Source organism: Mirounga leonina, unplaced genomic scaffold, assembly GCF_011800145.1.
Source record: "Mirounga leonina isolate KUSES-001 unplaced genomic scaffold, KU_Mleo_1.0 Mir_127, whole genome shotgun sequence".
NCBI lineage: Eukaryota > Metazoa > Chordata > Mammalia > Carnivora > Phocidae > Mirounga > Mirounga leonina.
This window is the reverse complement of record NW_023270316.1, coordinates 56,504,725-56,645,111: the sequence shown is the minus strand read 5'-3', so window position 1 is coordinate 56,645,111 and position 140,387 is coordinate 56,504,725. Positions and strand designations below refer to the sequence as shown.

General features: G+C 39.3%; 2 protein-coding genes across 4 annotated transcripts in view; both read left to right on the top strand.

Moving 5' to 3' along the window:
• Positions 1-46,354: 46,354 nt before the first annotated feature.
• HTR2A (5-hydroxytryptamine receptor 2A) lies at positions 46,355-101,859 on the top strand. Of its 2 annotated transcripts, XM_035003383.1 has the most exons (4): positions 46,355-47,207; positions 47,638-48,370; positions 51,122-51,322; positions 100,972-101,859. In XM_035003383.1, the coding sequence occupies exons 2-4, from the start codon at positions 47,959-47,961 to the stop codon at positions 101,769-101,771; spliced, it is 1,413 nt and encodes a 470-aa protein (XP_034859274.1). In that variant the 5' UTR covers positions 46,355-47,207; positions 47,638-47,958; the 3' UTR covers positions 101,772-101,859. The 2 variants fall into 2 exon arrangements, with proteins under 2 accessions (XP_034859274.1, XP_034859273.1); XM_035003382.1 differs by having other exon boundaries at positions 46,355-48,370.
• A 35,122-nt stretch (positions 101,860-136,981) lies between these two features.
• ESD (esterase D) overlaps positions 136,982-140,387 on the top strand; it is a 24,880-nt gene continuing 21,474 nt past the window's right edge. Inside the window, exon 1 of one of the 2 annotated variants that reach the window (XM_035003381.1) lies at positions 136,982-137,078. The gene's annotated coding sequence lies outside the window, so the exon portion shown is untranslated. The remainder of the gene's footprint in view (positions 137,079-140,387) is intronic. The other variant, XM_035003380.1, reaches the window with a different exon arrangement.

The following is a 140,387-nucleotide window of genomic DNA, read 5'->3' as shown; positions in this document are numbered from 1 at the left end:
TTACACAAGATTTTAGTTAAAAATAGGGAATGAAAAAGCACTAAGATTAACTAGACCAGGGCTACACAAAGAGTACCCACTGAACCAGCAGCATCAGAATCACTTGGGAGTCTGCTACAAATACAAATTCATGGGCCCCACCCCAGAATTACTGAGTCAGAGTATCTGGGGATAGACTCTACAAATCCATGCTTTAAAAATCTTTAATTTTTAAGAATCATTGAACTTGATAACCACCAGAGATTATTAAGTTGGTTTATGATAATCATTTTCTCAAACTTGGAGACACATTAGAATCACTTGGGAAGCTTTTAAAAGTCCTAACATCCAGGCCTCACAATAAACCAATTAAATGAAAAACTCTGGGAAGAGATGCCAGGCATCAGTAGCTTTTAAAACTCCCCCAGAGGATTCCAATGTGCAGCCAAACTTGAAAATCACTGGCCTAGGTTATGTCATGACCCAGCCATCACTATTTAGTAATTCCCCAGAGGATACAAAAGTGCAGCCTGAGTTGAGAACCAATGAATGGCTTGCATACAAGATACATTCTATTCATTTTCAATGAAGGGTCTAAGCCATCTCACTGTCTGCTTCCATAGAATATTGATAAGTTTTTCCCCACCCACCAGAAATGCCCACAAGCATGACTCAATGCTGCAAAATCCAGGAGAGCAAGAATGAAGGCCATCATCATTAGGATCTTCACTCCTAACCAGAAGGAGGTGACCTTATCCCAAAGACCTTAGTAACAACCTTATCAGAATCTACTACAACACAGTAACTTTAACATCTGAATATGATATATCAATTTAGAGTATTAGGGAAAACTTGTAATCTGAATTATCAAAATAATTCAAGGAGCTGACTATCCAGCAACAGGGAGGTAATTAAATGTTATGTGTGTACTATACACATGTGTGAACTACTCTGGTTTATAATTTAACTGATTGTAGACCCAATGGTTATTAAAGACTTCGGATATTGATTTCCAAGTTTTCTGAAGGCTGTAGGTTCCAAAAAACAATTCATCTCTTACTGATGCCATCCTGAACTACCAGCAGAAAAATACACCTCATTATGAATTTATGTTCAGGATTTAGACCTACATTTGAACCCAGATCCACCACTTACTATGGGATCTTGAACATTTAATCTACTCTAATCTTTATTTCCTTATCTATAAAGTGGGAATACCACCTGCCCTGAAGGACTTTTGTGATAATGTACAGGACATACTGAAATTGTTCAGCATATATATGGTCAACAATGGGCAGCTATTATTTTCAAAATACCGAGTCACTTTCATGCCTCCATGATTTTGCCCTACCATTCCCTCTGCCTGGAATACCTTTTGGCAACCTGGTTCATTCAATCATTTGGAATTTATTAAATACCTACCATGTGCTGGACCTTTATTATGCACCAAAGATAAAATAACCAAAATCAGATATTCCATTTTTGTTAGGACAACACAAAGTGATAAAAGAAGGAAAAGATAAAAAGAAATTAAAGTATCTAAAAGGGAGCCTGTAGTCTAGGGTGTCAGAGAAGTACAATGTACAGTTTGAAAGCATGAGCTCTGGAATCACTTCCAACACTGCTTAATGTTTGACACTGAGTAAGTTTTTTCAGCCTCTGTGCTTCTGATTCCTTAGTACCTACTACATAGTGTTGCTGGCACAATTAAATACTGTGTAATCAACATAATGCCTGGCATGCAAGTATTTAATAAAGCCTTCATCAAAAACTACTGATGTACTGTATGGTGACTAACATAATAAAATAATAATAAAGCCTTCATCTGGTGAAAGCCATCTTGACTTAAGTGTTGTATTTTCTATGAAATTTTCCTACTATCAGTGTAAGGCACAGAGCAGAAACACAATACTGTTTCTGGTTGAATGGATACAATGCACATGTGCTGCAAGTAAGTCAATGTTTGCATCAAGTTATACTAAATTGTATTTGCAGTTCAGCATGGCAGCATTTTACCATCTAGTTTAAGGTCTTCATTTTAACCTCCGTATAATAGCTGCTGATGTAGTTCATTAGCATCCTCTAACATCTTCAAAGGGAAGCTGTGTTTTAGTACAGAAAATGATTATCTTCAAGTATAGGCTGCGTTTGTCTATCTTGTCAATTAATTTTGCACCTACCCATAATAACTATAAGGTGGCAACTACAATACCCTCCATGCATTAAAAAAAAAAATCAAATTAAGCACTATTAAATACAGTTGTACACATTAAAATACATTATTAGAGGAATAAATCACAGCTTGAAGGCTACTATGTCCATGTTTGTGGCTACTAAAAGAAAGCCACAACTCCCTCAAACACAGGCTTCCAAGCTCCATGATCTTTTACCTTCTTGCAGCTAGAAATCACAAGATCCTTGCCATATTTAAACCCAATTTTTTAGGAAATTATTACCAATATCCCCAATAACTCTAAAGCCAACTGAGTCTGTCTATATGTACAGAAGCAAATGTTTCACTAAAACCAAGCCCCCCATAATTAGAATTCTAAAAGATCAACCCTGATAGCACTAACAATTATAGCAAGAAAATACCTAACATTTGTATTTACCATGTGCCAGGCACCATGCAAAGCACTTCACAGGCATTATCTCATTTAATTCTCTCAGTGTCTGAGATAGCCAGTACCATTACCCTATTTCACAATAAGTAATTTGAAGCTTAGAAAGGTTAATCTAGTCTATTTTCAAAGCTTTCATTTTCCACCATTTTTCCTTGTGGGGTTTTTAGCTTATTTGTGTTCTTGGTTATGGATATAATAGCACCTTAGAGTTTCCCACTCTTGTCTTCTCTGTTGGTATTATAGTTCTCTGCTTCAGGTTATTTTTCCTGCTAGTCATTAAATACCCTGAAGAATTTTTCTTCTGAAAGTGTCCCACACTGGTTCTGAGGATCTATGTTGAATCTATTAGTCCCCATACCTATGGGGGATAATGGGGCAAAAAGGGAACTCCTCTACTGTTGGTTGAAATCTAAATTGGTTCAGTCACTATAGAAAACAATATAGAGTTCCCTTAAAAAATCCTAACTTAAACTACCATAGGATTCAGCAATCCCACTTCCAGATATATATCCAATGGAAATGAAAAAAGGATATTAAAACAGTATCTGCATTTGCATTTATTTTTATTTTTATCTGTAGCAGCATCATTTACAATAGCCAAGATATGGAAACAACTTAAATGTCTATCATATATCTAACGAATGGCTAAAGAAGATGTGGTATATATAAGAAGTATTATTCAGCCATGACCATCCTGCAATTTGAAACGTGAATGAAATTGGAGGGTATTACACCAAGTGAAAAAAGACAAAATACTGCATGATCTCACTTATATGTGGAATCTATAGAGCTTAACTCTTACAAACAGTATAATGGTAGTTTACCAGGGACTGAGGAGTGGGATGATTGAGGAGAGGACTGTTAAAGGGTATAAACTTGCAGTTATAAGTTCTGAAAGTCTAATGCCCAGTATTGTGTTTACTCTCAACATTCTATTATATACATACTTCAGAGTTGGTAGGAGTAGATCTTAACTTTCTCACCAAAAATTAAAATTAGAAAATAACAAAAATAAAAACTGTGACATGATGAACTGTTAGTTAACACTGTAATGGTTATGTTACAATATAAAAATGTATCATAACACACTGTACCCTTTAAATTTACAATGCTGCATGTCAGTTACATCTCAAAATACAAACGAACAAACACCTCTACATATGGGTTCAAAATCCAGAGAATCTGACAGGAGACCACCAGGAAGATATCTTGTAGAAATGGAGTACAGATGAAGCCCTGAGAAGGTGCTATCCTAGGAAGGTTCACATGGAAAAAACTCAGACTTCAGAAATTGAATTTATGTAATCAGTAGAATGTGGGAAGGGGCAGGGGAGAATCAGCTCCCTCAGGAAATAAGGCAAGTAGTGTAAGGACAGCCTTGAAGTAGGGAAGAGAAACGACTTCATTCCTTAAAAGGTCAAATCCTTGGCAAGTTAGGCCCTTGGATCATGCTTTGGGTCAGGCAAGGATTCCAAGCCACCTAGTCTGCCGCCATTGCGGCAAGGATGGTAACAAACAGCAAAGCTATTACCAAGTAGGTAACAACTTCCAGCTCCTTTCAAACACAATTCACGTGGGAAAGGTTCTAGATCAATTCTGGGGCTGTCCAGCACATTGGGAGGTAGCAATGCCCACCAATCAGTTTCAGTTGTGAGGAGAAGGGATACATGCAGACAGACTGCCACCACAAAGAAATATACTTAGTGACTTAGCCATCCGTCTTTCTTCAGGAAATCCTGAAAAGAGATACTGAAGAGAGGTGGGAGGGAACCTACACAAAGTTCCTTTTCCTTTGTAGAGTAGGAGGAGGGTCAGACAACCCAGGTAGGAGGGTTGGACTCCTTTTGAAGAACACACCAAAGACAGCCCAGATGGGGATTCTTCCTAGTCACTGGTGTGACTGAGTTTGACTCACTACTCAAACCCCAGTCTCTCAGGTTCCCTAAAACATTGGCTTAGTTCCTCAGATTAGCCATGCCCAATCCTGAAGGAGTGGGGAGGAGGTGAGTGGGCATAAGAGATGGAGCTCAACTATGACTCTTAGTCAAAAGGGAAATCAAGAAACAGTGATTACTACATAGGCTCCTTATATAAATACATCTGTCATCTTTCTCTTCTGCTGAAAGGGGCTTGTTGAGAAGCCAAGTCGATTGTTTTGGAACTAAGAAGAGTATGCAAACTAATGGGGACAGCTCACTCTTAATATGGGGGATTTTAAACAGATGGAGGGGCACATACATCAGAAAAAAAGGTTTAATGGGGACTTCTTAATTTTTGCCGTATGGTGGGAGGATATAGATCTCTTCTCTAATCTACAAAGTAAAGGTACAAAGAAGACACCTTCAGAAAAACTACCCAAGCATAGAGTACTATAGTTGTTTTGGGGAGAAGAGAGTGGTAGGAGAAAGTGCTAAGTCTCGCTGTAAGGTAGGAAAGCAGTGGAGATGGAATACATGGAGCCAGCTTCACCCAAGCTGTGTGAGGTCCTCCTATGGGTCGATGATCAAATATTGGGCAGGTCAAAGACAGAGGAAGAACTCACATTGCATGCCCCCATAAGATCAGACATGTGCACAGAGCTGGCAGGGGCCACTGGCAGAGGTAGCTACTGAAAATCTGAGACCCTTTGGTTGTCAGTGCAAACAAAGGAATGAACACATCCTGAGGAAAGTCAGAAGCCATTCCAGTTATCTAACGATTGCTGCATAATGAACTATTCCCAAAACTCAGTGGCTTAAAACCACCCTTGTGTTCTCTCTCACAATTTTAGGAGTCAGGAATTTGAACAAGGCATCAGCTGGGCAATTCTATACCATGATAGTATCATCTTGGAGCACTCAGCTGTAATTAGCTGGTAATGGTCTGAATAAAAGGTCCAAAATATCTACACTCATGTGCCTGGGCCCTTCAGATGAAGGTGGCTGGAAGGCTGGGCTTGGCAGGGTCCCTGGACTTCTCCATGTAGTCTCAGAGCTACTCCAGAGTCCCTCCATCATGATAATTTACCATTGGTAAAGCCATGGCAGGCCAGCCCAAATTCAAGGAAAGTAGACCCACCTCCCAAAGAGCTTTTAAATCTGTTAAAGGAGCAAGTTTAGTCTGCAGATAATTGTGTTTTCCAAGAAGTATGACTGAATATATATGACACATGCTACTCAGTCCATACTACCACCTAGCCACATGCACCTGTTTTAATAGAGGGGGGCTGCAGTGAAGACATAAAAGAACTTCATCACAGTGTTGCAGAAAACTGTAGAGACTGATTAACCTGAATTGGGGTAGATTGCCTTGTCAATATCAGATATGGAAGAGGCCAGGAGCCATAAAGGCCCTGAGCCTTCCTTCTGTATCACAGCCTCAGAGCGCTTCCACCACAGCCTGGGGAGAGGGCAAGGGAGGGTCAACTCACATGGCTGCCACATTCCCTCACACAGGTAATGGGCTTGCCAACCCCAGGGTCTCAAAGAGAAGGGGCTAGAGTCCCACAGTTTTGTGGGTGGAAAATGAGATAATACACTTCTATTCCTACTCTTGTGATTCCCCTTTTCCTCCCAGAGAACAGGGTGCCATTGATTCATCCCACTTACTTGTGATCTCTTGCTGAGAAAGCAGAAGGCAGGCTTGCTTTTACAGGGACTTGTACATACTGCATGAACAAGAATAAGCCATTTCTAGTGAATAATGACTTCCATATTTTGTCATTATTGCCAGTCCTTCCATTCAAGCTGCAGTAAAATGTTAGAAATAGAGTTTCTTGTTCCAGATTTTTTTTTATTTTCATGGCAATGTACCACGGTGGGCTCCCAAGAAGAACGTGGGTATACTCACTAAGCAGACATAGCCTGCTTCTCTAATCCCACAGACTCAATTACTTTACGTACAACTCAGCGGCATGACCAAGATTGGGGCACATGCTGGCTACCAGCATGACAACCTAATTTATTCATTAGCAGTGGGTGTAAATAATGATCTGAGGGAAGATGCTCAACAATAAGATGTAGCCAACTTATTTCTCCACTCATTTCCTTAGAATATCCACCCCCATTCCATGCAGCAATGGAAATCCTATGTGACAACCAAAATATTTCTTTGATTAGCATGCTTTTTCAATAACCTCAGTACTTCTTAACATATGTAGTTCTGTTAACTGTGCCATATAGCATTAGGTAGTGTTAGGACTTTTTCAGGTGTAACTTGTAGAAGCTAATCAAACTACCTTAAACAGAACAAGGAAATTGATTCAGGCAACTGGAAATTTCAAGGGAGGATACACTTCAAGCACAGATAGATCTAGAGGCTTGAAAGTTGTCATTCACACTGTCTATCCATCATTTCACAGAACTCTAATTCAGTCCCCTTGGATGCCATGTTCACTCCTAGACATAGCACAGTGATGATGGAAATAGGCTCCCAAATAAGGCTAGTTAAGTCCTGTGCTCACCGTAAAGGTCAGCAGGCCATAAAAATAGGCCTATCAGAACCCCAGGCTTGAGAGAACAGTTGCCTCACTGAAAGAGGGATGCTAGGCAGACGAAAGCAACACATGTCCATCTCACATGATCAATCTTGTGTTTGGTTAAACTTGAAAGAGATTGGGGGGGGACCTTATGAAACTAATGGAACAGTTTAGAATATGAACATTCTATGCTATTCTGATCTACTCTTAGGGTTATGTTTTTATAATATTTTCATTCCCACCTTATTCCACTTTACATTTAATGCGGTCATAGTTCTCTCTTCCCTTAGCATTTCCAGGTCCCTTGCTACAGAATGAAACAGGGCCCCCTTAAGCCCCATATTTTTCTCCAGCTCCCACACTATTTCTCTGCTCCTCTTTATGACAAAACTCAAGACCTATTAACTAGCTCTTTTTACCTCTCATTTTGTTCTCATCTATCTCAGACTTTCATTCCACTCACTTCCTCAAACCTTTAGTCAACAAAGTCATGAAATAGTACCTCTTTAAGTCTTACAACCATTTATCAATCTTCTTTGTTCATTGCTCAACAACATTTGACAGTCTGGTGATCTAGGAAGACTTCCTTCTTAGATTTCATGATATTTCTCTTTCCTTATTGTCCTCTTACTTCAGTGGATGCTCCCTCCTTTTCTTTGCCAGCTATCCCTCTTCTTGACTTCTACACTTTTACCTCACAGTTCAGCCCTTAGTCATCTTTTGTTCATCTCTGTTTACTGTCAGGCAAGGTTTCCAATCCCATAGCTTCAAAGACTATGTAGAAGTTGCAGACATTCAAATTTATATTCCAGTCCTAATCCCAATTCCAGGCTCATATATCCAACTGCTTATTTAGTATTTCAATTTGTGTGCCTAAGGGACACTACAAATTTAACATTTGTTCTCCACCCCAAAATAGGTTTCTCCCATCTTTCACATCTCAGTAAATGGTAACTCCATCGTATTGCTTAGGTCAAAAACTACAGTTGTCCTTGATTCTTTTCTTTCTCTCACACTCCACATTCAATCCATCAGCAAGTTCTGTTGGGTCTACCTTCATAATATATCCCCAACCCAATGGATATCTCATCGCTTTTACCAAAATCAGGTAGTCCAAGCCTAGATTATTTTAACAACCTCCATCTGGACTTCCTTCTACATCTCCTGCCTCCTACAACTGTCTACCCAACTGCAAAACACACTTGAGTTCTAAAGTCTCAAGCTGCTTAACCATGATTTGTGCAGCCCTACATAATCTGAGTTGCCCATTTCTCCAATCTCCTTAACCATCTACCTCTCACTTTCTCCACTGTTAGCTAAACTAGACGTTATGCTGTTCCTCAAATATCCCAAATCCATCTGAAAGGGTCTTCATGTTTACTTTTCCATCTGCCTGGGGAGCCCTTGTACCAATTCTCAGAAATGGATTCCCCCCATTATCCAGATCTTAGCTATAATATAACCTCCTAAGATCTTAACAACCCTATCTAAAGTACTCCCCACCGCACCCCCATATCTTCTTACACTGTGTCATTATCCTTGGCACTCACCATTGCCTGGCCAAATATTATATATTGATTTGTATACAGTGATCTATCTTCCCAAGTAGAATGGAATCTCTGTAAGGGAGAAATTAATTCCACTCTATTCACATCTATATACCCAGCATCTACAGCACTGCCTGGAAAAGTGGTAGGCTCATAATAGTCAATGAGGGAGGCAAATGCCAGAGGCTGTTTGAGAGAAACTGGGGGAAGATGGTAACTGTCAGGGGAACTGGAGCTGGAAAGAGAGTACAGAAAACATCTTTCTCTTCAATTAGAGAGTTTTTATTAGAGACAGAACATCACTAACCCAATTATGTTTGCAGGAATCTAAGTGATTTTTAAATACTGTTAAAAAGGTAACACTAAGAATGTCAAACTTCTGACAGGAAAATGACAGCTGAAATTCGTTAGGAATATGAAATGAACATCTTCTGAGTAGGCTATGATTAATAAATTGCATCTCAGAACTATGTTTAAGTAATGCATATGAAATTTGATGGTTTCCAGTTACCTTTGTAAATTCATGTTGTGCAGTATTTCTTCATTTAATATTAAAGGCTAATATATATGATTTATAATTTAAACTTTGTGTCAATCTAAAATATTCAGTCCATTTTCTTATAACCATTCACATTTAATTTGTTCACCTATACACAGTTTTCAGACTGCTGAAGTGTTGTTAAACTAACTGGTCTCTTTTCTCACAAATGTAACACAATTAAGGAAGAAAGTAATGGTTTCTAAAAATCTTAAGATTCTATACAATAACCATCTCCCAGAACATCAGCCTATTCATATTCCCTTTTCATAGGCTCTGCTTCCATCATCTTGAGTAGGTATTAAGTCCATGGCACTGCTGCTCTCCCCATAGATAAAGAGAGAAGTGGGTAACTGGGCCATTCAGATGGTCTTTAATTCTGAGATGGTCTTCAAAATCCTCCAGCAAAAACTTCTGCTTCCAGGAATAAAGTGGAGACATACTTTTCCCTATTCTTTCCACTGAGTAGAACTAAAAGCCCTAGATGTTTGTATGTAAAATGAACATAAGACAATTCTGAATGGTGGAAAGGAGGCAGACCAGCTAGGGTCATTTGAACCCAAGGAACACCGCAGTGGTGAATTCCTTGGGTTTTCTTTTGGCCTCCTATATTCCAGACTAATTTCTAAAGAGGACGGAAACCTAGAAACACCAATAGAATTAGACAAGAAAAACCTTAAAATCCCCTCTCTATCCAAAGGATCAGGAAAGGGGCAGCCTTGAAAGATCAATTATTTTTTAATAGCCACTCTATTCCAACCAAACATCAAAAAAATTAAACTACAGTCACATCCAGCAAAAGCAGAATGGAAAGCCTAGACTTCCACTCTTGCCAGGCTGTACTGAGGCACCTAAAGGATCTACCCACGCTGTTACTAGTGAAGGCTGAGTAGGTTGCCAAGACACTTATCTGTACTGAATGATAAGCAGCCCTAACTCAATGTGAGTGGCAACTACATGGAAAACCTAGACTTCTAATGCCCACATGGCAGTAACAAAGGCACTCCCCCTCCACCTCCTTATAAAAGCAGGTATCAAAGGAAGTCAACTAAAACAGAAGATATAAATAAGATCCAGAGTCTCTTAATATCCAAAGTCAGATTTCAGTTGAAAAAAAATTATACAAAGCAACAAGATCTAAAATTGAAAATAGATATCAACACCCAGATAATAGGTGTATTAGAGATTTCTGACAATTATTTTCAAGTGACCATCATAAAAATACTCCAAGAAATAAACACAGTTGCAACAAATGAAAAATAGCAAGTGTCAGCAAAGAAGATATAGAGAACCAAATGAAAACATTTTGTAAGTGAAAACTAAAATAAAAATTTTAAACTCTGAATGGGTTCAACAGCAGAGTGGAGAGGATCTGGGGGAAAAACAAACAGAACAGAAATTAGCCAATCTGAACACAGAAATTTGTAACATTAAAGTCACAGGTTGGAAATGAGGAAAAGCCTCAAGTCAATAATCAAAACTCCCACATTAAGGATCCAGAAAAAGAGCAAAAATAAACCACAAGAAAGGAACGAAGTAATAAAATATAGGGCATAATGAAAAAAATTGAACAGAAAAAAGGTAAAATCAATTAAAGAACTAATTCTTTGAAAAAATTTCACAATCCTCCATTGAGATTGAAAAAAGATACAAAATTACCAGTATCAAGAAAAAATCCAGGATATCATTAAAACCTTGCAAACATCAAAACAAATGTTTACTGTGAACAAGTTACACATGTAAATTTGATAATTTAGATGAAATGGACCAGTTAATTGAAAAATATGAACTATCATAACTCACCCAAAACAAAATAGATAATAGGGCTTTAAAAATTAAGTTGGGGTTCCTGGCTCAGCCCATTAAGGGTTAGACTTTTTTTTTATTTAAATTCAATTAACCAACATAGTTACTACATCATTAGTTTCAGATGTTGAGTTCAGTTATTCATCAGTTGCATATAACACCCAGTATTCATATCACATGCTCACCTTAGTACCCATCACCTCCCACCCACTTCCCCTTGAGCAACCCCCAGTTTGTTTCCTATAGTTAAGAGTCTCTCATGGTTTCTCTCCCTGTAAGACAAACTTCCCATTCAGGTTTCCCTCTCTTCCCCTATGATCCTCTGTGCTGTTTCTTATATTCCACATATGAGTGAAACCATATGATAATTCTTTCTCTGACTTATTTCGCTCAGCATAATACCCTCCAGTCACATCCATGTCAATGTAAATGGTAAGAATTCATCCTTTTTGATGGCTAATTTTCCACTGTATATATATACCACATCTTTTTATTTTTTATTAGCATATAATGTATTATAGGTTTCAGGGGTACAGGTCTGTAATTCATCAGTCTTACACAATTCACAGTGCTCACCATAGCACATACCCTCCCCAACGTCCATCACCCAGCCACCCCATCCCTCCCACCCCGCTCCACTCCAGCAACCTTCAGTTAGTTTCCTGAGATTAAGAGTCTCTTATGGTTTGTCACCCTCTCAGGTTTCATCTTGTTTCACTTTTCCTTCCCTTCCCCTATGATCCTCTGTCTTATTTCTCAAATTCCTCATATCAGTGATATCATATGATACTTGTCTTTCTCTGATTCACTTATTTCGCTTAGCATAATACCCTCTAGGGCGCCTGGGTGGCTCAGATGGTTAAGCGTCTGCCTTTGGCTCAGGTCATGATCCCGGAGTCCTGGGATCGAGTCCCGCATCGGGCTCCCCGCTCTACGGGAAGTCTGCTTCTCCCTCTGCCTCTCTCTCTCTCTCTCATGAATAAGTAAATAAAATCTTTAAAAAAAAAATAATACCCTCTAGTTCCATCCATGTCATTGCAAATGGCAAGATTTCATTTTTGATGGCTACATAATATTCCTGCGTGCATGCGCGTGCGCGCGCACACACACACACACACACACACATCTTCTTTATCTAGTCATCTGTCAGTGGACATCTGGGCTCTTTCCATAGTTTGGCTCTTGTGGACATTGCTGCTATAAACTTTGGGGTGCAGGTACCTTTTCGGATCCCTACATTTGTATCTTTGGGGTAAAGACCCAGTAGTGCAATTGCTGGGTCCTAGGGTAGCTCTATTTTTAACTTCTTGAGGAACCTCCATACTGTTTTCCAGAGTGACTGCACCGGCTTCCATTCCCACCAACAGAGAGGTTCCCCTCTTTCTGCATCCTCACAAACATTTTTTTGCTATCTCTTGACTTGTTAATTTTAGTCATCTGACTACTGTGAAGTGGTAGCTCATTGTGGTTTTGATTTGTATTTTCCTGATGCCAAGTGATGTGGAACTTTTTTTCATGTCTGTTGGCCATTTGTAGGTCTTCTTTGGAGAAATGTCTGTTCATGTCTTCTGCCCATTTCTTGACTGCATTATTTGGTTTTTTGGGTGTTGAGTTTGAGAAGTTCTTTATAGATCTTGGATACTAGCCCTTTATCTGCTATGTCATATTTGCTAGTATCTTCTCCCATTCCATAGGTTGCCTTTCGAGTTTTGATGACTGCTTTCTTTGCTGTGCAGCAGCTTTTTATCTTGATGTTCATTTTTGATCTCGTTTCCCTTGCCTGTAGAGATGTGTCTAGCAAGAAGTTGCTGTGGCCGAGATCACAGAGGTTGCTGCCTCTGTTCTCCTCTAGGATTTTGATGGATTCCTGTCTCACATTTAGGTCTTTCATCCATTTTGAGTTTATCTTTGTGTGTGGTGTAAGAAAATGGTCCAGTTTCATTCTTCTGCATGTGGCTGTCCAATTTTCCCAACACCATTTGTTGAAGAGGCTTTTTTCCATTGGATATTCTTTCCTGCTTTGTCAAAGATTAGTTGACCATAGAGTTGAGGGTCCATTTCTGGGTTCTCTATTCTGTTCCACTGACCTATTTTTTTTTTCATGCCAGTACCATACTGTCTTGATCACTACAGTTTTGTTATATAACTTGAAGTCCGGAATTGTGATGCCCCCAGCTTTGGTTTTCTTTTTCAACATTCCTCAGGCTATTCGGGGTCTTTTCTGGTTCCATACAAATTTTAGGATTATTGTTCCAGCTCTGTGAAAAACGTCAATGGTATTTTGATAGGGATTGCATTGAATGTGTAGACTGATCTGGGTAGCATAGACATTTTAACAGTATTTGTTCTTCCAATCCATGAGCATGGAATGTTTTTCCCTTTCTTTTTGTCTTCCTCAATTTCTTTCTTGAGTGTTCTGTAGTTTTTAGAGTACAGATCCTTTATCTCTTTGGTGAGGTTTATTCTTAGGTATCTTATGGTTTGGGTACAATTGTAAATGGGATCAAGTCCTTAATTTCTCTTCTGTCTCAGTGTCAGTATATAGAAATGCAACTGATGCACAATTGCACTACTGGGTATTTACCCCAAAGATACAGATGTAGTGAAAAGGGGCACATAAACCCCAATGTTCATAGCAGCAATGTCCACAATAGCCAAACTGTGGAAGGAACTGAGATGCCCTTAAACAGATGAATGGATAAAGACGTGGTTCATATATACAATGGAATATTACTCAGCCATCAGAAAGGATGAATACCCAACTTTTGCACTGACATGGATGGAACTAGAGGGGATTATGCTAAGTGAAGTAAGTCAGGCAAAGACAGACAATCATCATATGGTTTCACTCTTACGTGGAACATAAGGAATAGCATGGAGGACATTAGGAGAAGGGAAAAACAAAGGAGAGAAAATCAGAGGGGGAGACGAGCCATGAGAGACTATGGATGCTGGGAAACAAACTGAGGGTTTCAGAGGGGAGGGGGGCAGGGATGGATGGGTTAGCCAGGTGATGGGTATTAAGGAGGGCACCTATTGCAATGAGTATTGGGTGTTATACACAAATAATCATGGAACACTACATCAAAAACTAAGTACTAAATGGTGACTAACAAAATAAAAAAAATTAAACAGAATGAAAACAAAAAGAAATGCAACTGATTTCTGTGCATTGATTTTATATACTGCCACATTGCTGAATTCCTGTTCTAGCAATTTTGGGGTGGAGTCCTTTGGGTTTCCACATAAAGTATCATGTCATCTGCAAAGAGTAAGAGTTTGACTTCTTTGCCAATTTGAATGCCATTTCTTTTTGTTGTCTGATTGCTGAGACTAGGACTTCTAGTACTATGTTGAACAATAATGGTGAGAGTGAACATACTAGTCATGACCTTCAGGGAAAAGCTCTTTTTTCCCCACTGAGAATGATGTTCACTGTGGGCTTTTCGTAGATGGCTTTTATGATATTGAGGTATGTTCCCTCTATCCCTACACTGTGAGGAGTTTTAATCAATAAACGATGCTGTATTTTGTCAAATTTTTTTTTAATTTTTTTATGTTAATCCCCATACATTACATCATTAGATTTAGATGTAGTGTTCCATGATTCATTGTTTGTGCATAACACCCAGTGCTCCATGCAGAACGTGCCCTCCTCAATACCCATCACCAGGCTAACCCAACCTCCCACCCCCCTCCCCTCTAGAACCCTCAGTTTGTTTTTCAGAGTCCATCGTCTCTCATGGTTCATCTACCCCTCCGATTTCCCCCCCTTCATTCTTTCCCTCCTGCTACCTTTTTTTTTCTCTTAACATATATTGCATTATTTGTTTCAGAGGTACAGATCTGGGACTCAACAGTCTTGCACAATTCACAGCGCTTACCAGAGCACATACCCTCCCCAGTGTCTATCACCCAGCCACCCCATCCCTCCCACCCCACCCCCCACTCCAGCAACCCTCAGTTTGTTTCCTGCGATTAAGAATTCCTCATATCAGTGAGGTCATATGATACATGTCTTTCTCTGTTTGACTTATTTCACTCAGCATAATACCCTCCAGTTCCATCCACGTTGTTGCAAATGGCAAGATCTCATTCCTTTTGATGGCTGCATAATATTCCATTGTCTATATATACCACATCTTCTTTATCCATTCATCTGTCGATGGACATCTTGGCTCTTTCCACAGTTTGGCTATTGTGGACATTGCTGCTATACACATCGGGGTGCACGTACCCTTTCGGATCCCTACTTTTGTATCTTTGGGGTAAATACCCAGTAGTGCAATTGCTGGATCATATGGTAGCTCTATTTTCAACTTTTTGAGGAACCTCCATACTGTTTTCCAGAGTGGCTGCACCAGCTTGCATTCCCACCAACAGTGCAGGAGGGTTCCCCTTTCTCCGCATCCCCACCAACATCTGTCATTTCCTGACTTGTTAATTTTAGCCATTCTGACTGGTGTGAGGTGGTATCTCATTGAGGTTTTGATTTGGATTTCCCTGATGCCGAGTGATATTGAGCACTTTTTCATGTGTCTGTTGGCCATTTGGATGTCTTCTTTGGAAAAATGTCTGTTCATATCTCCTGCCCATTTCTTGATTGGATTCTTTGTTCTTTGGGTGTTGAGTTTGATGAGTTCTTTATAGATTTTGGATACTAGCCCTTTATCTGATATGTCATTTGCAAATATCTTCTCCCATTCTGTCAGTTGCCTTTTGGTTTTGTTGACTGTTTCCTTTGCTTTGCAAAAGCTTTTTATCTTGATGAAGTCCCAATAGTTCATTTTTGCCTTGTCAAATGCTTTTTATGCATCAATTGAGAGGACCATATAGCTTTTCCTTTTATTAATGATTAATGTGGTGTATCACATTGATTGATTTGTGGATGTTGAACCACCTTTGTAGCCCAGGAATAAATCTCACTTGGTCATGGTGAATAATCCTTTTAATGTACTGTTGCATCCTATTAACTAGTATCTTAGTGAGAATTTTGGCATCCACGTTCATCAGGAATATTGGTGTCATTCTCCTTTTTGGTGGGGTCTTTGTTTGGTGTGAGGATCAAGGTAATGATGGCCTCATAAAAAGTTTGGAAGTTTTCCTTCCATTCCTATTTTTTCAAACAGCTTAAGATTAGGTATTAATTCTTCTTTAAGTGTTTGGTAGAATTCCCCTGAGAAGCCATCTAGCCCTGGGCTCTTGTTTGTTGGGAGATGTTTGATTACTGCTTCAATTTCCTTGCTGGTTATGGGTCTGTTTAGATTTTCCAGTTCGTCCTGTTTCAGTTTTGGTAGTTTATACATCTCTAGGAATGCATCCATTTCTTCCAGATTGCCCAATTTGTTGGCATATAGTTGCTCATAATATGTTCTTATAATTGTATTTCCTTAGCGTTGGTCATGATCTCTCCTTTCCATTCATTATTTTATTTGGGTCCTTTCTCTTTTCTTTTTGATGAGTCTGGCCAGAAGTTTGTCAATCCTATTAATTCTTTCAAAGAACCATCTCCTAGTTTCGCTGTTCTGTTCTACTTTTCATTTGGTTTCTATTTCGTTGATTTCTGCTCTACTGTTTTTTAATTCTCATCTCCTGCTGGGTTTAGGCTTTATTTGCTGTTCCTCCTCTAGCACCTTTAGGTGTAGAGTTAGGTTGTGTAATTGAGACTTTTCCTCTTTCTTGAGAAAGGCTTGTATTGCTATGTACTTCCCTCTTAGGATGGCCTTTTCTGCATCCCAAATGTTTTGAACAGTTGTCTTTTCATTTTCATTTATTTCCATGATTTTTAATTTCTTCTTTTAATTTTAATTTCTTTTAATTTTTCTTCTTTAATTTCCTGGTTGATCTATTCATTCTTTAGTAGGATGTTCTTTAACATCCAAGTATTTGAGTTCCTTCCAAATCTCTTGTGATTGAATTCCAATTTCAAAGCATTGTGGTCTGAAAATATACACGGAATAATCCCAATCTATTGGTATACATTGAGACCTGACTTGTGACCCAGTATGTGATCTATTCTGGTGAATATTCCATGTGCACTGGAGAAGATGGTATATTCTATTGCTTTGGGAAGGAATGCTCTGAATATCCTGTGAAGTCCATCTGGTCCAGTGTGTCATTCAAAGCCCTTGTTTCCCTGTTGATCTTCTGCTTAGATGATCTGTCCATTGCTGTGAATGGGGTGTTAAAGTCCCCTATTATTATGGTATTATCTATGTTTCTTTAATTTTGGTATTAATTGGTTTATATAATTGGCTGCTACCAAGTTAGAATATTTACAGTTGTTGATGTTCTTGTTGGATAGACCCTTTAAGTATGATATAGTGTCCCTCTTCATCTTTTATTACAGTCTTTGGTTTAAAATTTGTCTGATACAAGGATTGCTACCCTGGCTTTCTTTTGATGTCCATTAGCATGATAAATTGCTCTCCACCCCCTCACTTTCAGTCTGCAGGTGTTTTTGGATCTAAAATGAGTCTATTGTAGACAGCATATGGATGGGTCTTGCTTTTTTATTCAATCTGATACCCTGTGTCTTTTGCTTGGAGCATTTAGCCCATTTACATTCAGAGTAACTATTGAAAGATATGAATTTAGTGCCATTGTATTACCTGTAAAGTCACTGTTTCTGTATATTGTCTTTATTCCTTTCAGGTCTATGTTACTTTTGGGCTCTCTCTTTGCTTAAAGGATCCCCTTTAATATTTCTTGCAGGGCTGGTTTAGTATCACAAATTCTATTAGTTTCTGTTTGTCCTGAAAGCTCTTTATAGCTCTCCTTCTATTCTAAAGGACAGCCTTGCTGGGTAAACTATTCTTGGCCACATATTTTTCTCATTTAGCATAAGAGTTTTAGACTCTTGATTTTGGCTGAGGTCATGAATGCAGGGTTGGGGGGACAGAGCTCCACGTTGGGCTCTGCACGCAGTGGGGAGTCTGTTGGAAATTCTCTCTCTCTCTCCCCCTCTGCCCCTCCCCGCTGGTGCACACACGAGCACTCACTCGCTCTCTCTCTCATGCACGCACGCTTGCTCACACTCTAAATCTTGTAAAGAATTAAGTTGAATTCTTAATTCTAAAGCTCCTCAAAAAGAAATCTCTAGCCCCAATTGGTTTCATTATGGAACTCTACCAAACACTTTAAGAATTATTATATAATCTTTCAGACAAAATAGGGAGAAAACACATCCCAATGTGTTTTATGCAACTATTACTCTGATACCAAAACAAAAACAGAAAAAAATGAGAACTACAGACCAATATCCCTCATTTATTGAAAAATTCTTAACAATAAAATATATTTCAGTGGTAAAATAAGCTTATACCATGACCAAGTAGGGTTTATTCCAGGAATGCAAAGCTGGTTTAAAATCTGAAGGAAAAAATCCATTTATTCCACCTTATTATCAGGCTAGAGAAAGAAAATGAGATCATGTCAATTGACACAAAGCCATTTAACAAAACTCAAAAAAAAAAAAAAAAGGAATTGTGTGTGGGTGTGTGTGTTTGTGTGTGGGTGTGTGTTGGGGGGTGGGACTTCAACTTGATAAAGACCATTTATAAAATACCTACTGCTAACATACTCCATGGTAAGAGACAGGAATAAAGCAAAGATGTCAACTTCCATCATACTAAATCAGTGTAGTGCTAGAAGTTCTACCTTGTGCAAAAAATGAAAATAAAAGACCTACAGATTGGGAAGGAAAAACGTTCACCATTTGCAAAACATGATATCTATGCATGAACTCCTAGTATGTCTACAAGAAACATTCCTAGATGTAAGAATCAACTCTAGCAAGGTCAGAAGACAAAGATGTAAAAATGGCTTCTCTATAAACTAGCAATAAAACACCAAAACTTAAAATGTAATGTTTTACAATAACTTTTAAAAACCCAAAATATTTAGTTATGAAAACAAGCACAGGACTTGTATGCTGAAAACTACAAAAATGAAAGATCTAAACTGGAGAGACATACTATGTTCATGGATTGGAAAATTCAACATATTAAAGATGTCAATTCTCTCTGAATTTACAAATTCAATTGTTTAACACAATTCCCATCAATTTCAGTAAGAATTTTAAAAATAAGTTGTTAGAACATTTAAATGGAAAGGCGAAAAATCTAGAAGACTTATAAATTTTTTGAGGAAGAAGGAAGTGGGGAAAAAAATCAGTTTACTCAATTTCAAGAATTATCTATCCACAGTAATTATAACTGTGTGGTATTGGTAGAGAAAGAGGCACATTAATAATAAAGACCTCAGAAGTACTCCCACACAATCAAGCCCAAATTATTTTCAACAAATATACAAATACAATGCAATGGAGAAAAGGCACCCTTTTCAGTAGCACTAGAGCAACTGGTCATCTATAGACAGAAAAATGAATCTCCACTGAAAATCCCATGCCTTATACAAAAATTAAAGGAATCACAAATATGAAACTGTAAAACTTTTAGGAAAAAAAACCCTAGCATCCTCTTTGGGGTCTAAGGCTAGGTAAAGAGTCTTTTAGCTTGACACCAAAATAGCACCCCATGGAAGGAAAACTATATAAAATGGATTTCATCAAAATTAAAAATTTTTTGTTTGTCAAAGATTTAAGAGGATGAAGTAACAGTATATATTTGGAGAAAATGTTTGCAAGCCATGTATGTGGCAAAGGACCAGTTTGTAGAATACATAAAGAATCCTCAGAACTCAACAGTAAAATTAAAAAATTACAATTAAAATTTAAAAGCCCCACACCATTCAACTTGAAATGGGCAAAAGATATCTGCAGTCATTTCACTGAAAAGGATATACAGATGGCAAATAATCACTGGAAAAGATATCCATTATCATGAAAAATTAGGAAGCTAAAAATTAAAAACAATGAGATCACTACACACTTGTCAGAACTAAAAGAGTAGTGATAGCACCAAATGCTGTCAAGGATACTCAGAAACCCAACTACTCACACCTTTCTAGTGTCAATGTGAAATTTTATAGCTACTGTAAACATTAGTTTGGCACTTTAAGAATCTAAACATGCAACCACCTTACAACCCAACAGTAGTGTTACCAGACATTTATCCCTTGGAAAATTATGCTTACCCTAATACTTGTATATCAATGTTTATAACGGATTTGAAATAGAAAAAAGGTGGAAACCAGATGTTCTTAAATAGGTAAATGAATCAACTGTGGTATATCTATACCACAGAACACTATTCCACAAAATGGAACTACCGATATACATAAAATCCTGATATCTACAGAGAATTACCTGAGTTAGAAAAGTCCTTTTCAGTACATTACATTCTGCATGATTTCATTCATACACCATTTTTGAAATAACTAAATTATAATGAGGAACAGATTAATGGTTGTCAGGGGATAAGAAGAGAGTGGAGACAGGAGAAATTGGGTGTAGCTCTAAAAGGGTAACACAAGGGATCCTTATGGTGATGGAAGTGTTCTGTATCTTGACTGTGTCAATGTCAATATCCTGGTAATATTGTACTATTGTCTTGTAAAGCATTACCATTGGGGGAAAATGAGTAAGGTGTATATAGGATCTATTATAACAACCACATGTAAATCTACAATTTTCTCAAAATTGAGAATTAAAAAAAAAAAGCATGTCTATTGGGAGGTTGAGTTGAGAGAGGATTTAAATGGAGGCTGGGAGGCAATGTTGGACCAGGTAAAGTGGGAAAAGAAGTTTACAGTAAGTGATTGGAGAATAAAGCAAACATGGCAGGTAAGAATGAGCAACTAGGAGAAAGGAGCCATCTAAATAGACAGCTGCCTTGATTCCTCCTGACAGTTGAGTTCTTGGTTCCACATTACTGGAAGGCATAGCAACACTTCCCACCTTTGAGATGTGTAAGACAGGTGTCCTTCTGTCTTTCCAGTTAAAGTTCCTTTGGACTTAAGCTAGTGTGGATGGGTTCTATTACTTGCTGCCAAACAATTCCTAACAAGCCCTGTTCAAATTACCTCAACTCTCAAAACAGAAATGTAAAAAATAAATAAATAAAAATAAGGACACATGACAGATTTCCTTTTTGTTTTGGTTGTACCAGGGCACTAAATTTTTAAGGCTAATATAGTGTGAAGTAGTAAGTGCATGGAAATACTGATGTTACAAATATTGATTATAGGGCGCCTGGGTGGCTCAGTTGGTTAAGCGACTGCCTTCGGCTCAGGTCATGATCCTGGAGTCCCGGGATCGAGTCCCACATCGGGCTCCCTGCTCAGCGGGGAGTCTGCTTCTCCCTCTGACCCTCTGACCCTCTTCCCTCTCATGCTCTCTCTCATTCTCTCTCAAATAAATAAAATCTTTAAAAAAAAAAATACTGATTATAATTGTAAACATGCACCTGCCAAGATTAACTTATACTTAACTATACAATGTCCTTTATGTCCCATTTCAGTGAGAAAGTTTCAAACTGTTTTTCCAGTAGTAAAACCAAGCTGTTCTGATCCTACCTCTTTCTCCTTAAATTAGCTCATGTTCAGTAGTTTTTAAAACAAAGGAATGTTTAAGAGAAACAACCGTAGGACATTTTCCAAGCTGGATAGCTTAAGTGGTAATCAATTTATACTCGTGGGTTGTATGCACCATTAGGGAAACATAATTATGCTTAGGTTCATTTTTATGCCTTTAATGCCCCCCCCCCCCACACACACACAATTAAGTACAACAGGTGATTCAGATCCCTTCTTAGAAAGCAGAAGAATGGTTCAATTAAGTAATCCTCTGAGAAGCATTTGTCTCAGATTTCTTTAAAATAGCAATTACCCTTTCATCTCCTAAATTCAGAATTAGGACAGTTAGCTGTAACTGTTTCAGAACACATTTATTATAATGAGGATCACTCACGCAGCCATTTATCTATTTGACACAATTATGGTTCTCAGTATTACACAATGATCTAGATCTACAGAATGAGAAGAGTTCCAAAGACCCTCACAGACCATGGGGAGACGTGTAGTAAATCTGAATGGCAGGACATGTCACCATTTTAAGTAACCATATCCTGGTATGTGCAAAAAAAAAAAAACAGTAATTAGGCCATCCAAAGTAAAACTAGGGAGTTTGTACTTTTGATTTTGTGTTTAAATCTCACCACATTATGAAATTGAACATAGAGCCTTGTTGGGTGGCAACTAAAGGTAAGGGGGAGCCTTTACAAAGTTATCAGAAACTTGTTTCTAAAAAGAATGAAAACCCCAAACCAAAAATCAACATTGTATTTTAGAAATTAGGTACTTTTGACCCTAAAAAACACTTCTGATAGGGACATACGAAGTAAAATGTGTTATGCCCACACAAGCTATGAATGTAAGGATGAAACTTCATTTTATCTCTGAGAGTAAAAGAGGTCTTAGACTCCAGAAAATATACCTTCAGGCAGCTTGGCATATTTTTGACTCAGTAAATTACAAAAACATTATCCTTGTCATTTTCTGTGAATGAGACAAGCTTTTAGCTTGCTTTTTATGTGGAAATAGGATTAAAATAAGGTGAACCATGGTGCCTGATTGTAAAATCTGAAGCACTTTCCTTACTTTAATCCCCTTTCTGAGCAAAGCACTTATTAACAACTATCATAATTATAATCCTAATTATTTATTGAGTGTCTGTTACATGCCAGGTACCATACTTAGTATTCTCCAGATGTTGCATTTAATCCTAACAATCTAAGGCATAACCACCTCATTTTATAGTGGAAGAAATTGAGGCTCATAGTGTTTTGGCCAGCCGAAGGCTACAAACCAGACTACCAAATTGCCAACAAAATCCAACACACTTCACGTTTGCTTAGAAAAATGAAGACGATGGTTGCTTCTGGGATGGTTGATTCTCTGAACCCAAGCACTGGTGGCTGAACAAGAATTTTTATTTTATGTATCTACTGTTTTTAAAAAAAAAAAAAAGAATGGATTACTTCTATAATAAAAGCTATTGAATTCCTTGATCTGAAAACACCTGCTGTATGAAAACTTCAAATCCTTGGAGAGCTGAACACACAGCAGGCACTGAGTAAACACTAGATAGAACTGATGTGGGTTAAATTGATTATTCTTTTAAAAATGAAAGATACACAGAAATTAAAGTATAAATGTATTTCTATCATTAACAAATTATCATTAGACTATATATGAATATACATAAACCCTTATTCTTTAGGTACCTTAACTATATTTTATACATTTAACATTATTCTATTATAAATATGAATGATTCTCAACTGCTACTGCACAAATGTATTTCCATGGCATTTGTTTTAATGAAGAAAATGTGGCTCCACTCCAGAGGACCTGCATCTAAATCTAAGGTAGAATTCAGGCATATGCATTCTGAAAAATCTCTGGATATTTGTTGAATGGACCTATGACTGTGACTCCCTACTAAAATTTTTTTTCAAAACAGTAACTCAGCAATTCCTCCTCCTATGCAATGCCCAACTGAATACTGTCTACCAAAACACATGTAAGTAGATTAATAACAGCACAATTCATAACGGTCCCAAATTAGAAGCTAACCAAAAGCCTAGTGACAATAAAAAAGAGCTGTGGTCTAGTCACACAATAGAATGCTATAAAGTAGTCAATAGCTACATGAAATAAGGATGAATGTCACAAAATGTTGATAATAGCCAAACACAAGAAACTACAGAATGTGTATTCCACCCAATATAAAATGCAAAACCTGATGAAACTCATTTTTGAGAGCAGTTACTTTGCAGGGGGGCGGGAGGCAGGGGAGAGTGACTGAAAGGGTGAATAAGGAGGATTTCTTCTATGCTGCTACTGTTCTGTTTCTCCATCTGGTCATATGGGTACATTCTGTTTAGGAAAATTAATCATTTGGTACACTATATGTGCACTTTGCTATATTATACAGCATTATAATAAATCAAAAATGTCCATAAAATAGCAATTATTTGGTAGTTTGAAATTTAAGAACCAAGATATAATTTAAAATATACAAAGAAAATGTGATGTCAGAGTAAATAATAGATAGGGGTTGAGCTCTCAAAAGGAATGGACCTAGGAGATTTAAATTCAGTCTCATCCCTGAACTTCCCAAGACCATCTGTGTGGCATATTATTTCACCTCTTGGAAAGTTGTTGCCAGGATTACATAACACTAAGTAAAACTTAATAGTTGGCACGGAGTTCACAGTAAGCATTCATTTCTCTCCCTTCTCTGGATTTTAGAACAAAATGTATGTTTCACAACAAAGCAGGGGCACCTGGGTGGCTCAGTCGGGTAAGCGTCTGCCTTAGGCCAGGTCATGATCCCAGAGTCCTGGGATCGAGCCCCACATCGGGCTCCCTACTTGGTGGGGAGTCTGCTTCTCCCTCTGCCTGCCACTCCCCCTGCTTGTGCTTGCTCTCTGTCAAACAAATAAATAAAATCTTTAAAAAACAAACAAATATTATTCTTAAATGTAGTATCAATTCAGGAAAGACTACCAAGAAATGTTTAAACTGTCCAGAAGTAGGTAATTCCAGGGGATTTTTAGATAATTCTAACTTTCCCTGATTGTCTGGGGTGGGAAAGCAAATGGTAGGTGACTAAGCTATCAGACAGACATCTCCAGCAACCATATCCATGCAATGTGTAATGTGGTATCTGAAAACACACTGGCTACAACAGTTTTCAACAACCAGGAGCTGTGATTCTAACTCAGTAGGATATCACTAAAATGTGTCATTGAAGGAAAAAATGATCAAATTCCAGCATCAAATTCAAACTCAGCAGAATAAAAAAAAAAATTGTATCTGGGTATTGAAGGATTTCTAGCTGAATGGCAGTCAGCACTAGCCTGTTTCCATATAAAAGGCAAACCATCAGATGCAGCAAAAAATTGGCTTATGGTTAGTCATAGCACATTGACCAAACATGTGCTGTGTATGGAGCCTCTGGCCTCACCATCCAGTTCTCATCTGGGCTACAGAGGAGTTTTGAAGAGGATTAAGAGGGGCAAAGGTTGATGACTAGGACAAATAAGCACAACTTAAAATTGACCATCAATATTTACACAAAGAAGAGAAAAGCAAGGGGCAACTCAGCAATCTATGTTTGAATCGAAGGATCAAGGATTAAAGAGGAAAATTAGAAGTACATTGTCAACAAAATCAAACCCATTCATCATTTAACATTACTGCATGTTTTTAGCACCTTATTGGTCCCTTTCTGCTTCCCCAGGCAAAAATGATGCCTCCCTCACTGGCTTTGTTTTTAGAGTAGTACAGTCAGGATATCATCACTGCAACTTCTGATTACAGTAATGAAACCATGCCTAGAAATGGAGGAAGTAGAATGGAAGACAAAGGAGTAGCTGGGTGAATAAAGTGGTTTTATATTCCACTATCAGTCTTTCTGTTACTTGGTCACTAGGGTCAATTGCAAATGGCTCTACAAGTCCTGAATCATGACCATCCCCCAAACAGATACTAACAAAATTGAGGGAGTTAGGGCTTGTTATACTACCATGAACTATTGATTTATTATATGACAGATTCCTGAATATCATAAAGGATGACTGAAGACAACCGTAAAATACCGTAACTTTGCTCCTTACATTTAAATCTTTAAAAATCTAATTTTCTGCCCTCTCCCAAAAAGTGAATTGATGGCTCACAAAAGTGGGATCAGTTTTATGGCTAAGAAATCCTCTAAAAGATCTGTTTACATGCCAAACTTTCACATGCTACTTAGATGAAAAATTTAAGTTTGGTTTATTCTTAGAGTGATTGTAATGGAAAAAAAATAGAATTTGATACTTATAAGGTGATAGAGAATTAGTTCTAAAGTAGAGGTCAGCAGTGTTATCTTTCTGTAAAAAGCCAGATAAACACTTTAGAGTATGTAAGCGAAATGGTTTTTCACAACTACTCAACTCTGCATGAAAGAAGTCATAGCCTATGTATAAGAGAATGAGCATGGTCATTTTCTAATAAACCTTGATTAAAACAACAGGCAGGGTGGCGGTATTTAGCCTGAGGGCCACAGTTTGACAACCGCAGCTCTTAAGAATATTAAGATGTGGTTTCCACAGGGGAGGTGGGTAAGCACTAGGTGATGTATGGAAGTGTTGAATCCCTATACTGTACACCTGAAACTAATGTAACACTGCATGTCAACTAATGAGAATTAAAAAAAAAAAAAACTTTAAAAAGATGTGGTAGAATAAGCAAACCACCTTTTACTCAATCTGGCCATGAGTAGATAATATGACTGGCCAAAAGCTTGAGCATGTGTTCTTTGGAAGATATTAAGTTCTTCAAGTCTCCTTACACGGAGAAAAACTAAAAGACCTTCTCGATGTCTAAACACATATTTCATCTGTTTTCATTAGCTTTGGAATTAAAGTATCAAAACAAAATAAATGAAATACAAGGCTTTGACACAATAGAATTGGTATGAAAAGAAAATCTAGTCCGTGGCTGACTCAAACAGAATTCACCTAATGCAACAAAAGGCAATTCTAAAAGATGTACTTAATACAATTTTGCCACTTCGTCTTTTCAATGGCACTATTAAAAACTACAAGAATTATTTTTTTTTTAAAAAAATGGAGGCTCTCTACAGCCTATTGCAACCTTGAACTACTGTATGTGAAAATAGGCTGCCAATTTCAGGAGGAAAGTGGTGTGGGAAACACCAAAAGAGGATGCCTGTGGCTACAGATCTCAAAGCTGGAAGCATCCACGTTCCCAGGAAATAGCCAACTATGACCAACAAGCCCCTTTTTGTAATAAACAGGATAGAATAAGCATGTTGGTAACAGGAGCTTTCCTAAACCCATTTGGGGTAGAGAAGGCAGGGCTGAATAAAAAAATCAGAAAGTAGCAGCCTGTCACTGAGGCATGGTGTCTACCGCAAATATTTATATCACTGTCCTGCAGTATCCATCTTTAATGGCTGGAGAGAAGTAAAGCTGCAAATCTCATGCACAATGTATGATTAGGAACTTGAGTGAACAAGATGTAAATTGCACTAGACCTATGAAGAAATTCCCTAAGAAAAGGGAAAGAATATAACGTGGGCAGGGGTATAGGGGACAACTAGCAGACAAGACCATTTGCTCCTCTCAAAAAATTTCCCTAGAGAAGATTAAAATATTGACTAAACATAGGTCATGGATGTCTAGGTCTTAATAAAGCAAACAGATACATAAACAACAGCTTGAAGTGGTGATTCTGAGATCTTGAGCAATCTCAGGTAAGTTAACAGGGACATCAGGAAGTACAGCAGGAGCTGGCTCAGGGCAACACAAAATACAAAGTAGTCACAGAAACATAGACCATATTGAAAATAGCAAAAGCAGACACTGCTAAAACACCATTAAAAAAGACAGAAGAGGTTAAAGTGAATAAAATGAAATATTTTAACATGTAATTCAAGAAAATTTCAAAGGATTCTTTGCCTCTTTGGTTAGATTTATTCCTAGGTGTCTTATGGTTTTGGGTGCAATTATAAATGGGATCAACTTTCTCTTTCTTTTATCTTGGTGGTGGTGTATAGGAATGCCACTGCTTTCTGTGCTTTGTTATATCCTGATATTTTACAAGTTCTAGCAGTTTTGGGGTGGAGTCTTTTGGGTTTTCCACATAAAGTATCATATCATCTGCAAAGAGTGAGAGTTTGACTTCTTTGCCAATTCCAATGCCTTTTATTTCTTTTTGTTGTCTGATTGCTGTGGCTAGGACTTCTAATACTATGTTGAATAGGAGTGGTGATAGTGGACATCCCTGCCATGTTCCTGGCCTTAGGGGGAAAGCTCTCAGTTTTTCCCCATTGAGAATGATATTTACTGTGGGTTTTTCATAGATGGCTTTTATGATATTGAGGTATGTACCCTCTATCCCTACACTCTGAAGAGTTTTGATCAAGAAAGGATGCTGTACTTTGTCAAATGCTTTTTTTTGCATCTTTTGAGAGGATCATATGGTTGTTTTTTCTTTTATTAATGTATTGTATCACGTTGATTGATCTGCAGATGTTGAGCCAACCTTGCAACCCAGGGATAAATCCCACTTGTGAGGGTTGCTGGAGTAGTAGGGGGTGGGAGGTATGGGGGGGGGGCTAGGTGATAGACATTGGGGAGGGTATGTGCTATGGTGAGCACTGTGAATTGTGAGAGACTATGGAATCGCAGACCTGTACCTCTGAAACAAATAGTACATTATATGTTAAAAAAAAAAAAAAAATAGCAGAAAAGGAAAAAATGAAGGGGGGAGGAATCAGAGGGGGAGATGAACCATGAGAGACTATGGACTCCAAGAAACAAACTGAGGGTTCTAGAGGTGAGGAGGGTGGGGTGATGGGTTAGCCTGGTGATGGGTATTAAATAGGGCACGTACTGCATGGAGCACTGGGTGTTATACGCAAACAATGAATCATGGAACACTACATCAAAAACTAATGATGTAATGTATGGTGATTAATAAAAAAACTAAAAATTTCAAAGGAATTCAAGACGAATTTAATCTACACATTAAAAAGGGACACTATGTTATACTATATGTTGGCTCATTTAAGTTAAAAAAAAATAAGAAAAAGAAAGAGCACACTATGTTACAGGAAAAACTGACAAGAACCATCAACAGCAATACATTTCCAGGTAAGCTTACTGGACATCAAAAGCTTAAAAAAAAAAAAAAAGGCACCTGGGTGGCTCAATTGCTTATGCATCTGCCTTAGGCTCAGATCATGATCCTAGGGTTCTGGGGTCAAGTCCCGCATCAGGCTCTCTGTTCAGCAGGGAGTCTGCTTCTCCCTTTCCCTCTGCCCCTCCCCCCACTCATGCTTGGCACACCTGCACTCCTGCACTCACTCTCATATAAAAATAAATTAAAAAGCTTAAAGAAAGGAATCAGAAGTCCTTTGAGCATTTGAACAGAAGGAATAAGACACATAAAATGGTTAAAAAAAAAAAAAAAGTTCACTGAACTCCTACTTCCACACAGCCATCTTCCACCAAAGATGGTAAGAACATACATGGTGTCCTTTTATTGGCAGTAGCCAAGACATGGAATAACCCAATTGTCCACTGATAGATAAATGGATGAAGAAAATGTGATATACACACAATGGAATACTATTCTGTCTTTAAGGAAATCCTGCCTTTTGGGATAGGTGCACCTGGAGGGCATGGTATTAAATGAAGTCAGTCAGATATAGGACAAATTCTAGATGATATTATTTATGTGAGGAATCTAAAATATTCAAACACAGAAGCAGAAAGAATGATGGATGCCAGGAGCTGGGGGACTGTAGGGGGAGGAAAAAAGGGAGGTGTTAAAGGGTACAAACTTTCAGTTATGTAAAATAAGTCCTAGAGATCCACGATATGGCATAATGTCTATAGTTAATAGTATATTGCATACTTTAACATTTACTGAGAGGGTAGATCTTATGTTAAGCACTCTTATCACAAAAAAAAGAGGGCAGGAGGAAACTTGAATGTAATAGATATGTTTATGACAAATTGTGTTTATAGCTTCATAGATGTGTACTTATCTCCAAAGCCATCAAGTTGTATATAATAAATATGTACACTTTTATATGTCATTCATATCTGAATGAAGTGGTTAAAGAATTTATGTACAATGTTCGAGAAAATGACAAGAATCTTCGATGAAATGTTTAAGTATAAATACAGACATGTTTTTGAACTTTTAACACTCAGGGAATATAATTCCATGAGTCCTTTTTGAAGAAACCCTAGAGAACAATCTTCAATCCACAAAGAGAAAACCATACAACTATGGCAAAATAGATGTTGGTAAGCATTCATCCCAGACAGATGTGGGGATTGTGGTCACAAAATACGATTTAACATTATAAGCCTCAGAAATTCTTAGAAATGATACTAACAAAACCAGAAGGAAAAGCAGAAAAAAAGCAAAAAAAAAAAGTTCAAAGTAATAAAAGCATGCTTATTTTATCTTCCTTTATAGGTTATTATTTAAAGCTCTTTAGTAAAGGTATACACAAATACTTAGAAGTCACAAGAGATGTAAAAAACCTTGATCACAGGCACAGATCTGCACATCCTGGGTGCTAAATTTTCACAATGCATTTAGTAAGTATTTTCTCCTAACAGGCTTTGACTTTTATGGCAAATGATCTAGAGAAAGACATTTGATTTTTGTTGAGAAGTTATCTGGAACCAAATCACTAAAACAGTTAAAATTAACACTGATGGAAATGGTGAAAGCAGAGAAACTCAAACTAAGGAATAAAGATATTCCAAGTGAACACCGGGGTTTTTAGCAGTTACAAAGATTGTGGGTTCCAAAAATTCCTACATTTTTTAAGCCTTGGAAGTTTATATACCTAAATGAAAACAATTTCAAAACTACAATATTTCATATATATTTATAAATTTCACTTAAATTTTTATTTAACAGTGAGGCACAAGTTTAACAACTGGTGGTTCATAAGATGTAAAAATATTAGAGCTAATTTAAAGAACCCTCTGTTTTGTTCAATTTTATCCTACACTTAGAAAGTTAATACCTATTCTCAAACTATTGCAAGAAAAAGGAATGCTTCCAAGTTTATTCTACAGAGCATAACCCTGATACCAAAAACCAAAGACACCATAAAAAAAGAAAATTACAGACCAATAGCTCTGATCAGAGATGCAAAACGCTCATTAAAATATTAGCAAATCAAACTCAATCCATTAAAAAATCATTCAGCACAATCAAGTTGGATTTCCGAAATGCAAGCATAGTTTGATATCCACTAATCAAAAAGATACACATTAACAAAATGTAGGATAAAAATCGTATGATTTCAACAGATGCAGAAAAAGTATTTGACAAAATTCAACATCTGTTCATGAATTAAAGTCTCAAAGTGGTTTTAAAGAGAACCTATCTCAATATAACAAAAGCTATCTATGACAAACAGCCAACATCTTAACAATAGTGAAAAACTGAGATCTTTTCTTGTAAGATTGGCAACAAAACAAGGATGTCCACTCTTACCACTTTTATTTATTACTGGAAGTCCTAACAATAGCAGTCAGATGAGACAAAAGGCATCCAAATTATTAAGTAAAATTGCCCATACTTGCAAATGATATGCTATATATCAAAAACTCTGAAGACTTCAGAGAATTAGAATAAATGCATTCAATAAAGAGGCAGGATACGAAAATCAGTATACAAAAATCTGTTGTATTTCTATACATTAATAAACTGGCAGAGACAGAAATTAACATCCCATTTTTAGTTGCATCAAGAAGAATAAAATACCTAAGAATAAATTTAACCAGTAGGCAAAAGAACTATACTCTGAAAACTAAGACATGGATGCAAGAAATTGAAGATGAACACAACTAAATGGGACTATAGGTCATGCTAATGAATTGGAAGAATGTTAAAATATCCAGTTTAACTACCCAAAACAATCTACAGGTTCAATGTAATCCCTATCAAATGCCAATAGTATTTTTCACAGAACTGGAATAATCCGACAGTTTGTATGGAACCACAAAAGGCCCTGAGTAGCCAAAGCTATCTTGCAAAAAAAAGAACCAAGGTGAAGTTACCACACTCCCAGATTCAAACTATACCACAAAGCAAGAGTAACCAAAACAGTATAGTACTGGCACACACTATGAAATGGACATATTCCTAGAAACCTACAATCCTCCAAAACATAATCAGGAAGAAACAGAAAATCTGAACAGCATAATTACTGGTAACAAAATTAAATCTGTAAATAAAAAACTACTAAAAAATAAATGTCCATGAATTCAAAGGTGATTTCTACAGAAAATTTAAAGAAGAGTTACCTAGGGGCATAGGGGCACCTGGCTGGCTCAGTCAGAAGAGGATATGACTCTTGATCTCAGAGTCAGGAGTTTGAGCCCCATGTTGGGTGTAGAGGTAACTTAAAGAAAACTTAAAAAAAAATAAAGAAGAGTTACCTATTCTCCTCAAACTATTCCAAAGCATATTCCTGATACCAAAACCAGACAAAGACACTACAAAACTACAGGCCAATATGCCTGATAAACATAGATGTAAAAATCCTCAAAATATTAGCAAATCACATTCAACAATATATTAAAGGATCATTCACCATGATCAAGTGGGATTTATTCCATGGATTCAAGGATGATTCAATATTCACAAATCAACATCATATACCACATAAACAAAGGATAAAAATCATGATCATCTCAATAGATGCAGAAAAAGCATTTGATAAAATTCAACATCCATTTTTTTTTAATAAGTTCTCAAGAAAGTGAGTTTGGAGTAAACCTACTTCAACATAATAAAGGTCATGCATGAAAAACTCTCAGCTATCATCCTCCTCAATGGGGAAAAGCATCTTTTCCTCTTAGATCAGGAACAAGACAAGGATGTCCACTCTCAGTACTTTTATTTAAGTTAGTACAGGCGTCCTAGCCACAGCAATCAGACAAGAAAAATAAGAGGCATCCAAACTGGTAAAAAGGAAAACTTTTACTATTTGCAAACAATACTTTGTGTAGAAAATCCCATGGATTCCACCAAAAAACTACTAGAATAAATAAATGCATTAAAGTTGCAGGATACAAATGAATACCCAGAAATTGGTCTCATTTCTTTACGCTAATAACAAAATAGAAAAGTTAAAAGAACTGTGTTTATAACTGCACCAAGAGAATATCTAGGAATAAACTCAACCAGGTGAAAGACCCTTACTATAAAAACCCTGAAACATTAAAAAATTGAGGATTACTCTAATAAAAACATATTCCATATGCATGGATTGGAAGAATGTTGTTACAATGTCCATACTACCCAAAGCAATCTATAGATTCAAAGCAATACCGATCAAAATACCAATACATTTTTTACAAAACTGGGAGAGATTATACTAAAATTTGTATGGAACAAAATAGACTAAACAACAAAAACGATCTTAAGAACAAAGCTAGAGAGGGGGGTGGGAGGATGGGTTAGCCTGATGATGGGTATTAAAGAGGGCACGTTCTGCATGGAGCACTGGGTGTTATGCACAAACAATGAATCATGGAACACTACATCTAAAACTAATGATGTAATGTATAGGGATTAACATAATAAAAAAATTAAAAAAAAAAAAGAACAAAGCTAGAGGTACTACAATCCAAAACAGACAATAGTAATAAAAACAGTATGGTATTGGCACAAAAACAGACATAGATCAGTGATACAGAATAGAGACCCCAGAAATAAACCCACACTTATATTGTCAATTAATCTGTGACAAAGGCAGCATGAATATACATACCATGGGGAACAGAGTCTGTTCAGTAAATGGTGTTCAGAAAACAGGACAGCTACATTTGAAAGAATGAAACTGAAGCACTTTAACACCATAAAAATAAACTCAAAATGGATTAAAGACCTAAACATGACACCTGAAATCATAAAACTTCCAAAAACATAGGTAGTAATTTCTCTGGTGTTGGCCATAGCAACATTTTCCTTAATAGGTCTCCTAAGGCAATAGAAACAAAAGCCAAAATCAACTATTGGGACCACATGAAAATCTAATGCTTTTGCACAGCAAAAGAAACCATCAACAAAAAGGCTACATATTGAATGTGAGATGATATTTGCAAATGATATAACCAATAAGGGACTAATATCCACAATATAAAGAACTTCCATAGTTCAACACCAAAACAAAAATGTGATTAAAAACTGGGCAGAGGACATGAATAGGCATTTTACCAAAGAGGACATACAGATGGCCAACAGATACATGCAAAGCTCAACATTACTCATCATCAGGGAAATGCAAATCATAACCACAATGAGGTATCATCTCACACAAGTCAGAATCGCTAGTATCTAAAAGACTTAGAAATAAATAATGTTGAGGATGTGGAAAAAAAGGAACCCTCATCCACTGCTGGTGGGAATGTGAATTGGTACATCCACTGTAGAAGACAGTATGGAGTTTCCTCAAAAAACTAATAGATGGGCGCCTGGGTGGCTCAGTTGGTTAAGCGACTGCCTTCGGCTCAGGTCATGATCCTGGAGTCCCGGGATCGAGTCCCACATCGGGCTCCCTGCTCGGCAGGGAGTCTGCTTCTCCCTCTGACCTTCCTCCTTCTCATGCTCTCTCTCATTCTCTCTCTCTCAAATAAATAAAATCTTAAAAAAAAAAAAAACTAAAAATAGAAATACCTTATGATCCAATAATTCCACTACTAAGTATCTACCCAATGAAAATTAAAACACTAACTTAAAAATATATAAATCCATGTTTGCTGTAACATTATTTGCAATAACCAAGATGTGAAAGCAACCATAGCATCCTCTGACAAATGTCTAAGGAAGATGTGGTATGTATATACAATGGAATAATATGCTGCCATAAAAAAGGATGAGATTGTTCCATTTTTGACAGTGTGGATGGGCCTACAGAGTATAATGCAAAGTAAAAAGTCAGAGAAAGACATACCATTATTTCACTCATATGTGGAATCTAAAATGATTTTTTTAAAAAAAGGCAGAATCAGACTTATATACACAGAAAACTGATGGGTGCCAGACAGGAGGCGGGTGAGAGATAGACAAAATGGATAAAGGAGTGGGAGATACAGGCTTCCAGTTATGGAATAAGTCATGGAAATAAAAGGCAACATAAAGAATACATTCAATGATACTGTAATAGCATTGTATGGTCACAAATCTTAGCTACACTTGCTAACTCAGTATCATGTATAAACTTGTCAAAACACTATGTTGTACACCTGAAACTAATGTATCATTATAGGTCAACTATGCTTAAAAAAAAAAAGCTTCAAAAGTGAAAAAAGCTATCTCATTCTATGAATGGGTCTTTTCTAAAAATCACTGAAATGCTTAGTAGTACAATTGCTGGGCCCTAGGGTAGCCCTATTTTTTAACTTCTTGAGGAACATCCATACTATTTTCCAGAGTGGCTGCATCAGCTTCCATTCCCACCAACAGCGTAAGAAGCTTTCCCTTTCTCAACATCCTTGCCAACACTTGTTGTGTTTCCTAACTTGTTAATTTTAGCCATTCTGACTACTGTGAGGTGGTATCTCATTGTGGCTTTGATTTGTATTTTCCTGATGCCAAGTGATGTGGAGCATTTTTTCACATGTCTGTTGGCCATTTGTAGGTCTTCTTTGGAGAAATGTCTGTTCATGTCTGCCCATTTCTTGACTGCATTATTTGGTTTTTTGGGAGTTTGAGAAGTTCTTTATAGATCTTGGATACTAGCCCTTTATCTGCTATGTCATATTTGCTAGTATCTTCTCCCATTCCGTAGGTTGCCTTTCAAGTTTTGATGACTGCTTTCTTTGCTGTGCAGCAGCTTTTTATCTTGATGTTCATTTTTGATCTTGTTTCCCTTGCCTGTAGAGATGTATCTAACAAGAAGTTGCTGTGGCCAAGATCACAGAGGTTGCTGCCTCGGTTCTCCTCTAGGATTTTGATGGATTCCTGTCTCACATTTAGGTCTTTCATCCATTTTGAGTTTATCTTTGTGTGTGGTGTAAGAAAATAGTCCAGTTTCATTCTTCTGCATGTGGCTGTCCAATTTTCCCAACACCATTTGTTGAAGAGGCTGTCTTTTTTCCATTGGATATTCTTTCCTGCTTTGTCAAAGATTAGTTGACCATAGAGTTGAGGGTCCATTTCTGGGTTCTCTAATCCGTTCCACTGACCTATTTGTTTTCATGCCAGTACCATACTGTCTTGATCACTACAGTTTTGTTATATAACTTGAAGTCCGAAATTGTGAGGTCCTCAGCTTTGGTTTTCTTTTTCAACATTCCTCAGGCTATTTGGGGTCTTTCCTGGTTCCATGCATAAGGGGTACCTGCACCCAATGTTCATAGCTGCAATGTCCACAATAGCCAAACTGTGGAAAGAGCCCAGATGTCCATTGACAGATCAATGGATAAAGAAGATGTGGTATATATGTACAATGAAATACTACTCAGCCATCAGAAAGGATGAATACTTAACATTTGCATCGATGTGGATGGAACTGGAGGAGATTATGCTGAGTGAAATAAGTCAGAGAAAGACTATTATATGGTTTCATTCATATGTGGAATATAAGAAACAGTGCAGAGTATCATAAGGGAAGAGAGGGAAAACTTCATGGGAAGTCATCAGAGAGAAAGAAAAACCAGGAGAGACTCTAACTATAGGAAACAAACTGAGGGTTGCTGGAGAGGAGATGGGTAGAAGGATGGGGTAATTGGGTGATGGGCATTAAGGAGGGCACATGACAAGATGAGCATTGGGTGTTATACACAACCAATAAATTACTGAATACTACATCTGAAACTAATGATGTACTTATATTGGCTAATTGAATTTAAAGATCCCAAAATAAAAAATAAAAATTACTGAAATGCAGTTATCCAATCTTCACTTTCACCTTTCTATTCTGAGAATTCACCTGTAATCCAGCAAACACACTATTTGGCTAAAGAATACAAAAATACTAATTGAAAGGGATACATGCACCCTAATGTTAATAGCAGCATTGTCTACAATAGCCAGATTATGGAAGTAGCTCAAGTGTCCATGGACTGATGAATGAATGCAATGGAATATTACTCAATAAAGAATAAAATCTTGCCCTCTGCAACAACCTGGCTGGAGCTAAAGTGTGCTATGCCAAGTAAAATTAGTCAGAGAAAGACAAATATCATATGATTTCACTCATATGTGGAATTTAAGCAAAAAAACAAATGAGCAAAGGGGCGGGGGGGGGAGGAAGAATCAAAGCAAGAAACAGTCTCTTAACTATAGAAAACAAACTGATAGTTACAGGGAGATGGGTGGGTGGATGGGTTAAATAGGTGATGGGGATTAAGGAGGGGACTTGTTGCGATGAGCACCAGGTGATGCATGAAAGTGTTGAATCACTATTGTACACCTGAAACTAATACTGCACTGTTGGTTAACTGGAATTTAACTAAAAGCTTAAAAATAAGAACAGTATAAAAAATAAAAGGGACCTCACGAAAGTGAAAATTTGGCTTTTTTGATATACAGTTTTACTCCTGAGGAATCAACACTTCCTATTCACATTGACTAATCTGTGGTTATTGAACGCACTGGGATATAGAAGAAGTATATGGTCTACCCATTTTATTCTTCAAAATTCAGATGGAGAAGAGCTCCAACATGGGTCCAAACCAAGGGCACAATCAGGCCACGGTGCTAAAAGATACAGCCTTCACTGAAAGAAGCAAAGACATTAAAATTTTGTCCTCTGAGCAGTGAGCACTCATTTGCTTTTTTGATGCATTTCCTCTCATAGGCTGTTTTCATAGTGCTTGTTCAGTAAAATTGGCCTGAAGAGTTTTTCTCCCTTGGAAATTACCTCAACTATAAGTCTCCCCATCCCCTACTACTCCCCCCACAAGGGTTAAGTTGGAAATGGAGTGGGCACAGAGGAGAGGTCCAACAGCTGTTAGGCAGGACTCTGATCACACAAATAGAACCCTCACAACCCATTCTGGATCACTACATACCCTAGTTAATTTGCCAGGAATAATCCTCCAACACATATCACAGACAGCTACCAGGGTGGCTGTATCCACAGTTGGTGCCAGAACAAAATTTGGGATCCTGCCTAAGTATCTTTGAGATACTTTTTACCCAATAGGCATCTGCAAAATTTTATAATTCTTTGGGATCAGCAAATATATTTGCCTCAATTAGTTCTGTTTTTCTTAATCTTTTTTATTTTCATTTTTTAAACATTTATCCATTTAGAGAAAGAGAAAGAGCACACACATGAGTGGGGGGGAGAGGCAGGAGGAGGAGGAGAGAAGCAGACTCCCTGCTGAGCAGGAAACCCCACACAGGCCAATCCCACAACCCTGAGATCACAACCTGATCTGAAATCAAGAGTCTGATGCCCAACCAACTGAGCCACCCAAGTACCCTGTGCTTTTCTTCTAAAAGGTTATCCTCTCACCCTATAGTTAGTCTAAATAATGTATTTATTTATCTCAAACCTAGGTCATGTCTGGTAGTAAGTTAGGTATTTCAGGAAATATACCTGGTAAGAATTTATCAAGTGGCCTCCTTGTGACTTGAAACAAAGTCAATGCCCTTTGATGCACCTCAGTATGACTCAGGTACCACAGCCAATCTGACTAAAACACAGCTAGAAATCGGTAAATCGAGTAAGACGTTCCACTAAGAGACTAGATAGTCTGTTTCCTAGTCTGAGCAGAAATCCTTATTTAGAAAGGGGTCCGTTCCAAAGAGTCCGAATGAGGTGGTTAACCACATTGCCCTGATCGCTCTTTCCACAAGGATGGGCAGGTGGCAGGACCCAGACTGACCCAGTTCAAGTACTCCATTCTTCCAGCCACCTCGACTGGTTCAGAGATAGGCATATGAACATCAGGTCCAATCAGGATCTTCGCTGCATGTGATAAAGGGCTATCAGTTAAGTCCTTTTTCACAAGCTTAAATATTGGGAAAAAATGGCACTGTCAACAGCCATCTTTCCCAGCTACTTAAAGGAAGACATCTGCAGTAAAAAGAAAACCAAGTCAGCCCAGAGGAAAGCTAATTCTAGAGACAGAAATACAGTCTGCATCTTTTTAGCCCCTAGATCTTGCCATGTTTGAAGTACCAGTTCTATTCCTGGACTTGTCAGTTACATGCGACTCTCCTTTTGATGCTTCTTTGACTTAGATGTATGCCACTCGCCAATAAGATCTTGAACACTACAACTGCTATGCCTTAAAGGAACAAGCTATTTTTTAAAATCTCACCTTAAAGCCAGTATATCCCAGTCATGGTAAGGATATAAGATCATCCCTGGCTCTCTTCCTATGACCTTTAATCATTAAGTAATAAATAATTACCTTGTCATAAACTTAACATACATAAGGCTCAGAAAACTTATAAAATCCAAAATAAAAAATGACTAGAACTCCTTGGCCCAGATTGTTGTGACCATTTTAATGTGTTTCCTTTCAATTTAAAAAGGACATACAGGTTCCTAAAGGTAAGATAATATTCCAGAGGGGTCTTCCTATCCTACTCTTGTTTAACATTAACATGTGAGTAGTTTCCCACATAATGAAAGACTTTTCAAGTATATGACTCTCAAAAGCTTCTCATTAGTTCATTTGCTCTATTTTAAGAAAACCATGCCATTTACAATTGCACCAAAAAGAGTAATATACCTTAGAATAAGCTTAACCAAAGAGGTGGAAGACCTATACTTTGAAAACTAAAACATTGATAATGAAATTGAAGAGGACACAGATGGAAAGATATTCTATGCAGATGGATTAGAAGAATGTTGTTAAAATGTCCATACTACCCAAAGCAGCATACAGATTCAGTGCAATACCAACAGCTTTTTCACACAACTAGGATGTTAAAATTTGTATGGAATCATAGAAGACCCCAACTAGCCAAGCAATCTTAAGAACAAAGCTGGAAGTATCACAATTCCAGATTTCATGCTATACTACAAAGCTGTAGTAATAAAAACAGTATGGTACTGGCACAAAAAGTAGACATGTGAATCAACAGAACAGAACAGAGAGTCTAGAAATAAACCCATGCTTATGTGGTCAATTAATCTAGGACAAATGAGGAAAATGGGGAAAAGATGGTCTCTTCAATAAATGATACTGGGGAAACTGGACCAGTTTCTTACCCCATACACAAAAATGAACTCAAAATGGATTAAAGACCTGAAACCAAACAACCTGAAAAAAATAGGCAGTAATCTCAGGCATCAACCACAGAAACATTTTTCTAAAGGTCTCCTAAGGCAAGGGAAACAAAAGCAAAAATCAACTATTGGAACTACACCAAAATCAAAAGCTTTTGCACAGTGAAGGAAAGTAACAAAAGAGCAACATAGTGGATGGAATATATTTACAAATGACATATTTGACAAGGGGTTAATATCTAAAATATATCAAGAACTCCTCCAACTCAACACCAAAAAAGACAAATAATCCAATTAAAAGCTGGGCAGAGTACCTGAATAGACGTTTTACCAAAGATGATATACAGATAGCTGACAGACATATGAAAAGATGCTCAATAACAATCATCAGGAAAATGTATATCCAAACCACAATGAGATATCACCTCATACCAGTCAGAATGACTAGTATCCAAAAGACAAGACATAACAAGCGTTGGTGAGGATGTGTAGAAAAAGGAACATTCGTGCACTGTTGTTGGGAATACAAATTGGTACAGCCACTCTGGAAAACAGTATGGAAGTTCAAGAAATTAAAAATAGGAATACTGTATGAGCCAGTACTTCCACTACTGGTTATCTACTCAAAAAATAATGGAAACACTGATTTGAAAAGATCTATACACCCCTCTATTGCAGCATCAACAATAGTCAACAAATGGAAGCAACTCAAGTGTCCATCAATAGATGGATAGTGTTACATATATACAAAGGAATATTACTCAGCCATAAAAAATGAGGTCTTACATTTTCAACATGGGTGGACCTAAAGGTATAATGCTAAATCAAGTCAGAATGAGAAAGACAAATACCATAGGACTTTACTCATATGTGAAATCTCAGAAACAAAAAGTACAAAAAGATCATTAAATACAGAACAAACTGGTGGTTACCAGTGGGAAATGGGTGGGAAGCGGGTTGGGTGAAACAGATAAAGGATATTAAGAGTACACTTATGATGAGCACTGGGTAACATACAGAGTTTTTAAATCCTTCTGTTGTACACTGTATGTCATACTTCATTGTAAATAAATATTTTAAAAATGTTTTATTCTCTTGGCTCCCAGGACAACATATTCTGATTTTTCTCCTTCCTTATCACCCCCACCCCAGTGTCCTTGGCATGTTCTTTCTCATGTCCCTCACCTCTAAATGTTGAGGTATCTCTGGGTTCAGTTCTCAGACTGCTTCTTACTCTCCTTCGATAGGATGACATTTCTTAAATATCTCATGACTTTCAATACCATCTATATACTCACAATATCCTAACTTATATCTGCAGCCTGGACCTCCCATTCTCCTCTGAATCCTTACATTCAACTGTGTTATAAGACAGTTATTTGTTATATCTCCAGTTTAATGCACCCAAAACTGATCTGACATCTATCCAAAACGTGTATGCTAAATCCAATGGACTCATCTATGCTTTCATCTTAATAGACATCTCAATGTAGTAGACCTCAGGCTTTTTCTTGAAATCTTTTTCTTTTGGGTTCTAGGACACCAGACTCTCTTAGTTGCCTTACCATTTCTCAAAGGAATTTTTTTGCTGAATCTTCTACCTCTTTCAAACCTTTAAAATCCATCCCTTCTCTTCAAATCAAGATCATTCCAGCAATTATCTCATGCTTCTATTGCATTGTCCATTTCTCCCTTTCTTCTGGATCATTCCATCATAAAACCATGTTATAATGCATCCTATCTTGAAAAATCCTCTTTGCTTCTTATCCCATCAGTTATAACTCCATTTGTTTTCCAAGAAAAATCCTCAAAGTAATTGTCTACACTTACCACTTCTTCCTATTCCTTTTTCTTTTATCTATGTTGAGCTCTTACTTCAACTGTCTTTTTTTGTTATGTTAATCACCATACATTACATCATTAGTTTTTGATGTAGTGTTCCATGATTCATTGTTTGCATATAACACCCAGTGCTCCATGCAGAACGTGCCTTCTTTAAAACCCGTCACCAGGCTAACCCATCCCCCCACCCCTCTCCCCTCTAGAACCCTCAGTTTGTTTTTCAGAGTCCATAGTCTCCCATGGTTCTCTGCTCCCCCTCCGATTTCCACCCCTTCATTCTAATCAAAGCCAAAAGCTTCCATTTTGACAAACATGATGGTCCTTTCTTATTTCTCACACTCAGCTCATCAGGAGTGTTTGACAGTTGAGTACCTTCCCCCCACTACTGTCTTTCTCTACTGGACTTCTGGGATACAACTCTGTGTCCCTCCTTACTCACTGGCTGCTCCTTCTCCTTCTGCTTGAGTAGTTCCCTCTAGATTTCCCCAACCTCAAAATACTGGAGTACTCCAGGGCCCATTCCTCAAACCTCTTTTCCTTTCTCTATTTCCACTCACTCCCCCTAGATGATCTCACCCAGTTTCACACTTTATATACCACCAACATGCCATTGATCACCAAGTTTATACCTCCTCCCTACACCCCTGTACTCCTACTTGCTACCACCAACTACTTAAGTGAATGAATTAAGGCAAGAGTATAGCACTCAAAGGTTGTCTGTTATTTTTATGAGTATTGTTAAACTGAATACCCCGTGAGAAGATTTAAAAGAGTCAGTAGCTAATTCCAAGTAGTTGCTTCTTTTGACACAAGTCAATGGTGTAAGAGAAGGCAGTTTAAAGCCTTGTTTTCCAGGCATGCAGTGATCAAGCAATCTGGTTTGTTCCAAACCTGAGAACTGGAACATCCAAAGGAAGGAATGGATTATTTATCATTTGGGAAATCTTCTATGAAAATTTGTTCTCATTCTCAGACTATTAAGATTTGGACAGCATAAATCTCAGGGACATATTCTTAAAAAAGAACATGGAGTTTAAGAATTCCATGCAGCCATTTCAAAATAAAATCAGATATAGGCCACTGAGCAGAGGTAAAGGTTGGCATGGTCTTTAAAAGAAACCTAAAAAGAACAGACCAAGGATCTAGTCCATGTTTCTTTGAACAAGAGAAAATAAATTATTTCCCAAATATCCAGGCCACATAACAGTTTTTCAGACTACAATCCATAGAAAGTTTATTCACAGCAACATGGGTAAATCTCACAAACATTATTGAGCAAAAGAAGCCAGAACCAAAATGAGTATATACTACATGCTTCCATTTAAATCAAGGTTAGACGAACATGAGAGAACTTCCACAAGTGTGGGTGGTTATCTTGATTTGGGGGATGGTTATACAGGTGTATAGTTGTCAAAACTTGAACTATATACTTGATATCTTCACACTTTAAGTTGGGTTACGTTTTACATCATTACATTAATAAAAGGGTCCTGAAATCAGTGTTCTAGGGCATAGATGGGGAGTGAGCAAGTTAAGGTCAACAAATTTCTTCACTGCACTCTCTCTCACCACATTTAGTATGTTAATATACACCGTAGATCTCTAAGAGGAGGCTATAGGATGCATTATGTTCCAGGCTTACTCGCTCAAGGAATTTCCTTCACACATATACTAACATCTGTAAGGTGCTAATGTTTCAGAAGCCACTAACTTTTAACTGGAAAAAAAAATTAAGGGCTACAAATATCGCCATAGACATTAAAAAAAAAAAAATCAACACCTGATTTAAGCAATTCTCTTAAACTGTTTGCAAAACATATCCCTAAAGAAAGTCCAATGGGGTACTCAAGAAACTGTGCCACAAATAACTTTCACTTTGGGGTTGTTGCCCTTAAATTCCCTACGGAAGTAGATAGTAAAACCAGTTGTCTTTTGAAGAACTTCTAGTTTCTGAGAAGAATATATTCATCAACATACAATAATTTTGTTTCTATGAGACAATCAACTCATCCAGAGTGGCACTGAAGCGTTAAAACACAGGTTTAAAAATATAGGCCTTAGGTTCCCCAGGAAGCCGACTCTGAGATAGACTTGTGTGTGGGAGATTGATTGCTGAGAACTCCAGACCAATACCTGCAGGGGAGTGAGAAAGGCAGGACTAGGGAGGGGGAGGAGATTAACTGTGATGCAGTCTCAACAAAGGCCTGGACAGATCCCATGGAAACTCTGGTACCAGGAGATCCTTCAGCAGTGTCCAGGCTTGAGGCAAGGAAGCCAGACTTTTGTATCCTCACAACAGACCAGTTCTATTCTGGCTGCTCTAGAGGAGATGCTTGACTATGGGGAAGGTGGCCTCTTCGGCTGAGGGTAATTTTCACAGCGAGAATCGGCTGAGAGCCATCAGTCATCAACACTTCCAGCTGCAGGGAAAATGAGTGTCTGTCCAGAAGGGGGAGCTGAGCTGCACACCAGTGTTCACTACAGCAGGAAATGTACATCCCTTTTCGAAACTCGAGTGTCTGACCTCCAAGAAACCATTCCTACCAAATCTAACTCCCATGCTATTAATAGACAAGCTCCATTTAACTATTAGTAGCCAGAGGTCTGATTTTTTAACATATTCCTTTGTCCTGAACAAGTATTCATAAAACTACAAATAATCTCCAATGGCTACTAACAAAATTATTTCACAATATAAACCATACAGCAAGGAATTCATTGACTAGCTTTGTCATGATTGGAAACCTGGCTGTCCATGAAGACCTCAAGCCTGAGAACATCAGATTTCTCCAAGAAAAACACAGCAAGCCATAAAAATTTATCAAAAAGCCTTAATTTTCTAACAGAATTTTTAACATTTCCCTTTGCCCTCTTTAATAAAATTTGGTATCCCATTGCACAAATAAAGGAAGTAGGGTTGTTTCTCCCTGACTATGCTTTTTAATATAGGCTGTCAACTCATTTATTCTTTCAAAATGCATTTACTGAGAACCTGCCATTAGGAGATACCATGCTTGGTCTTGTAGGTAGAGGACTAAGAAGTCCACCGTCTAATACAGACAGACATGTAAGTTATCAGTCACACATTTCTTTCAACAAACAGAACTAAGCACTATGTGTATTACCATTAACAAGACAAATGTCTTTGCCTACATGCAAGGTGAGACCTGATAGAATAGAAAGGTTCTGAAGGTACCATGGTCTTTGCCTACACTGTGGAAGGAGAGCCATGGAAAGTGGATATCTGTAAACCAAGGATTAGCCTTTACAGAGCACTCACGTTTACACATGCCTGGTACATTTCGACTCTCAATCAATCCTCTCATGTAGGTATTACCTTTATTTACAGATAAGGAAATTAAGGCACAGAGATGAAGCAGTTTAGTCAAGGTCACCCAGGTGGTGAGTGGTGGGAGTGGGATTCAGAGGACTTACCTTTAGAACTGAGCCTTGACAACTGAGTAGAAATTTGCCAGATGGATACTAAGAGGGGGTGGTGAGAGCATTCCAGACAGAGGGAACTACAAGTACAAATGCTTTAAAATTATCAACCTGCAAGTTCGTCTGCATGTAGCCTGCTTATAGAAGAAAACAGGAGTCTAGGCTGGGAAGTGGGAGCAGATAGACAAAGTGAGGGACAAAGATGGGAGTTGTGTCCCATTCAAGGGAGGGGCTAAAGGAATGGAAGCACAAATTGATTACAGTGATGTCAATTTTGTTTTAATAACAGGATTTTTTTTTTAAAGATTTTATTTATTTGACAGAGACAGAGACAGAGAGAGCAGGAACACAAGCAGCGGGAGTGGGAGAGGGAGAGCAGACTTCCCGCCGAGGAGGGAGTCCGATGTGGGACTCGACCCCAGGACCCTGGGATCATGACCTGAGCCGAAGGCAGATGCTTAACGACTGAGCCACCAAGGCGCCCAACATCAAACAGGATTAATAAAAATGGCTAACATAAAGAGCATCCTATAAACATGTGGGTTTAAGTATTTATATGCATGACCCCATTTTAGTTTCACTACCACCTTGAGGGAGGTACTACTATTATTCCACTTACAAGAGAGAATACAGAGTCTTAAGGAAGACAGCTCGATTGTCCAGGGTTCTACTGTTGGACTTAGAGAGCTGGGATTCAAAACTAAGGAGCTGTAATCCAGAGCCTGGGCTTTCAGCTGCCTGCTCAAGATGCACAGCAATCATACTCTCCTCCAAGAGATGGCACAAAGGGCAAATTCCCACAAGGGAGATGCTCTAGCCCAGATGACAGGTAAGATGTGGGCTGGAGGATAGGAAATCTGTGTACACGCAAGTGGCACTGGAGACTAAAATCTGGCAGCAAGAACGAAGGCAGAGTCTTGGCTAACAGCCAGTTGTCTGAAGAGATGCTGATTCCATTGACTGAGAGAATGGGTGGAATAAGCACCAAGAAGCAGGCAGGGGGATGGGAGAAAGATGCAGAGGTCAAGGTCTTCTAGAGCACAGATGAAGGTCTCAGTAGGCAACTGAATTTTTAGGTCAAGAGCTGAGAAAAATCACCTGCTAAGAAGGTACCAATTTGTCCAAAGACATGTTGAAAGCACACAAGTAACAGAACTTGTCTAGGGAGAATGTGAAGATAAAGGAAACCCCCCACTCTTCAGGGAAGAATCCTTTTTTCATCTAAAAATAAGGAGATCTAGTGTGTATACATATATACAACTTACGTATCTGCCACATAGCTGCAGTCTTTAGAAACCTGAGAAGGGTTTTTTTGTTTTGTTTTTTTAAACAAAGAAGGCAGGTGGTCTTTAAAATGCTCTCTGAAAAACTTCTCTTCCACATGTGAGGTTTTGAATTACTTCCAGGTAAGTTTATTTCTGGAGAAAATAAGTTAGTTGAATGGTGCATGCTTTTAATAAGTAAAACTACTACTAATAGCTCGAGTACCACCCAGGAGGTGCTTGGCCACTCTGAGCCCAAGTCGCTGGCGTCGGTAACTGCACTTCAGGCATAAGCACTATGGGCTCTGGGTGGAAGTTCTGCATGCTTCCAGCGCTCCCAGGATATGCCATTTCCTAGCCTTATTTATGTGCTCTCTTCACACTAAGAACCTCACAGCACAGCTTACCTGCCTTAGCCATCTGCATAAAAGGGGATTTCTAACGTAACAAAACTTCCCAATGGTGACGTGTGAGGGGAAAAAAGGAGAGAGAGAGAGAGAAACAAGGGGAAAAAACAATCCAGCGTGTTTGGTCCGCCCTCCCTGGCTGTTACTACCTTGCAGTTTATGACATACAGATAGAGGGAGGTCTGGGGAAGTGAAGGAGGCAGCCCGAGAGCCGGTCCATTCCCGTGGAAACCACGAGTCCTTTAGCACAGGCAGCTAGCTCTCCCTACTTTCCTGAGGGATTTCTTTTGTGTGACTTGGAGAGGGGCTCATGAATGATTTCTGAACGTGTGCCTCGCTCAGGCAAGCCGCACAGGGAGGGAGTAACCCAGCCGAGTGGGGGCAGAGCCAGCAAACACAGACCGCGCAGGGCTGGAAGTGGCTCTACTCTTGCATGCAGTTTTTGAAGTCAGCAAAACAGAAATCAAATTACTCTATTATGCCTGTGGACACTCGAGAAGAAGGGACTCTACCCTGGCTTAATTACCATGGGAGATGCAGCAAGTCACAGAACAGCAAAGTATGTCTCATGTGTGGACCCTGAAGACAAATGTAAGTTCTCACGCTGCTGTATTTTATTTCTGTGTTAATTTTCTTTCTGGCTTGAAATCACGCTTGGCCAAAACGTTATCATTTCAGTGAGAATTTCTAGTGTGGAAAGTTGTTGGCTAATCTTTGCTTAAGACTTTTCTTCTTCTATTAACTAAGCATAATGCAAATGGAAATTCCCGACAGCAACTATGGCAATTCAGCCTAGAGACTGAGAACTCTAACCCCAAGTACATCCAATTACTATGGGATTAACACTGGATGTATTTTTAATTGACTTTCTTCATGTAGAATGCATACCACCCCACTGTTTTTGGATTGCATGCTGCTTTAATACCGCTGTGGCTAAACTACTGTGATCGACATAACCAACAGAATGAGATAGAGCTCAATGAGATTCCTGGTAATTACAAAACTTTTCTTTTCTGGCCAGGATCACATTTTTCCTCCCTGAATGCTCAAAACTCTGCAACTGCTAGGTTAAAAAGTTCATTCTGCTTTTTCTGACCTTGCTTTGAAGAAAAAAGAAAGAAACTAAGCAAGACTCCACTAACACCATGAAGGAAGGAGATACAAAGAGCCACTGCAGTTCAGCTCCCATTGTAATAATGAGAGAAAAAAGGCGACCAAAGGAGCTCAGCATGTATACCGGCTTCAGTGTGACCAAGCGTGGGGACAGAAAGATGGATGGCGAGCTGAGGCTATAACTTGTTAGTTTTTCTTTACTTCATCTGCTACAAATTCCGGCTTAGAAATGGATATTCTTTTTGAGGAAAATGCTTCTTTGAGCTCAACTACAAACTCCTTAATGCAATTAAATGAGGACCCAAGGCTCTACATCAATGACTTTAACTCCGGAGAAGCTAACACTTCAGACGCATTTAACTGGACAGTGGACTCGGAAAATCGAACCAACCTTTCCTGTGAGGGCTGTCTCTCACCATCATGCTTCTCCTTACTTCATCTCCAGGAAAAAAACTGGTCTGCTTTGTTGACAGCTGTAGTGATTATTCTAACCATTGCTGGAAACATACTCGTCATCATGGCAGTGTCCCTAGAGAAAAAGCTGCAGAACGCCACCAACTATTTCCTGATGTCACTTGCCATAGCCGATATGCTGCTGGGTTTCCTTGTCATGCCCGTGTCCATGCTAACCATCCTGTATGGTGAGTGGCATTAGCCTCCCAGCTGCACCCACACGGAATAGACAGCATGTGCATGTTATGAGCAGATGAGCTGGGGCTCAAGGGACAAACTAAACACAAGGGTTTATTTATAGACAAGGGTCTACCATGGTACACTAGTTAAATCTTAAAGTGAGCTTTCACATATTAAGAGATCAGACAACCTATTATCCTTGGAGAGTTTTGTGCTTTGAAACATGTACATTTTATGTAGTCCCTTTAAATGCCCCCCAATACAGTCATAAAGCAGTAATTTAGCTGTCATTCTGAATCCACTTGATTTTCGCTTCTATATATTCCCAAATATTCCAGCCTTCAGGACACAACACAGTTTTATCTTTGTCACACAGTTTTCAGCACCTCTAATGGAGTAGTAAAACCTTCCCAATTACCTTGGAACATGTGCAGGGAGAACATTAGTGGTACAGTGGGTTTAATGTTAAAATATGCAGATTCTGCCTTCAAATAAATGAATTACTGCAGTTTCAATTGTTCCCTACCCCAGAGAAGCTAATTTGGAAGTGTGCCTTTGAATTATACCCTCAACTCTTTAAAAATACATACACATCAACTCCTCCAGTCTTGTTTGGAGAAGGGTAGAAAACAAATGGAAGACATTAATCTCGATTTCTTCAACAGTTTGAGAGAGTCAAACCCCTTAGCAAGTCAGCAAACACTGGGAGGGCTTCGGCAGGAAGCAGAATGTGAGGCTCTTTTCAAATTATGAGTAATACAGCTGGATTTTTTTTTTTTTTAAGAGTATTTAGGCTGCTGACACAGCACATAGCAATCATCCAGAGCTAGAAATACATTATGATCTTTGTAAACGGGGATTTTCTGGCCAAGTCTTAAGGGCTAAAATTATATACATACATATATTACCCCAGCGCTGAGGGGTATGGAGGAGGAAGGAGATGGGCAATGAAGAACAGGTGCTGGTTTGCACGGGGTCGATACTGCTCCTTGCAAGGCCAACCTCCGTTTGACCACTCAAATGTCACACCAAGATGATTTCATCAAATTTGCTCGTCATTTCCCAGACAGGCTGCAGAGGTTCTCGCTTCCTAAGACCCGACCCCCCGCCTCAAAGGCAAACTCCGGGAGTGATGCAGGGCTCCCAGAGGTCCTGACAGGGAACCAAAACCACTGCCAGAGGCGGGGGTGACCCCAGTTGCAGGTGGGGAGCAGGCACCCTTGAGCTGGGTTAAGAAGGTAGGACCTGGCCGCTACCTCCCGCTCGGGGTGCAACGGCGCCCCCTGGCGGCGGCCGCTCCGCACGCAGCCAGTTCCAGCCAGAGTTGCAACTCTCCCTGGACCGGTCCTCTCTCACTCCGCAGAGTAAGGAAATGCCCCCTCCCTATCCCGGCTTCGGAAACCAGACTGTGGCCCGACCTCGGCTGCCTCTTTGCAGAGGAAACTCCAAGGGCCAACATCAGTTTCGACCAGGCAGAGTGTGACTTGAAGTTAGGCTTGTATCCTGCACCCTTTACTTTCCTCATTATAGGTGGTGGCATTTTGGTAGAGTATACTTGCAAATGTGGAACTTGTTCGGCTTTGTCGGTCTGGACTATTGTAAAGAAAAGGAGATCTTTATGATTGCCTTTTCCCTCGTACTCAGATGTAATATCGCTTATACAGTTACCAAAGCTAATTTGGGTTTATATAACCATTTGATCCCTTTTAAAACAAAAGCAGGAACTTAGAATATGCATTAAGGGCCTCCTGCAGTGCTCTTCATTTGGGGATCATCAGGAGAGCTCTGGAACACTTTATTTGGGGCCCACCTCCTCCTACCCTCGCTGAGCACCAAGACCTAGAGAAAAAGCTCTCCGGCTGAGTCTCAAGTGCAGCCAGGGCTGACAACCACTGCTGTAAGCAGCTGTTGCCAAAGTGTTATCCCTGGACCAGCAGCACCACCTGGAAACTTGTTAGAAATGGCAATTCTCCTGCCCTGTTGCAGTCACAAAATCAGCACCTCCAGGTGGGGTCCAGCAGTACCATTTTAAGACCCTACCTCGGAGACTTTGAGGCTCGCTAAAGTTTGAGAACCACTGCCCTGAAACACTCATCAGGACAAGAATGCCATGCTTTTCTGTGTATTTCCCCCCCCAACACACACACACACCCCAAATTTGAGTTGAACCCCTAAAGCAATTATCTTTCATTTTTCCAAAAAATATTCTCCATCTGGACTTGTTAATCATTTATTCATTCACACCAACAGCATTTATTGAGAGACCACTAAATGACATCACTGGGCAAGACTGAGCAGTTATAGTGATTAAGAGGTGGGCTAAACCTCAGGGAACCCAAAGGATGTCAAAGATGTGAACAAGTAAAGGCAGTGTCCTATAAGAGTTGCTTTAATAGAGCAGCTCCAACGACATCGAGGCTTCTAACTCATTAAAAACAAAGAAAAAAGGTAGATGTCGTTAGGGGACACACAGCAAGAGAAACCCTGAAGACAACCCAAGCTTACTACAACACACTGGCATAGGATTCCAACCACAAGAAATTTCTAAACCCTGTGTTCATCAGCTAGTAGGATCTTATCATTGTTCAGTACAGTTGTTCTTAGGCTTTTTAAAATCTTGGAAAATATCTGATGTTGCCCTTTGCAACTTCCCGTACCGCTCCCCCCACCCCCCGAATGGAAACACTTCTGGCAGGGTCAGTTCCACACACCATGGGAGGCCTGATAGCCCTTATTAACTCTAACTTTCTGCATCCCAGGTTACCGGTGGCCTCTGCCTAGCAAGCTCTGTGCGGTCTGGATTTACCTGGACGTGCTCTTCTCCACGGCTTCCATCATGCACCTCTGTGCCATCTCACTAGACCGCTACGTTGCCATCCAGAACCCCATCCATCATAGCCGATTCAACTCCAGAACAAAGGCCTTTCTGAAAATAATTGCTGTTTGGACCATATCAGTGGGTAAGTGGGTATAGGGTTTCAGGGGCTTATTTGAAATAACTGCTGATGACTTCCAAAGAGACTTGTTCTGTTTTGTTGCACGGAAACCTGACACCCTGACTCTATGGGGGTTTTGTTATTGTCCTCTCTAGGTTGTAATGTAGTAATTATCAGATTTGCTTTAGGAAGAAAAAGTATTAATGTCACTGGCTGACAATGTAAGTTTGCACAGTTAAGAACATATGTACCTACAGAGCCAAAATTAGAAATAACTGTGCCATAGCCCCTTCCAAATGCTTTTTCTGCATCTCACACTTTCAAATTCACTACTCTAAATCTTGAGCTTCCCCAGAAACCCTATTTATCATCACTGGACTTGTTGCCAGTTTAAGATGGCAGATCCCCATGCTGGAGAATACACAGCTTCCGGAGGTTGGAGAAAGGTACCAGGTGCTGTAACTCAGAGGCAGAAGGTGAGGACAGAGGAAGGTGGCAGGACTAGCTCAGGGGCAAGGCATTTCCGCCTGCCCAGTGCCTCAGTAACTCCTCTTGTTAGGTCACTGCACACAAGATTTCAACCCACTTCACTTGCTTTGATTACACATTCACCTCTCACCAGTATCCATCTCCTGTCACGCACACTCAACAGGCAGGAAAGCCCAGGTAATGGGAGCCAAAGGGGCAGCTCCCAGGTAGTTAAGTCAATGGCACCTGTCACCTCAGCAGGCTTGGTTTGTAACCAAAAATTCCCTGGGATTTGTTTTAAGGTTACAAAGCTTTTCAGGCAAGAACACTGCACCTGCTTATGGCCACATAGGTTCCAGCATCTGCTAACATGAGAGACACTGTGGGATTTGATGGCAGGCTTGATACCAAAAACTTGAGTCTTTGTAATAAAAATCCAAGTTAGTAGCAAAAGCAATAGGATATTTTGTGTTTTTCAGTTCCTATTCCTTGCCTTGCTGCTAAAGATGTCCTCTGTAGAGTAGGCAACTCCATTTTACAGATGAACAAACGGGGGTTCAAGTGAAATGACCCGAAAAGACCCCACAGCTAGGAAATAGGACAGTGCCAATTTTATGATGGAAATGTTAACAAATTACATTTGCGGGATTTTCAAAGTTTTGAAGGGTCTTACCTGGTTTCCATTTTAAACTTCCTAGTACAGGTTGAGGTGGATAGAAGAGATTATGCTTATTTGATCAGTTAGGGAACCAGAGCATAGAGAGGTTTTGGGGCTTGCTGGATCAACTAGTGACTGGGCTAGGACTCCAAACTTCTGGCACCAAGCCATGCACTTACTGCTGCATGACCACTTTCTTTAGGAAACCATTTTTGCTCCCCCCCCCCCAAAAAAAATGCAGCTTGTGGTTTCTGGGCCCATGTAATCTTAGACTCTTATTAGGAGCAAGAGAATGAAGGACTAGTGGCTCTCCATCCCAGCTGCACCTAAGAACCCCTGTGGAGCATTGTGATTTAATTGGTCCATGGTAGGGTGACTAAGGTGCAACCAGGGTTGAGGACCACTGAAACACATGTGATTAGCAAAGGTGGCCAATAATGCAAACAAAGCAAATCATGCTATAGTCAGGTTTATTCTAGTTTTACCTTTGTACGCGGTCCCATTGGTGAGACAGATGCTGGGAGCATCACCCATCTTTTACCTTCTGCCATACTGACACCCCTTGCCCCATCCTAGTAAAGCTCAATAGCACTAGGCTATTTCAGAGCAAAGACAACCAACCCACAATGTTTAAAGCATCTTACAGAAAATAAACTGTAGATAAGGTGCACAGAATGACATCACTCCATTCAGCTATCAGTCCAGGAGACAGGCAGGATGGAATGGTTGTGGGGGTGCTAGGAAGAGCTATCAATTTGGCCATACTTACAACATAGCTACTATGTGCTTAGTACTAAATATATCTAAGATGAGTAAGATCTGTATCTGGAGGCCTCCAACAATGTGGTGGAGGAAGGCAAATAAGGAAACAAAAGAGCTAAGGTTACATACCTAGGCTCTATACCACAAGTCTGAGATATAAGGCTCAGGAGATGGCAACTGGGAAAGGCTTTAAAAAAAAAAAAAAAGTTCTAACCAAGAGCCTGAAGGTGCTTATCACAAACATTCTGAATTTTCTCCTAGTTTCCACTTCTGTTTTACATTTACTTAGTCCAGATGGAATTTTGCGTATACAATCTAACAGGTTCTTCTATCAATGAATACAGCCTGAAAAGCATCTATTGATATATCAATAAATTAATAAAAAAACTATCAGTTTGTCATCATTTTATTATGTTAATCCCCATACATCATTAGTTTTAGATGTAGTGTTCCATGATTCATTGTTTGTTCATAACACCCAGTGCTCCATGCAGAATGTGCCCTCCTCAATACCCATCACCAGGCTAACCCATCCTCCCACCCCCCTCCCCTCTAGAACCCTCAGACAAATTGATATTGTTTTCTTGATAGATTGAATTTGAACTGCCCTTGCACTCCTGAAATACATTCATAAACGAAATTGGTTTTGGAGGACGTTGTTGGTTTATCATTCTTACAAGGTTTTTTTTTTTCCTTCCTTTTTAGCTATATTAAATAAATTTGGAGCATTACTATTTTTTTCTCTGTGGTCTTCAAATATTTAAATAGGAATGTTCTTAAATAGGAATGTTCTTTAGAGATTATATAGAACTTAGTTCTAAAGTTCTCTCATCCTGGTATCTTTTTAAATGTTCTCTTTAATTACAACTCTAAACTTTTTTCAGTGGTTTCTTACAATTTCTACCTTGTCTTGGGTTATTAGCTACATAGAAAGTTGAAATCATCTTTTATATTGATTCTTCGTTACTAAATGCAATTCTTCTTGCCTTTACATCTACTTCATCTGATATTAGTATAGCTATGCCAGTTCTCTTTTGGTCATTTTCTGAATATTTCTTATTCTGTCTTACTACTGTCACTTCTGATTTAATATTTAAAGTATATTGCTTATAAGCAGCACAAAGTTTTTTTTAATCCAATCTTTTAATTGGAATATTTACTCCATTTATATTTAATGGAGGCCATAGTATTTGGGTTTAAAATTACCCTGTTACTTATTTCTTTTGTCCCATTTGTTCTATATTCTAGTTTCTATCCTTGCCTTATGGCCTGATCAAGAATTCATTGTTCCCCTTTATAAGCTTGTTATCCATGCTCTTAAATCCTTGTGATTTTTTTTTTTAACCTAATACAGTCTAACAAATTTTATCATTTCTTAGATAATGGAAAAACCTTGGAATATTTTAACTCCATTTATCCCTATCTTTCATGTTTTTTCCTATTGTCTAAGTATCCTTTTAAAACCCATAGGACATAAGTGTTCTACTATTTCCCACATATTAATCCTTTCTGTTGCCTTCCATTGCTTTTGTCATTTCCATGATTCATAGTCCTTACTTCTGAATTTTAGAGTAACCATGTCATTTTCTTTCAGCTTGTTCTTCTAACCCTCTTTATTTTGCCTTCATTTTAAGCATATTTTTTTGCTCAATATACAACTCAAGGTTTCAGGTTTTCTGGCCATTTAGAAGAGGCATTCCAAAGTTCTAACTTATAGAATTTTGTTTGATAATGAGAACTCAGCTGTCAGACTTAGCAGTGTCCCTTAGAAACCACCATCTCTTGTCACCCTTTACTGCTTTAGGATTTTTCTTTGTATCTTAGCAATTTTACCATGAATGTGCCTAGATGTCTGTTAGCTTTGGGTTTGTCCTGCATGGTGTTTATATTCATTCTTTCATTTTTTTACTCAATGTCTTTTGTTCATTTAGCAACATTTTTGGCCATTATCTTTTCAAGTGTTGCTCCTGCCACATTCTTTCTCCCCAAAACATTTCTTGGACTCCAGTTTCACAGATGGTAGAAATGTTATCCATGGTTATGACTCAAATAACTTTTCTACATTTTTCACCTTTAAGTCTTTAGTCCAGGTAGTTTTACTCCTTTATCTTCTGGATTATTAATCCTCTCACCAGCTACTTCAAATTTGCTGCTCAACAGATGTGTTGTAGCCTTAATAGGTCACTGTATTTCTAGTTTTAAAATTCCCATTTTATTGTATTTAGTTTTGAAATAATTCTCCATATTTTCATCTGTTTTCTTAAAGGTTAATCACAGATATCTCGACAGCTGATTACCTGAGATATTCTATTTTCTGGGGTCTTTTCCCCTTGGACTGTTAGTACACCTGGTAATTTTTTTTTTTTATTGAATACTAGACACCATAAGAAAAAAGAAACTGTTAATATTCTTGTTCAGAGAGGTGTTCCTTAGCTTTAGCAGCCAAGTGCAATTAAATTCCCTTAATCCAGTCAGGGATTGAGCTTATTTTAGGCTGGCTTTTCATAAGCACTGTTTTTTAGTTTACCCTTACACCTAGGTTTTATTCCTTCATTTTTTCAAATGAAAGCCTGAGGTGTTCTCCATTTTGAAGAACTCCGAACTCCCACCCCCTCAGCACTACAAGACTGCTACTGACTCTTTAGGTACTCAGCCTCTCAGTCTATCCCTCTAACAACCTGGTAAATGACTAAATGGGAGAAGGGGCTCCTACTAATACCTTCCTTCCCTTCACTCCAGAATCTTAATTCCTGAAATCCCGGCTACCTTGGTAGCCCTAACTTCAATTTTTTCTCTAACCCCTGAGACAAGGTTTTGGGCCTTGAGTTCTGCCTTATTTGAAATTAGTATTACCATACCTCTTCTCCTCATTTGAAATTCTCCCTTGCATCTTTTCTCATCTCTTCATTTTTGTCATGTCTTTGTTCCTTTCATGTTTTTTTTAAGATTTTTTTTTTTTATTTGAGAAAGAGCATGAGAGAGAGCACAAGTTGGGTGAGAGAGAGGCAAAGGGAGAAGCAGACTCCCCGCTGAGCGGAGATTCCAATGTGGGGCTCGATCCCAGGACCCTGGGATCATGACCTGAGCCAGAGGTGGACACTTAATAGACAGCCACCCAGGCACCCCATATATTTTCACATTTTTAAAACACAATTTTCCTACCTCTGCCTTTTGATAAATTCATCCTATGCTACTATCACAATTAACAAAAATCAATTTTATTCTTCCCATCTTCTATTTCATATATTTTCTAGTAGTTCATTTACCTTATTTCATGCATTTACTGACTTGTCCAAGGTCATTCTTTCCTTAACCCCATCCCAATCAGTTTGAATTATTTGGCTTTTCCATTCTTTTTATTATTGCAGTCCCATCCCAAACAATTGCGCTGATATTTCTATTAGAAGATCATAAATAATCAACTAGGTTGTATTATTTCCTCATTCACCCTGAGTCCCAATTTAGACTTCTCCATAATTTTAAAATAACTTAATAGTGCAATAGCTTTTTAAGCAAGTCAAAGAAATACACAAACTATAAAGATATAGACATTGCTTACTACATGAGAAAGTTTTATGGCTAAAATCAATATAAGCCAAGTCAAAAGAAGGTTTCAGTGTGTATGAACAGACCAAGGGTTGATGTTCCCAACATACAAGGAGTACCTACATTTCAATAAATAAAAAGACAATTCAAATAAGTGGAAACACCCAGAGTGATGCCCTATGTATGATCTTATTTGTGAATATGATTTGTTCTTGGACAGTGTAGCCAAAGTTGTTAAAATTTGACTTACCAATCCTACCTCAGACTGTCCTACAGAAAAATAAAAGTAGATGTAAGGACATTTAACTCAGAAGTCTTGGAAAATAGCAGAAAAGATTATGGTTCACTGTATTGTTTTTATCCTAATTACAGAACATTTTATAGCTCTTAAGAATATTGAGGTGGGGTTATTGGATACTCAACTGGAAAAATGTCCATGATGTAAATGCAAAAAATCAAGATTTCAGGGTGGTATGGATGGTCTGAGCCCATTCTGGTAAAATAGGAATAATTTATGTAAATCTGTTAGCAGGAAGAATCTGAGGACTTCACATTTGTCAAGAAGGGGAAATTAGAAAAAAACATTATGTTTTCCCCTGTAACCTTCTGTATAGTTTTGTCACAAATATTATAAATGCATCATTTTTGATCATCATAACATCTGTGGTGTGGGAGAGAAGGCTTCATGGAGAAGGTGGATGACCTTCCAAGTCTGCTAGGATCTAACAAATGGCAACCTTGGGAACCACAGCCTAGATGACTCAAGGTTTCCTGCACTTGGTATTTCTGAAATTTGCTGCTGCATCCCCCTGCTTACTGCTACCAGCTTGGTCATTTTACTGTTGCCAAGGCTTTCATCCAATTCTGAGGAAAATGAACATAATCACAAATCAAATGTACTTTCTATTTGTGAGCTCTGAGTAAAGAGCTGATGACAGAAAGACTGACGCATTAGATTAAGAATGAATCTAGGATTTTCTGGATTTCATCATCCTTTCATAAACCCAATTCCCATGATCAGAGGTAACCGTGACTTCACTACAATATAAAAAAATGAGCAAACGCTTTCCTCACAATGATTGCCTTGCTAACATCATGTAAGAAAATACTTTATTCCCTATCTTTAGCAGGTAAAGGTACAGATTAGATAAAGTGAAAAGGACTATTTTTCACATTGTCCTAGGACAGGCAAAGACCCCAATTAAAATTTTTTTCTTCTATTTCAGAAATATATTTGCAGCTCATGGGGTAATTTTTGAAGTATCACAAGTCCAGATAGCCTTGAGCAGGGAGGGAAAAAAATTCTATTCATGACTACTATTCTCTACATTACCACAATACCACTACTTTTGTAACAGGATAAAAACAAGCTGTCACATTTATTCAGAACCTTTGTCTTCACAAACGGACACCTTTGCATAAATCCTCAGTTGAATGCTTAGGTCACCAGGTACAACTCTTGCCTTTAGGCACGTCAGAAATTTACTGTCTTAGTGCAGATTTATAAAGAAACTTTGAAGGACAAAGAAGAAACTTTGAAGGACAAAGAAGAAACTTTGAAGAACAAAGAAGAAACTTTGAAGAACAAAGAAGAAACTTTGAAGATTAGTGAACTATGCTTAATTTTTTTTTAGAGAGGACTTTGAGCATCTTTTTGTCTATCAACAAATTTCCATTTTGTATAGCTGATTGGTCATAAATCTTGGTTATAAGCTAAATGTCTGGAGTCAGATTATCTGGCTCTGTTGCTCCTAAACTGTGGGACATAGGGCAAGTTACTAACCTCTCTACCTTAGGTTCCCAATGAATAAATTTTAGTAACAGTACCTATGCCATGAGGTTTACTGATTGAGTAAATATGGGGTTTGTGTCATAAGCATTACAACATGTAAACTTTTCTGTCAGGTTCTTGGTTTCTTCCTAACAAATTAGCAGGATTAGCTTCTTGTCTGTTTTCACAATTTATCTAGGTATTCCCAGTGTGTTACTAGCCATTTGACATTGGTGGGTTTTTCCACATGAATTTTTGTTTTTATAGGATTTTTTTTTATGTAGGTTCTTTAGGTTTTCTGAATTTTGAATCCTTACTGAGCTTGCCTTTCCCACTAGAAAGTTTAAAAAAATCTTCCATTACTTTTATAGGTTTCATATTATAGTCTTTGAACCACTTAGAATTTAACCTGTGAGCTTATTCTTTCTACACAGCTACTTTTACCATTTCCCCACTGATTTGATATGCCACTTATCATAACCCAAGTTCCCATATATATTTGGGTTTATTTCTGGACTTGTTCTGTTGATCAGTTTACTCGTACCCAGAATATACTTTCAGTTGAGAATATATAATGGCATTTATTACCTTAGATCAACTCTTTCTCAGACTTTTCATGACCATTTTCATGTGCTTTGAGTTTTAGAAATCAGCTTCTATCTAGTTTCTGAAAAATAAAATGGTTTTATTGAAACCCCATGTAGTTTTTATAAGTCAACTTTCTAGACCTTTTGGGTGGCATACCTGTGTACTTTTTTGGTCTTTTCTATTTTTGTGTGTTTGTGAGCACTCATTCTACGTAGAACGAAGTGAATGTACATAAACAAAGATTTTAGCATTTAGAATTTTAAGTCACATGCAATTTAAGCCCAAGAATAGTGAACTATGCTTAATTTTTCTATCATATACTATCTTCTGAAAGAAATACTTGCAAAAATACAAAGTGAATCAGCTGAATAAAATGTGCTTAAATCCAGTGTTCTGTTGGCCTTCATGCCTGAGGAGATTCCCAGCTGAAACAAAGTATATGGAGTCGTCCTAGGATTCTCTCCTCTGGGACCTGTCAGGTTTATGCCCAACTCCCTTATTGCCAGGAGTCAGCCAGCCTAGGAAGTAGAGTCCAGAGATTCATCAAGCAACCAGAACAGGAAACAAATGGGTTACCTCTTTTCCACTGCTGGGAGATCATAATGTAGGCTAGCACCTAGCAGGACACAAAGGCAAACTTGAGGAATTAATCTAACTTTTCTTTTCTCTTGGTTTCTTGACTCATTCTCCCTCCTGGGTGAGGCAAAAATGGTCTTTTTTTCTTTTTGCTTCCACCATATGGCAATGTCCTATCCAGAAGGCTAGGAAGGAGCTCTGGGCACCATCTCAGTCTGCAGGTGAGTGGGCCAGTATCTAGGAGCAGGGATGCTAACAGCCACATGGAGATTGCAGTCCTTCCCAAGAGTATCATGGCACCAGACAGCTGCTAAGTGGCCAGCCATACTGTCACAGCCCTGAAACAAAGGCTCTGCAGAGCCACTACCCACTCAGCCCACTGTCTCTTAGCTCTTGGAGTGCCATGGTCCTTTCCCCTTCTGCCCACAGGTGCAGAATGTAGGGACCTCTCCCCTGCTGACCAGCACTTCATACTTAGAAACATCATAGAAAGGCTATGCTTTTGGAGGACACATCCTTGGTTGTCCTTCAGCATACTTGCCCATGGGTAAGAGGCCCTTTAATGGCCCAAGTAGCTCAAAAGCTGCCAGAATGACAGCTGACTTCTTTCTGCATGGCAGGCTCAGCCATAGCCATGGCACAATATGCTCAATAAAACAGCACTTAGCATAAACTCTCCAGGGCTACTGGAAACTGGTGAGAAAAATTAAGAAGTGATTTGGTGGTAAACAAGTGCTCTGTGCCTTGTCAGTCTGCTACTTTGGCATGCTTCATGGACTTTTTTGCTCTTTTGATCATTCTCTCAAGGAAAATGAGGACGGAAAGGAGGGGCAGGACTGAGAATTTTATTACTTCCGGATATTGAGAGCAGAGGACTAGCATCCATATACTGCCCCTTCCTGCCCACGGGCCGTGCAAGTTATGGAGCCTTCCACTTTCTCCAGATCTAACCATCCTTTCTGGGCTAGAAGGTAGGAACCCTCAAGTCAGGGGCTGTGGCAGATCCTCCGATAGGTTATCACCAGCACCCTTCATATCCTAGTACTTGTTCCTTCATTGGCCTAACAAAACCTCAACCCTGGATCCCTCAGACCACCACCCCTTACGGTTACTGCACCCACATAACCAACAGCTGCTGGAGAAAATCTCCTACTGAATCACATGGTGCCACATATCTGTCTTCCAACTTTGCCTGCCCTTTGTTGTGGTCAGTCCTTTGGTCTGTCCCTAGTGCAACTTTCAAGTTTTTTCCTATTTACTTTTCTCAACCTCAGACCTTCATTCTCCAACCAGAAGGCCTTATCCCATTCTCCTCTATGAAAAGGCCATTAAAGCTACCTTTTCCCTACTTCTACTTTCCAATTCTGCTTTCAATTTCCAGTTTCCAAACAGGCATGCCAGGACCATCCACGTTCTTCTGTACTTTGTCTCTACTTCCTGTGCTTCCCCAAAGTATCTTCAAAATCCTCCCCATCCATCTCTGATTTATGTTAACTCCCCTAATGATTCTACCCTTAGCTTGCTGCATTTTGTCACATTGTTCACACCTCAAAGCACCATCCAGCTTTGGCTGCCCTTTTTACTGTTCAAGGTCACCAAAGCCTTCCTGCTTCCTAGTCATATCTAGGAGACTAATAATGTACTCAAGTAATACAAGAGTACTTTCTCAATGTGAGAATCCAGCAGCTCAGACTACAGAGAATGCAAACTTGCCCTTCATCCCTCCTGCCTTTCCAGACCAGCACCCAATCTGTGCTAACCCGAACTTCACCATTATCATTCAGTGCAGAGTACAAGCAGGAGAGGAGCAAGTGAGTCGTACCAAGCAAAGCTCCCTCAGATTTCAGCCCTTTGAGAATGCCTCAGTCCCCTTTCACTTGGATATCCTTTGACTCAGTTTGCTCTTCAAACTTTTGCTGCAGCTTCTCTTGTTTTAGCCCTTCTCATTTTTTTTAAACTATCTACTGTCCTCCATTTGTGAATTACTAATAAGAGCACATTCTTTTCTTGGGTTGTTCTAGTTGATTGTGACCAATGCATTTTGTTTAATCAGTGAAAGGAATTTCAGGATCGTATACACACGTCTGGACATGGTCCTGATTCAAAAATCTTTCTTTCCTTACTATCCTTTTATGTATTTAATTCTATGGATTAATCGCTTTCAATACTAGCTCTTTTTCTCTGTTCCTTTATTAACTCCCAAATGAACCACTGAAGGTTTATACAAGGAACCATATTTACAGGCTACATTCAAATGGTTAAGATGTGACCAATTCCCACCACATTTAAGGAAACCACCCAGTTTACATGTTTGATATAGGAACTTTGGAAATCATCCAGGATACAGAAACCCACAGTCTGTTTATTCAGGGGTGCTTTTTACTTCTGATACAGCAATTAACCCATCTGTGTTTTTTTAAAGGTTATTAAAATTTCATTTCATCCAATGAAAGATAACTCAAGCCTGTCTGGAAGAAAGTTGATCTTTTTTGTGGTCTTGTTTGGTCCACTGGTTGTGTCTTTGTTTTAGGCACTGGCTACTGAATCCCTGGTAAATGCCCATGATGTACCATAAACCATGTATCTGTGGTTCCTCTAATTCAAGGGAAAGGAGAGATTCCTCTTATATCTCCCAGCACCTTCCTGTACAATTCTGCCAGCATTCTATCATGACTCCAGCCACTCTATTCCAGCATCACCATTCTTAGATGCAAATTGACCAACCATGCCCTATCATTCTGGTTTAACACACATGCTCCCCACATATACTTGAAGGCACTATTTCTTTGGATTTGTCTCCTAAAGCCATTTACCAAGGAATCAGACACCTAGGAGACAAAGTATGAGAGTATTTAGCCATACACAGGCACTCAGTTATGCTGTTTGAATGAATCAAGTACATGAATGAGAAAAGGAGGAAGACGTGGAAGGAAGGGAGAGGGAAATAAAGGGAGGGAGAGAAATAAGGTTTCTTGAGAGGTCCTTGTCACTTTTCCCCTGACAGGTCATCTTTAATAGGTCCACCTATGCCCAGCTGTTTTATGTACAGGACCTCACTTGGCCAAGTACAGCAGATAAAGGTTTGCATACACATCTCTAGAGTAGCTTTTTCAGTATGCAGATTCAATGTCTGTTTCCATAGAAACAGGTTTGGCAAGGCTGGTTCACAGAAGCTAAGAATGAGATACATTCCATGAGAATTTCACTAACTTCAGGCAAAAACTAAAAGTCACACTTTTGTCTTTTCAGTAACTTGGTGCTTTAAACTCAGCAGGAGAGCGCCTTAAGTCAAGCAAGAAATATTTTTCATTAATGAGGTTTCTTTTTTGACTGTACACATTTCTCAAAATTGAAAGCAGTTACAGAAGTGTTAATAGGGAATGTTCCTCAGGGGAATGGAAAACTTTCAGATTCTGGTTAATGGTCTTCAGAACAGCCCCCACCCAGCCCTTTCTTCAGTGAAAGGTCTTAGCCGCCACTTGTTCACCTGCCTATTTTGAGTGAGGTATTTTGTCGTTTAGCCAGACATTAAGAATGTTAAAGAAAACTGAAAAACTCGAACAATAAGACTAAACTGTAAAAGTGAAGTATTTCTCTAAGCATCCCTAAGTAACCATCCTATCAGTTTCTGAAACCATGTGAAACAGACAAAAGTGATAACCCATAACTGAAGACCATTTATTTCACCCTTGGATGAAAACTTCCTTTGGGTCTGTGAAGGACTTTTCTGTAAGGAAACAATGGAAGCACAGTAAAAATTACTGTAAAATGCATATGCTTAGAGCCATTCTCAGATAATCTTGTTCAACAGAAATGGAGAAGCCCAGGAATTAGTATACCTCAAGAAGCACTGCCTGAACTATCAGTTTAGAATTTAAATTTTTTAATGTATATTCTCATGAACTGTATTTCATACTCAAGATTTCAGACTTGTGCATTGCATGTACATGTATTTTTAAGGAACCATGTAAGCATTTCTACTAGAAGTACACAGCTGCTCAACCATGCAGAACATACCAGGCTTTTTTTTTTTTTTTAAGTTTATTCATGAGAGAGAGAGAGAGAGAGAGAGAGAGAGAGAGAGCATGAGCAGGGAGAGAGGCAGAGGGAGAGGGAGAAGCAGGCTCCCCGCCGAGCCAGGAGCCCGATGTGGGGCTCGATCCCAGGACCCCGGGATCATGACCTGAGCCGAAGGCAGACGCTTAACCATCTGAGCCACCCAGGCACCCCACCAGGCTTTTAACTTAAGGGTAGGGAGGAGCCATGTCTTACTTGTCTGTGTTCTTCATCCCTAGTACAGTAGGTGTTCAATACATGTTTGCAAAACTGACCAGTAATCAGCCAATCCTGGTTTCTTCAATTTCCATTTCAAATTGGTCAAGGTAATAAAGTACCTTCTCACATAAAGGAATATCATGTTGTTTGAAAGATATCACTGCCCATCAATAACCCTACCAGAATTAAAGAGGAAAAATACAACGAAGATGACCAACTCGTTTCCCTGGAGCTCTTTTGAAATAGTCTAGAAAGTCTTAAGTCTCACATGAGATTTGTCTAGAATACCTAAAACTGTCAGCAAGCCTCTGAACAAAGATGTTTTCATTCTAGTAGCAAAGAATTCTATTTCTAGGTCTCCAACCTTCAAAATTATACTCAGAACAAGTTGGGTGTCAAAATACGGAGAAAAGCACTGAAACCTCCTACTGGCCTGACCTAAGTAGTGTTATCTGCAACTCCTATCTGTTCACCTACCTGGAAAGTTTACCAACTCTTCATAATTATTTTGAAATAGGGATGGTTCACTGGGTGAATAAACTAATTCCTAGACTCTACGGAAAGAGTAACACTAAATAGCCTATCTTCAGAATGATTTGCTTTTTCTTTTTCCAGAGTGGTTGAAGGCAGAGAAGACAGTTGATTTAGCAACCCAATCAGTGGCTCAGCAGCCTGAAACAGGGTAGAAATAGAAATAGACCAGGTGAGAACCAACGAGTCAAAAGTTTTTATTCTTTTTTAACCCATCCCCAGTTGCAAATAGAATTGAATAGACAACAATCATAAAAGAAGGTAGGGTCTTATGATTGATCTCCCTTTGTTTTTCAGGTCAAAATTGACCTGTTTAGTTTATGGGCTTTTAACAGATTTTTCACAAGGATAAAATAAGAAATCTGAATCAAATTGTTTTCATGGTTCTTTAGAAAGCTTTTTCCACATTAGTACATGTTAGAAGCTGAAAGTCCAATTCCTCAAAGTTGAAATAATTCTCACAATGTAAAAGATCCTAAAAGTTGAAAGGGAGGAGAGAAGGAATGATGGGTTTGGTTAACTTAGTGGCAATAAACTAAACATTTTAAAGTGGTTTTGCAGCACCAAGCTCCTCTGTCCATAATAAATTGCCATTCAGAGTTCAGCACCAGGTAAGAAGCTGCTCCGGCAAGAGGAGCAGCGTACTGAGACCCAGGCAGCCTGGGCCATCGACCAGCTTTTATGGGCACATGGGCTGGGTCCATTTCCTCACTTGTGAAGTGAGAAGTTTGGATTACTGAATTCTTAAACTCATGGTCAACTCTATAGTGCTATAGTCTGTAAACTGAACCCTCAAGTCTTGGTATTGAGAATATTTAGGGAGAGCCCAAGCAAAACTTAATTGGAATTTAACATCTCCAAACTACTACTTAGCTATACTGCATGTTAGACCAACAGATAAAATTCATCAGATTAAAATTGAGTATAATTGATATAGCTCCAAGATATAGCTCAAAACTCCAATTAATAGGTCACTATTAATAGAGACCCAAGGTACTGAGCCCGCCAAGATCTTTCAAGAACAGGAAAAATCATCAGCAATTTTAATCCTAGAACTATTTTCATTTGTCTCCCACATAGAACATATTTTAGCAAATAGCCTACATACGATTCTATATCATACTTTAACTTGTAATGCATTTCTACTATTCCATTACAGGCTCTATTGTTAGGATTTTAATGGCTGCAATTTATTCCCTCATGTTGGTATAGCATAATCTGTTAGCCATTCTCCCAATTCTGTTTCTAGTTTTGACTAGCAATAGTATATTCAAAACACTCACTTGGCATTTAGTAGCATTGGTTTATTCTGTCCTTACAGTCGGTTACATTTTAGTTTAGTCCTTTGTGTTTCACTTGCCTTTAATTTCCTCAGATATATTTACTTCAGTCCAAATGATCCCTTTTCTCCTGTTTAAGGAAGTCTGACCATTTTAGAAGTTGCTTTTCTTTTTAAAAAAAAGTCACAAATGAAGGCAAGTACTTTAAAAAATTGTGGCAAAACAACCAATGTGCCATTTCACTATTAAGTATGTAGTTCAGTGGTACTACATTCAGAATCTTGTACAACCATAACCACTACTCCCAAACTTACCATCCCAAGCAGAAACTGCATTAAGCAATTCTTTTCCATTCCCTCCTACCCCAACCCCTGTAACTGCTAATCTACTTTGCCTCTATAAATTGGTCTTTTACATTTCATAGAGGTGGAATTATATTTGTCCTTTCAGGTCTAGCTTAGGTTTTCAAGGTTTATTGCACTACATATAAAACCACTCCTTCTTATAGTTCAATAGTCCATTGTAAGTACATTTTATTGATTTGTCTGATGGTGGACAAGAGTTATTTCTACCTTCTGGCTATTGTGAATACTGCTGTATTGAACGCTGGCATACAAGGATCTATTGGAGTCCCATTCTCCATTCTTTCATGTATCTATCACAGAGTGGAATTAGGTCATATTCTAGATTTCCCTTTTTGAGTAACTGCTACGTCTTCCACAGTACCTATACCCCTCTACATTTCCATCAGCAATGTAGAAGGGCTCATTTCTCCACATCATCAGCCAAAGTTACCTTGCCTTTTTTACGATTTTTTTTTTTTTTTGAGAGAGAGAGAGACCAAGACAGAGTACAAGCAGGAGGCAGAGGGAGAGGGAGAGGGAGAAGCAGACTCCCCAACTGAGCTGGGAGCCTGATGCGGGACTCGATCCCAGGACCTGAAGATCATGACCTGACCCGAAGGCAGACGCTCAACCATCTGAGCCACCCAGGCACCCCGACCTTGCTTTTTATTGTAGCCATATTAGTAGTGTGAAGTGATATTTCATCGTGGCTTTGATTTGTGTTTTCCTAAGGACTGTTTTTTTGACTTTTGTGTATCTTTGATGAAATTTCTTCAAGTCCTCCATCCACTTTTTAATTGGTATGTTTATCCTTTCATTTAGGAATTCTTTACGTGTTCTGGATATAAGCCTTTCAGAGAACATTTGCGAACATTTTCTCCTCATAGGTTGTCCTTTTCTTGATAATCAAAATTAAACTTGTGCACAGAAGGACATTAAGTCCAATTTACCTTTTTCTTCTGTTGTGTGCACTTTTGGTTCCCTATTTCCAACACTTTTTATTCCTTTAATCTAGCTTTCTTACTCCCTACATCTTCCCTAAGGTTTCTTTATCCTCACAAGTTGTACTATTGCTAGTAATTTTATCAGTTATCAAGGATTAAAAGGATTTGTGAAAAATGGTTTTCCTGTCATTTAAAGTATTGAAATTCTGTGTGGCAATATTAATAGCAGTGAATAACTTCCATTTCTTAGAAATGGCACTATTTCAGTAGCCAGTAAATGTCGATGTAGTTTATAAAGCACTTTTGGATGCTTCAAGGATGAAGAGCCACCCTAGGCTTCTTTGGGTAAGTGCCTGAAGATAATGAAAATGTAGTATAGAGGATAAAATAGGAACACAGTCAAATATGGGGAATTTAAAATATGCTACACCTGTGAGTACTCAAAAGAACTAGGCATGATAATTAAGCATTTGATGGTGCTAATTCCTGCATTTAAAATGTAAAAGAATCCAACAATATTTTAGGCAGGTGTTAGTCTAATTCCTTCAGTTGGAGTCTGTTTTTGGTCATTTGGTGGATTCTTCCCAATACAGGATCTTCTGAATAGTTCTTTGTTCTCGGCCATGCATTCACCCTCAAAGACCTTGTACAAATGTTAAATCTCAATACCAAGTTGTCAGGGCTTTGCCTTCTATTTCATCTATAGATTGCACTTCCAGCCACACAGCAGCCTTCAGTAATTCCATTCAGCTTGACTCTCTGACCCAGCTCTGGCAGTTTTGCACATCCTAGGATATGGAGCTTTCAGATTATGCAAATATTATGTGCTTCCTGAAGTCTGACCTCTCTACGGAGAGGACATCCCCATGGTTTTAGAGAAATGGAAAGAAAAGGTTTGAAAATGGGAACAATTTCCCCTGATCGTCTCTTAAATTCATGATTTGTATTCTCTAGGTTTCCAATTGCCTAAGGAAACCAGCTACTTAAGAACTGACCATCTCTTTGCAGTAGGCGGAGACAATTAATCTAAGGCAAGGAACCTGAGCTTAAACCCAAGTCCTTCATGAGCAGCAAGCAACCAGCCCCTTGTTCCAGATAGAGAGGTTACCGGTCATCCAAGGCTGTTCACTATTCAAACATTCTCAAAAAGATACTCTAGAGGAGCAGCAACTCAGTTCTGTGGAGAATCGTCTCCTCAGTTTTATTATTTTCCCTTTTAAAATTTTAATTCCGGTATAGTTAGCATACAGAATCGTCTCCTCAGTTTTAAGCCATGTTGCACATGCATGTAGCAGGCTGTCACGATGTTGATATAAAATGACAAATGGTAAATGGTAAAACAAGAGATTAAGTGAAAAATGACAAGTTACCAGTCACAGGGAAGGGGACAAGATAATGGGGTTGCCTTTACTTTCTAGGATGAAGGCTAGTTAGTACCAACTTGTAAGGTAAAGTATTTTAGATATAATCTATGCCAGATACTTTGTCCACTCTAGATCTAGCATATAATAAGCATTTTCAGAGTAGCTGTTAATGTTATTAGTTCCAGGCAAGGGTTGTTTAGACTATATATGGAAACTAGTTGGTTAATATATAAAACTATACATAAAATATGTAAGAAACAAAAAACTACTTTTTCTTCTATGTCTAGACTCAAACCTACTTAGAAAGCTTCTCCCCAGACTGGAAGTGAACCAACGGAACATGTACCTTCAAGCCTTTGCTCAAATGTTCATTTCCTGGTGAGGCCTATCTAACTTCTCCCCCAACCCAGAGAAGTTTTCACATTGTCCTGTCTACTTCCCACCCATTCTACCCAGCTTATTACCTTCTATTGTGTATTTTTTTTATCTTCAGCTTATCCCACTGGAATATATGTCCCATGAGAGTAAGGGTATGTAATCTAGTACACATGATGAATCTCCAGCCCCAAACAATGTGTAACCACCCACAGTCAATGCTCAGGAAATTTGCTTATAGGAGAGAACGGAGGCCCAAAGAGATGAAGTATCTCAGCGGGATATCATAAGGTAGGATTGGGACACAGATGCAGGTCTTCTGACTCAGTTACCATTTCCACTGTATGTCACTTACTTTGCTAGCCTCCCCCTGCCCCAGGCCTCTAGGTACATGTATGCAAGCTCTACCCAGGAGCTGAGACCCCCCAGGAAAGGGAGGGGCTGTGAGGGGAGGCAGAGCCTGAAGGATGGGTCAGCTCTCCAAGTAAACAGACCACCTGACCCAACTGTGTGTTTGGGTTAGCCTCCTGGGTTAGTAACAGATGCAGTTCTCTGAACTTTATAAAAGGTAAGCTTTCAGAAGTCTAATCTCTAAGTCAGGACTGCCCATAGGATTTTATATAGAATTTTAATCTACAAAGCGATTTCTAAAACTCTCCCAAGTGAATCCTCTTAGGATTCCCAGGATGTGGGCAAGATAGCAAAAACAGAACTTGAAAATAATGAAGTATGTGAGAACGATAGCAAAAAGGCCTCATGAGATGGCTGGAAAGCCCAGAAAAGCTTACTTGGGTCTGAGCATCCCTACGTTCCCATCACTGCTAACTCTGAGGACTTTCACTCCAGTGTCTACATATCCTGCCATCAGTGTCCTATACATAGGTACTTATTTCCACTCCTAACACAAGTCTGTGTGTATAGATCCACACATACTCTTAAGTGACCCCAAGATTTCCCTTGAATCAAGTAGTTCCATAAAGCTATCCATCAAGTAGCCACCAGAAATGTGTGTTTAAAACTTGAAGCTAAAAAATAAAATGTAATTCCTCACAGTGCTCACATTTTCAATGTTCAGTAGACACAGCGAAGGCGGTGTTGGACAACACAGACCTAGGACATTTCCAATACAAAGTTCTACTGGACAGTGCCCTTCTAGATGTAACCCACGTGATACAGGACCATTTACAGTCTACATCTCAATCTGGTAGAGCTATAATGGTTTCATGTGGCAGTCTGTTGGCAGCCCCGGCGTTAGAATTTGTGCCTAATAGCTCTTTGACACTTGATTTTCATGAACTTTGAGCAATTGTTTTACCTTGTCCTTAGGAGACTAGTTTTCTCTTCCATCAGATCATACGCACTGACCTTCAGTCTTCAACAGCTGAGGCTCTTCCCTCCCCACCTGCAATAGTTTTTGTCAGCTAGCTGACAGTTCCTGGCCATGTGAGGCTTGGGACAACCTACTTTGCTATCCTCTCCTTTGATAGATCATAAAATTCTCAATGTCCAAATTAAAGTTACAGATTAGCTAAAAGGCCAGAAGATGGGGAAGGGTAGCAAAATGTATTCTAAGTAAAAATAGGCCAGATTCAGAAGTAGGATAACTCGGAATTTGGCAGTCATGGTTAACCCACAGACCACTCCCCTAACTTCTCTCAAAGTCTCCTTTGTTATTTGTAGAAGTATTCACATCTGCTGGAGGCCTGAGGGAATATTTTCACAGCATGAAGTAGAACTACATCGATTTTAGATCTGGTTGAGAAATTAAACTCAGATTCTCCCAACCCAGAAAACCTCTCCACGAAAGGTAACCAAGAGTTATTAATGAAGCAGCATTAGTCAGAATGTGTTCTGCATCACAGGCAACCTAGGAGTGCTGAAACCAGGAAATCTCACCCTTTTATATAGCCAGGCAGATGCAGCCTGTTACCTATGTGGTCTCAAGTTCACTAGTCCTCCGGTTTAGAGGACTTACCAGCAACATTTGTCACATCAAGTCCATCCTAGACTTACCTGGTAACTGGTGTGACCATCTGTGTTAGCTAACTAGCTGTATACAAATATAAATTTTTCATCTTTATGACCGAAGGTAGTTTTGCAACTCAGAGGGGGGTTATCAGCCAAAGTCAGGGTCCCACCTTCCCACAGAACTTGGTAGATGTAGTAGCTCTTAATTACATTTCAAAAGGATGGCTCCCTGGTCCTAATTCTAAGCCCTACAATAGACTTGTAAGAGGACTTAAAACTCAAGGCAGAAGAAGAATTACTTTATAAAAGTGAACACCCTAAGAAAAAGGAGAGGGCAGGTCTCTCCCTTTTTCCTTATGACAATTAAGCCTTTTGATTTTCATTTGTATTTGCTCTGCAAATATCCATAAGCAATAGGTTATTTCAAATTTGTATCATCACTTATAATGGAACCTTATCTAATTGTTGGTAAAGTAAATCTGGATTAAACAATCTAAAGTGCATATTAATTTTTTCTCTCATGTGCTCATAGTAAACTAGACCAAAGTAAACTGACCAAGGAGAAAGGTCAGTGAATGCAGGTCCTTGGGATCTTCTTCCATTCATCTGAAGAGCTGTATAATTAGTGATTTACACAGAAAGGACCATGTACCTGAAAGCTGTCTAGACAACTTCAATATTTCTACTAATAGCTTATTTGAAGTTATTTGTAGGAATGTCACTTTGTAGATCAAATATATGAGAAATATTTGTACTATAGTGATATTCAAATGAAGTTTTATTCCATCAACCAAAGAACATTTTTTCTTGGATGGCTTGCATTACAGGCATTACTATAGGTCTTTGCCTCATTCATTGTGATTGAAAAATCTACGTAACAGTAATACTCTCACCAGCTTTGTTGTAGTTTAGGCAAACTAAAACTACACCCTACTGCATAATAGTTGATTCTAGTACTTGATAAAAGTCAGTCGAGAGTCGTAGCATCATTCACCTCAAGAACAGTTGTCTAGGGTCCACATCTAGGTTTCATGCTCATAAGAGGTCTTAATGACCATCAAGTGGTCAGAATAGTACCAAGATTTTTATGTACTCATTAAATATATGTACCTGTTAACCCCGTTAATTTGTAGTTGAACACGGAAATGTTTAAACCAGAGGCTTGATGCATTATTTTAGGTATTCAGAATTCAGAAGTGGGCATTATCTAAGATCTTTTAGTAACTTTTCAATGGCTTTCCATTGTCCTTAGGAGGAGTTTGAAAGGAGTTCATTAGGCTTAGAGGCGAAGTCAGCCCTTCTGCCCCCAGACACCTGCCCATTTCTCCACCCTCTTTATTCCATTTGTTCCTTAACACTCTTCAAGTCTGCCTAGACTTTCCCCACTTACCAGGCTTCAGAGCTGAAGTATTTCCTACCCCACCCACCATTCACTTCACTTTCCACTCTTCCTTTCGGTCTTGACGGACTGGTTTTACAACTAGAGCCATTACCAGTTAGAGGACACAGAGTTAGCGGACCCAACAGAAGTTATCTTAGAAGTTTAATAGAAGCCACTAACAACTTTACTTCCTATCCATGGTCAGCCAAATTCTTTTTTCTTCCTATTTATGGGGTTGCTCATTAGGGGGCCTCTAGGTCACTGAAAGCCACCTTTGATCTATCCCAAAGTGAATTCTACAATATTTTCCAGCTAATTTTCCGTACTTTATATTTAATTAGACTTGATAGTAAAATATAGTTTATCTTCCCCAATACATTTGGGTAGAACCAATCTTTTAGTGTTTACCTCTATACTGATTAGTACTTACCAGAGTAGGCCCTTAATGATTTAATACACAAAATCCCTATCCCCCCACCCCTCCCCCAGAGAGGTGCTTGCTGGGAGTCCATTTCTTCCAATGGAGCTGTTTAAACTGCTTGGTTCAAAACTATAGATGTATTGCCTATAGGCCACGTAGTACTTTCAAAAGATACAGTAATTTCTTTCATTGTAATAGTCAAATCTGACAAGCAACTTACTTGTCCTCCTCTGGTTCTCTGTTGCATGCTTGGATAGAGGTCATTTAAGTCCACAGCTAATTTCTTATGTAAGAAACTAGGATCCCAGACCACTGACCCAGAAACTATAGGACAGACAATAGCAAGACAATTTTTGTCACAAAGAGGTTGTCCCAATGTATATCCAGTATTTATTATCTTGGGCACTTTGGCAATATGTAAAAGGCATAAAGACTGAAATTGATTTTAGTTGGGGGAATTAGTGATCAGGGAAGTGGCAATAGCAATTAAACCAGAGAAGGAGCCTCTTCAGAGGAGCACAACAGGCAAAAAAAAACACAAAAACAAAAACACAGCTCTTCTACCTCTTACAAGTGTTATTCACCCCCCCTCCCTGCTTTCAAATGCTAATATCCAGATAATCCTTTCTACCTGCTTCAATCCCCCCCCCACCCCGCCCCTGGATTTCTCTTTGGGTTAAGATTTTAATAAGCGCTAATGGGTTTGAAGTTACTACCCCTTCCAGAAATGTGTGCTTTTTAGGCAGAGTGCTAGAAGAAAAAAGAAAAAGATGCTTGATAGATACAACGAATGAATCAGATGGAAAAATTTTAGGATGGTAGGAGAGCTAATTAGAGAACAGGACTTTCCAATGTCTCCCAAACTGTATTCTAGAAGCAGGTTCATTTCTCTACCCCCAGCTGAGGGGGGGGGGGGGGGGGGGGGGGAGGGGGGGGGCGAACCGTGTCACTAGTTCTTGTTTCTGGGGCCTGGGGTTGGAGGTAATAGAAAAATTAATAATGGTCTGGGAGATGAGGGAAGGAAAATTTTTACAATCTCAAAGTACGTCAGTGAGAAGGAAGCTGCTTAGGAGAAAAATAAAATCTCATCCTTTTGTACATCAGCCCAAGCTTCCAAGTTTCAGAAATACTAACACTCAATAGGATTTGATCTTATTTATTCTCCTTTTCACTTCTAAGCTTTTCTCCATTTCCCTCTGAACCTGGTTGCTTTTTCATTCTTTCAGTTCAGTTTCCTATAAGCTGTTAGGAAATAATTAGGACCTTTTAAAAGGATAAATTCGTGTATTTCCCCCCACTCAGTCAGCTTCCCATTCCTGCTTGGAACAAAAACATCTGGCAAGTCTAATTTTATATAATCAACTTTTCTGATACAGTAATTAAAAGATATGGATCTGCATTTGCATTTATTTGTAGAAATTCTTCCTGCAAGCCATTCGTTTTTCATCAAGCTCCCTGTGCTTTTCATTACTTCCTTCCTCCCTGTGGTCAACCTACCTGACTAAGCAGCCCTATTTCACTCCAGGCTCACGCTCTGCAAATGTAAAACTATTAGCAAATGTTAATAGTAACCCATCAGACTTCATTATTTCAGTAATGGAATCTGTCAATCAGCCACGGATGGCTGTTAATGACCACTTTGTTGATAAATAGGGGGTAACTTCAATATTCATTTTAAACAAATAAAATCTGTTCTGATTAAGAACTCATTCTGCCCAGTGGGAATCCAATTAAGCCAGCTTCTGGAGGAAGGTTCATTCAGGATCTCTCCACTTAGTCATAGAAACTTAGTTTGATTTCAATAAAGCTCTCCTCTTTGGAAGCAAAGAAGTTTTGTCCTCCCTCCAAAAGATAGAGTGACTGCTCTGCAATCCTTGCTTGCCACAAACTTCCCCATCTCAGACCCTAACAGGAACCCCTAGAACACAGACGCACCCACTTCCCAGTAGTATCTGACACTGTTTTTTCTTGAGTTTGTTCATGTTACCATTGGGGATCTCAAATTACGGAGGTTTCCATGTATCATATAGCCACATAAAGCAGATTCTGGCTTCAAATCAGAAGTGTAGCCAGGGGTGACAGTCAAAATATTTCACCAGCCCATATAACACAGACACCAAGACCTCATAGTGAGAACAACAAATATGTAAACAAAAAACATGATTTGAAGCTGCTGGAAGTGCTCTGAATGCACAGTACATAGTTCCCGTTATTAGGATACTATTTAGAGAAGGTATTCAAGGAAGGCTTTTCAGAACATTTCAGCTGAAACTTTAAAAATAGATCAGCTGTATAACATCTTGAGGCATTGGACAAATTATTGAAAAGCTTTTGTTGCAGATACTTGGTTTGGGAAAGAAATAGACGCTACCAATTCTAAGTCCCAGTATTCCGCCCCCCCGCCCCCAAGTGTTGAATACTGAAGTCTCTTTAGAAAACAAAGTAATTTTACAGAGTGAATTCCTGTCCCTTAATACTGATAGAAAAAGGTCAAGTGACATTGCTACAATTCTTCACTACGGACAGAAGTTAAAATTGCTGTTTCTTATAGTGAACACAACTTCTAATCCTTTAGTAACTCATGACTTTAGTAAGATGAAAAACTAAGGTTTATGGCCCATTTATACTGCTTTTCTCAAAGCTACCCCTTGCCGTCACCCACCTGGTGCTGTCCTTTTCAAGTGGCCCACCATCAGCTGAGTCAGAACCCTGAACGTCATTTTGCCATCTTGCCTCCTAGAGTCCATGGCTACATCGGTCATTTCCACTGCCTCAATATTGCCTGTATTCACACCTCTTTCATCCCCTCTGCCTCAATTTGGGACCTCATCTTTGGACAGGAATAGCACCATGTTCCCTGAACTAGTGTGACTTATTCCCATTTCTAGTACTCATGCTAGTCCCTGGTTTAATTTCTAAAGCACAAATATCAGGTCCCTGCCCTGCCTACAACCTTATTAGGCATAGAACCTGTAGGCATAGAACAGGACATGCAAGACCCAGTTATTCCCTGCCTTCCTCCTCCAGCTCAACCCTTCTATGCCACCTATAGTTCCTCATTGTCTTCTGGTCTCTTTCACCAACATGCTCCTTTCTGGCGGACCTTCCCCTTCTTTATCATCTGACCACTGCTATTCATCTTTCAAAACTCAGCGCAGTACTCCCTTCCTCCTGGAGTCTTCCCCCAAAAGCTGTCTGAGGGACTTATCCTGGAGGAACCCCTGGCACCTTCCTTCTGCAGATCTCACAGATGTTTACCAAGCAGCTCTATTTGGATATCCCCGGTTTCACAAATTAATGTGTCCCATGCTAACTCACTTCCTTTTCCCTAGAACTGGTCCTTCTCCCCGAGTTCCTGAGTTCCATGAGGGGTATGACTCTACTAAGCTACGAAACCTTCAGTCTTCCTTTTCTCCCTTATACCCACGCCCACTCACAAAGTTCTACCAGTTGTTTTTTAGTATCTCATGTGTCCCCCGCTTCTCGGTCACCCCCACTGCCACCATTGTCCGTCACTTCTCTCCTTGTTACTGCATCAGCCCCTTTACAGGTCTAATTCCCTGCTAATCCATTTTCCACACTACCAGGCAACTCATTTGATCCTTTTCGTTCTCTGCCGAGGATCATTTAATGGCTGCCAGTTGCTCTCAGGATAAAATTAAAACTTCTCAAATGGCTCACAAGGCCCTCCGAGATGTGGCTCTTGCATACCTCTCCAGGCTCCTCTCGAGGATCCTTATTTCCTAGTGAATTACTTTCAGTTCATATTATGTGTTCTGCTTTTTTGCCTCTAGGGAATTTGTCCAGTTTGAATAAACCCTTATTTTTGTGGTCTTAGTTTAGGATACTTTCCTATAGAAAGCTTTCTTGATCAGTCCCCAAATCTAAGTCAACTCTCCTCCATAGTGTTCCTCACAGCACCTTGAGACAGCCATCATCCCTAGAACTTATTAACATGAATTATTAATGCCTCTTACTGAACTGTAAACTTCATGTTTTGGCCAAGGATCCAACCTGCTTTGGCCAAGGATCCACCCTGCTTAGCATCACGCTTAACACTTAGTAGACATTCAGAAATTATTTGCAGGATAATTAGATAGTGATCGCTCTTTAACCTAAATTACAAGGATTTTAATAAGAAACTGATCCCTGAAGAAGAGTACTTTGAGTATAAGCGTAACAATCACCCTATTCAATTATTCTAGGTGTCCATTCATCCTTGTATTTTGTTCCTAAGAGTTGAAGCCCACTGGGAAATTCATAGGCTTGAAGTCTGAGACTCTTATTTAAAAGACTCCAATCCCATAAAGGTTATCCTTAACCAAGCTTCACATCCATTTAGAGGACTCCTATTAAAAACTCTGCTGCAGGGCGCCTGGGTGGCTCAGTCGTTGGGCGTCTGCCTTCGGCTCAGGTCATGATCCCAGGGTCCTGGGATCGAGCCCCGCATCGGGCTCCCTGCTCCGCGGGAAGCCTGCTTCTCCCTCTCCCACTCCCCCTGCTTGTGTTCCTGCTCTCGCTATCTCCGTCTCTGTCAAATAAATAAATAATCTAAAAAAAAAAAAAAAAATTCTGCTGCATTTTTTAAACCTCTTGAGTTTCATAAGCTTGGATCACAGTCAACGTGACATCTCCTTATATTTTTACTTCCTACTTTGTTGGGAAAAATAGAGGTTAAGTAACTCAGCATACTGAGGCTTCACTGTCAAGTCAGGAAGTTGTACCTAGGGATGTGCTTTTATTTCAAGTTTTTTCTAAATCGCGTCGCTGATTATGAAGCCACAGGGGATTGCTGTTTTCGTTAATGACAAATTTTTATAGAGAAAACTCCTCAAATTGGCGACTCTTACAGAACAGGTAAGAAAGTATTGGCAGGGACAGACATGCCTGAGTCTTGTTCCTAACACACTATCAGAACATCATTTCTCCGCAGAGAAATGTATAACTGGAGATGAAGCAGCACAAAAGACTGCTTTCTTCCATACCTTTGTCCTCAATCCAGGGAGGATCTAAGCTCATCTTAGCGGTCAATAAATGTACCAGCCAGGAAGAAGGTTTAAGCACAGGATGGTGTACTAACAGAAGCTGTAAGTACAGCTAGAGGAGAAAAGACCATTTGCCCCAATGCCCAGGGCTGTTGAAGATTAGTAACTCTTAGAGACTCCACCCACATCATAGCTTAAATGATTTAATGTGATATATTAATCTAGAATTATCAGAACTGATCTGGCTGAAAATGTTATGTTTTAGATATTCAAGTTAAGTGTTTGAGGTTACCTGTATTTTGAATTATTTTTTCCAGGTCTTAAGATTTTTGTAGGCTCTTCAGAATACCAAAATGTCCCCATCTACCCACCCACCTCAGACCTTCTTAGGGAGGTAAGGCTCTGGGGTCCTGTTCCTCCCCCCTCATCCCATTAGATTTTACCTGGCTACATGGAACAGATAGAAGCATCCCAAAAGCCTAAGGGAAAGCCAAAGAACTAGGTAGCCAGGATGTCCCCCGGTTGAGGTACCTCCCTATGCCCGACAAGGAAATGAATGGAAAAAAAAAAAATTGAGACAGCCCCCACCCGCACTGAGATTTATAGGTCACAGGAAAGGCTCCCCCCACCCCCAAGAAAAGTCTTAAGTTGGATCACGTGACACTGCCCTCTCTGAAGGTCAAAATGGTTAAATATCAGCCTTTTCACTTTTCAACCTAGTAATTCAATGCAGGTCTTTGAATTCAATCAATCCATAGCATCCCTTCTCCTGACAAAGTGAGGGAAATGCGGGGTTAGTTTCCTAGGGTTGCCATAACGAAATACTACAAACTAGGTGACTCAACTAACAAATTTATTGTCTTAATTTCTGGAGACTAGAAGACCAAAATAAAGGTGTTGGCAGGGTTAGTGCCTTTCAAGGGCTGTGAGGATCTATTGCATGCTTCTCTCCCAGCTTCTGCTGGTTTGCTGACAATCTTCTGCATTCCTTGAATTGATGGATTTCTGCCTTAATCTTCACATAGTATTATCCTTGTGTGCTCATCTGACCCATTTCACCTTCTTTCTAAGGTCACCAGTCATAACGGATTAGGGCTCACCCTAATGATCTTACTTTCACTTGTGCATCTACAGAGATCCCATTTCCAAATGAGGTCACATTTCACAGGTACACATTCACAGGGATCAGGACCTTAACATCTTTTGGAGGAACACTATTCAACCCATAATGGGGCAGGAGGGAATCTATGGTCTACTGGCCAAAGGCACAGATCAGTTTCAGCCTCAAGTGTTACCAGATGTTAGTTATATTACCTCATCTCCATACCACCAAGTTCTGTTAGTCAGGTAGACTAATAATCTCAGGGTAGATTCCACAAAGAACTGAAGTCAGATAGGGCCAGACCTGGAATGGTGAGATTTTATTCTGATGTATTCTAATACAGACTCAAAAAACAACAAACCACTACTTTAAGTCTGGACACAAAGTTGCAGCAGCTTCTACCTCAAAGTCAGTCCAAGACCAAAGTGAGCTAAATTACATGAGCTTTATTATATGCCCCTCTTGTAGCATAACAAATCTAATAAGCTAACTTCTAACAAATTAAAATAAGCAATCCTAACAGATGGAAGCACTAAGGTGTGGCTCGTGGCCACTGAGGAACACCTGAGCCTGATATTTGTACCACCACCTATTAGATGGTTCTTTTATTCTGATGGCTGATCCCCTGGTCACACATCAGTTAATGTTTGTCCTGTTCACACCACAGGAGTTAAAAATCCAGCTAATATCTACGATTATCTCCTGAGAGCCCATTGCTGGTGTGTACTTTTCCATTTTATCCCATTTAATCCTCACAAGAACTCAGGGATAAGTTTGTTTTGTTAGCTAAGAATCTAATCCCAGACTTGGCACTCTGTCCTAGGTCTTCTCCAATACCCCCCTCAATTTAAGAATGTTCTGAAGCAAAATACACATGGCACGGACAACCAGGACACTTCAGGCTGGTTTCCCTTTAGTTCTCCAGGTTTAAAGGGCCTCCACGTACTATTATGTAGGCAAACCAACTAGGACTGCCAGCTACCTCTTCTAAATCTAAGGTAAGTTGGTGAACTGGAGAGAAGAGCTTTGAAAAACCTCTAAGAAAGAGGGTGATTGGACCCATACATGGCAGACATGTAGCCCAGATGGGAAGACCAGAGAGCCACAGGCAGGGTAGTCTGGGCAGGGGCCCACCTGCCTGGTGGCCAAGCAAAGCAGAGAAACAAAAATGGTGGCCTAGCACCTCCTCCAGCTGGTTGGGTAATTTTAGCATAGGTCTAGAGCCACCTAGATAGAGCTCAGTCTTAGTGACACATTAGAATCACCCGTGTAGTTTTAAGACCTCTTTATGCCCTAGGCCTTACCTGGGGCTCATAAAGATCAGACCACGGGTTCAGTCCAAGCATCAGTATTTTTAAAGCTCCCAGGTGGTTCCATCCTGCTCCGTGGTCGAGAACCCCAGAATTAGGGCACGTAGGGAGGGAAAGGAGCAGCCAGCTGCCTGGTCATATCTTTCGCTCCTCCTGCTTCTCCAGGACCAAGGGCTAGAGATCGGGAGCTAGAAAAGCAGCCCAGACAGGCGTCCATGGAGGTATCCAGGCAGGATGTGGGTAAATGGAGGTGTCGTCCTTGAGCCCACATTTTAATTCTAGAGGTTCTCTGCCCTAATTTCCATCTCCCTCCCCAGTCACAATCACGGAAGGGACAGGCTGCAACACCTCCTCCCAATGTCCAGAATTGGTTATGGTGGCTTATACCGAGGGAGCATTTACACACACACACACACACAATTACCTAGGCATAGGAAAACCAAGTCTCTGTAAAAGAGATAGAACAAGAATACCAACATTTACCCCACAGTTCAGAAGCAACACACCATACAAAAGGAACAAAGTGAATAAAAAGAATGCTACAGCAGTACTAGATACAAAGATAGGTTTAACAATAAGAACTTGCAAGACCTTTTTGGGGGAAAAAAATGAAACCTTAAAATCATAGGACATAAATGACTTAACTTGTTAAAAAATACAATGTGTTTGTACTGGGATAACGTAGCATTGTAAATTACAGGACTAAGATATTCGTTCTCTCCTAAATTAACCCACAGTTTCAATTCAAATGTCAGAAGGATTTGAGGAACTTGATGAAGTTACTGTAAAATGTTTATGGGAGAATAACCATTCATCACAGCCTCTTGCACAAGGCAGAGGAAGGAACAGGGAAAAGCCAGGGCTCCCGTCCCCCAGTCCAGGGCTTACTTTATCCCAGTTGGCTACAGTTCTGAGTCGCATTTTAATAGCCTACATAAAACTGAAATGCAACGCCATTTTCATTATGGAACGGTTATCTTGCTCACAGAAAGGTTTAAAAGTTAATACAGAGTCTGAAGGTCATCAAAACTCATCAAGTTTGTCCCTTTGAAGAATTCTCATGGCGAGGACCACTCCAAGGGCACAAGGACAAAAGCAATGCCATTAAGAACAGTGGGAACAGGGGAGTCCTCCATATAAGCAAACATGGTCATCCTAGGCTAGAGAGCCCCCCACCTCCAGGACCATGCACACCTACAGCAACACCCAAGAATTGGAGCAGGAATGGGTCCAGACAACAAACATGTGTTTCCCTTTGTCGCTAGAAAAAACTACCACAAACTTAAACAACACTTTCTTTAGCTCAAAAAAAAAAAAAAAAATTTCATTACTCACAATTTTTGTTCAAGGTCTAAACCGGGTCTCACCAGGCCAAAATCAAGGTGTCAGCAAGTCCACTTTCTTTCTGGAGACGCTAAGGGAGAAGGCGTCCACTTGAGGCTTCTAGAAGACACCTTCTGCTCTCTGCAGAGACTGAATCACTCTGACATACCTCTCCTGTCTCCGCTTCCACTTTTAAGAATGCTTGTGATTAGACTGGACCCACCTGGATAACCCAGGGGTCGCGCCCTATTTAAAGTTCAGCTATTTAGCCTTAATTCCCCTTTCCTGTGCAGTGTCCAGGAGACAGATGGAGACTTCTCGGGGGGATCATAATTCCCACCACAAAATGCATCAGGGTCAAATATTTAGTGGGCTGAAGTTGGTTAAACAGTGTCTTTGTTACTGTCACAAAACTTAGAAAAGTGATGAGTGCATCATGAGCAAGTACACAGTTTAATTAACTGGATCCGCAACCACCCCAGGTGCCCAAAATATTGTTAAAAGGAGGGCTTCTCCCCCAGTTAGTCTCAAACCTATCCTTATAAGGTAAGGTGGAGAGCTGAATCCATTTTTCAGATGTTCCTGTTTCCATCAGGTAGATATTCTATGTGAAAGTATTCTTTTGGTCTGACTTATTCTAAGTGCTCCAGTTTTAACATGTGGATAGCCTGGCAAATTAACTTCTCCGCAGGATACTAAAGTTAATTAATTAGCGTGTTTTGTGGAGTGTGTGTGTCTGTGTGTGTGGGTGTTTTAACCTGAATACACAATTCATCAAGGAGCTAGTTCTACATCACTTTCCTGCATTTTCCTTTAAACTATCTGGCTCATTAGATTTTGACTGTGACTTTTGCTTCTTAATGTCTTTCAAAAATATAATTTGCCTCCATATTCTCGGAAAAGTACTATCCAGGGGAAGTGCAATTCTGAAACTGTGAAGCTGTATTTTTATTAGGACACACAACATAGCCTTTGTACATCCAGGCTCAGTGGCTCAGAATCGTTTTTCTATTACAGAGTATTGGGGGATTTCCTCTCTTCTGAAAAATTTACATAGTCACAATAATATAAATTTTCTATCCATTTTCAGGCGGTTCCTGCCCCACCCTTACCCTTGAAATCATCTAAAGGTTAAGGTGGAAGAAAAAACATTCAACATCAAAACAGGTGTGGGATACTAATCAGCTGAAACCCATGGAAAGAAAATAAGCATAGTAAGAAATCATAAAGGATTAAATGCTAACAAGTCTTATTCATTATGTCTCAAAAACATAGCATGAACTTCTGTAAAAAAATACAAGTGGTTAAAATAGTAAATTTTACATTATGTTTGTTATACCACAATAAAAAAGGGAATTCAGACATACCATATAGGTACAAATTTCCATTTTTTTCAACATTTAGTGCATGTAAGCTCTCATAATTATTTTCTAAAACACCCAAAACAATAAGAGCACAAAAAAAGGTGAACACTTAGCAGATGCTTATTTTTTTAATATAAAGTATACAATTTTTATTAAAAATGTCAGTTATATAGGTGTACGTATTTAACATGGGAGGACACCTGGGGGCGCGGTTAGACCACCTGCAAGCTCAGCAATGGTATGAGGAGGCTTAGCAGATGTTTAAAAACATATCTCACAGATATAATGTTAGTGAAAAGCCAAGCACAAAAGAATCCATACTGGTGATTCCACTGTATAGAGTTTAAAAGCAGATGAAGCTAACCTACCTTAGAGGTCAGAAGAGCAGTGCCCTTCAGGCAGGAGGAGAGGAGGAGTGCACAAGAAGTGTCTCCAGGGCCCCTGTGAGGTGCTGGTAATGCTGTGTGTGTCACATGCACGGATAGGCTCGCCTTCAGTAACTCACTCAGCTGTACACTCTCGACTTACACACTTTTCGGTATGGATGTTATACTTCAATTAAGTTGTGTCTGCTTTAAAAAAGAGGAAATTATAATCTTTTAAATGTTAAAATTGTCAATATTACTGTAATATTAATGTAAAAATGTTAAATTAGAAAAAGAAACAAACCTGAGAGTAGTGTATTAAAGGTTTACAGTGCATAATGACTCCTTAACCGTGAGCTCCTAAGCAGTAGGTCCCATATCTATCGTACCTCCTTCATGACTCAAGGTCATGACTGGCCTTTCCGTGGAGAACATCCACATGACCGTAAATGTGAAATTTATGCACAAACACAGGAAGAAGGAGACTTGCACTCGTTGTACTCATCTTATCAGTAGGACACAATGTGGATGTCAGGATCCAGACCTGAGGCTGCAGAAACCAAGCCGGACTGACCTGTCTTGTTAAGGAGCAGATTCCCTACAGTGAGGTAGTTTGACTACCCCCCACCCCCACCCCAAGCCTGAGTGCCTGATGGCTAAGGCGTCCTGAGGCCACAGAACAAAGCAGCCACAGACCATGGCGCCAGGCTGAAAGTATCTTGAAAACCTAGTTCCACCACTTACTGTGTGACCCGTGTTGGTTAATTTCTGTGTCTCAAGTTTTTCATCAGCAAATGAGGAGAATATAGAACCTAACTCACAGTGTTGCTATGAGGATCAGGCAAGCTAATTTGTGTAAGGTACTTAGGACAATGCTTGGAACATAGGAAACCTCATACACGTATTTGCTACCATTATTATTATTATTATTATTATTATTATTACTACCACCACCACTGCATAGTGTCCCTGATGTAGTTAGGTTATAAAGATAAAGTATCATTATTAACTCCAGGATATTAGAGAAGGAGTAATATCTATAAAAAGCCCTCCTGTTTAATAGCTTTACCTTTATCATCTAAAAAGACCTAATTTATTAGAATTTTTAGTGCCTCAAATGACCTATATTTGGGCAAACTCTTGCCCTTATCCCTATAACCAAGATAATGAAGAGGATTATGATTTATTCATAATTGTTCTTTTTATGTCCCGAAGGCCTCTGAATTTACCTGTTCCTTTATTCCACAGATCGTTATTTAGTATTTAACACTTAAATACTATGTACCAGGCATAACTATCTTAGGAAAACTCCTTGCTTTTATAGAGTTCACATTCATGAAAAAAGACAGCAAACAAGCAAATAAATGGACCAACAAAAAATTTCATGTAGTGACAAATGCTATGGAGAAAACAAATCAGGGAAATGTGCTATAGAGTGACTCAGGTAGGGTGAGGAAGGGATAACTTATGTTAGCTTTTCAGGAAGGGTCTCACTGAGGAGAGGGCATTAAAATTAATGCCAAATAATAAGAAGGAGCCAGCCAAGGGATTATCGGTGGAGGGCATGTTCCTGGTCATGGGATCCGCAAATTCTAAGGCCCTAATGTGGAAACCAGCTTATGGAGTTGAAGGAGCAGAAAGAAGTTAATGCAGTTCAAGAAATTCATCAAGAAGGGATGAGTGACAGGAGACAAGGAAGGAGAGGTAGGCAGGGCTTTATAACCAAGGTAAGGAGTTTGGACATTGTTCTGAGTGCAGTAGGGGACCTTTGAGAGTTTTAAGCAGGGGCAGGGCTACAAAGGTAAGAGTAGAAACAGTGAGAGCTGTAAGGAAGCTCTTGCGGTATTGGCGTGGAGTACAGAGACGGCTGTGGAGACGGAGAGAGGTGAACAGATTCAGGCACAAGATATATTTGGCAGGTAGAATTAATAGGATGTGGGTAAGTTTTTTGCAAGGAGACAATAATGGAAAGAATGACTCCTAAATGTTTGAGCTGTGCCCCTGGATGGATGGTAGCACCATTAGCTAGGATGGAGAAAGGATGGGAAATGAGCAGTTGGGAGGTGGTGGGGGGGAGAGCATGCATTCCAGAGTTCTACTGTGGCCATGGAAGGTTAGGGGACATCCAAGCTGAGAGGCAAAGTAGGTAGCTAGATATTTGTTTATTCCTTATTAAAGAGTTATTTGTGACCTTGAATAGCATACTTTTATTGAAGAGCTTTGTGAACCTGGGGGTAGAGGTTTTATTTGTTTTCTATTCCCTATCTCTTGTTTCTATTCCTGTCTCCCACATATAAGATCTCACATAATGCTCAAGTGCTTCTCCAGGCTCTTTACAAATAAACACTCTTAATCCTTAAAGCCTAACAAAGTATTAGCTATAAAATGAAAGCAATGAAAAAGCTGACTAAACACTGATGTGGTTGAAGGCCCTCTAGACTAGGGATGTGGAGGCCACAGTCCTAACACAAAGTGAGGTTACAGAAGAAAACCAAAGAGTCCTACATTTGAATCCTAGCCCATTCATTCATTAAGGGAAAGACCTAGAGCCAATTATGGAATATCTTGAAACCTCAGTTTTCTCTACCTGAAAATGGGGATAATAATTCTTGCGCCATGGATGCCTAGTGAGGATGAAGTTTGTTGACATCTGTGAAGGTTTCCACAGTGTCTGACACATGATGGACACTTGTAAAAAGGTGTAAATAGGACATCTGTAAATAGGATTCTTTCACTCTTTTTGCCAAAGAACCACTTTTTATCAGTGTAAACTTTCATAAAGCATTTAATATCTCTCTACCTTTGTTCATCGACTTTGAAAGGAAGCAGCTTCACCAGATGATCATTAAGCTCCATGTTAAGTGTTGGAAAACAAAAACAACAACAACAAAAAGTGATCTTCTTGATAACAACCAGATAAACTTCTTAGTGAAAGCTGCTTTTTAACCTGATATCAGTGCATCTTTCTGTAAACTTCTTAGACCAGGGAAGATGGGGCATTCAGAAGCAGAAATTACACCAGAGAAATGTCTCTCCAATGTCACAAAAATGTTCTCCCCCAAATCACTAAAATTTCAGGATACAAATGCTTTGCAGAAGATGGAGTAAATGAAATCCCACTGAGTAGCGACTTTGGGATCACTCACAGCAAATACAGTCTGAGAGAAATCAAAACCCAGAGCTCTTCATCTCAGGCTTCCCTAAACTGGATGGGAAGTTTGGAGGTCAGGGCCAACCAGACTGATGAGTAATGAAAGGGATGGGAAAGTGGAATTGTAGAGAAGCTTCTAGAATCCTAGCAGCTCAAAGAGAGGGTGGCTACGGGGCGCCTGGGTGGCTCAGTCCTTAAGTGTCTGCCCTCAGCTCAGGTCATGGTCCCAGGGTCCTGGGATCGAGCCCCGCATCGGGCTCCCTGCTCAGGCAGGAAGCCTGCTTCTCCCTCTCCCACTCCCCCTGCCTGTGCTCCCTCTCTCTCTGTGTCTCTGTCCGTCAAATAAATAAATAAAATCTTAAAAAAAAAAAAGAGAGAGAGGGTGGCTACAACAGGAGGGAGATCCTGAAGTTTAGCTCAGGTTAGAAAAATGAGTTGCTAGTTGGGGACTGTCTGTGTCCCCTCCTCCACAAGCACTGTCAGAACAAGAACTTATCCACCTTTGTGACAACAACATTGATCTAAATCCAAGGTGAGCACATCTGAAACCCAAGCTGAGAAAGACCTTGCTTGATCACTGGACTTAGGAACCAAGTCAAAATTGTCTTTAAGCCTCTGGTGGAAATAGCCTCAGTCTATTAATACAGGGACAATGACTCCAAGAGCAAAGCCAAGATGAGAAGCCCATAAGATATACGAAAAAGAAGACCCAAAGAAAGCTTATTTAAAGTTCCAAACCTGTGCCGAACTAAATGAATAATGAAAACTTTGTCTAGCCCAGATATATGTCTTCCTTGGCTTGCACAATGTGTAATTTTTTTAACTGAACTTGATTGTCCTTAGACACTGTCCAGTTTACCAAGCACTATTCTCCCTATCATCTTATACCCCAGGACATAGCTCGGTTATACCATGCTAGCCCCATAAGCATTTCATAGATACCAGTATGTAATGTTCAGATTGATTCATTTTTAAGTATTAAATACTTGGACATATGCTGACTACAGAGATGACAGAGAAAGGGGACGATCACAGGAAAAAGATAAAAATAGGAAAAGGCCAGAAATTCTAGCATCGCCATCTTTGGAAGAGGCATCTCCCCAGCCCAGCGCAATCACAACAGCTACGAATCATGCCATACAAGGGCCAAGTTAAATGGATGCCTGCCATATTTGTGGCTGCCTATCTCTTTCAACTAACCTTTATTTGGGGAAATTCCCAAGAGGCAGAACTCAAATTCTAAGCCTCCCTTATAGCTAGGACATTGGCTTTTGGCCTAGGTTCACCCAAATAGCAGTACCCTGGCAAAACTGTTATGTGGAAAAGAGCAAAGTGAACAAATAGGATGAGCAAGCTGCCTCCATTTTTGCCAGCATGGAGGCAGCTGAAGTGTGAGGCTTCCAGCAGGTGCATAATTGAATCCCTGTTACAGAAGTGGCATTGGTGAGGCAGGAGCTTCTGTTGTTGTTTCCCCTCGTGCTCAGTGGACAAGCAAAACAGTGGAAATTTCCTCATCAAACCAGGTCTGTAATGCAATTTTACTCCCGGAATCTTAGCCTGGAGCCCAGCCCTGTCAAGAATTCTTTGAACTAATCAGTATCATTTTATTAAACTCATTTTCTGTTAAATCAGCCCAAATCAGCTTCTATAGCTTAAAACCAAAGTACCCTCACTGATAAAACAAGCGCTGGCAGACGGGTCTTGGAGAACCTTTTATTGGGGGTACCTTGGGAGAAAGTCATTCACACTAATTTCTATGAAACCTATTACCTATGAAAGAAGCCCCAGATTTTATAAGGCCATCCTTGTCCCCACAGAGGAAGTACAGAGTAGAAATCTCTCTTTATTCTTGCTCTGTGAATCCTACATGTACTTTCTAAAGCAATATCACATTACACGTATTACTCAGTACTCCTGGCAGTTGACTTAATTGTTACCATCCACAGAAGAGGTCATTAAATTTTCACCATTTGCTAGTCAGTTATGGAAAGTTCAGCGCTGAGGAGTCCATTATCAACCATCTGGGAGATGGTCTTGCTCTGCAAGGCCTCTATGTTAAGTGATGAATGGGTTCCATATTAACAGACCTCTACCCGAGCAAGTAAGGCACAGATTTTTAAGCTTAAACTGTAAGGGCGACATCAAGCTGGTTTGGATTTCTGTTACAACCAAACAAGGGACATTGGAGGTTTGAGCTATAGCATGGATTTTTAGATTTTTAGACAGGATGAAGAACTCAGTGCATTAAGGAAGGCTGTAGAACATTCCTGTCTAAGATTTCCATCTGCCAGACAATACTGTATTTTACTACCAAAGGAATAAAAATTCCCATTGTCCCTCATGATAATCTTTTAAAGGGAATACTATAATAATCAAATAATCCTCATTTAAAAGGTGAAAATTCTCACAGGGATTAAGTGGCTTGCCTAAAGGTCCTGGGGAATCCAAACTTGGGTTTTCTGATGTCAAGCTGATGGTTTTTTCTCCTATATCAGTGGCTTTCAAAGTGTGTTCCTGGGAGTTCTGGAGATAATATATACGTATATATATATGCAACGTAATATCATTCAGCCATGAAAAAGAAGGAATCCTGTTATTTGTGACAACATGGATGACTTTGAGGCCATTATACTAAGTGAAATAAGTCAAAGAAAGACAAATACTGTATGACCTCAATTACATATGGAATCTAAAAATATCAAACTCATAGAAACAGAGTAGAATGATGGTTACCTGGGACTGAACGGTGGGGGAAATGGGGAAATGGACACAGGGTACAAACTTTCAGTTGTAAGACAAATAAGTTCTGGGGATCTAAGGTATAGCATAGTGACAATAGTTAATAATACCGTATTCTATATTTGAAAGTTGCTATGAGAGTAGAGCTCCAATGTTTTCACCATAACAATAACAACAAAATGGTAACTGTGTGAGGTGAAGGATGTGTTAACTAACCTTATTGTGACAAACATGTCACAATACACCAATGTATAGGTGTATCATATCATCTTAAGCTTACACAATGTTACGTGTCAATTGTATCTTAATAAAGCTGGAAAGAAATAAGCTATTATCTTCCCTTTTCCCTTTCATACTTTTCTAAGATACGGTGGAGTTTAATGGAGGATATGTAGTGTATGATACGGCAGAGTAAAACAGAAGCATCTATGAGAATCCAGCTGTCTATTAAGAAGCCAGACATTAAAAGAGACTTTCAAAACTAAAACAACGCCCTTCCTCACACTATTTGATTTGTTCTGGAAAATATAATTATTTTTCATAAAAATGTTATTTATGTTAATATGGAATGGGTTTATTAGCTATTTTTGATGAATTGATCAATTATTTTAAGTTTTCAGTTATAACACAACAATATTTATAGGTATAACCCACAGAAACAAAGATTCTTTGGAGTCCTCAATCATTTTTTTAAATTTATTTATTTATTTGAGAGAGAGACAGCTTAAGTGGGGGTGGGCAGAGGGGGAGGGAGAGGACAAGCAGACTCTGCTGAGTGCAGAGCCCACATGGGAGCTCCATCCCAGGACTCAAGATCATGATCTCAGCCAAAATCAAGGGTCAGATGCTGGGGTGCATGGGTGGCTCAGTTGGTTAAGCGTCTGCCTTCAGCTCAGGACATGATCTCAGGGTGCTAGGATCAAGCCCTACATCTGTCTCCCTGCTCAGCGGGGAGCATGCCTCTCCTTCTGCCCTTCCCCACCTCTTGTGCTCACACTCTATGTCTCTCTCTCTCTCTCAAATAAATAAATAAAAATTTAAAAAAAAAAAAAGAGTCAGATGCTCAACCGACTGAGCCACCAGGGCGCCCCTGGAGTCCTCAATCATTTTTAAATGTGTGAGGGGACTTGAGACCAAAATATTTGAGAACTGCTATCCTGAATTAAGCTGCCTTAGGCTAGCCACAGATTTACTTAGTTTGTGTTATTTTTAACCAACTGACGCTGGTGCTAAACCTAGTTTTTCTGCTTACATCTCTGTGCCATTTTTCTCCCCAGTATTGTTTTGGATTGATGAGTTCATGAATGAGAGCAAAAAGTCTTGGTTTGTAAAGCAGTGATTATAGACTCAAGTACCTTCTTCCTCTCAAATTCCTAAAGTACCTAGTTCACTGTATGTTTGATTAATATTTAATTAATGGATGAATGACTGAAGCTGATTGCTATCACACAGAGAGGACCTATTGATGCCCCTGATAAATAATGTGTGCTTGCCCCTGAGTTCACAGGTGCATGCCAAACATGGCAGAACTCAGCCCCAGCAAGGCCAAGTGCAGTGCAGCCTGGAGGCCCAGCGGTCATATACCTGTCTCCCCCATCCACAGCATGCCGCCATCCAGATTCTGTTTACCCACAAGACCCAAATCAGCAACCCTGTCTCCTCCACAACTCTTTCCTGGAGACAGTAACCTACCATGAGCATCACATTCTAACCTCATACATTAGTCTGTATCCACATCATCATCTATTTTGCCTCTCGGTCTCATTCTATTCTGCACCACGGTCTTTGTAGATTAGGTGCGTATATTTTGTTTTCCCTACAAGATCTTAGGCTTCATGAAGGTTCTCAAAGGCCTTTTGTGGCGCCCAAGAGTCTAGCATAGTGCTAAGGAAATGATAATCACTTTCACCTTAAAAGTTTACAAAAGAATTCAGACACAATACCTCACTATTTTTTCACCAAAGCCCTATGTGTAAATTAGGGAAGCCCTCAGTTTGTTATCTCTACCTTACAGAGGGAGGCTTTAAAGTTAAGCAACCTGAGGTCTCCCAGCCAGTGCCTGGCAGAGTCAGGATGCACCCCTGCGTCTTGGGATACCCAGTCTGTGCTATTCTTACTGTATCATGCTCTCATTTCTCCAAACATACTTATTTAATTTATCTGAAAAAAAGAGCTTTGAGAAAAATAACAGCTCTAAATCCAGGTGATGAGTCAAAACATACAAGAATAAACCCAGGTCTCTTGATTCCCATGCAGGCACTTTGTTTTACAGCATCTTGTCCCTTGTGCTTTTAGCTGTTAAGGTAGTCAGCTCCTGTGCTGGTTGATCTTATATGTAGTTCTCACAGCACACAAATTAGCATCACAGTAATATCCATTTTCCTTCTGTCTGCCCTATGCGGCTAATTAGCAGCCACATTTACTGTGTTTTCCCGGCAAAAATGAAGGGAAACATTATAAAATAATTCAGTAAATTCAAGCTGGGTCTATAAAATTGATTATAATTCACATTTATTATAACTCCTTATCTTTGTTCCCCCCCCTTCTCATTCACTTACTCATCAATCCCTCAAGAATTTACTAAGCCCCTAGGATGAGCAGAACTGCATCAGATGCTGGAGTGGCTTGCAATAAGTAAAAGATATCCCTGCCATTAATGAGATTATCATCTCATGGGTGAAAGGACACTCCTAGAGAAAAATTCTATGGTATTAGAAGTGTGGGGCACCTGGGTGACTCAGTTGGTTAAGCAACTGCCTTCGGCTCAGGTCATGATCCTGGAGTCCCGGGATCGAGTCCCGCATCGGGCTCCCTGCTCGGCGGGGAGTCTGCTTCGTCCTCTGACCCTATCCCCTTTCATGTGTTCTCTCTCTCTCATTCTCTCTCTCTCAAATAAATAAATAAAATCTTAAAAAAAAAAGTGTGAATTAACACAGTATAAATTATTTATGGAGGCAATGAAGGAATATAGAGTAAAAAGTCTCTTATCACAGAGAGAACTTTAGGAAAGCTTCCAACAGAGGATGTCTTGAAAGAAAGATGTCATGAGCTATGTCTTCAAGGTAGGATATGGTTTGGGAATATAACCTCTATCTGTAGCCCCCAAACCCAAATAATCATATAGTCAAAGCAAAAACAGTGTGCTTCCTATGCAAACGTAGCCACAAAATAAGGTTGCCTCAGTCCCCCATGCCCAGCCAGCTGCCACGCCTAGAAACCTGCTACAGAGAAATTCTGGTGTCCCCACTGGTTGGTAGAGCTTTTCAGGGAAGAGGATAGAATCAGAACCGGTCCAGGGCAAAATGGAGAAATGAGCCCATACCTTCCAGGCACTATTTCCTGTGCACCTTCCCCCATGGGAAACCCAACATGCCACAGACACCACGGCCCTCTCCAACCTGCATCTCTTTATGCTCTGTGTCTTCTCTCCTATGACTGCCTTCCTTTCCAAGCTAGATGCCCCCCGAGTCTCCCCTGCTGTGCACCTCTGTACCACTACAACTTGAGCTTGGGTTAATAGTTAACCCTTGGAAGTTTTACAGGTACAAAAAAATGGGACCTCTCTCATTCTAACAATGGGACATGACAGTGTACCAAGCAAGCTACCGGCGAAAGAGACATGCGGGAACAGGCAGATCTTGAGAGCTCCTCAGATCATGCTATGAGATTAACTGAAAAATCAAGCTGTGTGTAACTCCATTCTAAATCATTCAAGAGATAGCCTAAAGAAGAGAGAAAACACCACATCACATGACTATATCAAAAACTGAGAACATCGAATGGTCATATTAAGACCAGATCACAAAGACCTTGGAGGATGGACTCAGTAGTTGGTAATGGCTTGAGCATTAGGGACACTGTAGATCTTCATTATGTAATATGATAAATGTGGTGCTTTGGGAAGGTGTGTGTAAGAGAGTCTAGGGGAAGGAGAATTGACAACCTGTAGGCCTGGATTATGTGGGGACCTGCTGCAAGCTAACTTTCCAGATACCATAACTGATTCTGCACACACACTCTAGGCCAGAGTCTCTGAAATGAGATGTCACATGTGAGATTCATTCTCCAAGCTTTCAGAAAGAAACACTATAAAATCTGTCCCTTTTAAAACAAATGGAAGAAAGGATGTGGTCCTTTAAAGTTGAGGTTCAGTAATATGGGGCAGAGACGAATTTTTCTTTTTTTTTTAAGATTTATTTATTTGAGGGGGGAGGGGCAGAGAGTGAGGGAGAGAAAGTATCTCAAGTAGACTCCCTGCTGAGCTGGGAGCCTCAATCGAGGCTCAATCTCATGACCCTGAGATCATGACCTGAGCCGATGCTTAACCAACTGAGCCACCCGGCACCCTGGAATTTTTTTTTTATAATAAACCTCTATTAGTGAGTATGTTGCTACAAGAAACTTTTCCATTGTTGGCGAATAGTGTACTACCCACTTATTTAAAAAGAGTCAGTGGATGACAAGGTGAATGGAAGAATTTGAAAAGTTTCTCCATGACTTGTGATTCCAATAGCAAAATGAGGCTGATACTTTATCCATATGCCATCCTATCATTCAGATTCTATTTGGGCTTCATAACATATTGACAGGGAAAAAAGATGGTCCATGGAAGTCAACCTGCCTAGGATGAAAGACATGGATGGGCTACCAGGTGTCACAGTGACAGGTGACAATCCATATCCTGCAAGTCAGAACTCAGCCCCTTTGCCTTTCAAGAATGCAAGATCGTGATATGAAAGCACAACTTCTGGGCTACGAAACCAAAAGGAAAAGGAATGAGGGTCTGAAGAGCAAGATACCACCTTTCCAGGAATCTCTGGCAGGGCAGTTAGTTGGGCCACCAACTTCAGCAGTTCACAGCTGGTCATACTTCAGGGGGGTCTGAGCATTTCTTCTGAGTATCATATATTGCCTGGGACAGAACACAAGCTTTAAGCAAACTTTTTGGAGATTTAGCCACAACAGTCAAAATATTGAAACAAGGATACGTGGCTTTATACAATAACCTCACTCAACACATTTTTTTTTTTCAGATAACTCATGCCCAAGTTGAGGGAGGGGTAGAGGGGAGGTTTCTTTCCCTCTCCATCATTTCTCCACTTGACTTTGCTGTGGGAAGTCAGCCTCAGCCTGTTGGAAAGTAAGAGATTTGTTTAACAAAGGCAAAGGGAGCAGCTATAAAACTACTCTATTTAGTTTCATTTTAAAATAAAGACATTATTTATTTATTTTTTAGAGAGGGAGGAGAGGGAGGAGGGCAGAGGGGAGGGAGAGAGACTCTTAAGGAGGCTCCATACCCAGTGCGGAGCCAGATGCAGGGCTAGATCTCACGACCCTGAGATCATGACCTGAGTCAAAATCAAGAGTTGGATGCTTAACTGACTGAGCCACCCAGGTACCCCTCAAAATAAAGACATTTTTACTATGCTTTTAACCCTATACATCCCAGGTTCTCAGCACTAGTTGTGTATCGGTGTTACCCAGGTATTCTTTTGTTTGAATAACAATGTTCGTGTGGGGCCTGAGCATTAGCATTTTTAAAAAGTACTAATATCAGAACCTCTGGGAATGGAGCCCATGCAATGTAATTCTTAAAAGCGCTCTAGGTGATTCTAATATGCAGCTGAAGTTAAGAATAACTGCCACATAAAAAAGAAACTAGGGGTTGATTATAAGGATTTTAGTTTTGGAATACCTGTCTGGCCTCAAAGAATAATGTCTCAACAGAGGAAATTTTGACTTTGAGATTAAAGAATGAAAAAAGAAAGGAAGTATCTAGATGCAGAGAATCATCAGAGAGAGAGAGAGAGAGAGAGTGTGTGTGTGTGTGTGTGTGTGTGTGTTCTGTACGTAGGGCATTGATATAACTTAGTGTTTATTAACTACCTTGGGGGCTGGAACATTTTTGCTAATCTGATGAAAGCTCTGTCTCAAAAAAAATGTACATATATGAAAATTTTGCAGATTTTAGGAACATCACAGACTTCCTAAAACCAATGTTAAGGACCTCTGGTATAGTCATAAACTTTTATAACTACTTTTATAAATAAGCAGGTAAAAAAAAAATCATCCATAAGAAATGAGAGACCTAAGTAGGAGTCTTGACTTTGTGCCTAAATGGCTTGTGAATCTAAATAAATTACCTAAGCTTGCTCCCCCACTCCCCAGCTTTTCCACCAAGTGAAATTTTTATCTACCCATAGGACAGTGTGGGTAATGTTTTTACAATCGTGTAAAAAAGGTCGAGAGTCAATGAATATATGTGAAAGTACTTCGAGAAGTTATGATTTATTATTAGAGATATCAAGAATTAATCCAAGGGAAAAAAAGAACTGATTTAAGAAGAAACATACAATTTCTTGAGTAACTGACATGTTTATCTAGCTCTCACTTTTATGGACATCTGCCTGTCAGAAGACCACAGATTATAAGGAATTTGGTAACTCTTGAGCTTTACACTTTGTATTAGAAGGATGAGTCCCAGCCCCAATTCCCTATATACTCAATCTCTCTCTCCTCGCAGTATGATGATGATCCTGCAGCATTCACTCATGGTGCTTTCTGTCAAACTGCTAGTAAATCCATTCTAACATGAAAAAATTCAGCATAAGTTAAAATACAAAGGAAAGATAGTAGTTCCAGAGGAAATGAAACCTATGAACCAAAATTCAGTCTTTTTCACAAGAGCCCTAGAGTATTTGTTTCTTTCCCCTCTACCTCCCACAAGACCCGAGGCCCTGGGGACTCCCACTGTCATGTTCCCTATCAGAGGACCACCACCTAGTAAGGCGACCTTCTTATTCCCCAAGGAGACACCTCAGAAGCACATACCAACCCTTGATACTAAAGTGTGAAAATCTAGGATTGAGAATAAAGCGTATCTTTCACAGCCAGTGCTTCTGAGGGAAGGCCAGTCACCAGACCGGGGTCAGAGCTTAAGCAGAGGTATAGACGTGTACACAGTAAGCAGAGCTACCCTGAAAGGAAGACACCAGCCCCAGCCTTTGTGTGCCTGGGTGTCAATGTTTCCCATTCATTTCATTGTCTGAGTTGTAAGGAAAATGTGCATGGAGGGTCCAATACTGAGAGTGAATCTTCACTGCTACTCACCACTCCTCAGAAAAATATATTAAACAAAATGCAGAGTCACGTAGTTTAAGCCACTGTCTGTTCATAAAGGAAAATGCTTTATATGCAGAAATTTCAAGTGAGAGGAGATGTCAGGTCTCCAAAAGCAGCTATTATCAAACAAAGCAGCCAGAAAATTAATGCACTGCAGATGGCTGTGACCGCAACCTTGGATATGAGCCAGCGTCTTCATCTCTCTTGGTAGGAGAGTGTTTTTGAACTGCTTCTTGTACCCACAAAGCTTCCCTAAATGTTCTAGTTCTCTGACATAAAATTCTTTCCCCTTTTTTACAGAGTATTGCTCTGTCTAGTTATTCTTTCCATAAACCCTTGCTGACCCCCTACTAAGAATGAGGCACTGAGAAAGAATGGTATACACCAGTAGTCAGGACATTTTTGTTAAACCTAAGAAGGAATGGACCATTTAAAGAACAAATCAGTTTGATTCTTCTCCTCCAAATCAAGGACCCACTTCCAGACAGCCTGTCTGTGCCTTCTTGCCATATCCATTTTAAAGTGGCTCTTTAGGGGCGCCCGGGTGGTTCAGTCAGTTAAGCGTCTGCCTTCAGCTCAGGTCATGATCCCGGGGTCCTGGGATCGAGTCCTGCATCGGGCTCCTTGCTCAGTGGGGAGCCTGCTTCTCCCTCTGCCTGCCACTCCCCCTGCTTGTGCTCTCACTCTCTCTCTCTCTCTGACAAATAAATAAATAAAATCTTAAAAATAAATAAATAAATAAAGTGGCTCTTTATCCCTGGCAGCTAAAAGAGGGAATCTCTACTTCAGTAAGATGGCCCCATCATCGCTTTCTATCCCTGGCCACAGGAGTTGAGCCATTCTGGACAGGTGTGTGTGTGTGTGTGTGCATGTGTGTTCTCCCAAACAAGGACACTCATCTGATTTCCAAATGATTGAAGAATTTGGTGTTTTAAATAATACCTTATTCTGGTTGAGAATTGCCACTTACATAAATCACTGAGTTGCAAACAAATAGGGCAAAAGACTCTCAAGGTAGCGACTTCTTTCGCATTAAGAAAATGCACCCCCAAGAGTTTAATAACAAAATAATACACCTTTTTTCACACAGTTATTTTGTTTATGTGTTATCATGACTAATAGTAATGGCTGTAATTCATCACATTAGAAAAGTGATCAACAGTTCTAGCTGTACAGAATTAAAATTGATTGAGGCCCTTTGTCACCCTGGCAGAAGCTAATAATTACATCATTATTAAAATGTAGCCAATAGCCAAAACTTTTTAACTTCTTTGGTTTAAGACAAAATAGAATGAAATCAAGTTAATGTACTCAAATTGAATAATTCTGTGGAGAAGGCTACTCCCATGTTTATCTACCATTGGCAGAACAGCCCCTCTGGACTAAAGTGCTTTGCATATTTGATTAATTTTATCCTCCCCACATCCATGGAGGCATGCTGGTGCCCACATCATAGAAGAGATGGGAAACTGTGGGGATGAAGTAACCATCCCAGGAGCACAGAGCCAGGACCAAGACTCAAATCCAGGTCTGTCTCACTCCAAAGCTTCCATTCTAATCAGTGAGCAACTACACTGTCAAACAAAGACCTTCTAGATGAGTACGGGAAATACCTTTCACAGATACATGTTCAAACACTTGGAGAACAAAACATTCATCTTAGAAACCATTTCTTAACTTTTTTGATCAAGACTTTTCTGAAGGCGAAACAAAACTTGGTGTGTATCCAGAGTCTCAGAGGATGTTCCTTCCGGAGCCATAGTTCTCCCATCCGTTCCTGGCCCACAGAATGTTACCAGCAACAGGCCAGAGGCAGAGAGGAATAAAGGAAATGAAGAGTCATTAACCACACGAAGTGTTCTTAAGACAGGCTCTGGTGTCATTTATCTCCACCTTCCAAGAATACTGGGAAGGCCTAGCATGGACAAGTGACAAATACTGTCAATTAAGTCTGTGAGGATAATGGCAAATGTCACTGAGAAAGATTTGAGTTAAACATTACATTAACTCAAGCTCATGTTCCCCTCCTTGCAAGGATGGTCAGTGTGAGGTGATATGAGTGTAGGACAGTCAGGTCCATGGTGGGATGGAGCTGAACTCTGTCCTGAGTATTGCACAAATTAGATTACAGAGCCTCAAAGGAAGTTCTTCCAGACGTTTAACAAGACTCAAGCAAGCAGTAGCTCCCAACTCTGGACTGAACCTGTGTTCTTGGCTAGCTTGACCTCTGAAGGGTGGTCAGAAGCAGTGTGCAGGACACTCCGTGTTACATAGTTCTGAGGGAGGGATTAGAAAGAAACTTCACTCTGTCTTTCTCCCAGGGTGCCCTTGTGGTATCTACCCTTTCACAAAAGAAGCAATCTTAAACTAAGTTATACAAAGTAGTTATTTGATTCGTGTTTCCTCTCCTTCCTCATCTCCCTGATTTTTCCTTTAGGGCATCACATGATTGCCAGGAGAGGAAGACACTCCCACTCCCCCCAAAACTGCACCATGGTAGCAAGTGGCCAGTTTCATCTCCCTTAAATAAGGTCCTACCTACATCAGGGGGGATAAGTTAGCACGATTAGAGGCCAAGTGTTCCTTTTACTCACTTCGTTCCCTCCTCCACCTAACCCATGTCCCTACGGAAGCTGTATGGGTTGTCCAAATTTCAGTGATGGAACAACCATGGGCTCACGTTTTCATGTCTTTTCTCCTCTTGTACCTAACTCTTGTATTTGTCACTAAAAGAAAAGTTTGTATCTGCTTATTATTTGTATTCCACCCTTATGACTATCCTACTACTAAAAATATATAATGATTTTTATGGAACAATTGGAAATCGGAACACTGATTCTATATAATATTAAAGAAATATTAAATTTCTATTTAGGAGTAGGAATGATATTGTGATAATTAATATTAGGTTTTTAAAGAATGTGTAGCTTTTATATCTACATAAGAAACTATGTACAGATTGGATAATATGATGTCTGGGATTTGTTTCAAAATAACATGGGAGAGATTGTAGCAGGTGGGGATATGGGTGAAACAAGATTATCCTTGAGTTCATTATTGTTGAAGCTGGGTAATGGGTTCATTGTGCTAGGTTTGTTTTGGTTTTTCAGTGGTTTTTTCCTGCATATGTTAGAACTTTTTGATACCAAAAAGCTTCTTTTAAAAAAGAATCAAAGGGCACCTGGGTGGCTCAGTCGATTAAGCGGCTGCCTTTGGCTCAGATCATGATCCCAGGGTCCTGGGATCCAGCATCCTCTGTCATCGGGTTCCCTGCTCAGCGGGGAGCCTGCTTCTCCCTCTGTCTGCTGCTTCCCCTGCTTGTGCTTGCTCTCCCACCCGTGTCAAATAAATAAATAAAATCTTAAAAAAATAAATATATATAAAAAAGAATCAAAATTAAAGTTAAAAAATAAAAAATATATAATTGGTGAGTTACTTTAAATTCACACTAGAAAATCATATTTTCTAAAAATACCTTAAAATATGTGCAATTTTCTCTTAACTATAGAGGGTTGATGGAAGAAGGTGGATGGACTAGATAGGTAATGGCCATTAAGGAGGGCACTTGTTATGATGAGCACTGGGTGTTGTATGTAAGTGATGAATCAATGAATTCTACTCCTGAAACCAATATTACACTGTATGTTAGCTAACTAGAATTTAAATTACAATTTAAAACAAAATTAAATTAAATCTATGCAACTTTCATGATTGAATGTTAAATGGAATAGGAAGATCTAAATCTGCACAAAGAATACTGCATATACATATATATTTACATATGCATGTAAATGGAAGAAGAAACTACATAAAAGGTAAATTAGAATTTCCCCTGGCTGGCAAGAATATATATTAGTATTCTTTATTCATTGTTACTTTTTTCTATTTTTCAAATTTTCTGAAAAGAAAATATGTTTACAATTTTATGAAGGTATTTTTATAAACTATACTCATGATAAAATGTTAGGAGACAAATAGTTATAAACTGTATATGAAATTCAATTATAAAATGTATATGAATGCTGTGTATGTGTGTTTATCTAAAATAAATAGCATCACATTGTTAATGGTGATGATCTCTGGATGGTAGCATCATTGGTCATTTCTATTTTTGTGTGACTCTGTATTTTCTTCAATTAATAAGTGTAATGTTGTAATCAGAAAAAAATACAGCATGAAGGGGCACCTGGGTGGCTCAGTCCGTTAAACGTCTGCCTTTGGCTCAGGTCATCATCTCAAGGTCCTGGGATCGATCCCTACATCGGGTCCCTCTCCCTCTGCCTCTCCCCAAGCTTGTGCTCTCTCTCACTATCTCTATCACTATCTGTCTCTCTCTTTCAAATAAATAAATAAAATCTTTAAAAAATACAGCATGAAAAATTAAAACTAGATTTATTATACTTTTTTTTTAAAGATTTATTTATTTACTTTAGAGAGAGACAGGGTGCATGAGCAGGGGTGAGGGGCAACGGGAGAGGGAGAGAGAGAGGGAAAGAAGCAAACTCCCTATTGAGGGTGGAGCCGGACAGGGGGCTTAATCTCACAACCCTGAGATCATGACCTGAGCTGAAACCAAGATTTGGACGCTTAACCAACTGAGCCACCCAGGTGCCCCCTGTAATTCTTTATAAGTAAAGGACTATCTCTATAGGGCAATATAACATACAAGGATAAGAAACGATGTATTATATATAGCTAATATATATTATATTCATATGCATATTGCAACTATATATAACTAATACGTCACTATGTATAGCTATATAACTATATATTAAATTTATACAATAACCACATAATATCTGTCAGTCCAAGAGAATTTTAAATTCTCACTGTGAGTATATATTGAGCTTTTAAACAATGTTGATATAGAACTCTTTGCACAGCCACCATTACTTAGCAATGCTCCTCATGTAGACAATTCCTTGACAGTCATGTGTCATTTTCTGTCCAACTCCAGGTATATCTATGCCAATACCAGTCTTCGGCCTACAGGATGATTCCAAGGTCTTTAAGGAAGGGAGTTGCTTACTTGCGGACGATAACTTTGTCCTGATAGGCTCTTTCGTGTCATTCTTCATTCCCTTAACCATCATGGTGATCACCTACTTTCTAACTATCAAGTCACTCCAGAAAGAAGCTACTTTGTGTGTGAGTGATCTTGGCACACGGGCCAAACTATCGTCTTTCAGCTTCCTCCCTCAGAGTTCCCTGTCTTCGGAAAAGCTCTTCCAACGATCGATCCACAGGGAGCCAGGGTCCTATGGCAGGAGGACTATGCAGTCCATCAGCAACGAGCAAAAAGCTTGCAAGGTGCTGGGCATTGTCTTCTTTCTGTTCGTGGTGATGTGGTGCCCATTCTTCATCACGAACATAATGGCTGTCATCTGCAAAGAGTCCTGCAATGAGGATATCATCGGAGCCCTGCTCAACGTGTTTGTTTGGATCGGTTACCTCTCCTCAGCAGTCAACCCACTGGTATACACACTGTTCAACAAGACCTACAGGTCAGCCTTTTCCCGGTATATTCAGTGTCAGTACAAGGAAAATAAAAAACCACTGCAGTTAATTTTAGTGAACACTATACCAGCCTTGGCCTACAAATCTAGTCAACTCCAAATGGGACAAAAGAAGAATTCAAAGAAAGATGCCAAGAGCACAGATAATGACTACAGTATGGTTGCTCTAGGAAAACAACATTCAGAAGATGCTCCCACAGACAATATTAACACAGTGAATGAAAAGGTTAGCTGTGTGTGATAGACTAGTTGCCATAGCAACCACAGGGGGCACACTTAGCAAATTTTCACCTATTCTGGGGAAAGAAAAGAAAACAGGGAGACTGGAAAAAAAATTAGGCCAGTCTAGCAGAACCAACAATAATATTTATATGCCTCATTTTATTCCGTCAATGAAAAAAAAAAAAAGCAGGGTTAAATGATACAAAATGTGCACTTCAAAAATGTTCTGACAGCATTTCAGCTGTGAGCTTTATGATATTTTTAACATTGTAAATGATATGTCTTTAAAATAATTAGCTTTTATCGTATAATTATAATGAGGCCATAAATAAGTCTAAATTACCTTCTATTTCAAGTGGAAACGTTGCTACTCTGTTAATTGATGGCATGAGTTGGTTACCTGTTGCTGTAAATAACAATAGCTATAAATAGTGAAAATTGGTTGAATATAATATAATGACCTCTTAAAGAAAGATCTTCTTTAAAACTTACTATGCTACATATTTTGAACAACAAAAAAAGACACTAAGGCCAGTGTTATGAAATCTGTATTGCTAAGATAATTAAATGAAATACTTGATGACTTTTTCATTCCTGCTTTTTCATAGACGTCATTTGGAAATATTCACAAAGTTGCTGGCATTTGCTGCATTTCAAGCTAATTCTTCTCAGAAGTGAAAAAGTTTTAAACTGTTATTTAAGAACTACTGCTGCTTTCTCTTCTACTCTTTGTGCTTTATTCTGAATCTCCAATGTGGTCTTGTTTAGTGTTTGTTCTACTAGGTAAACTATCAAAAGGATAAATTTAACATTACCAAATACGTTTCTAGAAATTGCTTCTCCTCAACAGCACCATAGCAGTGTTTGGTAACTCGCTCTTTGATGACTGCACCGTGCATGCACGCCTTTGAGCAGTAAGCAGTATTGATGTAACTGGGTCAAGATTGAGGAATAAACTCGGGTTTTTGGCTACTGACAGCAGAAGCTTAGGACGTCTCTGAAAAATGCAGGTGGCTTTCCTATTGGCACCCATTAGGTAAACTGATGCTTTCAGATCAGTCTATATTCTTTACTAAAACTGTTCAGCTTTGGTCTCATGATCATCTACTGGGTGTATACTATCTGTGAGGAAACGTCCTAGGTACTAAAGATATAAAAATAATTAAAACAAGATCCCTGCCTTTAAAGAAAATGACCTAATTGGAATGGTCCTCGTCAAAAATACCAATTAACAGGCATTTTGAGAATTGGTTCAAGCTGTTTTCTTCTTACCTGGGTCAGAAAAAGGCTTGTTTTTTTGTTTGTTTGTTTGTTAAGATTTTATTTATTTATTTGACAGAGAGAGAGACAGCAAGAGCAGGAACACAAGCAGGGGGAGTGGGAGAGGGAGAAGCAGGCTTCCCGCTGAGCAGGGAGCCCGATGTGGGACTCGATCCCAGGACCCTGGGATCATGACCTGAGCTGAAGGCAGACGCTTAACAACTGAGCCACCCAGGCGCCCGAAAAAGGCTTGTTTTGACTCTGAGGGTAGTTTTCTCAATAAGTTTCCCAATTGGTTGCCAAGGAATACCCACCAAATGAGCAAGGGGGGAATACTACAGGAGGTCAAAATTTGAAAGTAGTTTAGAAATTCACACCTCGACATGGACCCAACCTATCACAATTTATCACTAAAGTTTCAAGAAAATTTTGTTTTACTTCCCCAAAAATCTAATTTATTTGTTATTCACTGACACTGGACTCCCTAATAAAAAAGAGCAGTAATAGAGTGTTTTGTAGAAAAGTTTGCTAAAGAGAGAAAGAGATTAACAGCAGTTAATTCACCTTGATATTACTCTAGATTAAATTATACATCCTTACTAAAATAGATGTTAGATGATATGTGGTTACAATACTGAAGTATTTCTATTAAATGAAAAATAGTTTTTTGCTCTAAGCCATTTGAGAAAATATTATAGATTTGAAAACTAAAGGATGTGGGAGATGCCACTGTGGAATTTGGAAACGCTTTAAGGCTATCCAATTATATCCTTATAGATACACTGAAAGGTATGTTTTTCAAAGCTAGAATTTACAGTAAACCACTTATATCAACACTGTGTTTGACCTGAACCACTTTAATAATACCATACTAACTTATAAAAATACAAATGTTAAAAAATCTCTGCTCTAATGTATTTTGCCATATCTTATAACTCTGCACATCTCATAAAATATTAGAGAAAAGATTAGATTCTACCCCCATATACTCAATCCTGATCAGGATGAACATAAATACTGCCTGACAGATGTCTTTTGACTACATATATATTACAAATGTGTATGTTTTTTCTTTCCGTAAGTATCTACTCAAATGTACATAGACAAACATGTATCTGTGTATATGTACAGACATGTTCTCATGCACTTTATTCGATATTTATATATTTATATGGAGAAAAAGCAAGAGTCACTAATGAAAACACTCAGTATATACACATGTTTGCATGTTTGTATCCTGTCAATTAAAATGTGAATTCATGTTCTAAAGTTTCTAAGACCTTCCATTGCTGTCAAAGCAGATTAAAATGTAACAGAAGTATCAGCTCTTTAAATAAACTGGAAGTTCGCCTAATTTTGTGGGAAGACTAACACAATTCTACGAGGGTGGTGAAAACAATGGTCCTTTATATAGCTGAGTGATCTTAAATAAAATGGTACCTTTGGACCCTTTTTCAGTCTGGGGAGTTTCTGACTACTAAGGCTTTTAAAACATCCCCACCCCGCCCCAGTGAGACACAGTGCTTGAATGATTTATCGATCTGTGATTAAAAGACTCACTTCTAATCAATATTTTAAGTTGAACAGTAGATTCTTCTATATTTAAAGAAAGGAATTAAATGCCATATAGTTAGGGGAAACACTCAGTTTAGACATATTTAATCTACTTGGCCACAGCGCCATCTCATGGTCATTTTTTAAAGTGCTACCGTAGCCAAATTGAACTAAGTTACTGTAGTGCTTTTGGCAAAGGGTGCTTCTCCCATTTGTGCATCAACGAAACATATTTATAAAGTGTTAAATCATTCTGTGCAATATATAATAAATACAGTGAAGGTTATTTTGTGTAGTGATTTTAATCAAGGTGATTCTAAAAGATTTCAAGAAAGAATGAATAATTATAAATAAAGTATACTCAAAAATCAATGTAATTTTGTGAGTCCATAGTTTTGTCTACTAAAGGGAATTACCCAAACCTTCCAGTCATCAAACTAGGAACTCTATGGATCATCCAGATATTTTGAGAGCACAAAGTCTGTGCTTCTGAGGTCCAGTGACTGAACCAGGATCTACGTGGTAGAGTTAGATTTATGATTGGGATCCAGGTTGCAGTTATCTGCAGCAGACAGATGCTCCACGTTCAGTCACTGTATCTGGTTCGGCACAGCCTAGAAACATAGAGAACCACTGCTGTAGCCCCAGGGCATGCTGGGTACTGATGGGTATGTGTATACAGGTGTACCCCCAAGACATGCACAGGAGCTCATTTCAGGAATTGAAGTAAACCCAGAAAACATGGTATCATTGAATAAACTGGAAAGTTGCCCTGGCTCTTCTTTTTTTTTTTTTTTTTTTAAGATTTTTTTTTTTTTTTTGAAATGGGGGGGGGGGGGGGGGGGAGAGAGAGAGAGCACAAGCAGGGGGAGTGGCAGCCGGAGGGAGAGGGAGAAGCAGGCTTCCTGCTGAGCAAGGAGCCCCATGCGGGACTTGATCCCAGGACTCTGGGATCGTGACCTGAGCTGAAGGCAGATGTTTAACCGACTGAGCCACCCAGGCTCCCTGCCCTGGCTCTTCATTTCACCTCTAAATGTAGGAAAAGTTTATGAAATAGGGACAGTAGGTATCTTTTCCAGGCGTTTATAGCTCCGTGTATTGAGTACCTACCATGTGCCAGGAATTAAGCTGGCTGCTTTGCTTGCTTTACCTAATGGAATCTTCACAACAATCCTATAAGGTAGGTATTGCTATGTCTTATTTTTCATACATAAAGAAACTGAGATTCAGAACAGTTAGTAATATGTCCAAGGTCACACAGCTGAAAAAAAAAAAAGTGGCAAGTTCAAGGCTGGGTCATCTGACTCTGAAGCATAAATTCTTGTCCCTGCCCAATGTGGCATGGGGAAAAAAAACACAGAATTCAGAACCAAAAGATGCAAGTTCCCATCTCAGCTTCCCTACACCCTGGTTATATAACCTTGAACAAATCACTTAATAACCCCGGGCCTCAATTTCACTGTCTCTAAAAATGGTACCACTAGTACCTGTCCTGGCTAACTGACAGCGTCACCTAAATGAGGTCATGGGCATTAGGAGGACACATGCTATGATGAGCACTGGGTGTTATACGTAACTAATGAATCACTGACCACTACATCAAAAACTAATGATGTACTATACAGTGGCTAACTGAACATAATAAAAAAATAAATTTAAAAAGGTGAAAAAAAATGGGGTCATGACTATGGCTGTGCTTGATAACCTGTAAAGCACTATGTAAATGTAATAACTGTGTTGTTGTTGAAAGAAAAAACCCAGAGCCAGTATACATTATTAGCCATCAGAGCAAATTCCAGACAAAATTGTGGGACAGTCAATATTATTATTCAACAGTTTCTACTATCCTTTCTGTGAACATTCTCATTTTTAAAGACATTTTACTTCAGCTTTGTCCACACCATGATGCAGAGTTCCCTTCGCTGGTATTTTTTCCTGCTTACATCAAAACTTACCCATTCTGTGACCTATCCTGTCAGGTTTCTCCTCTCTGCTAGAGCACTAATAATTCCAAGTTGACAAACTACTGTCTATCACTGAGGTCCCTTTAGCTGTCCACCATGATCATAATCCAAAAGTTAAAAACTTTAATGCCAGGAAGACCAGTGAGAAAGAAATTTAGGGACAAGAAATATAATATTAGTAGGCTTATCTCAAGTTTTATACTCAATGGACATCTGCCCCAGTAAATATGCAATACGACAAAACTTTGTTAATTTTTATTATTTTTGCAGGTGGTTTGCAAAAAAAAAAATGGTTTCCTTATTTTCCCTTAATGCTATACACCCCAGTCTTCTTCCTGTTTGATATTTAACGACAGTATGTCCACCTGAGTCAACACATTATGGCAAGTTTTCTCACCCAACTGGAGCCTCGGATTTGGTGTGACCTCACTACCACAGAAGACTGAGGCAGGACACCTAGGTCCAGTCTGCTACTACCGTCTGACCCTGGACAAGTCAAAGCCTTTTTTCTTCAAAATGTCTCTTCTGGGTCTATGCTTATCTCGATGCTAGGGAGTCCAGTCAAGTGTCTGATGAACCAAGACACGGCTTCATGAACAAAGAATATTTTGGAACAATTCTCACATTTTCTTAAACTCTTCAGATGCATTGCAAATAAATGACAGCTATAATTTTTATATGGAAATCTTAGAAGAAAAATCAAATTGTTATGGATCCAAGGAGTTTCTAATATAGGAGACCAAGCATCAGATATCAACACAAATGATTCCTACTTTTGCATTTTTCTCGCCATCAGCCTCATTTTTGCACATTTTCTAGCTGGTACAAGATATCAGGTTGTTCTTTTTAACAGCCCCAGGTTCCCTAAAGAACAAGTGCTCTCACTATTCAAGTTCAATTTCCTTGAAGGGTTAAAATTTAAAAGCTCAAAAAGATTGAGATATCATGGTACAGCAAGGATCTCCTTTATTTAAAGCTAGATTTTTGTTGAAGTGAGCAAAGGTCATTTAAGTTTTTATTTATAGTTAAGATTACAACATCTTTAAAGGTGTTTATTCTGGCTTCTAGAGAACAGCACAAAATGTACATCCTACATTTATTTCAGATATTGAAAGGTAGTAATATGCCATTATTCAGATGATCTTGTCTTAGTTGGGGTGACCCCAAGTACAGAGCCAAGACAAGAACTTGAGTGCAGATCATTTATGTGGTGCATGATCCCAAGAAGCAGACAGAATTAGGGAAGAGGTAAAGTCTATTTAAGGGTATGGTATCAAGGATACCACAGACAGTTAGGAGTCAATTCCATTAGCAGCAGCAACAGATGACTTGGAACTCTTCATTACAGCTGGAACTCAAATCAAAAGCAGGCCAAAAGCCCCTGGTTGAGAGCTTGCATGAATGTTTTACCCAGTCAGTGATTAACCATGGTCTCAAAAATCAATATGCGGGGCGCCTGGGTGGCTCAGTCGGTTAAGCGTCTGCCTTCGGCTCAGGTCATGATCCCAGGGTCCTGGGATCGAGCCCCACTTCGGGCTCCCTGTTCGGCTGGGAGTCTGCTTCTCCCTCTCCCTCTGCAGCTCCCCCTGCCTGTGCTCTCTCTCTCTCTCACTCCCTCTCTCTCTCTAATAAATAAATAAAATCTTTAAAAAAGTCAATATGCATCCTCAACAGAAAGTGGTGTTATTATGGTGAGTAACAATATTTAAATGAACATACATTCATATTGTACAATCACGTCTAAACTGATTACTAAAGCCCTAGGATCAGCAAACACATTTCCTGGAGAATGAAAGCTGATAATTCCTTCCAGCTTTGCTAAGAAGGTTCTGGTTAGCCATTATCGTTCCCACACGAGCTGCAGAAGACCTAGAAAAGCTCTCTAACGTCCTAATATGTAAATGACAAATTCTCTGTATGAGTTCTACCTATTTAGCCTAAGTAATAGTTCTAGACTACTGAAATATAAGGAACAAAAAGAAACACATTCAATAAATTTAAGAGCATGCAAGTACCATGTTATTCAATTTATTCAACATCATCTGATCCAAGCTTCTCATTTAGCAGAAATGGTGAAAAAGAACCAGGGAGATCAGAGAAATTATGCAAGGTCACCTGGCCAAGCAGCATCAAAGCCAGCAACAGGATCCAAGCCTCACATCTTCCAAACTCTACTTTTCTCCTTTTATATGATCTAAAAAGGGCCCATCGGTCTATTGTTTGTATGGCTTATTTATTCATATAACCAAAAATATATTTAAATCAGGTTGAGAGACCAGTGCTGCAAACTTTTATTCTCTCCTTATGTTTGTCAGTGAGGGTCTACTACATGTATCTTATACCTCAGACATCGTTGAAGTGTGAGAAATCTCAAGAGGAAATTACTCCTTAAAAAATAATAAAAATAGGGCGCCTGGGTGCTCAGTTGCTTAAGCAACTGCCTTCGGCTCAGGTCATGATCCTGGAGTCCCGGGATCGAGTCCCACATCAGGCTCCCTGCTTGGCAGGGAGTCTGCTTCTCCCTCTGACCCTCCCCCCTCTCATGTTCTCTGTCTCTCATTCTCTCTCTCTCAAATAAATAAATAAAATCTTAAAAAAAAAAAAAAGGTAATCTACATTTGGGTGCCTGGGTGGCTCAGTTGGTTAAGCGACTGCCTTCTGCTCAGGTCATGATCCTGGAGTCCCGGGATCGAGTCCCGCATCGGGCTCCCTGCTCAGCGGGGAGTCTGCTTCTCCCTCTGACCCTCCTCCGTCTCATGCTCTCTGTCTCTCATTCTCTCTCTCTCTCAAATAAATAAATAAAATCTTTAAAAAATAAAAAATAATAATAATAAAAATAACATGCTTGGTGGGAAATTATCCTGTCCTCTTTACAAAATTCATGTTTACTTTGCTGAAGCCACTGGCTTTGTCGCAAATTGACCTAATTAATATGTGGATAACTTAACACACTTACTCAGTGATGATTCTTAGGAAACTGCATCCGAAAGAAGCCCCCGAGGCAATGCCTGCTGATATTTCCACGGCTGTAGACCCTAGTGAAAAGCAGATTCATGTGGGTCACTGGCAAAAGTGTTAAGAATATAGAATTTGGAAGTTAGTTTTAAAGGAGGAAAAATTAAAATTAGATATAATGTTCAATATCACTATCTCTAGGGTCTACTATCAATATTCTGCATTCTACAACACAGGTTCACATGGGGTATATAAAGAATATCCAAAAGATGGGAATTGAGTCAACAGAGATAAGCAAGCTAAGAAGAATTTTTTTTTAAGAGGAAAAAAAATTAAAAAGAAATAAATTCAAAACTAATTTGCTCAGCATGTACACATTTAATAACTTGTCTCTCTGATCCACTGAAAATGAGAAATATCTATAAGTATTTAATTTCTAAAAATGAGATGGTGGGTCTTTTTCTGAATTAGCAGGAAATAGGAAATGTTAGTTATTCATGAATGATTATGAGTTTGACAAATTTAATTAAACTAAACATATTCAAGACTGAAGAGCAAGAAGAGTGATTTGCATGAAAATGTCATGCTATTCTGAGCCTTTAGTTCACCAGAGAATTTGTCTTTGATAAATTCATCCCTATACTTGTCTACAGTAGAATGTGGAAGCTCTGACTCACATTTGGTCCTCCATCTGTCCACCAGATAGACCTGACCAACAAGCACCACTCAAAAAGAATAAATCTTGTCAACCTTAGAATTATGATAATCATGATGCAAGTACCATGTTATTCAATTTATGTTAAGCACAATAAATAAAACATTGAAACCAGAGGTGCATTTAGGTAATATTCTACTTTAAGAAATTTGCTTAATGAATTTGAATTTGAAATACAAATTTGAGGGGCACCTGGGTCAGTCGGGTAAGCATCCAACACTTGGTTTCAGCTCAGGTCATGATCTCAGGGTCATGAGACGGAACCCTGCATCAGGCTCTGCAGGGAGTCTGCTGGAGGTTCTCTCCTTTTCTCTTCTCTCCTTTTCCCTCTACTCCTCCCCCTGCTTGTGCTCTCTCTTCTCTCTAAAAATAAACAAATAAATCTTTAAAAAAAGAAATACAAATTTGAATTTGCCAACGAATTTGAAAGACAAATTATTTCCCCCTTGGAGAAGAATATTTTTTATTTGAATTCAGTAATAACTTGTGTTGCTACTTGTTCTACTTGCTTCTAAGAATTCAAGTAAAGTACAGCTAGCTACTAGTAGGTAGATGATAATGTGCATATAAACATAAATTACAATGTCTTGATATATTTTTGAAATAGTGAAATTAAACCCAGAATCATCCAAACTACCTTCCTTTCAGTAGGAAGGAAAGCAGAAGGAGGAATGCAAAAGGAAGACACTGATGTTACTACTTATTGAGCAACTTTTTTGTACCAAGGGCTTTCACATATGTAAGCACAGTAATATGCCTATCTGTATCTCATTGTAACCGGTGAGGAACCTGTGTCTCAAAGGGAAGTTTGCCCAATTTGCCTAAACTAAGGAATAGAACCAGAATTCAAGTTCAGATCTGTATGACTGTTAAGTTTTTACAATTTCCTATTTCCACTATAACAAAGATCAGAAAACATTGTCTAGGAAGGGTCAAATAGTATATACTTTAGGTTTTGTGGACCATATGATCTGTCACAACCATTCAGCTCTGCTGCTGTAGTATGAAAGCAGACATAGACAATAAGCAAATGAGAAGACATGGCTGCCTCCCGTTAAAACTGTATTTACACAAACAGGGGGCAGCCAGATTTGGCCCTTGGGCAATAGCTAGCCATTTCTGGTCTACACTGTCCAGCATCAGTAATAATTACAACAAACACAACAACTAATAACATATTCTACCATCACAACTATTCATTTGAACCCTTACTGAATGCTAAGTATTGTGTTCCGTCCTTAATATATCATTTCATTTAATTTTTACAGTATCAACACTACGTCCTGTATATAAGAAAACTAAGGATTAAGGGACTTGCCCAAGCTCACACATAGTAAATGGTGGAGCTAGATTTTGAATCAACAACCATTCTCAGCCACTTGCTCTGTTTCTTCCCTACCCCAGATATGTAAGAGCACATTTCCATTATGCCTGCATTATGTCCAAGACTGCCCAGCCTAAGTTAAATCAAAGAAAGAAGCTCAACAGAACTTTAACCTTGTTTAAGGGACAGTTCCTCCTAAATTCCCTAACCTACAGTGCAGAGTAGGTTAGATGTTGCTGAATAAACATAATTTTAACCTGTAAGTATAGTTCATCATCAATATGATTAATTCTTACATAAAGGATCTTTCCTGATCTTAAAAGATACAGTCACCATATATTCATTGCTGTGCTCACCTTCATGCCCAGAAAAATGTATCTAACATTAATTTCCTCCTAATGAAGGCTAAAATGAATAAACCCTACATCCTTCATATCAGTCGAATGATGCTCAAAAATAAATTTCTGATACTTCCTTTCTACTTCTTGCACTAATGAATTAAAGAATGAATTTGAACTGAGAAAAAAATACTATTTAAATTGAGTGTTAGACATACTGGTTTGTTGAAAAACCTCCTCAAGGTCCTTCAGAGAACATGGAGTTTATTGTCAGGAGACACATAGGAATGAGTAAGCAGTAATCACAAATGTCAAAGAGACCTCGCAGAAGCCCAGAAAGACAAGCCCAGTTTCATACCAATTCTAGGGCCTGAGGTTACACAGGTACTATTAGATCTTCTACTTGATCATCCATGGGACCCGACTACTCCCTCTCACCTGTTCCTCTCCATGCCTCTTTCACTCTTCCTGTGCCTCCCATTTGGCTTCCATCTAGCTTCTCTTTACTTGTAACACCCTCACTCATGGTCCGCCATGATCTCTCTCTACTTCATGGGTTTCCATCTTCTACACCTGCCACTACTTATTGGATCTTTGCTATACTCTTCTGTTCAGATTCCTAAGAGATGGTGATCAAGTTGGTCCAGACTCTCCGTATTTAGGCAGAGATTTTGTTCTGAGCCCCTCTTATAGTCCACTACCACAGTATGGCCAGATATCATTCCCGACCCAATTAGCTGTGTGGTCTGTGTGGAATGCACACTCCAACTCCCCCTGGATCCCTGGACAGAAGAAGAATTCTCACACAAGGGTTTAAGAAATGTCCAGCGCTGTGTCAAATCAGCACCTTATAGGAGAAGGTAAAGAATCTATGGACTTACTACTCTGGTAAGGAAAGCCTTCTCTTTCAAATAGCACTCCAAGTTCTCACCTTACATTTTTTCCCTTGTAATACAACTATTTCCAATTTCCTATCTGTTACCTCGTCTATAAAACAGAATAGTCACATTTTAAAGAATGTTACCAAAAAGCGAGCCAGCCTATTTTCTTTTATGGGGCAATCTGCAAAACAGTCATTGTTAAATAATACAGAAGCTTAAATACAAAATCCAGGAAATACAATGGACAGAAGATGAGCCAAACTCAATGATGCTTTTCCAATACTTGCCCTGGGAACTGTGGTGTGATGACCTCTACAAGCAACACAGTGTCCTGTGATTAGAATAGCCATGCTACAATCTAAAGAAAATTAGACAATTCGAAGGAAAAACCTGCCAAGCCTCAATAGAGGAGAAAATCATTTAGTAGCTGAGTCGGAAACATTTAGGTAATATTGGGCTAACAAAGTCCTCCAACTATCTGACCCCCGATGTTATGAAGACATACCTAGGAGAAGAAAGGCACAGAACAACGCAAGTAGCCTGCAGCCCTCAGTAGGATGCCCAGTTTATACCCGTGATCAAAGAGCATGGATTCAATTATCTGTAAACCAGAACTCTGAGAAGAAATGAGGGAATTAACTATAGGATGTTAATAAAAATAAGTTGATAAAATATCTTCCCCTGCAATGCAGCAAGAATTATTTGAGTTATTCCATATTCCTTAGATCCACAATAACAAGAAGTTACATCAGAGAGCTTGGAGGCTTTATTTTAGTGAATATTGTACCGATTCACAGTTCCTGGTTAGGCCATTACGGGAGGTTGTATTTTAAATATAATGGTAAAAGATTTAGGAAAATGTTAGGAAGGACATGAACTTAGGAGTTACATAGACAGATTCTGCCTCTACTATTCACTGGCTGTATGAGAAAATACTGAACCTTTGTGAGCCTCATCTGTTAAATGGGGGTGATAATACCTTGTGGAGTTATAATAATTAGAGACAGATCGTTGAACAGCATTGGACCTATTCTAGATGATGACTATTAACATTACTACCTAGAGAGCAAAGATGCAACTCTACTTGTTAGGAGGACCCACCTGACTGTCTCCCGCACAAAGGAGAACAAAAATGAAAGCAAAGGGACCTCTAGAGCTAACAAGTCACAGGCAGAAATTACACATGAGATCTGGCAAGGCATCTCAACCTAATCTATCCCCAACTGGTTTTCACTTGGTGTTTATATAATAAGGTGAGTTGTCAAGGAAAAAAGCAATCAACTATTGTTTGGGGCTCTCTTACCAGTAGGGATTTAAAAAGAGTCATCTCCTTTCCCTACCTCCATCTGTCTCTAAAGGTCTGAAGGTTCCCTCCCATGAGGGGGCCGGTGAATAGGCCTGTTTCAGACCCACCAAGGTCATGCCTACCAGAAGCACAGAAGACAGAACTAATGCTTTAAACTGCAGGTGGGAATGATGGCCTGCACCACAGTTTCCCTGAGATTTGGAAAAGTACAGGTTGAACATTTCTACAAGTGAGAAAGGGCTGACCTCTACCCCATCCAGGACCCTGGGACTTGGTAAGGCTTCTGTGGGGCTGCCAGTGAATGGCAGAGAACCGAAAAGCAGATGCTCTGGCAAAGAACTCCAGGCCTGATGCAGGCATGGAGGGCATAATCTTCCCCACCCTCCCTCCTCAGCACAGCTGTAGCCACGAGCATCTCCAAGTTTCTGGACTATGACCTTTGGATTCTTACAAAGTAAAGAATGGACTCTCTGGCAACAGTGACCAAAATGGACTTTTCTCCAACCTTGGGGGGCTGGGGGGAATATGGCACAGGGAGAGGAACTCAGGCCCAAATTTATTTTTATTTAGAAAAATAAGGAATTTGGGTTTGGTTTTTTTTTGTTTTTTTTTTTTGCTCTTGAGGCTCATTATATAAAGTAGCAATAAGAAGGAAAAGTGAAGGAAAGTTCCATTTCCTTTTTCAAGTCTGCCCTTTGATGATATAATAGACTATTAGTCTTGCCTGCCTGTGCAGAAAAAGGACTCATTCCATTCTCGTGAAGCCATCCCTGGGCAGAACAATCCTGTTCTAAGAGAAGAATTCTTGTACCACTGGCTGACATTTTCTTGGCACTAGCTATCCGGCAACCTCAGCTCTCCAGAATAGAGTTAGGAAGAGAAATGAGTGAAAAAGGCTTCTGAGTAGCCAAAGTAAACTTCATCAAGGCCATCAACACAAGTCTGTTCTTTATTCCATAGAAAATGTCCTCAAACCCCAAAGCAGAGCCAGTCCATGTAAAAAGCAACATTATGTCCTCCATAGCTTCATGAACATCAGGATTGCTGTGAGGATCAGAAGATGAGGTGCTCTTGATTGCTATTGTCTGGTTTCTTGTCACAAAACTGATTCGGAACTGAAGAGGGAAATAGGGAGGAAATAGGATCTAAAGAACGGCTCATGTATGTGGCCCCATGGCCAAGGGGTAGGCAGTGAAACTGTAAAGTGGGTATAGAAGAAAATCACCTTAGGTCTAACAGTTTCTTTCTGCTACAAACCCTACGTGCTTCAAAGGACCCAAACAACAGTTTCCAGCTTCTAAAATACCTGGCAAGTGGGTTTTAAGTGCAGATTTCACTTATGAGTACTCCTTCTGGAATTCTCCTCGGAGCCATCTAGGGCTGCAGGAACCTGAAGTTTTTTGAGACCTTGGGTATTTCTGTAACAGTAAGTCCTTGGACCACTTTTCAGAAACACTGAATGAAAGCTATGACTGCACCCCTCGTTATTCATTCCTTTAAATAAGGTTTATTAAAAATGTACCGGGTCCTGAGCTGGATGCCAGGAATACAGAGATGATGGAGTCACGGTCTCTGCCCTCAGGATGCCCACAGCCTAGGTGGAGATACAGACAGGGAGAAAAAGTCTGCAACAATGCCATCAACACCATGCTGGCACATATTTATACATACATCAGCCACACCGGCAACGCACAGAGAACAAGAAATTCTACCTTGGCGGAGCTGAGAAGCTTTCACTGGTGAGGAGATGTTTGAACTGCATCATGAACAAGTATGAATTCAACAAGCTGACCTGAGGAAAAGGCATTTAAATCACAGATGAGCTCAGGAGTTGGAAAAGCGAGGACATTCAGTGAACTGGAAGTCTGACCTTGAGAGTGAAGGAGGGAGAGAAGAACAGCAGATGAGGTAGAACTGGACAGGTAGGGGCCAGATCAAAGAGAACCTTGAACTGCAAACTTCTCATGTGAGGAATCTCTCCTGTGGGCAGAGGGGAGCCACTGACAGAATCAGTAAAAAAAATAACGTAATCAGATTTGTACCTTTGACCTTTCGGGCGCCGGTAGGGAGCTCACTATTGAAGGTGGAGGCATTACAGGTGAAGGTGCTGACGGTTTGAACTGTATAAACCTGAGCCTTATCTAAAGCAATTAAGTAGCAAGGGTGGAGAAGCCCAAAATTTGAAATGCACTAATATAAAGAATAAATTAGAGGGGCCTGGGTGGCTCAGTTGGTTAAGCGTCTGCCTTCGGCTCAGGTCATGATCCCAGCGTCCTGGGATCGAGTCCCGCATCGGGCTCCCTGCTCCTTGGGAGCCTGCTTCTCCCTCTGCCTCTCTCTCTCTCTCTCTCTGTCTCTCATGAATATATAAATAAAATCTTTAAAAAAAAAAAAAAGAATAAATTAGAGATGGGAGGACTATAACATCAAGCCTGCCAGGAACTATTACGCACCACACACAATCTTTAACTGTAAGCCCCAAATCCTTTATCCTCAATTCCAAAGCCAAAAAGCTCTAAAAACTAAAAAATAATTCTTAATAACTGATGTGGCAGCAAAACCTGACCTGACCTAGAGTCATTTATGACAAAACCTGCCCTGACCTGATATGAGACTATGCATAATTTTTAGTTATTCCACTTAGTATGACTATTTGTAGGTTTGCCACAGAAATATTAAAGGATATGATTCTGGGGAGCTGTTCTAGCTGCTGCTGGTGATGTTATAGAATATGTGGTTCAGGGTCCAGATTTCCATTTTAAAATCAGAACCATCTGAATTCATGAACACATTTGGCCCCAAAAGTTTGGGGCAAAGGGTTGTGGTCCTATGAAACCAGAGCCAAAAGCCTGTCCTGGGGGCGCCTGGGTGGCTCAGTCAGTTAAGCGTCTGCCTTCAGCTCAGGTCATGATCCCAGGGTCCTGGGATCAAGCCCTGCATCAGGCTCCTTGCTCTGCTTCTCCCCTTCCCTCTGCCTGCTGCTCTCCCTGTTTGTGTTCTCTCTCTCTCTCTGTGTCAAATAAATGAATGAATAAATAAGCAAGCGAGCCTGTCCTGACCTAAATCAGTCACAGCATCAGAGAGAAAAAGAAAGCAACAACACTTGGACATGAATGTGATGGAGAGAAAGAAATCCCATCTCTGGCTTGGGTCTAGGACAATAAAGACTATCACCATCCAGAATGAAGAAGAAGGAATCAAAGGATTAAGGAACACTTTATAGGAGTTCAGGAATCTTCCAATTCAAATTACTCATTTTCTAAAAGGTTGTTTAATGGGTACATTACAAATATCTGAACATCCATGTGTCTGGAGTATCTCAACCCCCTTCAAACCTAGATTAATGAAATCTAAATGGTAATTCCTTACATTGCTGTGTGCTTTAGAACTTACAGAGCACTACCCTATAACTATGGCACTTAGCCATCTGAACAAGCCCAAGGCATTTCTGTGTGCATGTACTCAGAGACTTAGCTAAACTTTAATCTCAAAAAGAAAAGCGGTCAGTTTATTTTTGCCTATGTAATGTTTCAAGACATATACTCAGTATCAGAAAGGACTCTGGGGCGTCTGGGTGGTTCAGTTGGTTAAGTGACTGCCTTCGGCTCAGGTCATGATCCTGGAGTCCCGGGATCGAGTCCCGCATCGGGCTCCCTGCTCGGCGGGGAGTCTGCTTCTCCCTCTGACCCTCCTCCCTCTCATGCTCTCTGTCTCTCATTCTCTCTTTCTCAAATAAATAAATAAAATCTTTAAAAAAAAAAGAAAGGACTCTGGTATAGGGAAAGGTCTGATAATGTGGGAGAAAGGAATCTACAGAGCCACATGAAGTCTAATTAGTGTACTTCCATATCAGTGTGGAAAATGTTCAGATCTATACTGAATCCATCAAATAGTACAGCATTATAGGACTGCTGTAGGAGAAAAAGAAAGCAATCTATACCTGTCTCCACTCAAGCATTCTATCACTATTCACTTTCAATCAGCAAATTTTTCTCCCTTCCAAAAAAAAAAGTACCATGATCTATAATTGTACATCTATTAACCTCAATTGTATTTATATCTCAATCTCCTGAGTCAATAACAAATTTAATTGTTCATTCTTGATTGCGTTTTTCTTTATAATCCTATATTTACCCAATGGTTCCATGGCACTTTGCAGTGTCCTTGTCAACTGTAGATGCTAAATATTTGTCTCAATTAACCTACATGTCTGATAAAGCTCATGTTAAGACTACATACACATTGCCCAAATGAAGGGAAATGTGTCCATGACAAAAGTTATCGGTAACTTTTTTTAATGTTATGCAAGTAACATAAGAACTATATTGTTGTTGTAAAAGATTCAAATACACGGCAGCACAGAGCAAAATGGGAAGGTTCCTTTAGGCTCTCCTACTTCATGCCACTGACAATAGTCTGATGTAAGTCATTCATTCTCCGCACTCTCTCCTATGCTCCAAGAGTAGTTCAAAGGAGAATTCAATTGTTTTGCCTTTTAGGTTCTCGTTCTCTCTCTCTCTCTCCCTCCTTCCCTCTCTCTGTCTCTCTCTCTCTCTCTCTCTCAGTATATTTAATATCTTCTCCATCAGGAAACTGTGTTGGCTCAGTCTTCAAAATATATCCATCACCCCACACTGTTACTCAGAAAGTTCTAAACAATCTTATCTCTCTGAGCTCATCTTCCATAACTCTCCTGGCTCTGCAGAGCCACACTGGCTTACCAGCTATCCTCAAATGTGTCAGATCTGGGGCCACTTAGGGTCTCCGGAATGAACACAATTCCACCAGTACCTTAATTTTAGCCCTGGAGCCTCATAGTAGATGCCTGACCTCCAGAAAGGAGAAGGTAATAAATTTGTGTTGTTTAAGCCACTAAATGTGTGAAAATTCGTTACATAAGTAATAGGAAACTAATACATAATCTGCCTTTCTTTTATAATAGCCCCAGGCAAGCACCCTTTCTAGACACAAGTGGTAAAAGTACTTCCAACTCTGAAATTTTACTAACCTTCCAGTGAATGTGTGGATCGCTTGCTTATTTACTTATTTTCTTATGTATTTGTTTATGCTGGTATAATATATAGCAACTGGTAACATAGCCTACTTAGTAGACATAATGCATAGAAAAACAGACATTCAAATAGACAAAGAGCAGAGATCTAAAACAAATTTTTTTTATTGATCCAAAAGTTACTGAAGGTCTCCCATGTGCCAGACACCATAACCACGGCAGATACTGAGTCCCTGAGAGTACAAAGGACACTAATTCATTCAATGACTGAATTCATGATGTGGTTATTGATCACCTATCAGCCATCTAACAGTTATTGGCCGATCATCTACTACTCAGTACTATACTAGATGCTAAGTAACACAAAGAAGTATCAGGATTCATGACGTATGTACGACCAGACTAATAGACCAGAACTGACAAGTGAACAATGTCAGGCCCTATGGTTTTCATTAAATCATAAGGATAGCAGGAGATCCATGTATATGGACCAGAGTGAGGACTGCATTCAGCAGGACCTAAAAGGAGGACTGGCAAGATCAGGATGAGTGAAAAGGGGATACGAGGGCATCTTAGGCAGGAGAAACAGCAGGAGCAAAAGCGTGAAAGAGAAAATGAGCATAGCAGAAGTGAGGGAGAGTGAGGAAATGAGTTTGGTTACAGCACAGGGTTTGATAGGGAGCAGTGGAAATAAAGCTGGACAGGTATGGCACAACTTTTTAATTCTGAGCTTTAAAAACCAGGCAGAGGCCTTTGGACTCAGTGTAATAAAAGTAGGGAGCTATGGCATATATTTTCCCATATTACTTGGAAATCTTTCAAACATCAAAAACAATTGAAAGAATTGTACATAAACATCTTATATGCATCATCTGGGTTCCACAATTCACCTGTTGATATGTGTGCTTTATTCTTATCTAAGCATCCCTGTATCTACATATTAACCCATCTCGAGTTTTAGGACTTTTTAAAATTGTGGTATATTTTTAATTCTTATTCTTCCAGATGAAACTTGCTTGCATCATTTGCCAAGTTCCACAAGAATACCTTTGGAATTTTGAGGAATGTTACACAAAATTTGTCAATTTGGAAGGAATTTACATTTTTTAATTGTCTGTTTCCCTTCTCAGGAAAATAGTCTCAGTAATGTTTTGTATTTTGTATTTTCTCCTTGCATAGGTTTCACAAATTTATGATCAAGCTTATTCTTAGGTACTTTAACAACAATGTGAATATCTTTTCCCCCCATTTCATGTTTCTACTGGTGGCCCAGATCTTTTCTTTCAAGGTCATGCTTAGCCATTCTTTGCTCATCTTGTGTGTTCCTCGTATCTGAGACCCCACTGTAACCTGGGTTCACGGTGCCAGAAGCAAGGTTGAGATGGGGGAGGGTAGTCTATACATACAAACTAGCAGTCTTCTCAACAATTCATTTAAAAAATAATCATAAGATAAGGGGCGCCTGGGTGGCTCAGTTGGTTAAGCGACTGCCTTCTGCTCAGGTCATGATCCTGGAGTCCCGGGATCGAGTCCCGCATCGGGCTCCCTGCTCAGCAGGGGGTCTGCTTCTCCCTCTGACCCTCCTCCCTCTCATGCTCTCTGTCTCTCATTCTCTCTCTCTCAAATAAATAAATAAAATCTTTTAAAAAAAAATAATAATCATAAGATAAGACTTGCTTCTCAGTACTTATACACTCTTTTGCTAACCTAACATTTGGGAGAACAATTTATTCAAAAAACATGTAAGAGTTCAGGGAACAAAAGACCTAGCAATTGATTAAAAAAGGAAATCTACATCCTACTTCAATAGTTGGTAGCATTCATTTCCTGAACAGATACTCTTCGGAGAGAATAAAATGCCAGGGTACAGAAGTTAGTTATTTTAAATCAAAGATAAAATGTGGTGGGTGTGATAAAGTGAAAAGCAAGGGAAAGCTGTGTGGCACATACTTTCAGCAGCACAAGGCCATCCTCCCCTGGACTCACAGCCTTTGATTCAACTATGAATGAGCAGAATTTTTAAATAAATGATGGATTTATTTTACAGCTAGCAAGAACATAAATATTTTCATTTTGCTTTGAAATTAATTTTATAATTAATAGATCCAAATGTTTCCAAAAAATCAAACCAAAATAATTAGGAATCTCACGGCTTCCTGTTTCCTCATATCTAGCCCCAACGATTTATTTATAGATAGCACACTTTATTAGATTTGTGTATCTTCCCAGTATTTCTGTACACAAATACAAATACCTATTTATATTTTTCGACTTTTATATATAAATGGTGGCATACTGCACGTATTGATCTACACCTTGCTTTTTCCTTGAACTAGAGATCATGCCATATTTATACACAAAAAACTTCCTCACTCTCCTGTAAGGTCTCTTAGAATTTCATTTTGTGATGTGCCACAGTTCACTTAACGAGCTTTTTACTGATGCAGACTCGGGTTGCTTTCCTTGCTTTACTATTAAAAACAATGCTGCAAGGAATAGCTTGGGATGTATAATATTTCATACATTTGCCATCATATCATGGAGTTTATAACGTAGGTAGGTGAAATAGTAATGATACAAGATCTAAAAGGTTGATGCGCTGGGAAATGAAACTGTGCTATTACAAAATTCTCATTTTCATAAAGTGGCATAATATTAAGTCAGGGTAGACCATGACAAAATAAGAATGTATATTGTAATTCCTAGAGAAACCAGTTTAAAAATACAGAGGTTAAACTGAAAGGCAACAGAAGAATACTGAATACTGAACACAGAATACTACAAATATTCAATTAACCCAAAAGAAAGCTGGGAAAAAAGATCAGAAAAATAAAAACTGGAGGAGACAAATAGAAAACAGCTAAGCGGAGTGGTGGGGGGTGGGAGGAATGGGGCGGCTTGGTGATAGACATTGGGGATGGTATGTGCTGTGGTGAGTGCTGTGAATTGTGTAAGACTGTTGAATCACAGATCTGTACCTCTGAAACAAATAATACATTATATGTTAAAAAAAAAAAAAGAAGAAGAAGAAGATAGCAGGGGGAAGAATGAAGGGGGGGAAATCGGAGGGGGAGACGAACCATGAGAGACAATGGACTCTGAAAAACAAACTGAGGGTTCTAGAGGGGAGGGGGGTGGGAGGATGGGTTAACCTGGTGATGGATATTAAAGAGGGCACGTTCTTCATGGAGCACTGGATGTTATACGCAAACAATGAATCATGGAACACTACATCAAAAACTAATGATGTAGGGCGCCTGGGTGGCTCAGTTGGTTAAGCGACTGCCTTCGGCTCAGGTCATGATCCTGGAATCCCGGGATCGAGTCCCGCATCGGGCTCCCTGCTCGGCAGGGAGTCTGCTTCTCCCTCTGACCTTCCTCCCTCTCATGCTCTCTGTCTCTCATTCTCTCTCTCTCAAATAAATAAATAAAATCTTTAAAAAAAAAAACAACTAATGATGTAATGTATGGTGATTAACATAACATAATAATAAAAACAATAAAAAATAAAAAATATATAAATAAAAATGTACAGAGGAAAAAAAAAGAAAACAGCTAAGCTATGGACCTAAATCCAATCATATCAATACTTACATTAAATGCAAACAGACTGAACATTCCAATGAAAAGACAAAGACACTTCAAAATGATAAAGGGTCAGTTCATCAGGAAGGTATAACAGTAACAAATGTTTAACAGAGCTTCAAAATGCATGAGGGAAAACTGACGGAACTAAAGAAAAAAGAAGATAAATCTACAATCATGGTTGTACATTTAAATACCCATCTCTGAAAAAATAATGGAACACCTTTAAAAATTCCTACATAAAAAGTTAATAAAGATATGGAATATCTGAACAACATTATTGACCAACCTGACCTCATCAATATTTATAAACAGTACATTCAATGACCACATCATACATATTATTTTCAAGTGCACATGGAACATTCACTAAAACAGACATTATGCTGCGTCATAAAATGTCTCAATAAATTTCAAAAGTTTGAAATCTTTCGCAGTATGCTCTCTGACAACAAAGGAATAAAATTAGAAATCAATGACAAGAGACAGCTAGAAGATGGAAAGGAGAATTGTAAGTATGGAAAGCAGGGAAGACGAGGCTGTGGTGTTGGATAGGAATTGGGGATATCGGGGTGAATGCATTAATTTTAATATGCACAGAAATAAACAGAGGAATGGATACCTACAGGAATGTGTGTGTCCATCCTACTTTGGCCTCCTGAAAGGGCCCAGAGCAATTACATGCCAGAAGCAATTAGTACACTTAACTCCCAGATCTTAATTTATAAAAGTGGGCCTCCTTGGAGGAAAGGCCGACTCTAGCTCTGGGCCAGGGATAAGCCTACCACACCTTGTTGCTTCAGAAAGTAAGGAATTGCTCAAAGAATGATGGAAACATGTCAAAAAGACATGAGAGGTCCTGGGAAAATCTGGGACAACTCCAGCAATAAAATAAATAATCTTAGTAATGGATAGCATAATCCACTGAAAGACAAAAATGCAGGAATACCTTTTGATATAAGTGAAGGAATGAATAAGCAAACAAAGGAGAAGGGAAAGGCTTCCTTATATTAGAATGCCTGCTAATAAATATAGAAGACACAAGAGAGCTAGAAAAGCATCAATGAGTGCTAAAACTAGCAGGTAAACACTTGGTAAGAAAGAAGATATTCTAAAATTAACTGGTCTGTTTTCCTCAAAAAAGACAAAACTTGAGGAACTATTCTAGATTAAAGGAGACTAAAGAGATGTGGCAGCTAAATGCATGACCCTGGACTGTGGGGGGTAAAACACACACACACACACACACGTGCACATTTGCATGCACACACACACATACTTTGAACAATCAAAGGGAAAACTGAAAAATTCAGATAGGAATTGTAGATTAGATAATAGTGTTGTATCAGTGTTAATATCTTGATTTCAGTAATTGTACTAGTTTGTTTCAAAATTTAAATATTAAGCGTCTTTGATAGAGCAAAAGTGGTAAAGGATGTACAAGAGTTCCTTGTATTAATTTTGCAATTATTTTGTATCCTTTAAATTATATCATAATAAGATGTTACCCAAAAATGAATATCCTGAGCTTGCTGAAATTCCTTTAAAATCTTTTCTACCATTCTTGTAATATACCTCCATAATCTCCACTATCTGCTATTAAAACAAAACATAAAACCAGTTTAGATGTCCATTATCCCCTATGGGTAAGATAGTTATCAATTCACCCTACATTAGATAAAATAACACACAAAAAGCAAACTCATTTGCCATATTGAAATTTTTACTATTGATATGCACCATGTTCATTCAAAGCATGCATATAGGCACTTTATACTTGGGAATAACTATTTGATTCAACTTTTAGTTTACTTATGAACGTGGTATTTAAAAAGTTATTAGTGATTATCATCCATTCACATAAACATATTCAATAAACATTTTTTGTAATTATGGTTTTTTCCTCTTATGTCATGCTGATTATATTTACTGAAATGCAATTTATATGTGTTGAATCTACTAATTAAAAGCTGAAATTTATATTTTGCCTTTGTGGTGGTTTTTTGTTTCATTTTTCTAGAAATTCATTTCTATTATCTTGGTTCATGACATTGGATGTCATGTGTGTGGTTATTCACCCCAGATAGTTGAGGAGGCACTGGTTAAAGGACTGATTTTATGCATAAACAACCAGCCTCCCAGAGGTATTTGCTTTCTGAAAGGACCTGATCTCTTTCACAAAGAGAATAAAGCATCCAATGGATTGGTAGGGGTTTTTTTTAATTTGTTTGATTGATTCAAATAAGTATTCCCACTATAACTGAATTATGCTGTCACTTACACCCACTTTGGTAATGGAGGAGCCCAAATATGTGGGTTTCATCTCTCAAAGGATCAGCTATCCTCACGCACAGAGGAACTGTTCAAGACCACAGCCCATTCAAGAGCACACATCTCCACATCTCATGTCTGCAGCATGCAGTAATTATCAGGGGACTACATACTTAGCTCAGTATTTGGGGGGCTGGCGAACGGGAAATGGGACACCTTTAGGAGGTTAAAATCTTAACTAGTTATACCAACTTGGAAATTTATTTTTAGTTGTGTTTAACCAGGAAAAGTTTTTCTCTCATATTCTCATGGAAAGCCTTAAAATTCCTTTCTCTGGTGGAACTAGGCTAGGCCTTCATCTAGCAAGCTAAACCCACACAAATCCTTCTCTAGAAGCTACTAAGCCCAAACATGTGGCACTACTGAAGAAACAAAGTAACGTGCATGCTGATTAAATAAATACCGTCAGTGGAGAATTATTTACTGCTAAAAAAAATTACCCAATACTTAGAAATAGGCAAAGAGATTACTGGGAGTGCCCTGGGTGGAGATTGGGCATTGTCTAATGGACATTCTGGGTATTATCTGATTCTATGGGAGTGCACATCTGTGATTGACTTTCTATTGACTAGGCTATTCTACATCCCTATAGGGGTAAGTAACAGAAAACTTGCAGCAATCAATGCAAATGATTCCAGTTAGGAGTAGTGCAAATTATTCATATTTATAGTAATGCAGATTAATTTTATCTAGCAAAGAATATAAGTCTCTGTAACTCAAGTTCCCATTTGAACCAATTTTAACATCTTACTAGCCTCTCCTTTCATTAATAAATTGAATAGTCTTTGATTCATGTGCACTTTTTATTTGTATAAGGATGATACACATGACTTTTAAGAAATTACACTTAGCAGTACTATCAGGTAACAGATGTTTCCTTTAAGGAAACCAAAAAGGCAGCATGGTCAAAAGAAGAGGGAGAGGTGACACCTTTATCAGTAATAAAAAAAAATTTCTTTGGAATGAAGTTAGGCCTGGTGAAGGGGCTGAGACAGCCTAGGTATTGTTAATCAAAGCCCCCTCATGAGGATGTAAATCCAGAAAGATAAAAAGTGAGAAATATTTGTGAAATTCTGGGAAGAAAATGCAGTAAGACTTGGCAATTGGCTGGGAAAGTAGAATAAAAAGCAATCAAATATATAAGTGCTTGCAATTTCTTTTTGAGAAATTGGTAATACTAAGATATTGAGAACTAAGAGACACCAAATCATTAAAGGAATGTGAATAGTTAAGGACTTAGAAAAAGATTATTATGGGGTCTGATCCAATGGGAGCATGACCAAGAGAGAACAGGATGGGTATTTCCCAAACTGTGTTTCGGATGACAAAAAAATCTATCAAAATGCTGTAAGACAAAAACAGCACTATATCCCCCAAAGGGAGAAGTATATTGTTTGCTAGCACCTGAAAGACTCTGAAGTCCTTTGTTCAACCTACCACTCCTACATTTAATCTCAGAAATATGAATCTAAATAATTTCCTAAGGAATTGGGAGTTTCTCAGTGTCACTTTGAGATATGTGGCACCAGATTTATAAAGAAAGTCTATTTATTAAACAAGTTTTGTCAAGCGATGATAAAATTTAAAGTGAGATATAAATTTTTATGTGATCTCTGACTTCACCTAAGTGTATTTCCGAAACATCCTTGCCTATGGTTTTATAGAACTAGTTCATGAAAATTCCAGAAATCTGGCAGTTTCGTGAGAATGGCCTTTCATAGTTCCAGGCAATTCAAATATAATAATAAAATTGTCACTGTTTTCCTTACCATTTCCAATAAGTCCAAAATGATCTCAGTATTTTTTTCCATTCTTCCATTTCGAATCAAGTTCCATACTATAAAAATCTCTAATAGTCACACATTTATTCTCACATTATTCGCATTCACCACTAACTCATCTTACTCATACTGTTTTAAAACTCTGCTCTCTCCTTCTCTTATGGATTCCAATAAAAACATTTTTAGATATGGCTCATTACCCTTGTCTCCTACTCACAACATAATGTTTCTCAAGTGTTTATATAACATGGCTGACTTCCAGGTTCTGGGGTCTAATTTAGTAGAAGGTAGATTGGGAAAAGACCAGAATTTACTAAGAATCAGAAGATACTGGCTATGTCCTCTCAAATTCAACTGAGCTTTACAGAGCTGAAAGCAATAGTCATTTACAAACACATCAGATTCCATTCTATGGGACCTGTGTTGCCTGTCTTGCAAACCTTGGTCTGCTTCGAGGAATTAGATTCACTCGGTGTTTGAGTTGGAGTCACATCACTTGGGTTCATGGCAATCCACCCTTAAACTCGATTTCCAGCTGTGCCAATGCCTTGACCCAAGTCATTTGTCCCCTTGTGAATCAGTTTGTACTCTGTGAGGACCAAATTAACTGTATCCAAAGACATTTGATTCTTTTAACTTTAGTATGTAAAGATGTACTTTACTAATATAGAATAATATTTTTCAGGCTTTTAGAAAAAGTAAACTCTGTAAGAGCAGAGACTTTGATTTGTCTATTTCTGTATTTCTAGTACCTAAAAAGCACCTGGCCTATGGTAGGCAAAACAATAATTATTGGTGGGTGAAAGAATGGATGAATGGATGACAGTATAAGGAGAGATCCAGAAGGTATGGCAAATGAGTTTACTCTGCCCAGTGATGCAAAATAAACCCATATCCTTGCACTTACTGTTTTATATTTTAAAAGCCAATTCCTTATTGTTTTCATAAGATGTAACTTGAGGATGACATTGGTTTGTTCAATCTGCAATGCTTTGATAGCAAAAATAAAGGTGTATACCGCTATCTTCCTCATTATTATTACCAAGAAGCAGTGTGGAGTAATGGTTAAACACACAAACTCTGGATTCTGACTAATGGAAACAAATCTCAGCTCTCCCACTTACTAGCTCTTTGTCCCATGTTAAATAATTTATCTGTGTTTGAGTTTCCTCATCTACAAAAACATAAACATAAAAATACTTATCTCATAACCTCATAGGTTAACACATGTAAAGAACTTAGAACAGTACCTGCTCGTAGGAAGCACTAGATAAGTGTCTACTATTATTAGTAATAGTATTGTGCACTCTTATCTTAGAAAAATACAGAACAATTGTTAGAAATGGCAAAGCCACATTTCATCTTGATCTTTAGGTACCAAAACACAGAAGGGTCTCTGTCACAGTAAAAATAGTAGAGCATCTTTAGTATCTGCCCTGTTAGCCTTCTTTCTTTTATGGAAGCACAGCAAGTCCCACCTCAAGGCCTTTGCCCTAGCTATACCCTCTACTTAGAATGGTCTTCCACTGATCTTTACAGAAGGGAACTATTCTTCTTGTTCTGATCTCAGCTAAAATTTAGTCTCCTCAGAAGTCCTTCTCTGACCAATGTTTCTAAATTAGAGGCTTACTACTATATCCCTACTTACTCTCTGAATAGTACTTAATACTAACTGAAATTTTCTTATTTATTTACTTACTTATTTATTTTTATTTTACTTTCTGGATCCTTCTTCTAGAATGTAAGTTTGATAAGATAAAGAACCTTGCCTGTCTAGTTCACCATTATATCCCAATAACAGTACCTGGTACATAAAATAAAGTAAATAAATATAGACAATGCATAAGTGACGGAAACAACCTCAAATTCTTTGAAATGACTCATTGCTAAAGTCATGGGTAACTTTTATTCCAGTTGTCTCATCTCCTGAAACAGCATTTTTGAGGAGGAAATTACTATTTAATTAGCTAAAATCAGAATTGATTTTACACAGTTCATTAAATGTTTTATGAATTAACTCAGAAGAAAATTAACTCAGTAGAAAAATAAATGTATATGCAACTGTGAGAAGTTAATCCTATTTTCCCATGATATTTGGAAACTTGACCAGTCTCCCATGCTATATTTGCAAGCTAACACATAATCACAGAAAGTTAAGATACCAAACACAATAATGTTTAAAAAAGGGCACCTGGGTGGCTCAGTCGGTTAAGCATCTGCCTTTGGCTCAGGTCATGATCCCAGGGCCCTGGAATCCAGTCCCGTATCAGGCTCCTTGCTCAGTGGGAAGTCTGCTTCTCCCTCTCCCTCTGCAACCCCCTACTCGTGCACTCTCTCTCTCAAATAAATAAATAAAATCTTTTAAAAATGTTTAAAAAATATAGAATCAGAGACATAAATTACTTCAGATGTCAATCTACAGTTGTTAGATCTATCATCGATGTAAATGTAAAATGTTAAAATGTGCAAAACTCTCTTCTATAGCTAGTTCTATGTTATAAAATAATCCATTAGATGTTTATTAAAAATAGTTAACAAAAATAAAATCAGATTAAGCTTAAAATAAAGACTTTGATTACTCCCAAATTCCTAGTTTCTTTTGCCAGGCACAGAAAGATGAATAGCAAAATAACTCACTCTAATTTTTAAACTGCTTCTAGGTCATACACAAAAACTAATACGTATCTACCCCAACCCTCAAATCATCTATTTTACTAATTAAAGATATAATTTTTATCAACTGATTTATAATGTGACCTTTCCTCTCCATCTTCTAAAAATGATTAAAAGTAGATTAATTGTAGTAAAAACTAAATGTTCCCAAAAAAGAGAAAAATAAGAAACAAAAGAGGAGAAAAGAAAATTTATATTTTAAAAAGTCTTGCTTAAAGTGAACAATGCTATAGTAATTGGATAGAACTTAGTTCTTTATTCTGATCATCCTAAAAACCAGGATGAGAAGGAAGTACATAGCTTTCACCAATAGACAGAAGTATATTCGTTTATCGGGAAAAACAAACTTTTATCCAGATCCTTAGTGCCAAGAGAAATACTCATAGGAGATTTTGTAAGAGGACATTGAACTGCTTTATAAATGTTATATGGAGCTCTTTCAAATGTTACATGTTTTCAATTCCACCATCTGTATAAGAAAATAACGCCAAAGCATGGTTCTATCAATGCAGTCACCATGTAGGCAGGCAAATGTGGACAGGTGGTGCAATGCAGGTATTGAATTGTCTATTTTCTTTAACACATGGCGTGCATGAAAAAGAAGCGGCATTCATTAAAACATCCCATTCCTAGGGAATTATAACTGGAGAGTTATTCCATGTGATTTCTGAGTTCACATTGGGAATTTGTAGTAAATGTGCTTCAGGTTATATAATCACAAAATGCAAAGTGTCCCACTGTTGAAGAACACTGCCTAATGAGAGGACGTGTTGATGGGATGTAAAGTGACATAAATGTTCTGTTATTTTGGCAATATGTATCAGGAGGCTTAAAAAAGGGAATAAATTTTGACTTAGCAATTCTAGTTCTAGGACTGCATCCTTAGGACACAATTAAGAAAGTGGGCAAAGGTTTACTTACTAAACACCCAAACAATACAAGAATGGTAGAATACATTATATGGAAAACTATCTATCCATTAAAAATTCCTTGGCAGAAAAAATTTTTATCCTGGAAAGATGTTCAAATACAGGTTAATCTTAGGAAAATGGTAAGGAAGTAGTTTCTTTCCTATGATGGAGGGTGCATAAATTTGGCAATGCCTTATGGGAGAGATATTAGGTAGATTTATCAAAATTCTAAATGTGCATCCCCATGGAACAGCACTTCTATTTATGGGAAATATGGCCTGCAGGAATCCTTACTGTGTGCATGCAGATATAGTATGCACATATTCATTGTTATGTTGTTGTAATGAACAAAGTCATAAACGACCTAAATGTTCTTAATAGGTGTGGTGGTTTTATCCACAAAGTCTCTGACACTTCTCCCATCAAGAGATGGAGTCTATGTTGGAGCTCCTGAAATCTAGGTAGGCATGTGACTACTATGACCAAAAGAGTACAACAGAGGTGACACTAGGTCAAAAAAGGCTATGCAGCTTCTGCCTGGTTCTCTGGGGCACCCACCTTAAGGACTCTCAGCCACCATGGAGAAAGTCTAACTACACTCAAGCAGCCGTACTGTGAGGAAGTTCAGACCACATGCAGAGGTAAGTGCTCTAGACAAGAGCTAGCAACAACCACCTGGCATGTGAGTGAAAATACCTACCAGTAATTCCATTCCCCAGTTACTGAGTTCGTCTGGCTGTTGGGTGTCCCCAGGTGAGGCCCCAAACATCATGTATCAGAGATAAGTCATCTCCACTGTACTCTGTCTGAATTCCTAATCCAGTGAGCACAACAAAATGGTATTTCACATGACTAAGTTTTAGAGTAGTTGATTATTCAACATTGCTAATCAGAATGGTAAGGCATTGGTTAAGTAAAATGTGGTACATCCATTGAATGAAACTCCATACAGCTGTTAAAAAGTAATAGATGGTGTTGTTTTAGAAACAATACATAATATGACGCTAGTTTGTCTTGTATTTTTTAAATTTAGCTTCAACCTTACTGAGGTATAATTGACAATTATGATCCAGTGCATGAAAGAGAGGAATAAAGATAAACAAACATTGCATATGAGTCTTATGAACTTTCTAGAAAGCAATTTAGCAGTATATTTATTTCAAGAGCAGTAAAAATCCCAAACAGTTGACCCAATAATACCTTCTGTAGGAATATATCTTTATTTTGTATTTTAAAACTTCATATGTAAATCTAAGAATTGTTCTTTAAAAAGGTCAACTAAAAAAAATCCCCTTTGAATGAAAGAATCAAGCAAAAAAGAGAAAGAACACAAACATTCAACACTAAAAAAGGGGGGAAGTATGATAACCACAGGAGAGGAGATTTAAATTTTTTTAATGCTACAAAAAAATACATAAAATCTGGATAAAACAGACTGCCCTTTTGGAAAACATAAATTATCAAAATTTTTTAAAAGAATTTAAAAATCTAAATAATTACGTTAGAAGGTGAAAAAGATTTCACTGCTGCTTCCAAAAAATTGTCAGGCACAAAAAGTTTTGCATGCAAGTGTGTGCAAATTTTAAATGAACAAAAGCTCTATCAGAGAAATTAAATCAAATTCTCTCTTAGCCAGTAGGATTACTGGTGATTTAATTTTCTTTTTCCACTATTCTATATTTTCTAAGGGTTCTACATTTTTAAATACATTTTTCTATTATTAACATAATTAATATTATACATAATACAACAAAAATGTATTAAAAATGTGGACGAATCTAACAAATCATGAAAATGGGAATACGTCATTTTTTATGCAGCTTTGAAATCTGTGAAAGGCAAGGTGAAGGTGGTACTAATTTGGCTGGGGAGGCTGAGATCTCGAGAAATCCGTAAGAACAGAAATGCAGCCTGCTCCTCAGGCCAAAGCTCCCGGACCAGCAGACAGGCCCCCTTCTCAAAAAGACAGGGGTGTGTTTCAGTCGGCTATCACTGCAGTGCCCTCGGGGTGGGGTGAAGGCTGGTGCTACCGCCTCCAGAGCCAGACAATCAAGGGGCTTCCCCTGGGCTGTCGCTGCAAAAAACTGGGGCATTAGACTGTATAAAAGCTCCCCTCGGAAGATCCTGAGGCTGTGGAGCGTGGCAGAGGGAGAGCCCGAACATGGCACCCACCAAGGAAAGAAGAAAGGTCTAGAGAAAAAAAAAAAAAAAAATCTTGGAAAGTGGTGCCCGCGAGCAGCTCTAAGAGTATCCCCAAAAGGCCCCTGCCACTTCCAGGGATGCTTTAAAATTAGCAGATGAGGGATACCTCATCCCATGAGGGTGGCTCGGCGGTGGGTTTGAACCCCATGACAGGTTCTGCTCTCAGCACACTCTGCTTGATATTCTCTCTCACCCTCCCTTCTGCCTCCTCCACCCTTGCTCGCAGGTGCGCAGAGGCACGTGCACGCGCTTTCTTGCTCGCTCTCTCAAATAAATAAATAAATCTTTAAAAAATAAAGTACATAAAATTCGCAGATGAATCTCTTTCACCTAAATTCTGGGTCCTTTTTAAAAGCTGCTTCTGCTCTGGGCCCTGGGGCCTCTGAGTCTGCGGGAGCCCATTTAAAGACCAAAGAATTATCTGGCCCTAAACGTTCCTCAGTTCCCTTCTGGTCTCATGGCCTTGAGCCCTCCTGTTAAGTTTTCAAAGCCAGATGTTTTGCGGGTTCCTTTCTCAGGTGCAGGTCTTAAAAGTTGGGGGTGCCTCTGGTGAGGTCCAAACTCTACACTCCTCAGGGAGAAACTTCCAGTTTGTCACTGAGGGAGGGAGGTTAACGGTGCGATTGTGTCTCGGCCTCTCCTACCTGCTTCGATGTCTTCATTTGCCCAAGTGAGGAAATTACTCCATATGTAATTGTAGATTCCCTATGTCCGCAGGAAGAAAGGAGTTCAGGATCTTCCTATGTCGCCATCTTGAACTGCTTCCCAGGACTTTCTCTACAACGGGAAGTTTGTATCTTTTGATCCACTTCACCCTTTACCCATTTGCCCGCCCCCAACTGCATAACTCTGACAACTACCAGTCTGTTCTGTATATCCATCTATGAGTTTGGGGTTATCATTAATTTTTAAGATTCTACATATAGGAGAGGTCATACACATGTAAGTGAGACAGTTTGGGCCTTTCTCTGACTTACTTCACTTAGCATAATGCCCTCAAGTTCCATCCATTTTGTCACAAAAGGCAAGATTTCCTTCTTTTAATGGCTGATTAACATTCCATCATATACCACATTTCTTTATCCATTCATCCATTGATGGACACTTGTGTTGTTTTCATGCCTTAGCTGTTATAATACTATAATGAACATGGGGAGGGGGACAGGTACATGGTGCAGATATCTTTTCAAGTTAGTGTGTTTCCTTTGGATAAATACCCAGAAGTGGAATTGCTGTATCATATGGTAGTTCTATTTTTAACATTCTAAGGAACCTCCATACTGTTTTCCACAGTGGCTGCACCAATTTACGTTCCCACCAACAGTGCATGAGGGTTCCTTTTTCTCCACCTTCTCACTAACACTTGTTATTCTTGTCTTTTTGATTCTAGCCATTCTAACAGGCGTGAGGTGGTATCTCGTGGTTTTGATTTGCATTTCTCTGATAATTAGTGATGTTGAGCACCGTTTCATGTACCTGTTGGTCATCTGTATGTCACTCTGATGTCTCTGAGACAAGTAAGGAGTAACAGATACTATGAATGTGTGGTGGGAAAGAAATACAGGCTTTAGGATGTAAGGAAGTTAAAAAATGACATTGGGAGGGGCGCCTGGGTGGCTCAGTCAGCTAAGCGGCTGCCTTCGGCTCAGGTCATGATCCCAAGGTCCTGGGATCGAGCCCCGCATCGGGCTCCCTGCTCAGCGGGAAGCCTGCTTCTCCCTCTCCCTCTGCCTGCCACTCTGCCTACTTTTGCTGTCTCTCTATCTCTCTGTCAAATAAATAAATAAAATCTTAAAAAAAAAATGACATTGGGAAATAAAAGGAAAAATAGTCTGTGAGATTTGGACATTTGTCAATATGAGTATGGGAGTAAGATAATCTTTGCTGAGGTTCATCTGTACTTCATTCTACTGTACTCTGGTTAGAATTAAGATAACAAAGTCAAGCGGTGACGCTGGCCTAGGGCCACACATTTGCAGTACTGGGTTGCTTTTCCAGGGTTCAAAATCTGGTCCTTAGTAGTACACATTTAGAAACTCAATTTTACAAGGTGGGTATGACACTTAGAGATCACCAGTCTCTTAGAGAATGAATCACCCCAATTAGATTCTCCAGAGACTAATGCATTATTAACCTGAATTCTGATTTATTAAATAATAATGAAGGCTATTCTTCTCTAAAATGTCACTAGATGAGAACAGAATCAAATAAAAGGAATTTTGAAAAATGTTTACCTAGGCCAGGGTTTCTCAAATAGGAAATTGTTTGGCAATATCTAGAGACATTGTGGGGGTAAGGGGAGTCCTATTGTCATTTAGTGGGCAGAGGGCAGGGATGCTGTTAAGCATCCTACAATGCACAAGGTAGCTTCCCACAGCAAAGAATTATCTGGCCCTAGACGTCAATGGTGCCAAGGTTGAGAAACACTAATCAAGTCTGTGGAAAAGCCATAAGAACACTTCTCAAGTAGCACAGTGCTGATGTCCAATAGATTATACCATTCTTCATGTATGGTGTCTTTTCCAGGCTCTCTAAAAATCATCTCCTTTCCCAAAGACCTTAAGCAGAGTTGAGTCTTTCTCATTCATTAAATCTTTTTATTGACTCCCTAAGATTACATCCTATTTATTTTAGTTCAGCAGAGTCCTTAAATCTTCTCAGCCACACATTTACAGATAATTTTTGTCTATTTCTTTAAGTAGTTAATATTCATCCATTTTTTATTACTAGTTTCATTATTAGAAACATCAACCTTAATTTATGATTTCGGCTTACTTTGCTTCCATGCATATGCATATATATGTATGAATATATATAAAATATTTCAAAGAAGAAACAGAAATATACTGGGATCTATTGTAATATTATTTATGCTCAGTAAAAGAAATTTTAGTTCTGGTTATTATCATACTGTATTTGTAACACAAGAACCCTTTCATAAAAGACTACATGCTCACAGTTGTTAGGCTGGTCTGTACCCCACAACAATCATTTTATTAAATAAACACCCTTTAACTTTCTTCAAATATTTCCTACCAGTTCTAAATAACTTGCAAACCTGAGTATTCTGTTTTTGTTGTGAAACTCGGTTTGAAGAAAATTCCCTTTTCAGTGATTTATATTTAAAAGTAATAGAAAGCAAAAAGAAATTTTCACTTCAATAGTTTCTCAGAATACAATTTTTATTTTGATTACATAAACATTATTTTTGGACTGAGTCTCAATTGATCCACAGGTCCACAGGTTCAGTCCACAATTTAGGTCAGTCCACAGGTCATTATGGCAAAATGGGCATGGGCCACAGGACAGAGTCTGGCATCCATGTTTATAATGTCAGCTCCCACAGAGGTCATTTCACCTATGAATCCTTTCTGCAGTATCAGCCACATGATTTGCAGGGCTCAGTGCAATAGGAAAATATGGGAACCCCTTGTTAAAAAATTATTAACGATGTAGCACAGGAAATAATTACACTAAGCAGAGAATTAAACCAAGTGCCAGGTCCTTCTGAGATAAGGACCTTGTCCTATGGCTTGCACCCCCATGAAACTAGTCCTGCCTTTCAGATTGTATCATTTACACTCAGTCTAGCTGCTGGTTTAAAAAAAAAAAAAAAAGCTTTTTTGTGATCACATTTAATTTCCTCAAAAGGCAAAGTACATACACAATCAGCTCAATTAAATCAAGTCAAAAAATTTAAAAAAATCAAGAGATTTGCTGTAAGTTATCAACCAGCAACTATTAATTCAACTAAGTTATATTCAGAGAAGAGAAAAAAGGGAACATTGGTGGAGTGTGTCTCCTTCTGTGTGTCTGGCACTGGAGATTTAAAACTGAGGCTTCATGTGGGTGAGGGGGATGGGTGAACTAGGTGAAGGGGATTAAGAGTACACTTCTCTTAATGAGCACTGAGTAACATATGGACCTGTTGGATCACACTGTACACCTGAAATTAATATAACACTCTGTTAAGTACACTGGAATTAAAATAAAATAAAAAATAAAAATGACCCTTGTTTAACTCCAGCTAAGTAGGTGAACTGGAAAGATTTAGGGGATGGGAGCTCCCAGACACGATAATATAATCTTGTTTTTAAAAATAATTTCAAAGACGACTTGGAAATCCTTTCCACCAGCTAAGTGGGGCCAGACCTCAGGCCTCTGGGAAGAGGGGGGATGACTAGTCCCTGACGAGGAAGCCCACAACAGCAGCAGCAAGAGGAGGAACCCGAGAGGATTGGGCCGAAAAGAGTTCCTTGAGGCACGATGGGATCGTGGGGGCCGAGCCACCGGGGCGGGGCTGCAGGGGCGGGGCTGCAGGGGCGGGGCTTCAGGGGCGGGGCTTCAGGGGCGGGGCCGGAGAGAAGGGACTCAGGAGGTGGGACCCGAAAGTGGGCGGGCCTGAAGGTGGGAGGGCCTGGTAGGGGCGGGGCCGAGGCTGGGCGGTCCCAAGCGTTGGCCCCCGGCGGCCATGATGAGGCCCCGCCTTTCGGCCTCGGCTGCTGCTTGTTTCCCCGCCGCCGCCAATCCCCGAGGTAAGACTGGTTTGGGCAGAGCCCTGGGTGTCCTCAGTTCCTCGGCGGCTCCGACTGCACCCGCGACACGGCGGGACCTGGTCGGGGCGGACGCTGAGGCCAGGGGCGAGTCCAGCAGGCTTGATCGCGGGAACTGCGGCCCCGATCCCGAACGCGACCCAGCAGACGCTGGAGGTCAAGGGCTGGGGCGCCGAGGCGAGGAGTTTGGCTGCAGGCGTAGGCCTTGGCCCAAATCCCTTTCCTTCCCTGACTTCCAAATAGGTGTAACGCTGGGCTCTCGGGCCTGCGGTGTCCGTACCCGCTACGTTTATTTAGCTCTTTCATTTTGCATAGATTCTCCCCGCCCTTTGACCCGATCGCCACCGCCTGAAGTAGCTGCGTATCCAGTTTAGTGAGAAACAGAGCCCAAAGCTGTAGTAGCCCTGGCAGGCGCGCATTTCGGGGCCCTGGGTACGGGGGGAACCCGCACCTGCTGACGCACGTGCGAGCGCTTTGTTAGTCTGTCCGTGTTGTAAATGCTGTCCGAGTTCTGGAGGGGTCTGGAGGTCACTCCCTGATGGCATCGCCGGGGAGCTGGCATTTGAGCGACCCCGTCGGGAGGCATTCAAGGTTGCTGGACTAATAATAACTAACATTTGTATGCATAGTCTGCAGTGTTAACTCATTTAGTCTCGGGAGCAGCCCTCAAATTGATCGTATTATATCCCCATTTTGTAGATGGGGAAATGAGTCATGGGAAGATTACCTAGCTTGTCTGAAGTCATGTCGTAGTAGTCCATGGTGAAGCCAGAATTTGAAACTGGAGGGTCGGGCTCCAGAACCTACTCTGAAATTGTTATACCATGGCATTGAGTAAAGCCAGCCAGTAGAAACATCCAGGCTATACTTGGATTCTGCATAATTGAGTTGAGTGACTTAAGATAATAGGAAGTTTGGCCAGAAAAATAATGTGGGACCATTGAAGACAATTTCAAGAGCCCAGTTACGGTGTTTGGAATTCGTGGGTGCTATATTTTCCCCCCATGGTGGATTAAAAATTTCTGTATTGGCCAGCCATGTGAATTTTTATGAAGGAAAAGAGACTGTGGCCAGTACACAGTTAAAGTGTGACCAAAGTATATATGGAGTTTTATTCATCTTTATCTTTTTGTCAGTTCTTAGTAGTTTCAATTTTATGAAGTTTTGATGGCACCAAACTTGAAAAAAATTATAGTTATATGATTTTTCATTTCAATGACTTAGTGATTTTCAACCACAAGGTGAATGGGATTCCCTCTACACCTGTAGCAGCAGGTGGCCAGTACACAGTTAAAATGTGACCAAAGTATATATGGAGTTTTATTCATCTTTCTCCTTTGCTGGTTATGTGGCCAACCTAACCATGTTTTTAAAATTGACAATATACTTAACACTACCGAATTATACACTTAAAAACAGTTAGGACAGTAAACTTTATGTTATATGTTTTTTATCACAATTTTTTAAAAATCAAATAAAAAATAAATCAAAATGGCTAACAATTGCCTGTAGGCCATGTTAGGCCTGAGTATGTAACGGGTATAGATATCCATTAAACAGTAAGTTTACATGTATTAAAGCCCTAGGCTTCCGTGCAGGATTGATTTTAGTGGGACATACAAGAAGGAAACAAAGTAGGAGCCTAAGTTTTCATTTCTTTTGTATAATTAAAATGGTGGCAGTGGGAATTCAAAGCAGGGGTAACTTTAAGACGTTTCACACATAGATTGGGCAAGACAGGCGTGGATGAAAAGAGAGGCAAGAAAAGGAAAGAAAAAAATGGTTTGAAGGTGGGAGATACACACTTAATTTTAAATTTATTTTTTATTTATATTTTTTGAGAGACAGAGTTGGGGAGGAGTGAGAGAGAGAATCTTAAGCAGATTCCAGGCCCAGTGTGGAGCCCCACATAGGGATCGATCTCATGACCCCGAGTTAATGATCTGAGCCAAAATCAAGAGTCTGGTGCTCAACCAACTAAGCCATCCAGGTACCCCAACACTTAATTTTAGATGTGTTGGGTTTTACTAGCTGGTAGCATATCTTGGTAGAAGGGTGTAGTAAGACATTTAAATTCTGGCACTAATGCATGAGAATTATTGGGTCTAGAGATGCAGATTTAGATTCTTCCACCTAGAAAATGTGGTTGAAACATAGGGAACGGAGTTAGGGAAAGAATGCATGCGAAGAGCAAAGGAAAGGGAAATGGGAGAAGGGGAAGGAGTAGAAGAACCCAGATAGCAAGTTTTCTCTGAAGAGAGGATTTGAACAGAGACATGATGGTGAGCAGTACCATAATCCGATGATGCTGGGGAGACCTGTGTAGGTTGTAAGAGCCGGTGGAGTGGGACACCCTGAAAGTGAAGAAATGGATCAAAGTCCAAGGAGTCCAGAAAGAATGAGAACAAAACACAGAAAGAGATAGAGACCTGAGACTCATCAAAAGAAGAAAGGAATGGGTGAACCTATAAAGAGCACAGCTTTCTGGAGGAGGATGGCATTTAGCCTGAATAAAGAAGGAAAAGAAAACTAAGATTTGACAAGTTGGCCTTCTGGGGGAACAGATGCTTCGTGAATAGAGATGATTTCTCTTTAATAGTTTTCACCTGATTGGCTTGGCAGTGCACTTGAGAAAACCTTTCTTCTCTGAAAAATATTGATGTTCACTTCATTGACTTTCTAGAAAAATTGTGTAACACCCACTGGCACTGTGAAACTGTTGTTTGTTTTTGTTCAGGGTTTTTCTTGGGGGAGGAATCTATTTTGTGTTTTGCTATTCTACCCCACTCTTTCACTCCATTTTTCCTACAAAATACAATCCAAGAACCTAAATAAGATACCCGGCAGATAAAATGACACTGACAGGCCTATACGTACTGTGTAAGTTTCTATTTATTTCTTACAGTGTTGCAGCGGTCCCTTCATCATTCATAAGCCCATTTTTCTCAGCAGTTCATCCTTTCTAGCCTGTCAGCCCAGCAGTCCTGAAGTCCTCTTCTCTTCCCTTTTTTCTCCTGTGCAACACATTCCATCTACACCTCTTAGCCAAACAGGTCTGCACTTTCTATCTCTCTCTACTCTTCTAGCCACTCCCATCTCTCTCTACTCTTCTAGCCCCTCTACTCTCTCCCTCTCTACTCTTCTATCTCTCTCTACTCTTCTATTTCTCTCTACTCTTCCAGCCTCTCTATCTCTACTCTTCTCTCTATACTCTTCCAACCCCTCTACTCTATCTCTACTCTTGTATCTCTCTCTACTCTTCCAGCCCCTCTACTCTATCTCTACTCTTCT

Coding starts and splice junctions, on each gene's coding strand:
- HTR2A (XM_035003383.1), top strand. CDS start 47,959: ATGGATATTCTTTTTGAGGAAAATGCTTCTTTGAGCTCAACTACAAAC. Junction 48,371..51,121: donor CATGCTAACCATCCTGTATG/GTGAGTGGCATT, acceptor TCTGCATCCCAG/GTTACCGGTGGCCTCTGCCT. Junction 51,323..100,971: donor TGTTTGGACCATATCAGTGG/GTAAGTGGGTAT, acceptor GTCCAACTCCAG/GTATATCTATGCCAATACCA.